We start from the raw sequence: 109,897 nt of genomic DNA on the forward strand, positions 1-109,897 counted from the left end.
CAAATAAGAGTCCCTGGAGATAACTCTTAACAGATGTGGTCTCTCCGTGTCCTGAGCATTCTAATTGTTTTAGCATCCTACTTCTCTTGTAGTTAGCTTTACACACTATGCCCTGTATTTTACTTATTTGTATACTTTACGAGCTCCTTGCGGGAAAGGGCCGGGTGCATTTCCCGGATGTCCAAGCAGGCGCCTCACACCTTCAGCAACCACGGTGATTCGATTCGTACCGGGGCCGCCAGGGCGCGCTAGGCGCCAGGCGCGAGGCCGCCGGGGGGCGGGAGGCGCTGCGATTGGCAGGTACGGCCGTCAATCAGGCGCGGGGGGGGCGGGGCGGGACGCCCGGGAGGCCTGTGGGCGGGAGGCGGGCCCTGCATGAATGGGGCGCGCGGCGCGCGGGCTGCAGTCAGCGCACGGGGGGGAATCCGGAGTCTCAGCCGGGAGTGGGTGGGAGGAAGCGAGGGGGGGTGCAGGGAAGGGAAAGAGCGCGAGGGGGCGGGGAGGGGCAGCGGCAGGAGCGGCGCGCCGAGAGCGGCGAGGCGGCGGGTGTGAGCGAGAGCGGTGGCCGGCGTACGGGTCGCTTCGGTGCCGCTGTCCGCTGCGCTGCCTCCGCCCTCGCCGCGCGCCACCGCCTGCGGGACCCTGTGGAGCTCCCAGCGCCCCTCACGGGGCAGAGGAGTCGAGACTAGGGGAGCCGGCGCAGAGGGAGGAGCCGGGTCGGAGCTGCCGAGCCCAAGGCCCCCGGGCGTGGAGGTGGGGGGCTGAGGCCCCCGAGGGGGCCCCGCCGCGATGGGCAACCTGGAGAGCGCCGAGGGGGGCCCGGGCGAGCCGCCTTCAGTCTCGCTGCTGCCGCCGCCCGGCAAGATGCCGATGCCTGAGCCCTGTGAACTGGAAGAGAGGTTCGCCCTGGTGCTGGTGAGAGCTGAGCCCAGTCCCTTCCCCCTCTTACCGTCTCCGAGGTCCCAGCGCCCAGGGTAGGACTTTGCCCGGGTTCCCCCATCCGGCCCACCCCTTAAGGGGGGCGCTTCCGACAGACTCAGTGCCTTCTTGGCAACCTCTGAGCAGCCGCTGGCCGCCCGACAGCCCCGTCGGGGACCTCTCGACCGCGGCCTCAACCGCTGGACACTTCGGAGGAGGGGTCCTCAGCCTGGGACCTCCCCAGGATCCACGCTTCTCCCTCCTCCCAGTCCCCTTCTCTGCAACCCTCTCACTTCTCCCCACTTCCCCGACAGCCTTCCCGGGTCCCTGGAATTCTCACTTCTAAGTCTCTGGCTGGTGCGGGGAATTCAGAAACTTGGGGCCGGCCCCTTCCTCAGCTTAAGTCAGGGTTCTCGGACTGGGAAGACTGCCTCTCGTTAACATGGAGGCTTCCCAGGGAGTGGGTCCCACTTCTAGCCTAGACCAGATGTTTGGGGAGAGCGGTGGGGGGGACGGAGAGGGGGCTGGGAGCTCTTGAAGGGGGTGGAATAAAGAGTGATGCCATTCTACTTATTTTCAGAATGGCCTGCAGGCATCCTGCAAAGTTATAGTGGATTTGCCTAAAAGGCTGAACATGTGGATAAGCCATTTCACCAGTGTATTTTTCCAATTGAAACAATACACAAACTATCCCGCCTCCCTTTTTTTCTCCTTCTTTTTATGTTAAGCCCTGGTGGCTGGTTTGTGTTCTTTGCCTGTGCTTCTTTTTAGGCTTTATGTAGGTTCCCCAAAGACCTGTGTAGATGAATTTTAAGCTGACTTTGGGAATCTCCTTTGGTGTGGGAATTGGACATTGATGTCAATGGCCCTGTGGATAGAGAGGATCTGAGCTGGTATCACTGAGATGGAGCCAGAAAATATGTTGGAGGTAAAAATGAAGTTTTGGAGAAAGAAAGTGAACTAGGTGACAGAACATTTGCTAGGAGAGGTAAACCTTTGAGAAACTTGGGGAAATAGTTCCCAGTTCCTCAAAGAACTCTCTAAAGGGGTTAATGCTGCTGTTATTGTTGGTATGGCCTGAAGGGCCGTCTTTGCCTTTGCCCATGCGGAGGGAATAGTTGTGGACTTAGCAGCCTTATTGGATTACATCTGCCTTGGAATTGGGAGATTAGATCTGTTGGCATCAGTGGGACTGTCTAGAGATCCTGGCCTCTCCGATGGTGGAGAGCCTGACATTAGCCCACTGGCACCACAGCCAGCTTAGAGGCATTCCAAGGGGAAGTGGTGTTACTGGCACCTCTCGGCCCCGTCAGGTCTGCAGAGGGCCAGAGGGATCTGGGCCACACATCCTGTGGCCCTCTGCATTTCCCCCAGCCTCCTCAAGGGGTTGGGTGAGTCAGTGATTACTAACATGCTGTGGCCAACTCAGAGGCTGAGGAGGAGAGATTGAGATTTGGTGCCCTTGAGAACAAGAGCTCAACTGTTGGGAGAACGAGTGGGAGGGAATCTGTACTCCAGTGGGGGTGTGAAACCCCCCCCAGTGAGCTGACAGGAGGTAGTTACAGAAATTGGAGAGAAAGGGATGGTTCGAGGTGGACTGGGTGGGGAGCTGCCTTAGATAGGGGCTGCCAGGCTACCTGCCAGGTTGTAAGAGCTCAGAACCAGAGTCAGTCATGTCCTCACTGGAGCTTGGTTGACAAGTTTGTTTAGTTAGTTGGCAAATTGATGGCTTAATATCTACAAAATGCACATGGTGTCTTGATTACTAACCAGAGCACCCAAAGAGCACAGGTCAAGCCAGAGACAGGACCACCCACTTGCAAGTTATACTATCTGTATAAAGTTTTGATTTGTTTCGTCTTGGCTTTTGTTTTGGTCTTGTTTCTGTGTGCCTGAGCTGCTGCTGTTGGGGGGTTGGGACAGGGCAGGCCAGGGCTAGTTAGCTGTCTTATGGGAGGAGGGGATTTTACCTCACTTTTCCAACACAGGAAAATCATGCTTTCTTGGGAATTTGAGTTCTTCTCTGGGGGCACTTAGAGAACTCTCTTTCCTCTGCTTCTGAAACATGCCCTTTTTTACTATCCTTCTTTCTACTATCCTACTGTTTGGGAACAGTACTGGCTGTTGGATACTTGAACCTAGAGCAAGCTCAGGTGTATTTCTTGAATAGTCAGGAGAAGCATATTGTAGTAGAAAAAGCAAGGTCTGTCTTAGTAACTGTCTTCACCTCTCTGAGCCTCATTTGTAAATTTTATAGATTTCCTTATCTAGAAAATGGGGTAATAATCTCTGTCCTGGTAGGTTTATGAGAACTAGATGAACCATGTATACAAGGCCCTTGGTACCCAGTAGGTACTCAGTATAGATTAGCTTTTTTTTCTTGATTGTGAGTCAGACAAGTTGCTGCTTTCTTACTTTTTTCTTTCCCAGATTGTTAACATCACTATGATTGATTTGGTTTATGAAAAAGCTATTTGGGAGTTTGTTGAAGTGTCTTGGTTAAGCGTATGGATGGATTTTCAAATCAAAGTAGGCTGAAATACTGGCCTCTCCACAGTCTCTAGTTAGAAAAGTGTTTGGACTTAAGCAAGTTGCTTAATATCTTTGAGTCCCAGTTTCTTATAAATGGAGATAATAAGAGTAATTGCCACATGAAGTTGCTTTGTGCATATAATGAAACGGGAAGTCAAGTACTTAGATAGCAGAGTCTGGCATCTACTATATGCTCAGTAAGTGGTAGCTTTTAAATTTGTAGCTCCCAGCAGTGACTCAGATCTGAGATCACTGGTATTCCCAAAAAGGATTTTAAGTTTAGAAATCTGATGAAACCAATTACCCTGTTCTGTGTAGCTAGACTCAGGATATGCCATCTGCTGTCAGATGGAGGGCTTCCCCCAATTCCACTGTATCTGTGGAAACGTATCTGTGGAAACTCCCCCCTGAAAAGAACACTGGCTGGGAAAGTTGTATCATTGTGAGTCAAGACCACAGGCTCCCAGCTTTCTGGTGTAGACACATGATCTGACCCACAGCCTGTCAGCCAACGTTGGAGAGCTCAAGGTCTGAGGCCATGAGGTGATTTGTTCAGGACATTGATGGCAAGAGTCCTAACCCAGCCCAGTGCCCTAATGCAAGGCTTCCCTACTGCTATGCTGGGATACTAATTCCCTTATCCCTGGGGGCAGCTGAGGTCCCTGATTGGTCACCTCTGATTGGGATTAGTTCTACCATTTATCCCATGTGCTGTACAAATAGTATTATTTTCTAGGTGTGCCCTAATATGAAAAATGGTTGTGAGTCTGTGTTATGCTGTTTCTTTGGGTTCCTTCCTTACCCACCCTGTCTGAGCAGCAGCTCCTATTGAGTACTGACAAGTTTAGGGATGCTGCAGCTATTGGAGCTTCTCTATTAATACCAGAATGAGAACCTATCTCTGGTCTGATAAAGCCATAGTCTGTGTTTTGGTCCCAACTAGATTACTACCCAAGCTCAGTTTCGCACAAATTAGTATTCTGGCCAGTACTGGCCTTTGCTTAGATAGAGACGGGAGGCAGAGGGCTTTAAGAGCTTTGGAAGGATAGCCGTCTGCCCTTGTGTTTGTACCCTCATTTTTCTCTTTGCTGACTTATTACAAACTTGAAACAGAGTCCAAAGGTTCTGATGCCAGAAAAAAACCCTGGATATCCCTTAGGAGGAGGCTCTCAGGGCCTAAGGGTGGGGTTGTATGACAGAGCCTGTCCCTACCATGGGTCCTCCTCTCACATTTCCCTGGTGATGACTGATGGCTTGGGGTTTTGCTGTAAGTGTAGCATTGATGTGGGAGCTAAGCTAAACTGGGTGCTAGTTGTCTAAGAGGCTTTGAGGGCCTCCTTTGACACAGAAAGGGGCTGGGAAAAACTTGGACTAAATATCAAGTTCCAAATGGCCATGGTGGAAATTTTTTTCCCAGCCCTGGGGATTGTGGTGAATTAGTTCGGGCTGGAATAGGACATGGGGGAGGGAAAGGACCCTTGACAGCAGCTGGTCAGAGGAACCCCTTGCTCAGAGACCCCACTGAGAAGACCTTAGGAGCCTCATTCCCTTGACCTTCCCATATGACCCTGCCTTAGACTGGGAGAAGTGTGTGGGGTGGAGGCAATAGGACTGACGGAGTGGACTTCTTGTCATTTGGGAATGTTTTCTTTGCTCAGAGGGAGTTTCAGCTTTTTTTCTTTTTTCTCTTAAAGTAGTACTCATTCCCTGAGAAAAGTATGGGTGATTTAGAAAGGAGAAAAGATTAGAGATTTATATTGAAGAAAAACATCCACATTTTCTTTTCTTTTTAAATTTTTTTTTTAACGTTTATTTATTTTTGAGACAGAGAGAGACAGAGCATGAACAGGGGAGGATCAGAGAGAGAGGGAGACACAGAATCTGAAACAGGCTCCAGGCTCTGAGCGGTCAGCACAGAGCCCGACGCGGGGCTCGAACTCACGGACCGTGAGATCATGACTTGAGCCGAAGTCAGACACTTAACCGACTGAGCCACCCAGGCGCCCCCATCCACATTTTCTCTAGTTCCTTTACCAAATGGAGCCAATGCGTTTTAAAACTTTTCATATTTTTCTCTGCATAAGGTTTTGTACAGTGTTGTAATATTGCTATGTATATATTTTTAATCCAGTCTGGGGTGGTGTTTTGTTTGTTTGTTTTGGGGGGGGGGTTGGCTTTGTTATTTCACTAGTTTTCCCAAGCTAGTCATTGTAAACATTTTTAAATGCTTGTACAGTGGTGCCTCAAGTGAATGTACCATTGTGTACTTAACTGTTCTATTGTTGGACATTTAAGTTGTTTGCTTCTGTTTGCCATCATAAACAATGCTGTGATGAACATCTTGGTGTACAAAACCTTTTCAATATTTAGAGTTTTCCTTAGGATAGAAATCCAAAATTGAACTCGCTAGGTGGTAGGATATAAAATTTTTCAGGTCCTAAATACACATTGCCAAATGTTTTTTAGAAAGGGAGTAATGCATGTGAGTATCCTCAAAGGGAGGGAGGAGGATTCAGAAAAGCTTCTTTTCTCCTGATTATGACAATAAGACATGTTTGATAAGCAAATTTAGAAGTTAAAACATAACAAGTATAAACTGTGTAGAAAAGAATAAAGAAAAGAATTAAGGGGCACCTGAGTGGCTCAGTCGGTTAAGCGTCCAACTTCGGCTCAGGTCATGATCTCACAGTCTGTGAGTTCGGGCCCTGCGACGGGCTCTGTGCTGACAGCTCAGAGCCTGGAGCCTGCTTCAGATTCTGTGTCTCCCTCTCTCTCTGCCCCTCCCCCACTCACACTCTGTCTCTGTCTCTCAAAAATGAATAAATGTTAAAAAAAATTTTTTTTAATAAAAAAATTAAAATCACCTGTAATCTCACCGTCTACTATTAACATTGTGATGTACTTATATGTATTTTAACAATTGGGATTATACTATGAAAATTGTTTTGTAAACTGATTTTTATTTTACTATCTTAGGCATTTTCTCCTTTGTTTAAACATTCTTTAGTATTAATAATTTCATGGCTGGATAGTGTTCCATAGTACAGTACTTTCTTACTGCTTTATCTTATATTTTGCTTTTTTGCTACTATAAATAACACTGTGAGGACTATCCTGTGCATAAATATTTGTGTGCATCTCTGATTATTTAGGATAAATTGCTAGAAGTGTAATTATTGGGTCAAAGGGAATATGCTTTTTAAGGTCCTTTGAGAAATATGCTTCTAAAAAAGTTGTACTAGTTAGCTTTTTCACTGATAGCGTGCATCTCTCCCTTTCTTTGTAAGCTAAACATTACTGGATGTTTAATATTTTTAAAACTTTGCCAATTTCATTCATGAGAAATGGTGTCTTGTTTTACTTTGCATTTTTCTTTCAACATTTCGTCATAAGTGTTTTGGCCATCTTTTTGTGACCTTTGCTCTCTGTTGGGGATTTATTACATATACATATTTCTATGTAATAAATGTATACATTTCCACATTTTTATTATCTAACTTTTTCACATATGAAAGAGCATATTATGTAAGATTAAAATAATAAAAAAAATGGACACTGGTGTATCTACTGTGGAGTTCTTGGAATTGCTTCCTGTCCCTTAATTTCTTCTCCCTGCTATTTTATCTGGGACGAAGAAACCCTTAGCTCGGGACTTGTTGGGTCTGGTACAAGTCTGCAGCTGGGACGGTCCAGGTGGCAGGCACACCAGTGTTTCAGAGCTCTGTCTGTGGGGAAACAACCGCTACAGCTGGTGAGAACAGGAACTGGTCATGGTGGAAATAGCTAATCTTCAGTGAAGTGAAAAAAGAAGCCAAGGTGGAAAGGAAATGAGACCACAGATCCTCCCCTGCCCCTGAGGTCGCCTGGGAAGGCTGGTTGGAGCCAGGGCCCTGCTTCTGTGGTCAAGACCAGAGTTCCGCCCCAGAACTGACTGCGGCGGGCCCCGGGGACAGCAGTACTGGCTGCCTGAAGTTGGTGTGTTAACTGGTCGGCCAGGCTGGTCACCTCCTTTCTGGGGAAGCATTTTTCCCAAGTCTGAGCTGAGCTGAAGCAGTGCCAGGGAAAGGCCGGGGGTTCATTCCAGTTCGGAAATGCACTTCAGAGAAGAGGAAGGACCTTTTCCTTTGAAGATAAGAGAGGGTGCTGTCTCCACACAGCCCTCCCACCCCCCAGCTCTTTGCTGGGTACTTTAGGGCTCCCCCTTTGGATAGCACCAGTTGGGAATTTAAGGGGTTTTTGTCATCCCTGAAGAAGTGTGTTGCAGAATAGAGATGAGATGAACAGCTAGAATTCCTGGGTTCCCAGTTCCAGTCTCTCTTTTGCCTCCCTCAGCAAAGCCACATCTTTGTATGTTGTTTTCCTTCCACAAGGGAGAATGAATCACCCAAGAAAGATGTGGAGCTGTCAAGCTGCCTCTCTGTCCTTGAGATGCTCTGGTTTTCTTTCCCTCCCACCCTGCTCTCTACTCTTTTTATCTTTCAGAATCCTCCTCTTTCCAGATTCTCTCACCTTTTCTGTCTTTCATCCCCTCGCAACAAAGTTGTGGGTTGGGAGTTTCTGCGTGGGGTAGGAGAGGAACTGGATAGGGGTTTTTGGAAGTACCTTTCCCCTCACCCCCAGATTTACTAATTTGCATATTTCTCTCAGTTTATGAAGTACTCTGAGATCCTTAATGTGTTGCAAATAATGTTCAGCACCACAAAGGGCTGGCAGAATTATTTACATGATGAATTTTGCCAGTAGAGGAAGGGTTTAGGCTGTTTACAATGTGATGGCTCAGTTCTTGTCCTTATCTCTTCCTCCTATCCCCTCCTCCTCTCTTACCACCTTCCCAACCCCATCCAGAGTTGGGCTGGTAGCCTTGTCTCTGGTTCCCTAGAAGCATTAACAGAGCTGGCATACTCTTTTTTCCCTACTTGCTCATCGACCCAAGTCTAGACTAGAGAATGCCATACCCTCCTCCAGTCACCCAGTGCTTCTTGAAGTAGGAGCTAGGGATGAGCCTTGTGTTTGGTACTTCAGGAGATGGTTATCTTGTTTTAAGAACTGCTTACCTGAAGCTTAGAGTAGAGTTAGTTTCTGCTCAGTTTTTACAGGCTTCCTAGCAGGGAGCTGGGAAGCCAATCCCTAGATCTTCCCAAGTGTTTCTCATGAAACTTTTTAAAAAGCATCTATTCTGGGTGGAAGTAGCTGGTTTGAGACTTTTGCTGGCTCTTGCTGATTATTGGAAAGGAAGAGCATCAGTTTTGGAATCAGAAAACTTTTTGTTTTTCAAGTTTTTATTTAAATTCCAGTCACTTAACATACGGTGTGGAGTCAGAAGACATAGGTTCTGATCCCACTTTATTTATTTTTTAAATGTTTATTTATTTTGAGAGAGAGGGAGTGCACTTGCATGCATGCAGAGTTGGGGAGAGCAGAGAGAGAGAGACAGAGAGAATCCCAAGCAGTCAGCACTGTCAGCACAGAGCCTGACTCTGGGCTTGATCCCATGAACTGTGAGATCATGACCTGAGCCAAGATCAAGAGTTGGACGCTTAACCAACTGAGTCACCCAGGCACCCCTCTGATCCTACTTTATAACTTTTTTCCCTCAGCTGAATGACCTGAAGCTGAAAGCCTATAACATTTCTGAGCAAATTTCATTCTTTATGAAATGGGTAATGATAATACCTACCTTACAGGGTTTGATGGATATTTACAGTAGAAAACATAGTAAAAATACTTTGTAACCTATAACGGTTCTACCAGGAAATGTTTGTGTCATATACATTGCCCACTACACCAACTTCTGTTCCCAATAAATAAAAGTGGTTGTCAAGTGTGGGAGGTGTGATCCCAGAAGGGAGTTTTTGGAAACAAGTGGGGATATTTTGGTTATCACACTAACTGGGTGGTGCTATTGGCACTTAGTGCCTGAGGGTCAGGGATGGTAACTATCCTACAGTGTTTGGGTCAGTCAAGCACAGTAAAGAATGATCCTGTCCACATGCTGATAGCACCCCCACTGAGAATCCTCATCTACTAATCTGTACCTCCATTGCCTTGTGTCTCAGTTGGGGATGAAGCTTCAGGTGCAGCGAAAGTGAAGGCACAACCATAGTTTTTGGTACTTTCTTGATTTTCCCTGTTATGCCCTCAGGCAAGAAGTGGACTTCTTTTGTGACTTCTGTCTTTAGGTTTAAGCCCTGATTCCGTGATGCCCTCTGTGCTTTGGGCCCTACCCTAAAACTTACCAAGGAGCCGTGTGGGGTATGCATACTCCACTGCTGACCTTTACCCACCCCAGATAGCTCCTTAAGCCAGGGTAAAAATTCTTTTAGGTTGGGAATATGTGTGAGAGATCTTTCAGCAATGCTTCTGAATCTTTTGGGTAACAGGCCCTGTTTCGAATCTGATTAGACGTGTGACCCCTGGTTCTCCCTGCCCTAATGCATATGTGCACACACAATATTTTGGGGGGTTAAAGTTTATTCTTGGATCTGCTTAGGAATCTCTGGCTTTGAGCCTAGAGTAATGGGAAGGTAGAGCTGAGTGAGTACAAGATACAAGTACTCTTGATGTTTTGTAAGGAGAAGCCCTGGTTATCAGGTCAGATGAAATGACGTCTCTTGGTGGTGGTTCCAAACAAGAGAGCTTGATCAAACTTGGCTGACTCCCATTCAGAGGGAGATATTCTGGCCCCTGGACATTTTGACTTAATTTTGATTAAGGACACTGTGTGGTGGGGTCTGCCCTTTTGAGCTACACCCTCAACCTCCAGGAACATCTAGGTAGGGATGACAGGATGTACTTTGATAAACCAGGGGAACCACTGGCATCCTTGCAGGGAGACCCAAAGGTTAGCTCATATCCTGTGTTTGGAGGTAGTGCCATATAGGCCTAAATTCTCTGGGAATATCCAGGCAGTCGGCTTCCCAGGGTGTGCCTGAGAGGGAACTGTGAACAACCAGTCTCTAGCAGTTAAATCCTCTTGCTTTCTACCTTACAACAGCTATTGCTACTGCTACTACTAAAAGACTTTTAAATGACCTGTATGTTTTTTGGCTGCTTGGAATATTTCATAGTAAAATCTCTGAAGAAAAATTCAGATCTTTTAGGGGCCTTATTATGAAAAAAAGTTTTTTTTTTTTTAAGACAGCATTAAAAACATTTTCTGGGTAGAGTCTCCCATCTCATCCTTATAGGAATAGATCAGTTTCTGGTTTCCACCAAATGCCTCAATTTAACTTGCATAGGTTAAGGAAAGAGAATTAACATTTGTTGGGTATATGCCACATGTTTTACATGCGTTATGTCAGTTAACTTGTCAACAGCTCTGTGGGGCATTTATTTCACTTCTATTTTACAGGTGATGAAACCAAGGCTCAGAGCGGTTAACTAACCTGGAGAAGGTCTCTACTTAAATGTCATTTACTTAGAGAGGCCTTCAGCAAAAATTTTTAGTTTTTTTTTTTTTTTTGTTCATGTTGAAAGGACTGCTAGAAATACAACTTTTAAAAAATGCTTAATCTTTGATTGTATACATAGATTTGTTTAATGCATAGAAACATGTCTGGAAGGATACAAATAGAGCTAAGAAGAGTGGTTATCTCTGGGATGGAAGGGGGAACCATATTGGAAGGAACAGGAAAGTCAAAGGGAATTTAATTTACCTTTATCTACAGTGTTTACATTTTTTACAAGGAGAATGTACTTATGTGTTACTTATGTAATTAAAAGTTCAAGGAAAGGAAAAAAAATTCTTAATCTCACTAGAAGTCAAGAAAATGAACATTTAAAATATACACTTTTTATATTAATCATCTAGCGAAATTTTAGAGATTGATAATGTCTGTGGTTGTCTTTAATAGTACAATAATACACTATTAATGGTAGGGTAACTTAGTAGAGGCATTTTAGAGGGCATTTTATAGTGTCTATCAATTTCAAATGTGCATACCCTTTAACCAGGCCATCTTCTAGGAAACCATCCTACAGAACTGTTTACACATGTACATGAAGGTACGTGTAAAGAATCCTCAGGGCTGCATTGTTTAACAGTAAAAAACTGGGAACAACCCAATGGTCTATTTTGTGGTCAAATCTGTTTCTCTTCCATTCACCTAGTTACTTAAGGCAAATGCTGGGAGTCATCCTTAATTTTTTCCTTCTCCCTTTCCCATACCCTATCAGCAAGCCCTGCTGATTCCATTTCTAAAAATATGGCTCAGATCTACCCATTCTCTCTATCTCTACTGCCACTGCCTCAGTCCAAGCAATATCAGCTCTTACTTGTATCATATCCAACCAACTGGCCTCCCAGCTTCCCCTATTGCCCCTTTCTCCATCCCCCTATTCATTCTTCATAAAGCAGCCAAATTTAAAGTCTAAATCACATAGCATCTTTCCCCTGCTTAAAACCTTTAATGGCTTCCTTTTGTACAATAGGAAAAAAGCAAACTTCTGGCATTGGCCCTTAAGATTTGTACATTGTTTGGTCCTGCTGACCTCTTTGACCTCGCTCACCCTCCTGTTTACCAAGCTCCATGTTAGCCTTCTTTCATTTCAGTACAAGCGCCTTTCTGTCTCAGGGCCTTTGCACAAGCTGTTTCCTCTTCTGGACTGCCTCTGGATCTCCAAATGACTTGATCCAGCGTATACTTCAGGTCTCAGTTAAAAAACAAAAATACCGCCTATTAAAAAAAAAAGCCACCTCTCAGAGAGGCTTCCTTCACTTATTATTCTCTATCTTAGCATCTTACTAATTTTTTGTATTGTTTTTTTATTTTTAAATTATTTGTTGATTACTTTTTATTATCTGTCTCCTGAGCCTGTTGACTCCATGAGGGTGGAGACTTTATGTATGCTTATCACTGTACAGCCAAATAACTGGCCCTGGGTAGGCACTCAGTAAATGGCTGTGGCTGATGGGAATCTCCAAGCTGTGTGTGTTTGTGTGTAAATATAATCATCTAAAAGAGCAATTAAAGAAGACTGTGTATAATGCTTTATAAGTTGCATATGTTTATGTGTAAACATATAGAAAAAAGGCCTGGAAGAGTCAACACCAAACTGTCAATTGTGGTGACCCTTGGAGGGGAATGGATAGAGTTGGAGGCTGAACAGTGACTTATTTTTTATTCTGTAAGCTTTTGATTTGATTGAAAAAAATTTTTTTTTGTAATATGTACTTGTGCATTTATTCCTCCTCTGAGGCAAAAGGGGGAAAAATAGGGGAGGAGTACTCAACTTTTATTGCAAAGTAGAAAGCTCCTCCTTCTTATTCTCTGCACTAAGGCAAAAGAAGAGCGTAAGAGAAGGACACCCGTGGGGTCAGCAACTGGCCGCACCCCATTCCCTGCCCTGTGCTGAGCTGGCACTAGTTTTTAGAGTAGAAAGAATCCAGGAGATGCTCTTCTGCCCTGAGGCTGTATTTTAAATTCTTTAATGCCATCATGATCTTGGTCCCTAGATGTAGCCAGCTTGTGTATTTTTAGCCTCTTTTATTTCTAGGACAGTGAAAGCTGTAGCTCCAGCCTTAGCAGAGCTGTAGCAGGTGAAATCAGCAAAGAGAATAAATGTGAGCCCTGGACTTCACTGCAGCTAAGTTTCTCAAAGTCAAGTCAGTTTAGCAGCCCTGACCCCCAGGGAAGCCACATTCTCTAGATTCTTGTCTCCCAGGAATACAGATTGCTAATCATGTTCATAGCTAACATTTCCTGAGTGCTGATGGGGTGCCAGGCACGGTGCAAAGCTCTCCACACATCATCTCATTTAGTCATCACAATTGTATGAAATAGTTATTATTATCTCCATTTTATAGATGAGGAAGTTGAGGACCAGGGAGGCTCAATTAGGATCACACAGTTAGTAAGTGATAAAGTCAGGATTTGAATCCAAGCAGTCTGACTCCAAGCCCATGTTCTAAACTATGGTTTTCTTCTCTTTCCAGAGTCAGCCCCTTGTCCTCAGTGCTGCTTTGGAGGGGATTGTGTAGATTAAGGCAGAATATAAGGGAAATTCCAGAACAAGTTTTCCTCTGCTAAGAGGTGTGGTGGGAAGATTTGGACTTGGGAATCAGCTAGACTTATCCTACCAGGACATGGGCTATTCAAGTGTTTAGTTTTGGTTTTCGTTTTTGGGGGGATTTTTGCTTTGTTTTTTACTCACTATGTGCCAGCGATATCATTGGGTATACGCTGGTGGTGAAAAAACAAGTATCACCTCTGCCTTCGTGGAATTTAGAGGGAAAGACAGATATTAAGCAAATAAATACTTAATTGCAAATTATGATAATGTGCTTAGAGGCAAAGAACAAGTCGTTAGGAGAGTGCATAACAAAGACTCCCCCTAAATGAAGGCCAAAAATGACGTTGGAAGTTGAGGAGAGATTTTCTGCTTTCATTTCATTTTCCTGCCTTTCTTGACTTATTAAGAAAATGTGTCTTGGGTGCCTGCTATAAACATAGCACTTTCCTGAGTACTTCAGAGAATTCCAAAGAAATAGAAGACAATGATCACTATCCAAGTTGGAGAGACAAAATATATACTTAGAACTGTACTTTGAATAAGTGTGTGTCATCAGATTGTCTACAAGACTCTTTGTGTACCTCAGTTGTCTTATCCATAACATGTGCATCTGGTCACATGCATTTGTGAAGGCCAAATGAGATCGTGAGGTGATGGGGTCACACAGTTACAAGTACAGAAGGATTGGAGAGTTAGGGAAGGATCGGTGTGGCAGAGGATTGCTAACCAGGCAGTACTCTAAGAAGGACAGGGACTTCCAGTCAGGTCAAAAGGTGACAGGTGTGGATCAGGAGTTAGGAGGCTGTTCTAGGCCAGAGCAGATGGGAGGAGATTAAAGAGATTAAAGAGGAAGAACGAGCTAGCCATGTGAGGGGCAGCCAGGAGCTCTGCTGCTGGGACAGAGGAGCCTAGTTACAGACAGAGGCTGAGCTTGGATCAGGATGGATGATGGGCAGTTCACAGAGTTTTGTCGGAAGAGTCCCTGATTGGTGGAAAAGGCTGTGGGGGCCTTCTTGCCTAGGCTTTCAGTGGGGAATAGAGATTAGTTGGTAAGTGGTTCATAGCCATTCATGGGTTTGCTCTTTAAACTGAACGATTGAAATATAGGAGAAATGAATGGTGACTCAGTCCTTACAGGTTACAAAATCAGAATAATTTCATGTAAGTATCACTGGATAGAGGATGATCCATATGTTACCCCTGAACTACAGAAGTCCAAAAATTTAGAAGATTCCATTTCTAGTCACCAGGTTTTGGGCATTCTTTCCTTTGCCAAATCTCTCTTACCTTCTTTTAGTATGAAATCTTATCGTGCACTAAATAATTTATATTATTAACAATGTCTTGTTCACAGTAAGTGCTCAATAAATGTAGCTCATTGTATAGTAACAGTATCTAGTGTTTGTGAGCCGCTTTCTACCTCCTAGTGTTTTCTTGCACACTATTGGGGTGGAAGGTAGAAGGATGGTACCATACCCTCTTCCAGCTAGACATCCAGGCCAGATGCCTGGGAGTCACTCTAGGCTACTGTTCCTCTCACTTTCTCTCCATATGTACTGCCAGGCCATAGTTGGTCCTCATCAGTTACCTGGTCTGTTGTAACAGATTCCTTAGTGGTCTCTCAACCCCAGTCTTGCAGACCTACCTGCCCTGACCCCTCACATAGCCATATGTAAAGACCTCGGGGAAGGGTTTTCTAGGAAGAGAGAACAATCTGTGCAAAACCAGAGAGTGGGAAACAGTTCTGCACAGTTGAGGACCTGCAGGAACATCAGATTGGTTTACAAGAATGCTGGAGAGAGGTGAGCAGGGCCTAGGTCACGGGGGACCTTGTCAGCCTTGGTAAGGAGTCTGGATATCAATTGTAGAGGGAGTGACCTGATCTGCTTTATAATGTTAAGAGTTCACTATGGCTGTTGTGTGGAGAGTCCCGGAATCTGGCTCCCCTCTGGGCAGCGTGGTGGCCTGAGTGATACCAGGCTCCTCACTCGACTTTGCCCAGCAGAGTGATCATGCCCTCTGTCCTTTCAGGTTTGACTGGTGCCCAGTCCTCACTCCTATACCCGCCCTCAGGCCAGAAAGGGCAGTGCCTGTGCTAAGCTGGCCTCAGTGTTTGGCGTTCCTGCCAGTGGCCTGAGCCTATAATTTGGCGGGTTGGCTGGTTACAAAAATAAAAAGTGCGACCTATAACTAAAGCTGAGTGGATTCAGTAAAGAGGGAGCTTTTAATTTGCAGAGGTCCTGGGCTGTATTTAAGTGGAGGAGAAATGTGTCTCCTCCCTAGGAGCTGCTCCATTTTCTCCCTTTAGTACCTGCTCTGGGGAGGGTTGGGGTTTGGGGGTCTGGGGGGTGAGCTGTGCAAAACTTTAGGGGGATATTTGGAAGGGATGTAAGTGTCCAACAACAGGTTTGATGGGGCTTCCTGCAAAGTCCATATTATTCAGTCTTCTTATGTAGCCCACTGGGATAGAAGTAGAGTTTTTAAACGATTTATTTGTTTATTCATTCATTCATTCAGTCAGTCAGTCATTCAACAAAGTTTATTGAGTGCTCTGTATCTTAGACACTAGGGATACCATAGTAAATGAGAGAGACAAACTTGCCTGGCAGAGTTCATGCTGTTGGGGTGAACAATAAACAAATGTATAGGTATGCAGTGTAATGTTAGGTAGCAGTAAGTGCCATGGAGAAAAAGAAGGTAAGAAGAGTTATAGGGGCAATATTTTAGATAAGGTGGCAAGGCACTTTTGGGGGATGAGGTATAAGAGAAAGTGAAGGACTACTTTCTGTAGACTCTGGATCCCAGCTCCTGAGGGAGTGTGTCTCAAGAAGGGGGCTCCCTCTGGCAGCACAGCGAGTCTGGACAAGGGTCAGATTAGCATTCATCTGGAGGCACAGCTGGTTCCTAGCCCCAGGTGGGTCCCTGTCAGAGCCTGTGGTCGTCTCTTTCCCCAATCCACTTGTCAGAGCGGTTCGCAGGGCTGGGCAGGGTCTTCACTGATTGTAAATAGTTACTTGTCTTTCAAGGGCTCCTCAGGCCTGATTCTCAAGATTTCCTCAAGTCATTCTGTGTGTTCTTAGCCAATGGAAGAATAAGAAATCTGACCTAGGAAACTGCAGGGAGTTCAGGGATTCCTTTTGCCTGCTCAGCCAGGCCTTTTGCAAGAGCTTTTGGGCTCAATGAATCTGGATTTGAACCCTGGTTCTGCCAGTTATTATCTCTGTGACCTTGGGCCAGGGCCTTAACTTCTTTGAGCCTTAGTTTCTTTATATAATCAGGATAATAATACTTAACTTCTAGGGATTTTGTGAGGATTAAATAACATATGTAAAGGATCCAGGGCAGTGTCTGGGATACTGGGTGCTTAATAAATTTTAAGTAGAAATATTCTAAGACCACTAACCTCATAAAGTAAGGGATTTAGTATTAAGGAGCCCAATAAGAATATTCAAGAAGTATGAATTATTGTTGATGGGTAGGGATTGGTTTTATGTACCTCAAGTGGTAAAATCACTGAACTGCCCACCACACTGTGGCCACCTTGCTTTACCACTTGATGACGTTGGCCTTGTTGTGACCTATCCAAAGGCCTTAGGATCTCCAGGAACTGGCATAGCCCTTGACCTGCCCTTTAGCACATTTCATTTCTTATACAGCCATGGAAGGATCAGACTTTAAGAGCCTTCTGGACTGGGGCATTTAGCAAGGCCAGAACAGTGAGCATAAGCCTGCCCAGGTCCAGACGTGTGCTCCTGGGACAGTACTGAACCCTGGGGTGGTAGGGGCCACTCTTATGTGGGTTCATTTGTAGATTGGAGATCACATACTCCCCTCCCCTCAGTGGCAGCCTTAGAGTGAGGCCCATACAATGTTCTAGAATGGATGGATGAGAGCTAACTGGGGAAGAGTGTCTTTGTTTAAACCTTCTGTGTCCAGAATATGCTTGAGCCCCTTACTTTGGACAGGCTTCTCGTTTGTGGTTGTGGTTATTTTGTTTTTACTCACTGCTCAGCGGAATCAGCATCACACAAGCACTCATTATCCTCAGGCCCTGGCAGTCAGGGCACTTGGTGAATCCCTTGTAAAGTGCTCACGTCTGCAGATTATTTTCCAATGCATCTGGCATGAGTTCCAGAATGATGGTCCAATAGCAGCTATTACTCGCTCCCTTTGGGTTGGCTAATTACTGCTGGCATCATGGGTGACTAAGGAAGTAAGAATCTGTGCTTTTATGGGACAACTGGTCCTGGTGAGCTCCCAAGGCATTTACTTGTCATTTCCCCAGAATATTCTTGTTAAAAGTTTTGAGCATAAGCTCAGGAGGTGTGAGGGGTAGCCAGCTAGACAGTGTCTAGTGGCATTTGGCTTCTCCATTGATTCTTTCCAAGAATTGTAAAGAAATCATCTAGGACCTGTTGCTGCAGATGCCCAGGGAAATATCAAGATGGTGTCATAACATTATAAAAATACTACCAGCTGCTTCTGATTGTCTTGGAAGCAAGAGGGCAGGCAGCTTAGTCCATCCTTATTCTGTGGCAAGGCAGGCAAAGATTCCCGTCAGTGCTCTGGAGGGCCTCTGAGGCTGTGAACTGAGAATGGTTAAGGTGTCATCTTCCCTGCCCGGAGAGGGGAGAAGGACACAATGCTAGCCCTCAGAGATTTGCTGAGTGCAGCCTAGCCTTCATTCACTCAGTAAGCATTTATTGAGCACTTAAAATTATGTTAAGTGTTAAGAAAAGTAAAGATGACTAAGACCATGTCTGCCCCCAGGAGTTCAGTCTAGAGGGGGAGACAAACACACTAAACATATAATTGCAGTATACGGCTTGGGAAGTGCAATGGTATAGATAATGCAGGAGCATCTGGGGAGCACAGAGGAGAGGTGGGGCTCAGGGAATGCTGCCTGTGGGAGGAAATCTATGCTGGCTAAAGGGATAATTAGGAGTTGGAGAGAAGTGTAGGAGAGAAAGCATTCTAGGTAGAGGAGACAGCATGAACAGAGGCAGCATAGTGAGGCAGAGCAGATAGGTTGAGAATCCTCATGCAGCCACTTGAAGTCATTGAATTGTAAGGTGTCAGGCAGAGTGGTGGGAAAGAAGACAAGAGTCATAAGGAGGTTTTGAATGCCGTGCAGAAGGGACTATACTTCCTACTTTTTGTACAGAGTGGCATGGTCAGATTTTGAGTTGTGGGTAGGTCAGTCTGGCAGCCATGGGTGGGAATCAGAATTGGAGGTGGGCCGCCGAGTGGGAGGCCTTGGTAATGGAGTGATGGCAGTGGGTCTGAACCAGGGCTGGTATGTGTGATGGAGACCGTGGGACAGACTCGATAGTTACCAAAATTAAATTTGGGGGACTTGGGGTGCCTGGGTGGCTCAGTTGGTTGAGTGTCTGACTCTTGATTTTGGCCCAGGTCATGATCTTAGGGTTGTGGGATCAAGCCCCAGGTCAGGCTCTGTGCTGGGCATGGTGCCTGCTTGAGATTCTCTCCCTCCCTCTCTCCCTATCCACCCCCCCGCAAATTGAGGGGACTTGACAATTGATTAGATTTGACATTGGGAGATGGAGATGAGGGACAAGGGAGGAATTCAGGATGGCACCGGGTTTCTAGCTTGCTAGGTTAGCTAGATGGAGGTTCCACTGGTTAAGAACATAGGAGAGAACATAACATAGAAGGAAAAGTGATAAGGCCAGTGTGAGACACATGAAGTTGAAGAGCCTGTGGAAGTCCAGGTGGAATGTCTAATGGACTGTTGGATATTTAAAGCTGAACTCAAAGGAGAAGTCTAGGATGGAAATAAGTATTTGACAGTCATCTGTGTCTACTGGTCAAGTAAAATTGGGCCTGAAACATTTTCATGCCTTTCTCTGTATCCCCACAGACAGCACAGCCCTTTAAGTGACTGGGAGGGACAACAACTAGGACATATTCACTATCACAAGGAGAGGACAGACTCGCTAGGAAGAGTGGTTAGTTTGAAGGGGCCAAAAATAGAGATTTGTGGTAGAAATCAGACCTCAGGTTTGCACACTACTGGTTTAACCTGAGGAAGTCAGGAGACAATGGGGAAGTGATTTGAGATAAGGTGGAACACTAAAGTCAGCTTAGCAAAATCTCCAGAAAGTTAGAGGAATTGTTCCAGATCACTCAGCAGGGTGCCTTAGTCAGTGACTCATTTGTGTCTCCCTGAATTCTGGCCCCAGCTTTCCTGTGAATCCCCTGGGTGACCGATGGTGTCTCGGTCTTATCTTTCAAAGGGGAGTGTGTGCAACTGCTTTAACCTAGAGAATTAAGAAACGTATAAATAGATATATTAACCTATACTGTTCCACTCTATATAGTCTCACTTTTATGTATTTAAAAAAATTGTTTTAAATTTATTTTTTAATGTTTATTAATTTTTGAGAGAGAGATGGACAGAACACAAGCAGGGGAGGGGCAGAGAGAGAGAGGGAGACACAGAATCTGAAGCAGGCTCCAGGCTCCAAACCTGTCAGCACAGAGCCCGATGCGGGTCTCGAACCCACAAGCCATGAGATCATGACCTGAGCCGAAATTGGATACTCAACTGACTGAGCACCCTAGTGCCCCCCACTTTTATGTATTATAAAGCTATGAAATTGTATTTTGAATGGGTGCTTAGAAGTTAACTCCTGGAGCTGCTCATCCCAATTACTGTTTACAGAGCTCTTCTCCCGTGCCAGGCACCATGCAAAATCCTTTTCATTTATTCATTCATCCCGTCATTTAATTCTTATAAGAAGTAGATACTATGATCTACATTTTATAGGTGAAGAAACTTAGGTTCAAAGAAATTTAATAACTTTTCCACTGTCTCATAAAAAGTACCAGGATTCCATCTAGGTCATCCCCGATTTCAAAGTCCACGCTGTTATCTGTAGCACTCTGAGTGTTTATTTATATTTTAAATGTTCATGTATATATTTAGAGAGGGGGAAAGGGGCAGAGACAGAGAGGGAGAGAGATCCCAAGCAGGCTCTGTGCTGCCAGGGTAGATAGAGCCCGATGTGGAGCTTGATCCCACGAACCGTGAGGTCGTGACCTGAGCTGAAATCAAGAGTCGGATGCTTAACTGACCGAGCCACCCAGGTGCTCCAATAGCACTCTGAATGTTTTAAATGCCATTCATATATGAGGGAACTGTCACCACGTGGTATCCAAGAAGGCAGTTCCCTTGTCTCTTTGCGCTGTGTGGTCTCCTTCTTACTCTGAGACAGAAGTCTTGAACTTTAGGCATCTGGCACACGTACCTTGTTTAGCTGGTTTTACCCCAGTCACGCTGGCCAGGGAAGCAGTGTTTAATAATCAACCAAAGCCAGTCAGACAAATCCAAGTGGACCTTCCCAAGTTAGAATGGAGATTTATATTTATTCATTTTTTTGGTAAAGAGATGGCAAGACATGGTAGAACAAGCCATCCTGGCAAAAGTTATGTTGGAGGCCACATATCTGGATTGGAATCTGAGTTTTGCCATGTTCTGTGTGATCTTCAGCCAGTTGGTTTCAGCTTCTTAATTCTCTCACCAATTAAACAGGCATCACATTTACCTCCAGTGGTTATTGAAGGCGGTAAGGGAGATTATGTGAGAAAAGTGCCTGGCATGCAAGAGGTGCTCAGTAACATTCTCCTCCCCATCTGTGGCTCTGAGTGAATATGGCAGTTAGGATGCCAGACATCTCAAGAAGCAGAGAAGATTCAGGATCTCTTTGGGTCATGGGGTGGGAACTCTCAGAAGGCTTCTGAGAGATGCTGTGTTTTGTTTTTGTGTGTGTGTGTGTGTGTTTTTCCTAGCTGGACAGTCAAATGATATGTAAAAAATCTGGGGCACTCAAAGGTGCAATTGGGGTGTGGGCACCTATGGCACCTCTGTCAAGCTCTGGCCTTAAAGGCATTAGGGGGACAATGTTGGGAAGACAGCTTCGATCAAGAACATACCGGAGTCGTTATTGTTCCTCTTCCCCGAAGCACTGAGGACAGACCCCCATTTGAGAGCAATTGAGAAAGCAAGGAGAGACAGAAGACTTGTAGTGCCTCTCCCCAGCTCATAGGACTTGTGACAGATGTGTGCCCTTGTTGGGCCTCAGTTTATCCTTCCATAAAGCAGGAGTCATGCCCCTCCCACATACAGTCTGGAAGTAGGAAGGGATTCATTAAGTTTTATGGTTTGATAATAAGCTCCTGGATTTATAATGAGACTCCTGGAAAGCCGGAGCCGGGTCCGTCGCCAGTGTACTGGGTGAGATGGAGTGCTGCCCCCAGCTGGCCTCCGCTGTCCACGTGGGTGGCCCACCGTACCTATTAAACTTGTTCTGGGTGCCACGCATTTTTGTTTAGGAAAAGCGTGTTCAAAGCAAAGTCCATGCCCTCATGGAGCTTACAATGTAGTTTGGGAAATAACACAGAATGTGAAAGGTGAATAACAATATGAGAGAGAAGTGGTTTTTCCATGACATCTTGTAGTTGAAGGATCTAGTATAGTACCTGGCCTAGGGTAGATGTTTATCAATTGCAATTTCCCCTTTCTTTGTAAATATGTAGGAGTTATCACAAAGGAACACATGTCTTCCAGTTGGCACAGTGTGTGATAACATAGGGGACACTAGAGTTGTTGAAGGTGTGACTGAATATGATTGTCAATAGGAGGTGAAGGGCAAAAAACCTCAAGGAAGTTCAGACGAAGGAGTGTGAAATCTGGGTGGTTTGGGGGAGGTTCCATGAGGAAGGTTGATTGTATTGATCCTGAAGGATGCGTACAATTTGAAAAGGCACAGAGAAGGGCTAATGTAATTCATTGTCTCATTGTGTGAAGTTACAAACTCAGGCTTTGGAGTCAGACCTGGGTCCAGATCCCAGCCCCACCACATACTTGCTCTGTGAACTGGGGCAAGTTCCACAGCCCTTCCAAGCCTTTGCTAACTCGTCTATAAAATGGGAATAATGCAGGGTGCCTGGGTGGCTCATTTGGTTGAGGGTTGACTCTTGGTTTTGGCTCAGGTCATGATTTCATGTTTCGTGAGCCTGCATCGGGCTCCGTGCTGACAGTGTGGAGCCTGCTTGGGATTCCCCACCCCCCCCTCTCTTGCTCACTTGCTCTCTGCCCCTCCCCTGCTCACTCTCCTCTCAAAATATTTTTTTTTTTTAAATGGGAAAAATGCTAGTCCCAACTTCATAGAGTTGTTGTGAGACTTAAGTGAGATAATTCATATATAGTTCTTACCACAGTTCTGTGAACTGAGCCACAGTTCTGGCTTTTGTCATTATTACTGTTTTCATTTTAATAGTAGCATCATTATTATCCTATTCATAGCCACCTACTTACCTTAGCTCCTAAGACCCTTTATGTTCTGGCTGTTCCCTGCCTACTGTAATTTCCTCCTATACACCATCATTTCATTATGGCAAATCACTTAGGGACTTCTGGACTTTTTATGATGTTTTGTGCTTCCAGGTCATGGAGATGCTGTTTCCTTGCCTAGAATATCACCATCTTCCCCTCTTTCATTGCCTTTTCCTGAGTCCTTCCTGCTTGATGTTTAAGACTAAATCCTATAGGATCTCTTCCAGGAAACCTTCCTTGGTCACTGTCTCCAGTTAGATGTTGCCTCCCTGGGCTCCTACAGCCCATGTGCAGCTTTTCACAGTAGTGCTGCCTACACTCCCCCTCGTTTGCTTATCTACCTTGCCCTTTGGATGTAAACTTCCTGAATATAGGGATCCTGCCCTATTTATTTTTATATTCCCAGCTCCTAGCTTAGTGCTTGGCATATAGTTGTTTTCCAGCTAAATGTTGAATAAAAAACCCAAACAAACAAACCAATCAACAAACAAAAAATGTAACTAGCATTATATGTAACATTTACTATCTAGGTTCTGATTTAAATGCTTTACATATGTTAACTTATTTAATCATCATAGCAACCCTATGAAGTAGATACTATTTTTACCTCCATTTTATACATGAGGAATCTGCATCTCATAGAGATTAAATAATTCTCTCAAGGCCACATAACTGGTAAGTGGTAGAACCAGGATTCATGCCAGGACAGTGTGGCTCATCATTCACTGCTTTAACCACGCTCTGAGGTTGTGATAGGATATTTATTGGATGTCCAAGAAACGGTGAGGAGACATTAGCCATAAATCACAGCTCTATGAATACATTTTTAAAGGCATTAGTAAATGTGTGGAGACACTGTTGGGGTGGTGGTGGGTAACCTTCCCACTTTCACTTATGAAAGATTTGCTGGAAAAGGTGGGATTTCGCCTGTTCTTAATAGAAGACGAGGCTTGGCTGACAGTTTGGAATGATCTCTCTAGGGTGTCATGGAGCAGAACACTTAAATCTAGGAAGAAGAGGAGTATATGTATGGGGAAATTGAAGTTGCCCAGTCTTTATAGAGCACCTACTACAGTGGTAAACAACCTGGTAGTGATCCCTCTGGTGGTGATCCCTGTGCTCAGGAGCCTGTGGTCTAGCAGGCTGTAAGAAGATGAGTCTAATTATAGAGAAAGGCAGGGAAATGACTCAGATTTATGACATGAACTGAAAGACAGAGTTTAAACTCAGCATGAGGAGTGGGAGCTTGCTGAGAGAGCTGCAGCATCTAAAGAAAGTGATTTGTGTTACAGTAGATGAGGCAGATCATAGGAGAGAGAACCCAGAAGTAGAAAGGGCAGTAGTGAGAAGTTGGATAATCCCCTCCAAAAATTACCAAGGGCCAAAAAAGAAGTTGGTGGTAGAGAGGTAGTAGCAGGATCAGTTACTTATTAAGCACCTGCACATGATTCAAAAAAGGAAAAGGCAGGGTGCCTGGGTGGCTCAGTTGGTTAAGCATTGGACTCTTGATGTCGGCTCAGGTCGTGATCTCATGGTCATGGGATGGGGCGCTGCACTGGGCTTTGCACTGAGTGTGGAACCTGCTTGGAATTCTCTCTCTGGCTCTCCCTTGCTCACGCTCTCTCTCTCTCAAAATAAATAAATAAACATTAAAAAAAAAACAAAAAAGGAAAAGGCATAATGCCTACCCTCAAGAAATTCATGTTCTAGTTGTGAGTAGAGGAAACACACACATGAAAGACACTATATGGAACACATTTAATTTGTGCTGAGGTCCATGATATCAGTGACCAGGTATTTTCTTTCTTGTTGCTTCACCCATCTGGACTTCATTTCCAAGGTCACGTCATGGTCCAGAGTAGTTGTTGAAGTTCTAACCATTACCTCTGCATTTCAACCAGCTGGAAGCAGAAAGGAGAAAAGAAGAGTATGCTCCCTCCTTTTAATGACAGCTCTCAGGAATCATACACACTACTTCTGTTTATGTCCCACAGGTCACATAGCTATACCTAAATGCAAAGGAAGATGAGAAATATATCAATGCTGGGCTGCCAACTGCTCAACTGAAATTTGGAGATTCATTACTAAGGAACATGAGGAGAAGAAGTTGGGGCATAGCAAGCAGGTCTCTGCCATGTCATTTTTCACATATGATTATGCTTTGGAGCTCAGAAGAGGGGCTGATTATTTTAGGCTGGGTGGTCACGGAGCTGATGGATTTTGAGTCAGTAAGAGGTAGGGATTCAGGAGATTGGGGAAACATCAGTTACAAGCAACTCCAACTACAAGCAAGAGTGGCTGTTCCAGAAGAGGACAAGGCTGGTCAGAGATGCCAGAGCCAACCCAGGCAGAATCCCACCTCTGAATCTCTTTCTTATTTTAAGATGTTAAGAGCAGCATGCCAAAGTTCAGGTTTTCTTCTGTGAATGATAAGAAGTGAGAGAAGATATCTTGTTTGAGAAGAGACATGGTTTATCTTATGTTGCTGAGAAATTGAGAAATTTCATCCATGTGCAGGTTGGAGGAGAAGGAGGGCTGAAAGTAGGGATGCTAGCTGGAAGGTTATCCCAGAGGGTCAGGAGTAAACAATAAGGGCCTATCTGATGGTGATAGTGGGAATGGAAGGGAAGGTATGGATGAGAGGCCCTGGGAGGGATGTGCGTTGAGTCTCGGTAAGTAACAGGCTGTGGTCTGGGGAGAGAGAGGAAAATGCCCTTTGTGGGATGTAAGTATTGTGTCCTCTGAGAGGTAGCGCTGCCTATCAGGGCTCCCCAGGCAGGAGGGCAGAATATCATGAGGAGAAGGGGGCAGCTTGGCTGTCCACAGGGAGAATGTGAGGCTCTCTGTCTCAAGCCTCCTTAGCTTTGGAAATCTAGCTGCCCCCAGCAGAATAGTTTCCATTCTGCGTAACTGGGGAGTGTGTGGGTCTGGCTAACCGCGAGGAGGGGCTGAGGAGCCAGCAGACAGATCAAGTTGCTGTGGCAGTAGCTTTTTAGCTAGGGCCTGGGGGCTCTGTTGGGAAGAGCTAACATGAGTTCCCCTACGTGAGCTTGTGTGCTCCTTGACCAAATAGGCCATAAGGGATGTCCTCAGCTGGCGTCTGGAGGCCAGGTTACCTGACATCAGGTGTGAGGCCAACAGTGTGGCAGAGGTGGAATTGGGGATTTGCTGGCATTTGGGATGTAGCCAACTTCCTTTGCCTTCCAGGGTCGAATCTAAAGGTCCTCCAGGGTTAGGAAGAGGCCTTGGGGGTACGGTTATATTTGGAAAAAGCTACCTCTTTGATTGATGCTGGCCTTTTAGGGCCTCTCCTTCCTCTGACTTCCCTGGTGTGAGTTGCAGAGCTCAGCCTGAGACATCTGGTGAACCCATCTCTTTTTCCTCCAGGCTGCCCAGGGACTTGGCCCATAACTGCTCAGCAAGTCATTTCTGGTTATAGAGTCATCAGTGACCACAGAAGCACGTTCTCCAGTCAGGGCTCCAAGCCTGTGAAAGCTGGCCTTCCCCTGGCAGCTCATCCCCAGAGCGATAGCTCCAAGGAAACAAAACCAGAAAGCTACACCTACCCAGTACAAACATTTAGTCGAGGAGCACCTACTTTTCTGATGTCCTCTGTCGTGAGGTGCCCCAGCAAATTCCCCCTAAGTGTGATAGGGCAGCTGGGGCCTAGAGGAAGCCGTGTGTGGCTAGAGATGTGTTGCATGTCTGCAGCCTGAGCTCCCTGCAGGAGCTTGCAGCCCGAGGGCAATGAGGAACAGAGGCGAATTGCACTCCTGAGGCAGCACCAGGGCTGGAGGCCTAGAATGCACCTCTTCTTATCCTCGAATTCTCCCATGTGCAGGGGGCCGAGTGAAGCATTCACCCCCACCTCTCCCTGCAGCCAAGTGTCCTGAATCCATCTTGTGATTGCTTTTCTGCCACAGGACACGGTTCTTCTCCCAGAACCTTTTACAGTTGACTCCATTTCATTCCAGGCTGTCTCAAGTGTTATCTCCATACCTGAGTTCTGGAAAGAGGATGGGAGGGAGGCAAGGAGAGCAGTCTCCCACTTGACAGCAAAACCAGGCTCAAGTTGGTTTGGTCCGTAAGGGCTGCAGTGAGACCTGGCCTCCTATCCGTTTGTTTCCTCCCCTGCACTACTCCCACCAGTTATGGGACTGGGGAAAAGTGGGGGGATGTAGAGGGGCTGCTCCAGACCTTCTTCCCTTTAGCTCTTGGATCTTTGATCAAACTCTGAGTTTTAGTTTGACTTTTTATTTTTTTTTGACAGGATTGTAGTTTGGGGGTGGGGAGTTTAGGAGGAGCTGTCCTGAAAGAAGATAAACAGTGACGCAGAGGCGGCAGCAGCAGCGTAGGCAGTGGGCTGGGCCACTGGCCTGCCTGCCTGCCGTCTGGGCGGGCTGGGTGGAGGGCTCCCGCCCTGCACACTGGCCAGCTGGCTTGTGTTAAAGCGCTGGCTGAAAATAACTCTCATTGTCTGGGAGCTGCTACTGCGGCAGGGCTGGCTGTGGCCGCCAAGGGGGCTGAGGCGGCAGAGCTGGTACCTCCCACCTCCTTGGGCTCTTGCCCTTTGGGATCGATGCCCAGCTGGCCACAGCTGTGGCTGCTGCCCACCAGTAGAGATACGTGGAGGGCAGGCTGGGCCACTCCTAGTGCTCTGTCCTTTTGGCAGCTGGGGTTGGGCCTTTGTGCCTGGTGTTGCTTGCTTTGCTGTTGGCTTGGGCAGAGTTGTTGGTTTGTGAGAGAATGAAGGGCGGGAACACAGGGCGGGAACGCAGTGCTCCAGCTCCTCCTACAGCAGTCTCCTGGGCTCCCAAACCTTGTGCCTCCTCACCATATTCTGTCTCTGCCCATCTCTACAATGGGCTGATCTGTGGGTGCCTAAGAGGACTTGTTGGCAGCTGTGGCCAGGGGCTTGGCAGCATGTGGTGCCCAGGATAGTGCTTCACTTAATCTCTGGGGAAGTTCTAGATTCAGCTTCTCAGACTCCCCACCCTCCATGGGCTGAGCACGGGGACTGGGGCTACCATACTTGGGAGAAGTGTCAGCCATAAGGCACTTGGTGGGAGGTGGTTCTGAGAGGGAAAACACTGAGAAAACCAGCCCACATTCTATATTTGCTCAGAATAAACAGTCCCTACCTGCCTTCCCTAAAGACTCCAGAATCCCCTTCACAGGAAAATTTCAGACATCCCTCTTCATGCCTCTCAGAGGAGCTGGGCCAGCGTTCGTCTCTGTTCCTAAGATTTATCATGATTGACTGGGACCAACAGAAACAGGAGTTTTGGGTCCTTCCTATTTCTGTTTGTTGGGTTTTCCCCAGACCTGGCCCAAGGAGACTGACAGAGTCAGGGGTGAGTCCCAGAGCAAGACCCACACCTTCAAAGGAAACTCCAACCCCACCGGCATTTCCCTTCCCCAGCTATGGGAAGGAAATGAGGAGGGGCTAACTGGCTAGGGGTACAGAGCAGGAAAGGGAAGGGAACCTCTGTGACCAGAGCCCCCTCATTCCTCCTTGGCTTCACTGGGGCTGACAGGGGGTGGGTGGGGAGTCAGGAAGCCTTGCTGGAGGGACTGAGCCCTTGCTCTCACAGAACCCAGGAGGGGGTTAGGCACTGATCGGGGCTCTGTGCCTGACCTCAAACTGGCAGTCAACCAGACCAGCCCTGCCGGAGAAGCATCAGACCCACCCCTTTCTGCTGCTTCCCGTTATAGGTTTTTATTATTAGATTTCTGGCTGGTTGCTCTGATTTAGGAATTAGTCTCAGAGTTGCTTTCGGTGTGAGTTCATCTTCCCCTTCTCCTTCCATCTCTCTGGGGTCTTCCCCTCCCTCCTCAAGGATGTTGGTATCTAATTGTCTCCTAGTCTTAGGGATGGGAGGGCTGAGAGGGTGGGGGTAGGTATAAAGGATTACTCTGTCCCAAGCGTTGAGAAGCAGTGCTGAAGGAGGGACAGAGGCAGAGATAGAGACGACCGAGAAGCCAAGAGGGGTCCTTGGGATGTTAGAACATTACACCGGATTCTCAAGAGGAAGGGGAACAAAACTGTTGAACACCCACAGTGTTCCAGACACATATGGACATAAAATATTTATCATTTAATCCTCAGAAAATCCTGTGAAGTAGTGAGATTATCTCTGTTTTATGGATGAGCTTTGAAGAGCCCAAAGTTGATCTTGGGCTCTCTGACTCCACAATTGGTGCCTCTGTTCCAAGACAGCTGCACCCCCTTTCTGTTCAGCAAGGGTTTCAGTGAGGAGTTAGCAAGAATTTAGCCTAGCTGCTGCCTTAAGAGAGCCCACAGTCTCTGTGGAACCACTGAACAAAAATGTCAAGGAAACACACCTTTGAGACCGGAACATGTCAGGTTTGTTCCCTGGCTATCCCCGGAACTCAGGAAGTTGTCCTTCCTCAAGATGTCAGAAGCCTGCTGGACTCACACACGTTATCGATTAGAGTCAGAAGCCCTAATGCCTTTGTCTGGCAAGGAGAGAAACCCATGGTGGGTGGCTCCCACCCCGCAGCCGGGGACCGATTTCTTGTGGGAGTGCTGGAGGCTGAGGGAATTCCCCCACCCACTTCCTTCCCCATCACACTTGGGCCCCACAGAAGCAGAGAAGCAGAGACAGCATCACTGTCTAGAAAGTGCCACACAAAGCTCTAGACTGGAGGCTGTGGGCCTGTGGTCACAGCTGATTCATGCTTTTGCCACCAGTGTCCGTACTCCGGAAGGCCATCTCTCCTGGGCATCTAAAGTTTTACCAGGTCCCTGAGGTGCCTCTTCCAGGCTCTTAGGCTAGGGTTCCCAAAGGGGGTGACTTTGTTCCGTCTCTGAAGCCCTGGGGGCACCAGACATTTCCTCCCCAGTTCACCTGGGGAGGTGGGGATGCACGAGGCCGCAGCAGCTGATAGTGGGTGGCTGAGGAAGTTGGTGTAGACAGGATGTGATGTCTGCCACAGTAGCGGCAACCCCACCCCGCACCGCCTTCTCTGCCAGTCACTTTCTTCCAGGGGAGACAACTATTTTCTATTTCCATGCCATAGACTTAGGAGAAACAGGCAGAAGACAATGAAGTGCTCAAGATGTGCACAGAACCAGAACCAGGCCTGAGGTCTGTTTCTGCTCTGGTCTCACTTAGGCTTAGCTAGCAGCAGCCTGGCTGTGGTTAAGAGGGAGACATTGGTCTGAGCTCACCTTCAACCTTTGGGTCTCTGTTCTGTTGTGGCCTCTTGCCCCTGTCCTCTTCTCCACACAGACATGCTGATATTGGCCCTTAGCCTAGGAGTTGCAGAGAGAACATTCGGGATTGTATTTGCCCAGCCAGCCATCCCTACTGCATCAGCAGTAGGGGGATTTGATTAGCTCCTCTTTCCTGCAGGAGTTCAGGCAGACTAGCAGGGCAGCAGAAACCATGAGGAGGGGTATGATGGGTGATCCTCTTCCCCTTCTTTCTTCTCTCCCCTGCCCCATTTTGATATTCCTAAACACTGAGCAAAAATCCCAACCGTACTCCTTTTTTGAAGTGTAGTGGAGCTGGGCCCATTACTCAGAACCAGGATGTCTTAACCTTAGGTTTACCATCCACTTACTCTCCACTAGGTGCCTATCATGGTATTAGACATTATCAGGGGTTGGAGACCATATGAATAGACAGTCCTTTAGGGGTTAAGAGAGTGTATAACTAGTTTAATAGTATGTGTGTAGATAAATACATAATAGATAAATCTAACAGAAATAAATGATATTTAAGGTTTTTCTTTCAGTTTCTTAGAATATGGAGGGCCGACTCCCAGGATACTCCCACTCTTCTGGAATAATGCAGGGCCTGTGTGACTCCCGAGGATCGTGGGTGCGCACATTTTGTGTCCCCGGGGATGAGGATGTCAAGGAGTGGGCAGATGTAACCCAGTTAGAGATGAACTTGGAGCAGTAAGTAAGGGAGAGAAAGATGAGAGGAAGGCCTTTCAGGTGGCCTGCAGCGTGCTGGGGGAAGAAGTCAGATTTGTGGGAAGTCCTGTGGGTTATCAAACAGCTGTGGTACTTCAGGTAAGAGATCATATTTGATTCAGGAATATGGGGTGGGGGGCAGGTGCAATGATCTGCCTTTAGAGGCAAGGGCTATGACCTGCAACAAAGGCAGCCACGCTGGTTAGAAGAGAAGCTTGATTGGATGGGGGTAAAGGAGGGGAAGGTAGGACTGTCAGCCTGTGTGGGGATAGATCATGGGTGCCTTGGGCTTCCGTCACTCTTTATTCTTTCTTTATTCGTTTAGCAAACAGTAGTGAGCAAAAGAAAATGACTCCTGGTCCCTTCCAGAGTCTAGGTTAGAGTGTCTTTCAGTAAGGGGGTGGGACATTTTATTGTGTCTTAATTAATTGGAAGGTATGTCACAAGTAATTTGCTATTAATGATTAAAGTACTGAAATTTTGTAAATTATTTCCTTAGAAAAACGAGCAGTTATCTTCATGCTAAGGTCCTTCTCATGCATTTGTATCCCAGTATGGGGAAAAGGGGTAGACTCGTAGCATCTACACAGGCTGTGGCTGGTCCAGGATTCACCCTCGGTTATGCACCATGCAGGAAGGCCACCCATCCCTCAGGCTGAGGGGGAAAAGCAGATTGAAAGTTGCTGCCTTAGGGGCGCCTGAGTGGCTCAGTCAGTTGAGCATCTGACTCTTGATTTTGGCTCCGGTCATGATTTCACAGTTCGTGAGTTTGAGCCCCATGCTGTGCTCTGTGCTGACAGTGTGGAGCCTACTTGGGATTCTCTCTCTCCCTCTCTTTCTGTGCTTCCACCACTTGTGTTCTCTCTCTCAAAATAAATACATAAACATTAAAAAGAAAAAAAAAAGAAATGTGTTGCTTTAGACAGGTGGCTTTCAAACTTTTTTGCCTTGTCCCATGTTAAGAAATACATGTTATGGCCTGACTTCTGTGTGTGCATATGTATATGAAATTACTTAAGACATAAACAAAAGTTTCATGAAACATTGCAGTTAATTCTGGTATCTTCTAGCCTATTCTATTTTAATCTGTTTTCATTTTAAAATAAAGTTAATCTCGGCTCACTAAATTGGAAAACATTGCTCAACCAAACTGAATTAAATATGAAGGGGAGGCAGATGGACTGCCCTGCCTCTCTGAGCCTTCCTTATCAGCCACAGAGTGTGAGGGTGAAGCTGGGGGGTCCAGGAGGGAAAAGGTATGCATGCTCAGCCTTTCTCTTCTCTGGGTGCAGGGAGCTTTCAGCCCATTGACTCAGGTTCTCTCCTCAGAGCTCCATGAACCTGCCTCCTGACAAGGCCCGGCTCCTGCGGCAGTATGACAATGAGAAGAAGTGGGATCTGATCTGTGACCAGGTACGAGGTTTGGGGCAGGTCCAGAAGCAGGGGTTGTGTCTTGGGCTGGACAAGGCAGCAGGGCCAAAGGCACTGACCATAGCCCTGGGGTCCCTCGAGAAACTCTGGCCTGGGCTTCACCTCGGTTCATGCTCGCTTTCTGTTCCAAGAGGATGCTCCCAACAGAGACCGGGCTGGTAGGCCAAGTTCCTCTCTAACTCCTACAAAGAGCTGTCTTGATTTCTTCCTGATGGGCAGGAGCCTGAGGAAGTTTGTGTAAGTCTGGCTGTCTGTCTGTCTGCAGAGGAGTGGAGTAGTTTTCCCCACAGACCCTGTTTCTGCCTCTCCTCAGGATGAGGGCTCTGCCTGGCAGGGTAGACCGAAGGACCGTTTCTTTCCCACTCTGCCCTAGACCTGCCTTTTCTCATTATTTACAGGCCTCTAGGAATGAGAAGACTCAGCCCCCTAGTCTTCTGTTCCCAAATCTCAGAACGTGAGGATGGAAAGCTCCCCAACATGAATGGTGTTTCAAGCTGGAAGAGAACATAGAGATTATCAGAACCAAGAACCAACACCCATGGCCTGGTTCTTTCCCTTGCACACATTTGGAGACCACAGGCCATGAGGTTCTGAACTCAGATGGGCCTGTCTGCACAGCCAGGAGAGTCCGCTTTTACTTCCTTACCTCCTGGGGTATGAAAGCACCTGGTGCAGGATGTAGGCCACGTGCTTACCCAGCACTTTGTCTTCAGCTTTGTCACAAATTTATTATTTCTTTTCAAGCACTGAGCAGAGTCATAATAGCTAACATTTATTAAGTACTTCTTGTGGACCGAGGACTTTACATATACTGAAGTATCTCGTTTAGTCCTCACAAAAACCCTCAAGGAAGGCACTGTTATGTTTTACGGATGAAGAACCCCAAGGCTCAGTACCTTGCCTGTCACTTGGAGCCAACTCCATCTGTGCTATTATTATGCTCCACTGTCTCCCAAATCATTGACCTCTGGTAGAATTATGCTTCAGAGAGCCTAGTCCAAGTCCCCTCCTCTCCAGGGAAGGCCCATTTCCATGTGTTCTGCATTAAGCGGAGCTGGTGAGCATGGTCAGCTTGGGGGTTGCAGAACAGTAGCCGGTTGGTACTGAGTTTCTTTAATTGATAATGTCTCCAGTCTTTTTTAGGTCACATAATTTCAGCATTTCTCAAACCTCTCTTGTTTCTTTCATTTTGTGTTTAGTTTCTATTTCCTAACACTATGTTGTTCTCCTGGACCCTCTGCAGCTCCTCCCGCCTCCCGCCCCCCCACCAACTCTTCAGATATCTCAGTTGTGAAGGCTGTAACAGGACCAGAATGCTTAAGAGTTTTCCCTGAGTTTTCTCTTGGGTCAGATGCGGGGGTTGGGCCAAAATGGGGAGGGTATGGTCCTGTGCCCTGTGTGGAAGGGGATCGGGGGATGACCTCACCAAAAGCAGGCTTCAGCGTTTGAGGTTGCCTGAATTGTCAGGGCCCGGGGCCTGGGCAAGGAGCAGAAAGTGTGTTTGCAGCCCTGAATGTGTTAGTACTGTGACGCCAGTCTGGTCCCAAGTCTGGGTTTCAGGGCTGAGGAAGCTGCATTCTACAAGGCCTAGCTCCTCTCTCCGTGGCCCTCCTAATCCCAGCCCATCAGTTAGCTAGGCAGTGGGCACTGTTTCTCAATTGTATCTTTATTTTGGGTGCTATTCTCAGCTCTGTAATCCCCACATCTTATCAAGCAGTAGGCTCTTAAAATAATTTTCAGCATAGAAAAATATTTTAGGCTCAGAGATCACTAATTGGAGAAAGGGAAGATGGCAATAGATGGGAAGCACCTGAAAATAAGGAAGAGAACCTATGGTTTAGGTGATATTAAGGGCCAGGTGACGACTTTAGGAGGCTGGTCCCCTCACACTGGACACCATGAGTGTTCGACTTCCGCAGCGCTCTCCTCAGAACTCTGGGTGTCTGTGCGCACACGTGTGTTTCCCTCACAGGAACGGTTCCAGGTGAAGAATCCTCCCCACACTTACATCCAGAAACTCCAGAGCTTCTTGGACCCCAGCGTAACTCGGAAGGTGAAGTGTGAGACAGGGAGGCCCCCCCTTGCTGTCCCTTACAGTCCTATGGGGTTTTGGGCGCAAACATTTTGACTCAGGGTGGGACATTTGCTTCTGAGCAATGGGACTTTGGTTGCTGGGTTTGGAGGCCATGGGTCCGGAGTGGCTGGCTAATAACAGAGGGAAGGCTTATAACCGCTCTCTTGTATCCCTTCCTTTTCCTTTTCTACCCCTTTTGTTTGTACTGCAAAGTTGGATTGGGGGCCTCCAATAGTGACAGGAAATTCCATGTTTACAGAAGTTCAGGAGGAGAGTTCAGGAGTCAACCAAAGTACTGAGGGAGCTGGAGATCTCACTTCGTACCAACCACATTGGGTGAGTCCGAATCGGCCATCAGGATCTGGTGTCTTCTGAGGATGGTTTGCCTGTTTACTTCCCTGCCATCAGGCACAGTTGCCCCTTGAATGGCTTTGGTTCCCCAGAGCTTCAGACTGTTCTTTTTCCGGCTTTTCTCCTTTTCAGCTCTGCCAGCTGCTGACTGATGCTGCTGGCAAGCTTGGGGCCTCTCCTGGGGTCTTCAGCCTGTGGCTTTGAGTAGAAGACATTCCCATAGCAGCTGAGACTAGAGTCTGCCTGTGGCCTGGGGCTGGGCCAAGGGAGGCCCAGAGAATGCTAGGAATGGGGGAGCATATTACATCGGGTAGCTGAGACCTCGTTCCTGGACTGTTTGGTGCCCAGAAGATTATTTTCTTGATTACGAGACAATCTTAGTTCATAAGCAGAAGAAGCTTCCTAGTGCACCAAGGAAGAAGATCTAAGATAGTGGGGGCGAGGAGTTGAACGTCTTCTGTATCTACAGACCCTGGTACTGCCAACCTATTGATGGGGCCCCTGGGAACTGCGTGAGTCTTGTTTTCTAGTTTCTGAGTGGGGAACCAGAACTTGCTAAACAGGCAGAAGGCTAATGCCTGAGGGACAATGAAAGGTGGCAGTGGTCTCAGTTTTATAAAACCATAACCAATCAGAGTATATGTAGTGAAAGTGAGAGAGAGAGAGAGAGAGAGAGTGAGAGAAAGGTGTGTGTGTGTGTGTGTGTGTGTGTGTGTGTGTGTACACAAAGGATAGTGAGGGATACCTGATGTTGGACTGCAGGCAGGGCTACGATCCTGATCGAAGGGCCTGGCACAAATGTTGAGAGCTTGCATGAGTGAGAAGTTGAGCCTGGGGTGGGGGTGGGGTGGCTGGGCAGGTGCCATCTCCAGGGTCCTGGGCTTCCTGAGAGCAGAGGTAGAATGAGCCAGATGACATCATCTGCATTTCCCCCTCTGTCCGCAACAGCCGCCCACTTGTTCACCCCAGGCTGAGTCTGCCTGGGGCTCTTATAGAGGCTACCTGTTTGTAGCCAGCTGCTGCAGCCATCACAGGGGAAATGGCACAGGAGAGAACAGGAAAGGGATAGTTCCTGGCCTCGGAGCTGTGCCTGGTGGCCAAAATTGGCTCCTACACCTCATCCACGAACCAGAATGAAAGCTGACATGCTAGGAAACTAAACCTCCGGCTTTATTTGGTAAATCCTCGCACAGGGAAAGAGTGACGGGGCCTCGTCAGCTACCCTGTGTGTGAAGGCAAGAGTGAGATGGCAGCTCCCAATCCCACCTACTGCCCGGCACCCTACCACAGGGCCTTCTCCTCCTCTCTCCTCAGGCCCTCCTTTCTTTCATAGTAAGTCTAGCTGCATGAGGATGGGGGCCTGTTCTTCTCGGGACAGGGCCACAGAGCAGTGTGCGACACTCCCTTCTGCTCACCCCTTCTACCTGGTGCCTGCCTCTCTGGCCACTGGCCAGGGGCCGGGGCCAGAGCAGCACGGTTCCCAGGCCTGGGGCCTCTTGGCAGTTGGCACACAAGTCAGAGGTCTGGACCTGGCCCTTGGTTCCCAGGGAAGAGCATAGTGTCTGGCATTTTAGGAGCTCCTGTTGTCTGTGGGGACAGGCCAGGCTGTGGTAATCATGTGGGGAGGGCCAGGCTCCTTCCTGGATTTCTGGGCAGGAAGAGTTTGTCAGGCTGTCAGACTGGGGTGTGAGTGCTCCAGGGCAGTGGGAGCCCAGGGCAAGGTGGGGAGAGGAGGATCCTGCTTCTGTCATAGCCTGATCAGCCTGAGGGCCTGCCGAAGCTGGGTGTGCAGGGGCAGCCCAATGGGAACTCAGGCCCTGGAGCGGGGCAGGCTGGGAAGTGGGATTCCAGAGCCTCACCAGCTCCTCCTCTCTCTGGTTTGTATTGGTTTCTCTCCCTTGCCGAAGTGCCCTTTAACCTCTCCTCAAAGTGTCAAGATCCCGAAAATAGCAGTGTAGACTCAGACAGGAAATGAGAAGGGGGTGGGGAGCTGGAGAGCAGACAGACAGGAAACGGGAGGCCTGTCGGCCCCCAGAGAGGAAGCTAACTTCAGGCAGCTCCGGTGTCAGTCAGCCTCAGCTGAGCCTGGTGCTCTGGCCCAGCCTCTCACTGTAACCCAGGGTGTGGCCAGCAAACATGGCGCTGGTGTTCCAGCTGTGGGGGAGACGCGGCCTTGCAGGGCTGTGGGGTACAGCTGGCCAGTAAAGAGCCCCAGACATCCAAGGGAACAGAGTGCTCAGGAGAGTCAGGGTTTTGTCCTGAGAGTTTTATATCTCTCTGTGCTGTGGAATGAACCTGTCCTGTAACAGTGTTCCTGGGATCGGCTCTTGAATTTCCTTCCAGGGGTATCTTAGGCCAAGAGGCCTGAAGGCAGAAAGATGGAAATGCCTGGTCCATTGTCTTTAGGATCTTTGTTGTCCTCATTCCTGCCTCTCTGGCTGAAGGGGCCCGAGTCCTCAGTCTGGCTCTGAGTGGTCATAGCCATTCTAGAGTTACTTGAGTCCCTGACTATTCCCCCATCCTTTTCCTATTCTGCCAAACTCACCCTAACTAAACACAGAATCCCCACATATCTCTCTTTGCTCACTATGGTCCCAAATATCTTTCCTTGAACTTGGTGGAAGGCCCCTTTGGCCCACCATGTCTCTGTTCCAGATTTCTCTTTGACCCCTCCCGCCTGTCTTTTGACTGAGACTTCAGTCAAACTGGGGTCCTGCGAGATGTTATTAGGCATAGCTCTGCACAGCGGCCTGTGGTAAATGCTCTTGATAAACCTCCTCACCTCCCCATAATTCTGCCAATAAACATCAAGCAGGGACAGTGCACCCAGTGTTGTGCTAGACCTCAAGGACACAGAAAATGATTGAGCCAGGTCCCTGGCCATTTAGGAGAGGATTCCTGAAAGCTTGTTTGGCTGACATGGTATTGGAAGGCCTTGTACCTTTCCCCATTCCTGGCTCCCCAACCTAGCAGAGGTCTAGGCCAGTGATGTGACCATAGATGAGTCTGCCATGGGTTTTGAACTTCAGCATTTTCCCAGCCTGGTGCTAAGTTCCAGAGGATTCAGAAGTGGGTGTTGGGTCAGAGGCCCCTCCTCACCCTCGACTCACTTTAGCAGACCCCTCCACTATGTTTCCTTTATCTGCAGGTGGGTGCGAGAGTTTCTGAATGATGAGAACAAAGGCCTGGATGTGCTGGTGGATTACCTGTCCTTTGCCCAATGTTCTGTCATGTGAGTACCACCCTGGGGCCAGGGCTCAGGACCAACAAGGGAGGACACAGTCCCATTCTGATTTGCTTAGGAGGGGTGAGGTTGCAGTAGTGAAGATGGGAATGGAGATCCCAGGCCAAGACAAAGAGCCCAGGCAATGGTGTGGGAATGGACAGGCAGCCAAGGGGATGTCTGGGATCTGCAAAGAATGCCAGGTGGGGAACAGAAGGAGAGCGATACGGAAAGGGCACTCGGGATCAGAACTCAAAGGATCCAGACTCCAGGCTGAGAGCAGTCAAAGGAAACGTCCTGGATTCTGGGAGAGATGCCTGGTGGGATTCATTCCTTTGGGAAATTATCTTTAAGATTCTCCTTTGGGTCTCCAAATGTGAGATGCGAGAGGGTTACTCCAGGTCATTGCTGAAAGGCCCTAGGAGCAGTGGACATGACCTTTGACCCAAACTAAAAATGAAGTATTCAGGAGGCTTTTTCAAGCAGGTTGGGGGTTGAAGGTAGCCCTAAGAGAATTGGTACAGATGAGAAGGCAGCATGAGGTGGTGAAGAAAACAAGGGCTTTCAAGTATGACAACCACAAAGCTGGTTGTGGGTCTCGGTTATGTCCTTTACTATCCATGTGACCTCAAGCATATTTACGTCCTCTTCTATAAAAGGAGATCCATGTTCCAGGGTTGTTGTAAGGTTTAGACGATAATGTTTGTAAAGCAGTTAGTGGTGTTTGGAACGTAGTAAGTCCATATTGCCCTGGCCACTTTAGTGTTAATTATGATTATTTAAGGCGGTGTAACCTACCATAATTACCTGAATATATGGAAAGAGGGATTATAGTGATCATTCATGTGATGACCAATAAATACTTCAGACTTCTACCCAAGACTTAAGTCAGCCCTTGGCTGACTAATCATCGCAGTTTGCCCAGGGCTTTTCCCAGTGTTAGCACCAAAAGTCCCAAGTCCTGGGAAACTCCTCAGTTCTGAGACTCGGTCCTAGCCTAGACTTTCACTTTTGTTGTTACTGTCCTTGCCCATGGCCATTCTCCTTTGTCTAGCAGATCTTCAGTCTTCTCTCTTTAGGGGTTTGAACTAATGCCTCTCCTAGGTTTGGCCTGTCACTTTTTCCAGGTCACCCCCTGTTAAAATCAAGAGTGGCCTAGTCCTCATTCCCATTCCTGCAGAACTCATGCCTCATGATCCTCCTATCCCTTTAAAAACCACTCTTTTTATAGAAAGAAATGAAAAACATTTGCTGAAGTGATTTTTTTTTTAAATTCAGAGCTTTTATAGTAAAAAGATGTAGATCATTTTTCCAAATAAGCCTATCTCATTTGAAAAGCAATCAAATCCCAGCTGCTCAAAACCAAAATACACTGGATCCTCAGTATAGTAGTGTCCACAGCAGTGCCTTTGACTCTGTTTTTGAAAGAAAGATTCAGGGCAGAGGGAAGGGGGTAGAGGGGAAAGAAAGTGTGTTTTGAGAAGGGTTGAAAGGAAAAGGGTGAAGCCGGATAGAGTTTGGGTGAAGGCATTTATTTGTAAACTGCATGTACCAGTGCTAGGGAATACTATTATTGATTGAGGGAAGCCACTGCCAAGCCACTGGCAAATTTCCCTGTCAGGGAGACTCCTCTGATGTTTACTTGAGAGCCCATCGAACATCTGATCGTCAAGACTCTGCAGCCTGCTCTGGCCCCTTTGGAATATTCAGATATCTGCAGATATCATTTCTCATTTCAGAAAGCCTTGGCCTCTGTGCCTTTGACCCTGGGGCTATGCATGTCTGAGCAGAAGGTTCCTTGGGGGAAGAGCCTGTAGGAGATGCTTGTTCAGTCCTTAATGACCTACTTGGGGGAGGAGGACAGGAAAGAAGAGTGGGGCTTGTTTCTCAGACGTGGGGATTTGTAAAAGACAGTGCCCCATGGGTTTGTGACCTCAACCTGCCCTCCTTGCCCTGGTCACACTCCCAAACTGCTGATGGTGATCACAGAAGTAGAAAGTGACAGAGAAACTGTCCCAACTCCTGTAGGCACTAAGGACCCCAGTCCACACCCTCGACCTGTGATTTCTTCCCCCAGGGAAGCTGAAGCCCAAGGAGCCTCTATACCAGAAAACCTAGAAGTCTCAAGTAGAACCACAGAAAACCCAGTCACTAAAAACCAGTGCTGGGATGGGACCATGGTACTCTTGAACATAGAGGACTGTCCCACTCTAGGTTGGCTGGGACCCCCATTCCCTTCCATTCAGACCTGCCCTCGTGAACCCAATTCAGAACCAACTGGGCCACTGCAGGGCACCCCTTTGGCCTCTGCCGCTTGCCAGCCAGCAAGACCTGCAGTTGACCCGTTCCCCACCACCCTTCCACAGGGCAGCTTCTCCATGGGGAGCCACAGCTTCTCTGGGATGCCCTGTCTAAGGCCAGGAGTGCAGAAAGACTGCCAGCTCCCTGGGTCCCTTTGGGCCCAGGAAGAGGTCACTCCTGGAGTTGCCCGGCCAGTGGGGAGCAGCAGCTCACCTGCGTCAGCCTTCCCATGTCCTCCGGCCCTCCTCCTGGTTGCTGCCTGTGCCTGCACTGCCCTTGTCCTGTGTTGGTGGCTCTCCTGACCAGAGTTGGGTCTCTGCTGCCCAACTCTGCTTGCTCTTCTTGCCCTCTTTGCTTTTCATTGCCCTAGAGGTCTAAGGGGGGGGAGGTGGGCTTGCCAGGGGGCTTAGCACTGAATTTCTCCTGTACGTGCGCTTGTGTGTCCTTTCCTGCTCCAGGTTTGACTTTGAGGGTCTGGAGAGTGGTGACGATGGCGCATTTGACAAGCTCCGGTCCTGGAGCAGGTCTATCGAGGACCTGCAGCCACCCAGCGCCCTGTCAGCCCCCTTCACCAACAGCCTCGCTCGCTCTGCGCGCCAGTCTGTGCTCCGGTATGTGTGCTCTCGCTCTGCCCGCCTGCCTCCCATCCTAGCCCCCAGTCCAGGTCGTGGGTGACAGCGGTGAGTGCTCATTGCTCCTCCCTCCACTCTTGCTTCCAGGCTCAGCTCTCTTGCCCTCTGCCTGCCAGTCTGTCTCTGGTCTGTCCTCTCTGTCTCCTTGATTCTGCCCAGCAATCTGTCCTGGGTAAGTACATCACCCTCGGCTGTGCCCACCCCATCTGGGGTTCCAGCTCTCCCCTCTCTGCACTCCCCTCCTAGGGGCCCCCTCCATTCCTCTTTTTCACTCTGCCCTTCCTCCCAGCCTCTTGGGCAAGACTGTCCCTCACCCAGCTCCCTGGTCTTCACTGGGTGATCAATTCCTGCCCTCATGTCTGTTTCCCTCTGGCTCTGCTTTCTGCCCCATCAGCTGCTCCGAGACCAGCTCCCAACCAACCTACCTGCTGCTCACCTTCCCTTCACTTCTTCCTTTAGGACTTTTCTCTCCAAGGCTGCCTTGTGTTCATTTTTTTTGCAGTATTTTAACAGACTTCCTGCCCAGAGGCAGGTGGATAGACCGGATGACTTTTCAGAGCCCCTCCTACACAGGGAGGCTTTCCTTTGGGCCCTGTGGCCCTTTCTGTGGTCTCTGTCCCTCTCGTGGCCATGCTTTTCTCCTGGTCTCCTTTGGGTTTTGTCCTTCTGACTCTGCTCATCATTCTAGTCCTGTGTGAGCAGCCACCATTTGTGCTTCCTCTTTCTTTCATGAAACGTCATCGGGGGCAAAGCCAGATGTAGCCCCCAGCCCTCCTATTGCCTTTGGGGTCTGCTCTGCCCTTTCTGGGACGTAGAAGTGGGATGGGAGCCAAGATGCTCCTGCCCCAGGGAATTTGTGGAAGATGCAGCGACTGGAAGGAGGAGGAGGGAAGGCAGGGATAAACGTCTCCCTGGATCCATCTGGAGGACTAGGAAAGCCTGCACATCTACTGTTGTATTTTGGAGGGCCCCTGGGCTCAGGATGGTTTGGGCACTGATTATAAAGCTGGGATCCTGGATATTTACTCACAAAGGCCTATTGCAGAGAGATGAAAACAGCTGAACACCCTGTGTCCCCTTCCTCCGTCCCCCACTCTCTAGGCTGTTGGGTCAAGGTCTCCTGTCCCCCTTTTGTGCTGCTGCTGTCGGGGTGATGGTGAGCGCTCCTAGACCCTTCATCAGCAGCCCCCTCTTCCCCAGGTATAGCACTCTCCCTGGGCGCAGGGCCCTGAAGAACTCCCGCCTGGTGAGCCAGAAGGATGACGTCCACGTCTGTATCCTCTGTCTCAGAGCCATCATGAACTATCAGGTAAAGGGGCAGCACTAGCCTTGGATGCCCCGCCTGTTCTGCCTCATCTGCCAAACTAGAAGAGCTAGGAGGGCACCAGCTTGTAAAAGATGATTTTGAAAAAAAGAAAGAAAAAAAAAAAGACACATTTGCTGGCAGGCCTATAGTCCAGGAGATCCAGCCGGGATATACCTTCCTCAGCATCAAGGTTTTCCTTCCTCTGTCCTTTCCCCTTGTTATAGTACGGATTCAACCTGGTCATGTCCCACCCCCATGCTGTCAATGAGATTGCACTCAGTCTCAACAACAAGAATCCAAGGTAAGTTCCTTCACTCCCCTTTCCTCCCACTGTGCCCAGGGCTCTGGAGATTTGGGCTCCACTTATCCCTTATAAGTCCTGCCTGGCTTTGGAGTCCTGTGGCCCTGGTCAGTGCCTTGGTTCGGCTCCCTCACTTCAGCTTAAGGAGAAGGAGTGTCCCTGGCTTCCCTCTGGTCTGCACAGCTTAGTGAGGGGCAAACTTCCTTCCTCTGCTTCCTTTCCAAAACCCACTCCCCTCACTTCTGAGGCTGTCTCCACTCTCTGAAGGGACTCACCTAGTTGTAGAAGTGAACTGTATGGTGGCTAGGGTGGGGAGCTAGGGTGTTAATTGTTTTTCTTCATCCCTTAGGACCAAAGCCCTTGTCTTGGAGCTCTTGGCAGCCGTGTGTTTGGTGCGGGGAGGTCACGAAATCATTCTTGCTGCCTTTGACAATTTCAAAGAGGTCAGTCTCCTGCATCTGTGTGTGTGTGTGTGTGTGTGTGTGTGTGTGTGCGCGCGCGCACGCACGCATGCATGCACATGTGTGTGTGTCTGTGTGTTTGTGTGTGTGTGTGTGTGTGTGTATGTGTTTGGTGGGGAGGTGGGGAGCCAGGTAGGTAAGCACCCTTTCCTGTGATCTCACACATCCCGGTGATTCTAACATCTTGTGCTTAGCTAAGTAGCCAGTCCCACTGCTTCTTTCTTTTCTTTTCTTTTCCTTTTCTTTCCTTTTCTCTTTTCTTTTCTTTTCTCTTTTTGATTCCTTCTCTTTTCTTTTTGTTTCTTTTCTTTTCCTTGTCTTTCCTTCTTTTCTTTTCTTTTTACCAAAAACAGAACTTCAGTCTTAGCAGATCTTATGGCAGGACAGCTCCTGAATGGCCAGCTAAAGATGCCCTCATTTGAGGGCTGTAGTCCAGCGGCCCTAACCTGGTCATGCATCAGGATACCTGAAGAGCTTGTTAAACTTACAGACCCCTGGGAGGCCTGAGTACCTGTGCTTTAACAGGCTTCCCAGGTGGCTTTGAGGTGGTGAACCCACCGGTAGAACCCAAGGTAGATGTGTTTGTGGTGGGAGGAGAAGACAAGCAAGGATCTTCCTGAGTTATTGGCTGTTATTGGTGAGGGGAGAGGAAGCTCCTACTTGGAATTTCCCCAGCCTCTGGCCCTGGCTGTGAAACTCTCATCTGCTTGAACGTAGGATTCCTCGACATCCAGTTGCAGCTGCTGGCCCCACCCCTTCCTCCTCTCTGGACCTTTTCCCTAGCATCCATTGTTCAAGCCAGGAAATAGCTCTTCCTCCTAGAAGCCAGAGGCTCAGAGGAGTCTCTGGACCCCTCTTAGCACAGGGCTTTCCTGCACCCTGCCTCTCTCCTGTGTCCCTACTCAGACTTCAGCCTCCTGCCTCAGCCATGGCCTCCAACCTTCCTCCTGCCTCCCTCCTTCCTTCAATAACTGGCCAACAGTGTTTCTTCTTGGCCTACCTCAGAGGCACCTAAAGTCCTGATTAATGGCACAGGCTTTACTGGGTTCCCTCAGCAAGTTGATGTGGGGATCAGGGACCCCGGGCAGATGCCAGGTCCCGGGCTTTCTTCTGCCTGACGAGTTTGTTAAACTTACGGGCTTTCTTCTAAGTGTCCCAATGGCCCCTTGCATAGAAAGAGTTGTAGTTCAGCTTAGTCTGACTGACTAACCAGTCAGTCCCTCTGCCATGATGTTCCTGGGAGCCAGGGCTCAAGGGCTTAAGTTCTGCGTGGGATAGATCTTTTCACTGAGAAAGTTTGTTTGTTCAGGTATGCAAGGAGCTGCACCGCTTTGAGAAGCTGATGGAGTATTTCCGGAATGAGGATAGCAACATCGACTTCATGGTGAGGAACTGGGCCTGGGTCAGGCACATGCCCAGCAGGTCCCATGCTCCTGGAGAACGAGGCCAGGCCAACAGCATATCTTGATATTCTGTGTTGAACCTAGAAGGATTCTCTCTACTCAGTAAATGCTCCTTGTCTACTCACCTACCCTAGAGAGCTTTTAGAAACGTCAGGGCAATGTCATTTTTGTGTCTTGGGTCTACCTCCTTTGCCCCCTTTTGTGGCCTTACCGTCTCTAATTTGGATCCATTCAGAGCAGCTTCGCTTTACCAGAGCTTTTCCTTTGGCTTTTCTTCCCTTCAGCCTGGGGTCTTTAGTTAAGTAGTGTTGTCTCAAGAAATACCTGCTGATGTACAAAGGAAATAAGTTGCATCTTCATTTCCATCTATTTCTTGTGTAATTTACTTGTCTTCATAAACTGAATATAAAGTTTGATATCTTTAAGTTAAAATACTCATTATTCCCAGAAAGACTCAATTTTTTTTATTCATTCCTTTTTTTTAAGTTCGTTTACTTATTTTACGAGAGAGAGAGTGTGCATGAGTGGGGGAGGGGCAGAAAGAGAGGGAGAGAGAGAATCCCAACGTGGGGCTCAATCTCACGAACTGTGAGATCACGACCTGAGCCAAAACCAAGAGTTGGGAGCTTAACTGACTGAGCCACGCAGGTGCCCCTATTCACTCCTTTTGATTATCCACCAGATGATACTGATTCTAACACCCTGGCTCTTCCGTCTCTCCTTTCCCTTCCTGCCTCTGACCCTCTGGACTGCTTTTCCAGGTGGCATGCATGCAGTTTATCAACATCGTGGTGCACTCAGTAGAGGATATGAACTTCCGGGTCCACCTGCAGTATGAGTTTACCAAGCTGGGGCTGGAGGAGTTCCTGCAGGTGAGCTGGGCTGGAGTCCTCACAGGTGAGGAGCTGGGGGGGCAGAGGACCAGCTTAGTCACATCACAAAGGGTTTTTTCTTTTACAAGAGCCTAGTCACGGATGCTCCTGGAACCCTGCCTGTCTTCTGAGGCCTGGGTCTCAGGCCCTCCTGCACAGGGCTCTCCAATTAGGCAGCTCCACTGGGTGAGAATGTGACATGGGTGCAGAGGAACTCCTTGGGTCTTATGCTCTAGAAAGTGGTCATAGAGGGTGGTAAGGACTGAGTCTCTCTCAGGAGGCTCCCCCAACTACTACTCTCTCTGCTTTTTCCAGAAGTCAAGGCACACAGAGAGTGAGAAGCTGCAGGTGCAGATCCAGGCATACCTGGACAATGTGTTTGATGTGGGAGGTTTGTTGGAGGATGCTGAGACCAAGAACGTGGCCCTGGAGAAGGTGGAGGAGCTGGAAGAACATGTTTCCCATGTAAGTAGTCTTTTTTTGCTGCCAGGACCACTGTTGAGGGAGGGGAGAGGAAGGGGACATCTCAGTTCCAGGAATCTTGACCTGACCCACTTGCCTCCAGATTGAGTCCCAGGGAAGCCTTGGAACCCAGCATGCTCTGACTCAGGCCCCGGATCATCCACAGATTCGAACACACACTGACCTCCAGGACTGGGCGTGGGGTGGCCTCAGGCTTGAGAGAGTCAGATGTGGTCTATTTCAGGTGGTCTCAGACCCTGGGCCCATGGGAGTGATGTAGGGAAGCCACTGGGCCACGCTGCCTTAGGAGTAGAGGGGTACAGGGGTCGGGCCCAGGTCCTGACTGAGATAAAAAAGTACCCAGGCTTTAGGGTCAGCACCAAATCTACCCTTCCCATCCTGTAGCTCACAGAGAAGCTTCTGGACCTAGAGAACGAGAACATGATGCGTGTGGCAGAGCTAGAGAAGCAGCTGCTGCAGCGGGAAAAGGAACTAGAGAGCATCAAGGTACCAAGTAATCTGGAGAAGGGAGTCTCTGACGGGTACTGGGTGCCAGGGCCTGGGGATCTGGCTTTTCTTTCTCTCTCCTTCTCCCTTCCTTCCTTCCTTCCTTCCTTCCTTCCTTCCTTCCTTTCTTTTTTCTTTCTTTTGATATTTTTCCTATCAATTTATTTTTTATCTCTTTGCTCTTTCATATAGCTAGCTGCATCCTAGTATATGAAGTGTATCTGACAATTGTAATTTTTTTAAATTATTTTTTTGATGTTTATTTATTTTTGAGATCGAAAGACAGAGTGCCAGCAGGGTGGGGCAGAGAGAGAGGGAGACACAGAATCTGAAGGAGGCTCCAGGCTCTGAGCTGTCAGCACAGAACCTGATGCGGGGCTTGAACTCACAAACTGTGAGATCATGACCTGAGCCGAAGTCGGACGCTCAACTGACTGAGCCACCCAGGCACCCCTGAAAATTGTGGTTTTTTTATTTGGCTTTTCTTTCTTGAGATTTTCATGTCTTTGAAAATCCAGATCTTGATTCACACTTGAGGCATTCACATGAGGGTGGGCTGATGATTTCACCCTAATTTTTAGTTGGAGAGGGAAACTGAATCCAAAGGGGGCAGGACACACACAGAGGAGGGTGGGAGCAGGTGGGGCCCTGCGTGATGAGAGGGCCGAGTAGCCCATGTGTTATCCACCAGGTATCCTAAGTCAGGAGACCAGAGGCTTCGCATATTTAAGCGCTTCTCTGCCCCTCACTTCACCTGTTGTTATAAAGTCATGCCCCAACCTACCTTTTCTTCCCAGAGGGATACAATTATATTGGTTCTACTGAGCTTGGTCAACATCTCCCAAACCCCTGCTAAGAGTCCAAAGTGCTGTCCTGGGGAATGCAGAGGATACAGAGATGGCTAGGGCAGGCTCTTGTCCACAGTGGGCTGCCACCTGAGTGGTTCTACAAGGCCAAGTACAATGAGAGCAGTATCAAGGAACAGAGCACTGAGGGCAGTGTGGCAGGAGGCTAGAGGCGGGCCTGGGAGGTTTACATAGGAGCAGCTTCTGACCAAGGCCTTGAGGAACCAGCAAGACTAAGGCTGGGTCCGGGAGGAAGCGCACTGGAAGGTGCCAGCTGGGCCAACGGCTCTTCTGCTCATCTCTTGTTCTGTGGAACAGCCTCCCCAGCCCCCACCTGGGTTTCCGCTGCTCTCTGCCTCTGGGCACCCTCCCAGAGACCCTAGCTGAGAGGCCTGGTAGGGGCAATGACTGCTGCGTGTGCCTTCCACTTACTCTTTCCTTAATGGTGCTGTCTCCCGACAGGAGACTTACGAGAACACGAGCCACCAGGTACACACCCTGAGGCGGCTCATTAAAGAGAAGGAGGAGGCCTTCCAGCGCAGATGCCACTTAGAGCCCGGGGCCCGGGGCCTGGAGTCAGTGGGCAGTGAGGCCCTGGCCCGGGTAGGCCCTGCAGAGCTGAGTGAGGGCATGCTGCCCTCCGACCTGGACCTCCTGGCTCCAGCCCCACCACCCGAGGAGTCCCTGCCTCTGCCTCCACCGCCAGCTCCTCCCCTGCCCCCTCCACCACCCCCATTACCAGGTGAGGAGAACCCTAGGAGTCCTGAAGCGCAGCCTCATCTTGGGGCCAGACCAAAACCTGGGCCCACAGTGCCTCCCTTAGGGAGAAGCCGGGGATGTGGGTAGAAGGACGTGAAGTCAGGTGGGGGAGGGTTGAGGGAGGGCAAGAATCTGAGGGAGGCTCAAGTTACTGGGCAGGGGGTGTCCAAGGGTGGACGTGGGTCTGTTTTAAGGATTATGAAGGTGCTGCTCCTGATTCCTCTGTGGAAAGCCGAAGAGAGGGCTTAGACCAGAGCAGAAGACAGGGAGCCAGAGGCTAGTGAGACCTGCCCTACCAGAGTTAGGACCCCTGGGAGCCGGAGGGACAGGGAGTTCACACATCCTCTTTCCCCAAGAGGCTTTGAAGACAGGTTGGGCAGCACTGGGGAGGGCGTCTCTAAAGAGGCTTTTGGACCGTGGGTCACTGTGGCATTTGTTTTCCCCCAGACAAGTGTCCCCCAGCCCCACCTCTCCCTGGCGCTGCTCCCTCTGTGGTGTTGACAGTAGGCCTGTCAGGTGAGTGTCCCCAGGACTCCGGGCAGGGCTAGTGGGATGGAGAGAGAGTGTCCTTGGCCCCAGCCTCACTGAACCTCCTTCCAAATTAGCCATTCGTATCAAGAAACCTATCAAGACCAAGTTCCGGCTGCCTGTCTTCAACTGGACAGCACTGAAACCCAACCAGATCAGCGGCACTGTCTTCAGTGAACTTGATGATGAGAAGATCTTGGAGGTAGCAGGGCCTGGAGCCCTCAGGGGTGGGGTTGAGGGCTGGGGACTAGATCATGCTGTTAGCCAGATCTCCTGGCCTTGGAAACCCCCTTAGAATCAGGCCTCCGTGAACCAGAGCTGAATGGAAACTGGGCGTACTGCCAGGGGCCCTTTAGTAGAATGAGGTGACCGCATAGTCCCTTCTTGTCCACTCCTGCCAGGATCTGGACCTGGACAAATTTGAAGAACTGTTCAAGACGAAAGCCCAGGGCCCTGCCCTTGATCTCATCTGCTCTAAGAACAAGACAGCGCAAAAGGCCGCCAGCAAGGTGACCCTGTTGGAAGCCAATCGTGCCAAGAACCTAGCCATCACCCTACGCAAGGCTGGCCGCTCGGCCGAGGAGATCTGCAGGGCCATCCACACGTGAGGCTCCCACTGACCTCGTCCTGGTCCCCAGCCAGTTGACAATCCAGTTCTCCACCTACTATCCTGGCTTTCCCTGGATTCTAGGGCGTCGACAGATGTGTCTCCCATCCTTCAGTCATTCACTGGCTTGGCCAGAACTTAGTATATTTGTGCTGTGTGCCAGGCACCATGTGAGGTGCTGGGCATTCAGCACAAACCTTCACTCAAGTTGCTGCCAGTCTAGGCAGAACAGTTCAGTAGCGTGGGTGATAACCACCTAGGTGGCAGAGGTACAGGCAGCTTTAGGGGAAGAGGGCAGGCCAGATGGCTGAGCTTGGTGATTCAGGAAGGCTTCCCAGAGGAGGTGAGGAAGTATATGAAGTCCATTTCAGTGCCTGGAGGGAGAAGCTTGGTGCCCTACGTACTGAAAATTGACCATGACTTCAGCATAGGAGGGGAGTTGAAGAGACAGGGTAGAGACAGGTGGGCAGAAGTCTTGCAGGCTGAGTCTCATAAGCCACACTCAGGTATTAAGATTTCTCCCTAAGGGCAGAGGGAGGGCGCTGAGGGGTTTTAAACCAGGCCATGGACTGTTCACCTAGGATGTTACTCACGCTCTGATAGATGAGGCAATAGGCCCTCTAGGCCTCTGGCTGCATCCTGCTCACCGACCCCACCGGCAGTCCCTCTAGGAGCTGGAGAAAAAAAGGATGATGGGTAATGGGCAAATGCAAGACCTGAACTAAACTCCCTCCTGCACAGGTTTGACCTACAGACCCTACCAGTGGACTTCGTGGAGTGCCTGATGCGCTTCCTGCCCACAGAGGCTGAGGTGAAGCTTCTGAGGCAATACGAGCGGGAGCGGCAGCCCCTGGAGGAGCTGGCGGCCGAGGACCGCTTCATGCTGCTCTTCAGCAAGGTGGAACGGCTAACCCAGAGGATGGCTGGCATGGCCTTCCTGGGCAACTTCCAAGACAACCTGCAGATGCTCACGCCGGTATATCCTCTGGCCCAGTCGGGGTCATCTGCGGCTACCCCTCCACCTGCCAGTCCCCTCCCCTGCCCTGTCAGTCCGTCCCCGCCAGCCCCTCTCAGACTTTGCCTACACCCCCCCCCCAACCCCCGGCCTAGGCTCACGCAGCTCTTCATCTTCCTTCCAGCAACTCAATGCCATCATTGCAGCCTCTGCCTCTGTCAAGTCCTCACAGAAGCTGAAGCAGATGTTGGAGGTGAGGAGATGTTGTGGATGCAGGCACCGGTGGGCCTGGGGCCTGGGTGGAGGAAGGAGCCCGCAGGCCATGGCCTGACTTCCTCTCATGCATCTTTTGGATAGATCATACTTGCACTAGGGAACTACATGAACAGCAGCAAGCGAGGAGCTGTGTACGGCTTCAAGCTCCAGAGCCTGGATCTGGTAAGATGGTGGGGACAACCCAGGGCCAGGAAGCCTGAGGAGCCATGGTGCTCAGCCCTCTCTCACCACCCCCTGCCCCCCTCTCTCAGCTGCTGGATACCAAGTCCACTGACAGGAAGATGACACTGCTGCATTTCATCGCATTGACCGTGAAGGAGAAGTACCCAGACCTGGCCAACTTCTGGCATGAGCTACACTTTGTGGAGAAGGCTGCAGCAGGTAAGGGGAGCTTGGCTCAGCGAGCCTGCTCTCGTGTCTAGGCCAGGACAATCCCAGGAAGCCTAGGAGAGGGAACGCTTGGGTCCTTTGTTTCTGGCCTTTGTTATCTCCCTTCTGGCCACTTCAAAGCTTTCCGCTGGGGCCATGGGTAGGGGCCACCCCCGAGGGAGCCTTCCTGCAGGCACCCGCCTAGCCCAGCCTTTCCCATTTGGGTGCCATGGGAGTAGGCAGAGGAAGGCAGAGGTGGCTCTTGATTCCCAGCTCCCTCGTGCTGGCCCTGGGGACTGCATTTTCTCCATTTATAGAAAAACTATAAAGCCCCACAGACATAAGGCAGCTGTCATTTCTGCCCCACTCATGAAAACTGAAGTGGGCTTGAGGCAGCTCCATCTTGGAGACCAGCAGTCTCTCTGGCTTGCTTTCCTGTGCTGCCTTGCTCTTTGGGGTCATGAGCTCATAGCCCCATTCCTTTTCCTTGCCTGTGAGAGCCCTGGTAGCTGAGTGTGCCCTTCTAACCTGGAAGCAGAGGCAGGAGAACCTGCTTGCTGCAGGGCGTAGGGTGGGGGTCGGGGGGGTTGCGTGGACAGAGTTCTGTGTAGCCCTGGGCTGGGAGATGGGCATGTTGGCCCCTGGGTAGGCCTCAGCCCAGGCTCTGGTGACCACAGTGTCCCTGGAGAACGTGCTGCTAGATGTGAAGGAGCTGGGCCGTGGCATGGAGCTGATTCGGCGGGAGTGCAGCATACATGACAACAGTGTCCTTAGGAACTTCCTCAGCACCAACGAAGGCAAACTGGACAAGCTCCAGCGTGATGCCAAGACGGCTGAGGTGGGCAAAAGGTGGAGGCGGGTGGGAGCGGCCAGGGCCGAGGCACTGTGTCCCTCCAGGTGAACTTTGTTCTGGTTCTTGAACCAAAGAACTTTTACCACACAGTTGGGTGTCTGTATGTGGTGGAGAAGAGGCATGGCAGAGGCTGGGGTGCGGGGGCAGACAGCTGCCCCCGGGGACATATTCTAAGGAGCTTTGGGAGCCCTGAGTTCTCTTCCATCCCACAGGGCTGGGGGATGCTGGTTTTCCTCCTTTGGCCCTGAGCACTGCTTTCTGTGAGCCTCCTGTCCCCAGCGGGGAGCCGGGCTTCTCCTCTGCCAGGCTGATCCCTTCTGTCCACCCCTTCCCCAGGAGGCCTACAATGCAGTTGTGCGCTACTTCGGTGAGAGTCCCAAGACCACACCCCCTTCTGTATTCTTCCCAGTATTTGTCCGATTCATTCGTTCTTACAAGGTGAGCGGAAGAAAGGCTTTTAAAAAGGAGTTTGGCTGCAAGAAAACTGGTAGGGGGAGGGAAGGCTGGGATCCAAGTCCTCGGAGTCCTGGGAGGGAGCGATGGAAGCTGGCCACAGGCCTCTCAGCTGTGAACGGGTGGGCAGGGTGGGGGCCCAGGCCCTTCCTGTCATTGTTCAGGGCAGGAAGTGCCCCTCCAGAGGGTGGCCACCTGGGGTTGCTGGCCCCACTGCCACCCATTCTCCACCCTCAGTGTCAGCCCCTCCCCTCACAGCCTGTGTGAGCCTCACCACCACCCCCCAACCCCCCATGGTTCTTAGGAAGCAGAACAAGAGAACGAAGCTAGAAAGAAGCAGGAGGAGGTAATGCGGGAGAAGCAGCTGGCTCAGGAAGCCAAGAAACTGGATGCCAAGGTGGGTGGGACCAAGAGCTGGGGCCTGGAGAGCAGAGCAAAGGATTAGGAACGGGGTGGGGAGAGAGCTTGAGAGGTGGAAAACTGGAGCCCAGAGACCACCCAGAGGGTGTGAGGCTGGAGTCCGAAGGGATGGGGAGAGGGGCTTTGGGAGGGATTCCTAGGCAATGATGAGGAGTGGGCTGCTGTACACAAATCAAGGGCATCTTCAGGCTGCATCTAGGGGCAGGAACCAGCCCCATGGTAGGTTAGTGATGACTCCCTTCCCCTTCAAATGCTTGGCCCTAGACCCCCTCCCAGCGGAACAAGTGGCAACAGCAGGAGCTAATTGCAGAGTTGAGGAGGCGCCAGGCCAAGGAGCATCGGCCTGTTTACGAAGGGAAGGACGGTACCATTGAAGACATCATTACAGGTGGGGCCCTTGTCCTTCCCTTGGGTCTGGCCACTAGGCCCAGCTCCCAGGCTCCAACCCTACCCTTTTGAGCCCTCCTCCCATCCCATCCCCATGAGGCCTGACCACTGTGTCTCTTTCCTGGGCCACAGTGCTGAAGAGTGTCCCTTTCACGGCCCGTACTGCCAAGCGGGGCTCACGCTTCTTCTGCGATGCAGCCCACCATGATGAGTCAAACTGTTAACCCCCAAGGCTGGGGCCCTTGACAGGTACTGGGCACCGCAGCTGTCCCCTCTGCATGCCCACCTCCCAGGACTCCTGCTGGGCCCACAGGCACCTCCTCCCCTGCATGACTTGGAACCATCCTCTGGCAGCCTCGTGGTGATGGGGGCACATACTTCTCTACTTGCATGCCCCATGCTCTGAGAACCATGGCTTATCCCTTGCATGTGCCCTCAGGGAAGTATTCTCTCCCTGACTAATGCTGTCCTGGCTTCTACTAAGACCCAAGGGGCAGGGAGTTTCCAGAGCAGGCAGGACCAGGCCACCACCTCTCCTTGCTGAGGCTCCATTCCTGGGCCCTGGTATCCTTTGTGACCTGTGCCTCTCCATCCCCATCATAAAAGCTCTGGCAGTAGCTTCTGCCCAGGGCATATCAGATGTCCCTTGATCTGTTCCCCGATATTTGGTCTACCTGGGGTCTCTCCCCAGCTTCTGGCTATTGTTGAGTCTACTTTGTTTCTACCACTGCCCAGTGGCCTCTAGTCACCCCCACCTGGTCCTCTGAAAATGCAGAGCCCCAGCAGTGTCTCTGACCATCCTCTCTACCTTCCTTTAAGCTTCTCCCTCATCGGCCTCATGGCTGGCTCTTCTTTGGCCCTGCCTGTGGGGCTGCTCCTGAAGGGACTGTTCCTATAGACGGCGGGCCTGGCCCAGCCTCCCTGCCTGTTCACAGGCCTTCATTTTCCCCACAGGCCTCCACCGCCAGCCCATTGTTGTTCGCCACCAAGCCAGGAGTGCCGCACCACCCAACGGCCCCCCTCGGGCTCCAGGCCCCCACTAAGGCCCTCTTGGTGGCAGAAGCACTTCAACTCCCAGAGTCCTGCAAGTCCAACCCGTGGACCTGGAGCCCTGGAATTGGCTGAGGGTGCAGCAGAGAGCTATGCTGCTTTCAACCCAGCGTCTACCCCAGTGCTCAGAGCTGCGCGTGCCTGATGTCAGGGGCACTGGGCCTGACACTCCCCTGGTGCCTCTAGTACTGCACTTTGCCCCCAGGATCTTCTTTTCCTAAAAGGTCACCAATGGTCAGCTCAGGGCTGGGAAAAATCATTTCCAGCCTTAGCCTATACAGGGGCCCCTAGGCCCTCTGTCACTAGGCCAGAAGGACAAAAGGAGAAAGCAACTATTCCTTCTGTTTTTCCCCTTCCATTTTGCAGCTCTGTGGTCAGCTGTGGTCTGGAAGTATCCAGACTTAGGGAGCTCCAGTACCCTTCCAGTCACAGATCATATTTTACCAGGAGCAAGGCCCACCTAAGCCTGGGCCCCACCCAGCTGTGCCCCGGTGATAAGGGTAGAGGAGAGATGCCATGCCACGCTTACTGCCCTTGGCCCTTTCCACTCTAGGCTGACTCTGTTCTTGTCGAGGTGGGCAGAAGGGTAGAGGTTTTCCCAGCCCCAACCCCAGGATAGCTAGAGAAAGGGTGTGCTATCAGCATCCTCACTTCCTTTCCACAGCAAGGGTTTTTTTTTGTTTTGTTTTTTGGGTTTTTTTTTTTGTTTTTTGTTTTTTTGGCAGGGGACAGGGGGCATGGTGGTCTTAGCTATTTTCTCAGTCTCCTGCCAGTTTCTTCTCAGCCCCTGGAGGGGAATACAGGGAGCCACTTCTTTTTGTACATGTACCACCTCCCTTCTCCCGTGTACATAAATCCCAGACCTTCTTTCTCAACAAAGGCTTGAAGCACCAGGCCTGACTCTGTCTCCTTTTTCTGAGTGTGGGGGACTAGGGTGGCCATTTGGCCTGACCTGAACCGTGGAGACAGAAAGGAGGCTGCATGGAGATGCCCCCTGCTTGGGGGAGGTAAGGGCAAAAGCTTGGGGAAGGGGAACTGGGCTGGGTGGGCTCCAACCACACAAAGGGAGGCTGGCCTGTCATGAGACACTAGTGCTCTCTGCTGGCCACACGTGCACCTGCCCAGTACCCAGCCTACCCAGCAATATATGGAAAAGATAAAAGAGCCACTGTCCATGTTATAAATATTATTTAAAAAACAAAAACAAAACAAAACAAAACACACATACACTGGGTCCCGGGGCTGAAGGAAGGAGTGGTAGAGCCCGAGGGCCCGGGCAGGCAGGAGCAGGTACTGGTGCTAGAGGGTAAGGACCCCACCTGTCACCAACCTGTCATTCTTCCCTAGAGGCCCCTTCTCACATTTCTCTACTGGCACCACCCACCCCACACGGCATACCAATCTCTGGTCTGGGGCTGAGGGCAAGGACTGCACTAGTTGCCCGGGAAGTGGAGGACCCTTAAACACCACAAGCAACCTCGGGAGGTGCCAACAATGGTGTGTTGGGGGTGGGGTTACTTGAGGAAGAGTGGACACAGACCAGACTAAGAAAGGAGTCTAGTGCAGATGGTGAGGGTGACCTAGGATCCACAGCCTCACACAGACCCGAGGCCGAGCAGCTCGTCGGGTCACTGGTGGTCATCCAGCTGCTGCAGGAGTGTCCGCCGCCGTCTTTCCAGCTCACCCTCGCTCAGCTCACTTTCCGACGTGTCCCAGCCCGTCTGGTGGAGCAAAGGCACAGCTCACCCACAGCCTCCCCCGAGGGCCACGGAGGTCTGGAGAGAGTGCTGACTGGGTTGGGGTCAGGTGCCTGCCTCTCACCTTCTCCTTCTTGATTCCAAAACCTGGGGAGCGGTTGGGGAGTTCTGCCCGCCGGAGCTCCCTGTCCTTGTCCTGTTCTGGTTCTTTCTCATCACTCTCCTTGCCAGCTTTCTCCTCAGGGTCTGTCTCGCTCTCAGGACTGTTCTGTAAGAGCCCAGAGCCCACCTGCTCAGTTCCTGTGAAGGACAGCCCGGGAGGCGGCTGAAGAGCTCTCTCAACATGGCAGGGCCCTGGGTTGAAGTCCCTTCTCTACGCACCGACTTGTGTCTTCTCTTCTTAGTTTTCTTTTTTGGTTTCTTGGCTTTCCGAAGGCCATGATCTGGAGATAGAAAATGCCCAGTAAGTCTCACAGGAGGAGGGAGGGCTCATCCCTTTCTCTGCCATAGACCTCATTCTTTAGACAGGGAGCTATCTGAGGAAGTCTCTCAGTCCAGTTTTCCTTCCTTCTCCCAGTTCCTGCCTGGGCAGGGATGGGACATTCTTCCTACTCGGTCCACTCCACCTCCAACCTCAGGGCACTGGCTGGGCTCCCCAGGGGCCTTCTCTCATCTGAGTCAACTCTCCAGCTCTCAACTGCTTACCTGATCCAAGGAGAAGGCGAGAAGATGGGGAACCCCGTCCTCCAAGGGCAGCACCCCCACTTTCAACCGAATCAAGTGAGGAAGAGGGCTCAGAGCCTGACTCCGAGGGGTTCCGCCTTCTCCGTTTGGGGGGTCGGAGAGACGGCGGGGGCAACTCCTCCTCTTCCGACTCAGAACCCTGGGCAGATCAGCAGATACATGTCAGGGCACAGGTTCTCTGGCCTCCAGAAGCCCTCAAGTCTAGGAACTGGGGACACAGGTGGATCCAGGGCCAAAGGAATTTTCAAATCTCACTCGAGGGGGAGGTGATGTAGGGAAAAAACAAGAAACGTGGTTCTTATTTCCCTAAGACAGTCCAGCCTCCCTCCACATCCCTTCGGCCCACCAACTCACTGATGGCGAATGGGAACGCTTTCGATGGTGCTTCTTGCCCTTTCTGCCATGTTTTCGGCCTTTGGTGTGGAGGTGCTGGCATTCAGTCTGGTAGAGGCAGAAGGAGCGGTGAAGGCGGCACCAGGGTTAGCCCCAGGAAGGACCCTGCACCCTAAAATCTGATTTTGCCTCCTCCTCTCAGGCTAGGGCCTCAGGCTTCTCCAGGACACTGTCAGACCTCCCCTGGTTGTTCAGGGAAAGGAAAGCCCCAGGGGAAGGAGGAGGCCACTGGAGTCTCTGTTGAGCTGGACTGGGTGTTCATAATAAGCCTTGGACAGGGGCAGGGGGCCAGAAGCTCTGCCTCACCTCCAGTACCTGCAGGAACTCCCGGAAGAGCCGGATCCGCTCCGACTCCAGGGTGATCTGCTCAAAGGCTGAGTCGCACACAAAGCGCTCACGGACCTTGAACGGGAGAGCACTGCTGATCAGACCAGCCCCGGCACGGCACGGACACCGCCATGAGCACAGGGCAGGGCTGGGGCAGAGGAAGGAAGGGAGCCGAAGCTGGCCGCGAGCTGTGCTATGACTGGGGTGGGCCCCCAGTGGTGGAGAAGCACCGCTGCCCTCAGGACTGAGGGGGTGGTGTTTGGTGCCAGGCTACGGCCCTGACCTCTTCCCAGGCAGTGCCCAGCTCCAGAGCAGGCACGGCCTGCCTCAGCATGCTTCGGAAGGCAGCTTCCCTGCGCCGCATCCTTCGCGCCTCCTCCTTCTCCCGCTCTCTCTCCCGTGCCTCTGCTTTCTCCAGCAGCTGAGGGCAGAAAGGACGTAGAACTGGGTCACCCAGGAGGGTGGGTGCCCAGGCCCCACTCAAGCACACCATAGGTCGAGGGAAGCTGGGGTCTGAGCTCCTGTAGCCATCCCCTGAACAGGGGGTACAGTCACACGGGGGCAGTGAATGAGAAGGAATGGAACGAGACAAAGGGATGAGTTTGAGAATGGAGCCCTGGCTACAGCCCCGCCCTGCCCGGCCCCTCACACTATTGAAGGTCAGCTTGATGTTGCCTGCGTCCAGCGCAGCAGCCCTCTTGTCAAAGCTTATGACGTGGGCGAAGTCCTCAAAGGCTGTGTTCACCTCCACGCAGAAGCCCCGGTCCTGTGGGCACAGTGGCACATGAAGCAGGGGCCAGCACGGGCCTGAAGCCTGAAGCTGGCCTCCAGGGCTGGCAGAGGGTCAGACTACAGAATGCTCTAGAAGTCCCCCAGCCTCCAGAAGAGACCCACAGGACTCAGGTGCATTTCTGAAACCAAGCTGTCCAAGTCCTCACCATCTGATGATTAAGCCTCCCATGCCTACCCTTGGTTTGGATGTCCCAGGGAGCTGGACAGGGGCGAGGGGAGGGGGGGCGTTGGGTCACACGGGGAGGGGGAACAGGGTGTGTGTGTGCCATGTCTGCTGACTGATGCCTGGGTTTCTCACAATTAATTCTTTGTTCCTTGGGCCTAAGGCCAGGCCCCAGGGGGGGCCCTCCAGCCGCTCAGTAACTTCCTTGCACTCTCAGTCAACACCTGCTGGCCCCATCCTCTGGCTCAGTTCTGGAGTGCTTACTATGTGCCAGGTACCATTCACTTCGCATACGTTATCGCTTTTAATCCTCAGTATCGAAATTTAAGCATAGGTCCTGGCCTCCTAATTTTATGTGGAAGGAGAAACCAAGGTTTAGAGAAACTACAGCGCTTGTCCACGGTCTCACAGCTAGTATGTGGCTGACAGAGAACTCCACCCCAAGTCCTTCTGACACCAAAGCCCACAGATTAAAGCACCACACCCACACAGACCCTTCAGTCCACGGGGGAAAGAGAGGCCATCAGGTGTGCATCTCCAGAACACTACTAAAAATACCTTCCCTTCTTGAAGCACCCTGGGCCAGGCTCAGGGCTTCACATCTCTGCCTCCCAACACATTAATAAAGCAGAAGCTTAGGAAAGTTATCTCACTTGGCCCATGTCAACCTGGTGAAAAGCGGAGCCACTGGAGTTGGAGCCGGCTGGGGCACCAGCCCAGTTCCCTCCCCTTCCTTCCACACCGCACTCACTTGCTCTGGCTTTCGTGTCCATGCACAGCACGCTTTTCTTTTCTCTAAGTTCTTACTTGAATTCCAGTTAGTTCACATGCAGTGTTGTATTCGTTTTCAGGTGTACAGTATAGAGAGCATGCTCTTGTTTATTCCGAGGGCACTTCCTCAACCCATGCTCCAGCCCTTCTTAAACACACCAGTCTCTCTCTCAGGGAAATGAAAGCTCCGATCTCACCTCTCCACTGGCTCCTTCCATCAAGCTCATACCTCGCTTAACCGGGAACATCCTGTCCACCCTGTTCTCCCCTTCCTCAAGCTAACGACCTCTGCTTCTTTCCCTTTGACTCAAAATCTTTAAACGCAGCACGAAAGGAAATGAATACACATTTATTGGGCCTACTATAAGCAAGACACTTACAAATACTACCACTTCTCACAACTGTGCACAGAAATTATCTCTATTTTGCCGATGAAGAAACTGAGGCTCAGACATTCTATAACTTGCAGAGATCTCAACCAGTAAACAGGCAGGAGTCACCTGACCCTAAGGTCTGTGCCGTACCTACTACTCTACCCTCTTCACAGACACTACTTTCCTAAATGTGCTCATGTCCTCCTCATAGCCAACTCCAAGGGCCCCTTCTCAGTCCTCATTTGACTGATCAGTCCTTGCACCTCTGCTGCTCACTTCAACACTGTCCTCCTGTCTCTGACCTCTTTTAGTGCCTCTCTTGCATGTGGTGTTCCCCTGAGAATAGCATTCAGTCTTTTCAATCTACACCGTCTCTAGCAATCTCAACCCCTACCTCCCTCCTGATTTCAGACCCATAATTGACCGGATATTTTATAGAAACTTCAAATTAAGCAGATCCCAAGAGGGTTCATTTCCTGTGAGCTACCCCCCCACCCCACCCCTACTCCCATGGATGTCCCAGGCCCAGATCTTCTGGCTTCCAGCTGTTCCAAGTCCAAGGCTCTTTGCATTATCCTATTGGGTGAGAGGTGCCCTCCCAGTCTGCAGGGCTGGTGGATGGCCATAGAGACTCCTGGGCTCCTCAGCCTTCCATAGGCAGGAGCTCAAAAAGGAGCAACAGAAAGGGGAACTATCTAAAGCAGCTTCTTTCTCAGGAGATGTGGCCAGACAGGACTCAGCGAGGACCGGATTCCTACAGGCCTGTCAGCAAAGACCAGCCACTCCGTGGCTAAAATGTAAGCATCCAATAAAATTTAGCTCTCCCGAGATTAAATATTTATACTTTACATGATAATCCTATTTAAAATACGGTATTTGCTTTATTCCTCCCTGCCCCAGGTTACTTTTGAGACTAATTCCCCAAATGGAATTTCTATTTTCTCCAGCCTCTCTCTGTCCATCCTACTTCTGAGTGACTTTAACCTACTGATTTTAAACTTCCTTTTTTTTCAACAGCAGAAACATTTTTTTCAACAAAAATCTTACGTAGAACCTCAATATATAAAAAAGAAGCTGCTGTAGTTAGAAACAGTAGAAGGAGCATAAAGTCCCTCCCCGCACTCAGCTCCCCTTCCCTGTCCCAAGGTGCCCCCAAGGAAGCTCAGGGGGTCTCAGAAACACAGCTGGAGCACTACAGCTCTCCCTCATCTGTTTTCCCTGTGGAGCTCTAGCTTGTCTCCTACCTAGATTACCTCCGGACTGGTCTCCCTGCCACCTCCTGCACCTCTAACCCTGCCTCCAGAGTCCCATGCTGCTCTAACCTTTCTACCAAAGGGCTCCAACAGCAGGGGAGAGAAGGCTGGGGTGAGTCAGAAGAGGATGGCTCGAACTCAAGATGTGTTTAAACCACTTGCCACTAGGACTTTCAGTGTCCCAAAGCTTCAAATACTGTCTTATCACCATCAATCCCTAAGGACACAGCACTGAGTCTGAGAGGTACTACTCTACACTCACCCAGTGGCTCTTCCGGGACACCATCTGACCCTGGCTCCTTGTAACTTATAAGATAAAAATCCAACTTTCTTATTTTAGCATTCAAAGCATTTTATACATAGGGCTCTACTTCCAAACTGGGGTGTGTGGTTCCAGAGAAACAGAGGAAGCCACAAGACCATATGGTATGTCTTACCTAATGGTAAGTAACTTTAAAACGTTAAGTTTATATTAAAGGGAGAAATAATGTGGCATTAAGATGCAACACCTGAATCTGTAAAGCAAAACACCGGATTTCAAAGAAATGTGTGTGCAGTGGGACATTCCTAGCTTTGGTCTCAGACCCTTTTCACCCCAGGTACCAAGTTATTCCCCTCAGTAATTAGGTGTATGTTGGTGGAAAACTCCCCCATTTTTCAGATGAGGAAACTGAGGCTGAGGAAGGTTAAAGAGCCTGCTGCAGGTCACACAACTAACAAGTGTCAGTTAAGCTAGACTTGTGCCCCAAGTAGTCTGCCTCCACGGTGCTGCTCCTAACTGCCGGGCATACTGCCTCCCCAGTGCATTTGCATGTTCTTGACTTCCACAAAGAAATATGTTTTCCTTAGGTTTTCTCCTTCTGAAACAAAAGGCTCTCTTATAGTGTCTCTATCACTTCTCTACCTTTGATGGACACAAACATTGAGAACCCTCTCTCCAGTGTCAGACAAGCAATGTGCATGCACAGCAGTAAATGGCAGCTGAACTCGCTGCCATGCCAGGGAGGTGATAAGGAGTGACGTCGATAAGGATGACATGCATGGCGTCTCAGCCTGGGTCCACTGAATGCCTTGCAAAACCAGCCAGTGCTGCCAGATAATCCACATTTTGTTTTTTTGAGAGAGAGCGCGTGAGCTGGGGGCCGAGGGGCAGAGGGAGAGAGAATCGTAAGCAGGCTCCACACTCAGTGCACAGCCGATGCAGGGCTCAATCCCACAACCCTAGGATTGTGACCTCGGCCGAAATCAAGAGTCGGGTGCTTAACTGAGACCCCCAGGTGCCCCAGTAATCCATATTTTTAAAAGAACTGAAGACTCAGATTTTTATGTGCAACCTCCCTCCCAGTTTTAAAATATTAGCAACAAATTTGAAAGTTTTCTAAAATACTGTACAGGCCAGAAGGAACACATCTGTGAGCTACCAGTTTATGATCGGCTGTGCCATGGCCTAACGTGCCGTGGCCTCTCCACTCCCTTGCCTCTGCTCCTGTAATATCCTATGCCCAGGACCTCCATCCTTCTCCACCTACTTGTTCTTAAAGGTATAGTTCAAATGTCAATTCTTTGGGTTCCTGTCTCTGTAATAGCGCTTGCCCCTCTGTGTAATAGGTGTCATGTCTATCTTCTATGAGATAGGAAGGCCATGAGCTCCTTCTAGATAGAAATTGTACCTTACTTATTTCTGTGTCCCCAATGCACAGTAAGGGATCATAGTAGATATCTGCTGAACTGAGCTGCAATGCTCCTACAAAACAGGACTTATCAGGAAGTCCTGTCCAGAGAGTGTGCCCTGCACCCAGCTTGCATCCACCCACAACCCCAGGCCTCCCTCACCTTAAGAATGTCCTTAATGATCTTCTTCTCATCATGGAATCGTGCCTTCAACTCCTCCACATAGAACTTGAACAAGTCCAGAGGGGTGGAGCCTGCGGGGGAGGGAGGGAGGGGGGCCTGGCGGGCGGCAGCTTCCCAAGGCCTGGGGGTGGGGTCGAGGACAGGACGAGGGAGTGGGGGTGCAGACAGGCTGGCAGGGCAGGAAGCCAGGCTAGAGAAGGGGGAGCCTGGCTGCCTTACCCGGCTGGCCCAGCATGTTGGCAAAGCGGACATCAGTGCTGACCGCTGGGTACAGCTCCATCCAGGTGGACATGGAATGCAGCTGCCCTGTCTCATGCAGCTCATCCAGGAAGGTCTGAGCAGAGAGAGGCCAGTTACAGGGAGAGTGAGACAGGGAGAGAGGCAGAGCCAAAGACACGAGGAAGAGAGGAGATGGTAGGGAGAGGTAGGAACAATCCAGATTGAGGAAATGCGGGCAAAGGAGGCAGAGATGAGGAGATACAGATGGAGAGGCAGACAGCAATGCAAATGGAGAGAATGTAAATACAGACAGGAATGAACTAAAACTTGAGCAGAAGCTGGGCTAGAAGGCAGAGAAATAGAAACTTGTCTGGAGCATGTTCTTCCTGTAGTTTTTGCTTTCAGCTTCCCAAAGTGATACATCTCAGTAACCCGCCACCGCCACCACCACCACCACCTCCAAGCTGGGGGACAAGCTAGCTATGCCTATCTGGCTCCCTACCAAAAGGAAATGAACTTGGCTGAGCTGCCAAGCTATGCCTTTAGGGTGCTCTCTGCTGGCAGTTTCTGGGTGGTGCATACATCTAGTCTCCCTAGAGGGGCAAGGCCCAGAGTTGAGGGGACACAGCAGGAGCAGAACTGCAGGCACAGAGAGGCCTCGTGGAGGTAGGACAGGACGAGACACAGATGAAACAGTGGGCCTAGCTGAGACGAGGCAGGGCATGGGCAAAGAGGTTATGGTCCAGAGCAGAGCAGAGTTCCAATCTAGTGGGCAACAAAGATACCTGGAAGGCCTCCCGGTTCTTGCGTTGCTGACGCCGCTCCCGAAGGCGGGCCCGCTCCCGCTCCTCCTCCTCCTCCCTCTCCAAAGCTCGGATGTGCTCCTCAAAGCAGATCAGTGCATCTTCCTTGTCCATGTCTAAGTGCGGGGGGGGGGGGGGGGGGAGGCTCAGCCTGTACCGCACTAGTGGGACACCCTCACAGACCCCAGCACCCCCAGTGTTCAAGGATGCTGCCTTGGTAGATGCCAGGGTCACCCAGGGTGGTGGGCAAGAGGGCCAGAGGGCTATGTGGGAGAGCTGCTGGAATGGTGGTTCTGGGGGAGGGTTCATTCATGTAGAAGAAAAAAATTAGCATGTATTCAGCTCTTGTGAATTCAGTTACTGGAAGCAATCATATGAAACCAGTAATCTCAGGATCTGAGGTTTTCTAGAACTGGGAATCAGTCAGACTCTGGTGCAAGTTCAGAAGATAAATTTCTGATATTACCAGTGATTACAGGCCAACAACAGCTCACTGTAACACACGTGACCAGTTAAGGCCCACAGTGCCATGACAATTTAAGACTATATTCACATGAGTTATAAAAATCATCTCCTGGTCTTCTGACACTTATCCTAGAGCTCTTCCTCCAAGGACATACAATGTCTAGGTCAACAGTGGACACCAGAGGGGAGGAGGGAGTGACCCAGCATTCTCCATCTCCAGTCTGGAGAGTGGGGTCCCAGGTCTGTGAGGAAAGGGGAAGGGACAGGCAGGAACGGAGACCCGGGCTTACTCTGCAGCTGGTGGTCCTGAGCAAAGCTGGGGTTATCCATGAGGTACTGCTGGGCCTGGGACCATGTGGTTTGAAAGTTGACACTACTCATCCCATCCAGGATGCTCTTCAGGGCCTGGATGTTGCGGCGCCGGAGCTGCTTGGCCTGTTCCTGGGGAGCCACAGTGTCAGGGTCAGGGTAAGGTAGGATAGGTCGGAGCTACTCAAGTGGGCCTGGACAGAAGAGCATTCAGGGAAGGCAGATAGCTAGGGAACCTAGGAGGGCCAGACTCCAGACTTTCATGCTCCCAGAAAGGGGAAGGGGCACAGGTTACAGACCAACCCCTCATAGATGCTTTCTTGCCCTCCCGTACCCAGGCTATAGGCCCAGACCAGAAACAGGGAGATGTGCAAGTGCCATACCAGCTTCTGAGTAAGGAGCTGGGACCCTGGGACAGTGGAGAAATGAATGGCCAGGGTCCATAAGGATGCAAAGACATGAACAATCTAAAGTGAGACAGGCTAATGGATCCAGCCAGTGACTGTTACCTTCTCCTTCTTGGCCAGGAAGAAGAGGACATCATCATAAACCTCTTTTCGATCCCTCTCAGGGACCACAGCCCATACCTCCAGCTCCCCAAAGGTCTGTTCTGCCCGCCTGTGGAGTATATGGCCCATGGGTAGGTAAGCAGGGAACAGAGACCCTGGGCCCGCATGTTCTCAGGGTTCCCAGGCCCCACCCCAGCCAGGCCCCCTGACCGGTAGCGGGTGGTAGAGGTCATGCGTTCGTGCTGCTCCAGGAAATGCTGCAAGGTCTGCTTGGCCTCCTTGGCCCTTAGCCGGGCCTCTTCCTTCTCCTCCTTCTCCCGCTGCGCCTTGTAGGCATTGAATGCCTGCTTTTTCTCACTCAGTTTGGGCAAGGCACTGGGGTGGAAGAGGGTGGGAGCGGTATGGGGATAGGGGAGTCAGCCTGAACCACCCTGCACAGCCACCAAGCAGGGTCATGGCAGACAGATCTGAGTGAGGGGTCCATGCATGGGCACAGCAGGCTGCAAGGAGGCAAAATGGGTCTCTGGGATGAGGGGAGGGGTGGGAGGCAGTCAGGGGAAGACTGGGCTCCAAGACACCGCTAACACTGGGCCCTTTTGCTCAAGGTGCAGTCAGGCCTCCACCCTTTCCAGCCCCCTCACCCCAATTAATTCAGTTCCAATCAATTCAATTCAACAAGCATTTATTGAATATCTCATATCAGATACCTTTCCCCTCCTCCTCCAGGAGGCCCTCCAGCTTCTTTTCCCTACACCCTTGCCCTTCTATCGCTCTCCTGACTCAGGCCCCCTTGGGGCCTGAGTATTGAGCTGGGCTTCTCAGGGAGGCCCTAGCCCAGCTGCTCTCACAAACATGGTCTGGAGGGCCTGGCTCCCTCTGCCCAGGCCTACCTGTAACGGGGGTCGGTGACCACCATCTTCATGGCCTGTTCCCACGAGGCGTTGGAGGGGACAGCCTAGAATGGAGCAGGCAGGGGTCACGGGGCCTGCCCACCTCCAGCCCCCTCCAGGCCTACCCTGGGAGCCCCACCCCCGCACCTTGTCCCTCAGCAGCTCCTTGAAGGCCTGCTTTGCTTTCTCCCGGTTGCTCCAACTGAGGCCAGACCTCTCTGGTTCTGGCTTTGATTCCTCTTCCTCCTGCTGCGGTGGCTGATGCTGTCCAGCAGCACTGGGGGGCAAAGGGGACTCAGCCACAGCCATCTCCCAGTCCCCACAGTTTCAGTGCCCTATGCGATCAGCAGCATACCACCCTCTCCTGGCTCCCCAGAGCAGCCCTTTTCTGCCCTTCAGAGGCCAAGCCCAGATCTTCACACCCTTCCCAAGAGGCCTGGCAGAATTCAAGGGTTGAACTAGGTTGGGAGCTCGAGGCCAGTATCTGGAATGTCTCAGGGGGCAGCCCTCACCTGCTGGGGCCCTCCTCCGGCTGCTGCAGAAACCCTTGCTCCACAGGCTGGGCAGCCTCTGACATATCGCAATCTTCACTGCCACCTGGCTCAGGCTCTAGAAGGCCCAGAGGCATAGGGGTGGGGCCGGGCGGCACAGGTGGGGGCTCAGGCTGGGGCTGAGGTGGCTGCGGCTGCTGCTTCCTACAGATGAGCCAGAAGGGCAGTGTCCACAAGTAGAGCAGAGACAGGGAGAGTCGGACCAGCTGGTCTCTATCCTGCGAAGGACTGGGGCCAGAGCAGACCACTCCACAAGGAGACTGACAGCTGGCTCTTCCACGGAGCAGGGACCATGGAGAGAGGGTTCACTCCCACCCCTCGGGTGGCCCCCAAATTTGGACGGATAGGTGGGCAAGTCACTCACCCTGCAGCCTCTTGTTTGACTAGAGCTGCAATGGGAAAAGATAACGTGGTCACAGGGTGGCAAGTGCCACCCCCCAGAACCACAGCCCAGGCCCACCCCCTCCTCACCCTCCAGGTCATCCAGGTCCTTGGGCCGGGTCCAGCGAGACTCCTTACTCTGGTTGTTATAGTAGTAAGGTTTGCCTGTGTCTGACTTGTACTCTTTCCAGGGACACTGAGACAGCAGCAACTGCAAGAGGATGGGCAGAGGACATCAGTGGACTGGGCATGCCCTCTAGCCACAATTGGGGGAGCTAAGGGGATCCAGTGAATAGAGGACGTAGGAGTTTTTAGTTACCACCTGGCCTGGCACAACATGGGGGAAGGTAGATTTCCTGAGATCCTAGGGAGGTTGGGGGTTGGTTAGGGATCTTGGGATCAGAGGAACTATGTGTATGGTTAAAGACTCAGGGGAAGCCAAGAACTTGGAGGGGTCAGGGCAGCTGAAAGGAAGGGCCAGAAAGCCCCGCTCAGGACCTCTGCCTTGGACTTGAGCACGCTGGGCTTCTCCCACACGGACTGCTTGTCGTCAGCATTGTAGTAGTAGATGCGCCCATCAGGGGCCACATGCTCACTCCACAGGGCCCTCTGGGGAGGGGGGGGGGGCACAGAATGGTGGTCAAGGCTCCTTTCCCAAAGCTTCTCCTCCTCACCCCAAAGATTTAACCATCAGCCCCCCAACTTTCAGCCTCTCAACCCAGAGACCCCTGAGCTGGAAGAACTCACCGGAGGGCCTGTCCCAGCCACAGCAGCTAGAAAAGAAGCCAAAGGAAACATTAAGTCCTTGCTCCAATCCCCATCTTATCCCACCTATTCCTCCCTTACTCCAACCCCAATAAATATCCCCTGGTCCCATCAACATCCCAGGCCCCCTGGCATCCCAACAGGCATGATCCAGGGTGGGCTCTAGTCCATGTTCCCCTCTCCCCTGTACCCCCCAACCTCCGAGCCTGGGGTGAGCAGACCCCCAGAAGACTCACAGCTGGCTGTGTCCGCACCCGGAGCCGTCTGCCGAAGAAAGAGGAGGGGGAAGGGTTGGGGCCAAGCCCAGTGGCCCCCAGGACCCAGGCCATGGGGGATGAAGAAGCAGGCCAGGCCAGGATCCATGTGTCCTGCTCCCAGGGACCTCTGCTCCCTAATAGGCATCCCCCACCCTCTGGGGCCGTGGCTCTAGGACCCTAAGGGGAACTGCATAGCAGCTCTGTTGTCTTCCTCAGGTGACAGTATTTTGTTGAGTCAACCTCTGAGACCCCTCTTCCATAGTGGATGCGAAATGCCACATCCTAGCCAGACTCTACTATACTGAGCAATGGCATAAGAAGGTACGGTGAGATCCCCAGGTGCCGTTTCTTCCTTCAGAGACAAAGAAGATGTGAAGAGGGGACTGTATTCGAGTGTCCACAGTGCTAGCTCTGCGACAGTAGTGTCAGCCATGAATGTGTTCCTTAAGGAAGCTGGGCACGGCGAGAAGTAACAAGAGAGAATGTACATGCCGCTGGGGATGACCGAGAAACTAGAAGAGCAGAGTACATGGCTGGAGAGGAGGACTTGAGTGTGGGGAGTGCTGCCAGGACCAGGGTGGATCCGATGAGAAGAGGGAAAGAATGGAGGCCATATCCCTGTACTTCAAATCAGACCCACAGGGCTGCAGTGCAGAGCCTGCTTCCTGCTGGTCCCCAGTGCTTACCGCTGCGGTGACAGGCACCGCTGGCATCAGCATTCCAGGCATCATGGGAGGTACCATTCCTGGTATCTAGGGATACAAAGAAGACAAAAACCAGCTACCAAGGTGAGGGCAGGCACAGGCTAGGCAGGCTCCTGAGAGATCCCATTTGGGGCCATGACCTTCACATGGGCACTCCCTCAGACAATCCCCGGCTTCTGGGCTCTGGCCTAGCCGAAGAGTGTTCTCCAGTCATTCAGCAGACAAATCCTCATGGGCCTAGCCAAAGCTCCCTCTCTTCTCCCCTTACTTTCTGAAGTCCAGATGCCCACTCTAACCCCTACCCCCAGCTAGGCTCACAGGTTTTCTGAGGCACTGGTGAGGAGAGAGGATTGATTACCTGTGTGAGTGGTGGTGGCGCCCCCATTGGTGGAAGCATTGGGGGCATGATGCCAGGTGGCATTGGGGGGATGGCTGGCGGTCTCTGACTCATGGGAGGTAGTCCCATCGGAGGAAAGGGTGGGGGGATTCCTGGAGGGGGCATCTGAAAATGAGGAAAGGAATGGATACTGAGCAGAGAAGGCACTGCCTTGACCTATCAGGGAATATCGACTTGTCTCCCACCCTTCTTGACCCTCCACCCCAGCTCTGAGGCAATTTCAAGGCTTTAGTTTGAGAAGCACAAAGCATAAAACTGCCTGCTCCTCACCACTGAGAAAGACTGATAACTGGGGGGGAGGGGGAGAGGGTCTTCTGGGTCTAACAAGCAAGCACACAACTTCTTCAGAGGTAGGGAAGGGAGAGGGAAAAGGGAAGTGTAACTGCCGCCAGACCGTGGCTGGAAGGCTCCACCTCCTCGCCAATTCTCCCCAAAGAGGCCTCTCAGAGTAAGGGCCACAAGGCAGGACTCCAGGTACCCAAATCCCCCAGTCCCCTGCCTCCCATCCCTTTTTCTCCAACTCTGTGTCCACCAGCCGCTATTTCAGTCTGCCTTCTGTGGCGTATTGAAAGAACAGAGATAAGGAGTAGTGAAAGAGAAAGGCAGCCCTGCCACGCCCTCACACTAACAGGGTCTTTTCCCTTCCACTTCTCCTACCCCAGCCCCACTGCATCCCAAGGACAAAAAGACAAAGGGGGAGCTGTCAGCGTTATGGACTGGATGCTTAACAGCAGCTCATCCCACCCCAATGCCCAAGCAACACCACCCCTTTACCAAGGGCAGCAGAGAGGGCATTACACAAAACCGTGCTGGCGAGGCAGCAGCGCTAGGCACTGGGGAGCTGGGGGTTGCAGGCTGGAAAAGCCAAGCCCAGGGAAAGACATGAAACTTACGAAGGGTGGTGGCATCATGGGGGGCCCCGGTGGGAAGGGGGCAGGCGCTGCTGGGGGCCGGGGACCAGAATCGGGAACCGACTGTTGAGGGAGAGAAAAGTCATAGGACCCAGGATGGGCAAAGAGATGGGCTTTTGCAGAAGGGAAGCAGAGCGGTGAGGATGAAAAAGGAGCACAAAGTTCAGAGAAAGGGTCTCCTGGCCCAGTTTCCTGCCCATGCCCAGCTCTGAGCCCTGGCTAGGTCTACTCTCTTCCACCAGCCAAGAGCCAGCGGGCCATGCCCCTTCAATAGTCATCTTTAGGGGCACCTGGGTGGCTCAGTCAGTTAAGCATCCGACTTCAGCTCAGGTCATGATCTCACAGCTCGTGAGTTCAAGCCCCGCATCAGACTCTGTGCTGACAGCTCAGAGCCTGGAGCCTGCTTCAGATTCTGTGTCTCCCTCTCTCTCTGCCCCTCCCCTGCTCATGCTCTGTCTCTCAAAAATAAATAAACGTTAAAAAAAAAAAAAACTTTTAAAAAAAGTCATCTTTATTTTGCCAAAGCCACAGAAAAGATGGAGGCAGCTGTACCGCAGGCACAGACTAGCTCTTCCCAAGGCTTTTCATCCATTCTCCCGTCTGTGGGCAAAGGCTGAGCCTCCCTCAAACCTTCAGCAGAGGCCTCTCATTCCCAAAGTATCCCGGGAGGAAGTGACCTCTTTTCCCATTCCCCTATCTGAATTCACCCAGTTAGATTCAAACCCAAAGCCCTGTGAACAGTCACTATGCCTTCATAAGCACTAGCCTCCTCTCTTCACTGCCAGCCTCCTACAACTGGCCTCATCTTTAGTCACTCGCTCACTCTGAGACCTCCCACTCCCAATCACCCCCTCCTCTTTAGCTCTACTCCCCCTCCCCTATAGATCCCAAACCCATCTCCTGTGGCTGATACTCTGAACAGCCTAGGTCTCCCTGTCCTACACCTACCGGCTGCCACATCCCATCCTTCAGTGGTTGGCTTAAATATCACTTGCTCTAAAAAGACTTCCTGACTATTTAAAGCAGATCCCTTCCAATTTATTCTGATTCCCTTCTAAGTTTCTTGGTGCGTATAACAGTTTTGTAATTATTGTTATTATCCCCTTACTAAAGTATAATAACATTCCATGAGAACAGGGATCATATCTGACTTGTTGAAAGCTGGACTCCTGGTACCTGATAGTGTCTGGCACATAATGGGTACTCAATAAATATTGAATGAATGTAAGAAAGAACAAATGAAGGAACAAACACCCCTAATTCTGAAAATTCATTCTATAAATATAGCCCCACATGGCCAAAATTACGTAAGTGTTTCCATTCCATATTATTCGTAAAAACAGACTGGAATCAGCCCAAATATCCATCACAAGGTAACTATGAAATTATATGCAAACATACAATGGAATACTATATAGTCATAAAAACACGAAGATGCTCATTATCTTGATATGAGCAATCTCTAAATACGTTAATAAGTGGGGGGAAAAAGCAAAGTACAGCAAAGTTGGATCATTTGCATGAAAACTGGAGAGAAAAGATGACATACAAGAAATCAGTAGAAGGGGGACAGAAGTGGGAAGGGAAATTTCTCACTGTATGTACACCCTTTGTAACCATGTGATTATACCCCCTATTCAAATATATATATATATATTTTTTTTTTTTTTTCAAGTGAACTGAGGCTTGGAGATGCAGCCAACAGCCCTGCCCTTCCTCCTTTTTGCTTGAAGGTTAGAAGGTGTCAGGGAGGAAGGAGTTCTATGGAAAGGTGGTAGCTGGCTGAAGAGGAGACACCTCACTGCTGCCCAATTTCCCTACTTACCCAATGACCCCTATGCCAAGAAGGCTCAGCATTTAAAGATGTTTTTTAATCTCTACCTCTAGCAATATCTGTCCTTCCTTTTTCCGCTCATCTTGTCCTAAGGAGAGAAGGGCATAAGCCAAACTATTCCAACTTGAATCACCTCTTTCAGTGTTCACCTACTCTGGCCCTGTATTCAGACCTGCTCCTGCTTGCGACTGTCCTTAGCGTGAAAAATCAGAAACTAATCAATATGGGAGGAAATCCATTTCTCTGTGCCACACTGGCCCTGGGAGGTCTGACCTCCCAGATGCTGCATAACCATCTTTGGGCCCTCCTAGGCTCGAGTTGCCCATCTGAGATTGGCACCACCAACCATACAGTTGTCTAAGATAGAAACCAGTGAGTCATTCTCCACACCTCCCTCTTCCTTGTCACTATGTCATGGAGTCCTGCTAATTGTGCCTCATACACATTTCTTGAATCCATCCACTTCTCTCCATTTCCTCCTCCACCCTACCACCCCTTTTTTTCATCCAACCTCCTGTAGTAGTCTCCTCACATCCGCTCCAATCAGCAGCCATAACAAGCTCATCAAAATGCACCTCAGACCACGTTACTCCCTGCTTAAAATTCTCTGACGGCTCTCACTGTTCTCAGGGTGGAGACCAAAACCCCTACCCAAGGCCTGGAAGGCTGTGGGAGGTTTGCTGTGCCAGCCTCATCCACGCTGAGCTCCTGGGTTTGTGCTCCATCTGGCCACCCTCACCTCCTCTCAGTTCTCCCATGTCAGGCATGCATCTTTGCCAGGCACAACTTCCTGCCAACCCCATACACCTAGCCTACAGGTCTCACATCCGTCAATCACCGCCTCCTCAGGAAAGGCTCCCTCCCAACCCCGTGGACCAGGCTAGTCAGAGCCCTCTTTTACATGTTCGTGTACCATGTACCCTCCCCCTTTAGCAATTACCCACTGGAATTTTACAGTTTTTTGCACAATGCTGATTGTAGGATTATTTTAGGTGGCACTAATAAAATCCAAATGCTGACACTTAAATTATGACACTTCATCGATTTTAAGAGGTTATCTGTGGGGTGCCTGGGTGCCTCAGTCAGTTAAGGGTCCGACTCTTGATTTTGGCTCAGGTCATGATCTCATGGCAGGAGATCAAGCCCCATGTTGGATTCGGCACTGGGTGTGGAGCCCGCTTAAGGTTAAGACTCTCTCTCTCTCCCTCTCCCTCTCTTTGCCCCTCCCATACGCAGGCACACACGTAGTCTCTCAAAAAAAAATTAATAAAAAAGATGTATTTTGACAAGAAATGTTAAAATGTGAGTCTCAGAATCAATGAAATTATCTGCTGCCTCCACTAGGCCTTAAACTTTAAGGGGCAGGGACTTTGCCTGTTTTTGCTCACTCTGATATCCTATCCCCACTGTATTTTCCTCACTGTCCCTGACTGGCACACAGTAGGTGTTTATGTTTGTTGCCTTAATGACTGAATGGTCTTGGCAGGTCCCACAAAACACAGCCACTGGTAAGGCATGGTAGTTACTCAGGAACACAGAATGGCAGATCTGGAGGGTATTCTGGCAACCACCCAAGGTAGTCTCCTTTCTCAGATGAGAAAACTAAGGGGGAATTATCAGTCCCATACCCCGCCTGTCAGGGACAGAGCCAGGACTGGATCCAACCTGCCCTCCAGTCCTATCTTCCGGGCACAGCCCTTGCCACAGGAAACAGGTCTGTTTTTTTCACTCTAGCATATTCCCCACTCCCCCTGTGGTTAAATCAGCAAGGATCCAACGTTCCCTTGAGGACTAGTGATGACTCCCTATTGCTCACCCCACAGAGTCCTACCTAACATTCAAAGCCTTTCAACAACGCTCTTCCACTCTTCTTGGTTCAGCCTGACTCCATGGCTGCCCTCCTCTTTGCACAGCAATTGTTAGGTTACGCCATGTGTTCCTCTTATTCCACGGTCTCTATTCAAGATGATCCAATCCTCACCCCCTTCAGATTACCTTTATGATTATCCTCCACACATATACACACTCCTACCTACTTGCGTCCCCTCAGGATAAATGCTGCACTACTTGGCACCAATGACCTGCTACTCTGTGGACGTTTGCTGGGTGTTTCCCACGGGACTGCCCATCTCCCTATTCAGGAGATTTCTCTATATTCAGGGATTATGTTTTCTCCTTTTAAGCCTCCTCTTGAGTGTCTAGTCAGGGCCCTGCATACAAAGTACTGTGATCAAATGCAGGCTCATCCTTCACCTTATTAGATTTTTGCATACTGGAACATCCTAAACAGGCAAATGTGTGCATGTGTGTGCATATGCTCAGGTACATTTGTATAAATTCTCTGGGTAAAGGCAGCCTGTGATGAGAGGGACAGAGGCTGGCAGAGGCTGTCTATATGGCTGGGGAAAGGGAACTGGAATCAAATACTAGCATGGGAAAATCTAAATAATAGAAAAATGAGCTGTATATGACCATCTTTAACTTGGTATATGTGCTGCCGAAGCGAGCACTGACCATCTTTAACTTGGAATGGAGACCCCTGGCCGGGATCCAGATGCTGGACTGTTTTGGACAGTTCCCGCAGAGGACAGAGCAATGGAATGAACATAAATTACCATGGAAATTCCAAAGCCCTCCCTTTCTTCAGCTTCCCCTGTGCAATGTGTACACTTTCTTTCCTGAAACACCACTGCCCCTATCTCACTCAGTGCCTGTACAACTTTGGGTCTTATTACACTTTGGGGTGAGACTCTGAAGTAACTCGTGTGAGAGAGGGATATAGGAAATGGGGCTAAGAGATCGAGATCCTGTGTCTTCCTGGAACAAAAACAGATTTGTGGGCTGGAGAGATATGATGAAGAGACAATTGATCATCTGATCATCATATGTTCACCTGGGCCAGTGGAATCACCCCCCCTCCCCCACCTCAAGGTGCAATCAATTCTCAGACTTCACATCTAAGGGGCATCTCAGAACTAAAGATTCAGAAGAAAGAATAAAAAGAGAAAAGAGCAAGAATGGAGAGACAGAAGGAAGAGCATGGAAAGAGGGATGAATATCATCTAACAACTAATATTTATTGAGTGCTTATTATTAGCCAGATACCATGCCAAATACTCATTTAATCCTTGCAACCATCTAAGAGGTTATTATTATCCCCATTTTATAAATAAAGAAACTGAGGTTCAGAGAGATTAAGTAACTTGACCGAGGTTCTAAGAGATTAAGTGGCAGAGGCAGGTTTGGAATCCAAGCAGTCTGACCCCAAAGCCTGTGCTTTCAACTACTCCACCGAGCTGCCTCCCAGCAAGGATGGTGGTGCCACAGCTATTTCTTACAAACGGATTCTCCTGTTTTCTTTTCACCCCAGTTCACACACAATCCTGAAGGTTGGCCTGGTCTGACTCACTCCCTAACGGGATTTGTGTTGGAAAACGAAAGCTGAAGGCACACCTCTCAGAAAGAGTAGCTATCATCAAAAAGAAAAATGCCATGGAGGCTGAGACCAGCTGACTACCCCACAGTCTACCTGCCTCAGCTGCCCCAAACAGCACGGGCCCCTCCCTGTTTTCAAGACCATCCTAGTCCCCACTCCTCTATACCAGCCTTAGCATTCCTACTCCCCAAAGAGACTGGCTGTCTCACTAGAAAACACCTTCCACTGCTTCTCTCTGATCTGCCATCCCCTCAGGATGAAGACCTCATTCTGGTCTTCATTTTCTTGGGTTAGGTCTCAACCTCCTCTGTGACTTCCAGAGTTCTTCCGTCTCTCCAATAGGATTCCAGAGGCGCTGCCTAGCCTGCTCCAGCCCTGCACGCTTTGTGCCTACCATCCCCCCACATCCCAGGGGATTTTCTGCAGCCCCAGCTGAAGGCCTCGCCTCCATCTTCAGCCTTCTTTCCCTTGCTTCCCCACATCCTAGAACTCTTTCTCCTGAACTCTTCCCTCAAGAACCACCCCATTTTGAAGCTGGAAAAGATCTGGGTATCATTCTCATGCATTTTCCTTGTTGCTTTTTTAAAAACCGATGGGAAATCTGAGGCCCAAAGAAAGGTAGTGACTTGCCCAAGGTCACACAGAGTTGTTACACAGTTTGTTGATGGCAGAGTCAGGGTTGGGACCAAGGGTCCTCTGCTTTCTCGTTTCTTGGACTATCCAGCACTGGATGGGGGCGGAAGCCTCTCTTTCCTCAGGAGACAATGCCCCCTCCTCACCTCAGGAGACAATGAGGGGGAAACGAAAGAGAGGGGGGTCTCCAAGTGGTCTTACGGGGTATCCTGGCCTCCAGAGGAAACAAGCACTGGGTCTGGGGAGGGGCGTGTTGCACGCCAAATATCCCAGGAGGGGAAAGTGTGGCCCCAGCTTTCCCCTTATTCCTCGGTTCCCACATTCCCACCCCCTCTCCGACCTTTCTCCAGAAACCCACCCTTCACTTCTTCCCTTCCCCCTCCTCACCCAGTACCGCAACTCACGTTTCACTCAACCCCCCTCTCCCCTCACCCCGCCATCCTCCATCATGGCCTCCCCGCCCCTTCTCCCCCAAATCCCTACTCCCCTCCCCCTCCCGGGCTCCCTTTCCTAACCCCTCATGCCCCTCGCCCTCCCCCGGGGTCCCGGGTACCCCCGGCGGCCTCCCCGCCCCCCCGGCCCTGGCCCGAGCCGCCGGGGGCGCTGTGGGACCGCCCCGGGCCCCCTCCACCCCCGCGCGGGGACGTTACCATGCCAGAGCCTCCGAGCAGCTGGGCCGGCTCGGCCCACCCGCCAGTAAAAGCCGCTCTGATTGGTCGGGCCGCAGCCGGGAAGGCGGGGCCAATGGGGGGTCGCACCCCTTGGTGGCCGGGGCTCCGGTCGCGCCCGCGGACCAGCCGGCCCTGCACCGGCCCGGAGCGCCCGGCCCGGCCCCGCCCCCGGCGCGGAGAGCCTGGCCCCGCCCCCGCGCCGCCAGGTCCGGGGGCCGCCCACGGGGGGCGGGGCGCGGGGCGCGCCTGCTCCGGGCTCTGACTGGCGGCTCCAGCTGCCCAAGTTCGGCTGCTCCGGAGGCCAGAGCGCGCGTCCCGGGCCAGCTCCGCGCGCGCCGGCAACTCTCCTGCCTTCTTGCCCTTCCCGCCCGGCCGCCTCCAGACCTGGGCGCGTCGCTTCCCGGCGTTAGCCGTTCGGCTGGCGCGTCCGTCCCGCACGGGCGCTCGGAGCGGCTGGATCCCGTGCGCTCGCTCCCAGGACCGGGGGGCTGGACCGACGTATTCATTCTGACTGTAGGGGTATCTTTGCACCTCACAAAAAAGTTTTTTTTATTCGTTGAATACTTGTGTTTAGCACTTTTAAATTCATTCGTTGGGTATTTGTTGAGCATCTGTTAGGTGCCAGGAACTGTTCTGGGCACTGGGCAAATGGCAGTTTAAAAAAAAAAAAAGCAAACAGATCCGCTGAAATTCCTGCCCTCGTACGTGCTTCTCACGTGAGCCTGAACTTTTAAAGATTTGGTTCCCACCGAGCGATGAAAGGAGAGGGGGGCAATCATTTATAGGCGTTACAGATGTGAGCTAAATACTGTGTTGCCCACGCGGATAAGGGAGTTACAACCCAAAGCTATTTAGTGAATATGCAGAAGGTCTCAGGGCTACTGACCGGGCTCCTGCCCGAAAGGGAGATGCACCTTCTCTCCAAAGCCTAGATAGAGATGCTTCCATTTTCCTTTATTTGTCAACACTTTGCTGAGCCTGTGCTCTGTACTTGGTGCTGTGCTAGGTGCTGGTGATTCAAAACTCTGAGCCGGGTCCCTGCTTGCAAGGGGCTTAGAGTCTACCGGGGAGAGGTAGAATACACTACCAACAGGAAGCAGAATTCCTAAATTAAAGGAGACAAATAGGAGGAAAGGAAGAAGGGTTCATGGCGGGGGAGGGGGGGGGCATTGTAGAGAGGAACTTCATTGGGGGCCTAGTCCTGTGGTTTTCAAACTTTATTACTAAGACCTCTGTGCATAGCAGAAGTGGTCAGAGTTTCCATAAACTTATCAATCACATTTTATTTTAATGTTTTTCTTTTTTTTTAATTAGGTATTTCTTAGAATACGTAGGCATCTATTTTAAAGGATCAAATAATTGTATGAGATTTGTTCATAAAAACCGCAGAGCCCTGCCTCCATCATCTCTCTCTGCCCGGAGGCAGCCATTTTTAGCTCTTTTAAGCTGTTTCTTTTGGCATTACCTTCATTACCCTGGCCCTCCTTCAGCTGCATCCCTCCCAGGGTGAGGAGTCCAAGGGGGACATGCCTATCCAAAGCCCACTTACCCCCTTATAGGCCATATTCTGAATATCTGGAACCCTGGATTTCCCTGCCCAGCTTACTTCCTTGCTGATGATGTAGGCATCCCTAGTCCTGAAGGGTAGCCAAGGGTCAGTTACTTGAGCAAGAAGCAAGAGAGGCATGAGCACAAGCTGAGGTCTCTACGGGATCCCGTGTGAGGCTCTCTCAATGTAGGCAGAGGAAAAGAGTGAGGCAAGAGCTAGGGGCTGGGGGCTGCTGTTTTTTAGACTAGAACTCTGAGAATTCCAAAAATTCTAATTTAGAACATGTCTTTCCAGGTCCTTATGAAAGTACATTGGTAAAGTTAGGCATTTAAAAAAAATTGTTTTAATATTTATTTACTTTTTGGGAGAGAGAGAGCGTGAGCACGAGCTCGGGGGGGGGGGGGGGTGGCACAGAGAGCGGGAGACACAGAATCTGAAGCAGGCTCTAGGCTCTGAGCTGTCAGCACAGAGCCTGATGCAGGGCTCGAACCCAGAAACCGTGAGATCATGACCTGATCCGAAGTTGAACATTTAACTGACTGAGCCACCCAGGTGCCCCCTAGAAGGTATTTTATTTAACAGTTTGTTAGCTTAATATGTAACATTAAAATATTTGAGTAATTTTCCCATTTGTACTCTTGTCCCAGCTCCCGCAAATAATAGAGGCAGATTGGAGGATTTAACTTTTTTCCCTTCAGATCTCCTCCCCTGCCCACTGATACCTCATTCTCCTCTCCCATCTGTCAAATTTAATTCAATAATTTTTGTTAGTTCAGTTTTCACCATACTGACTTCATATGCTACTTAGAGTTGAGTCATGTAAAACACTTTGATTACTCTTCCTCTCTTGAACAACTTTTGATTTTTCCTGGGATTAATAATTATCTTGTTTTTTTCATTTGTTTATGTTTTCTTTTCTTTTTTTTTTTTTTTTTGAGAGAGAGAGAGAGAGAGAACATGTGAGCAGGGGAGAGGGGGAGAGAGAAAGAGAGAGAGGGAGAATCCCCAGCAGACTCCACACTCAGGGTGGAGACCAATGTGGGGCTTGATCCCACAACTATGAGATCATGACCTGAGCTGAAATCAAGAGTCAGTTGCTCAACTGCCTGGGCCACCCAGGCACCACTCATTTATTTATGTTTTCTATGTATTTATCACAAACTCTGCCCCCAAATCCTCACCTAGTTGCCTAAATCTCTTCTCAGACTATGTAAACACAGCAGAAATTCTATCAGCTTCTTCTTCTTGAAGATATCTCTGCAGAGTCTTCTGACCTGCTCCAATCTGAGTGTTTATCATCAACCCTTGCTACACAGTGGGCAACCTGGCATCTCCTCTGTCATCTTCTTGGCCTTGTCTTTAAACTTTAAATATATTTTATCTGTTCTTAAAACAGTTTAAAAATATATACACTCAAATGTCCTACGTGTTAAATTTTGGAGTTCATCAAAACAGCCTTGTTGAACTTGAATGATTTTATAGCACTGAGATATCATGAAATTGAATCTATAGATGTACTCTAGTAAGATTTGCTTTTATCTGTTTTAGACAGTGAGGTTCTACAAAAGGCTTTGCTTGGAAAAGGAGGTTGATTTTAAAAAAAAAAAAAATTTTTTTTTGAAGTTTATTTATTTTGAGAGAGCAAGCGGGGTAGGGTCAAAGAGAGAGGGGTGAGAGAGAATCTCAAGCAGGCTCCACACTGTTAGCACAGAGCCCGATGCAGGGCTCCAACTCATGAGCTTCCAGATCATGACCTGAGATGAAATCAAGTGTCAGACCCTTAACAGACTGAGCCACCCAGGTGCCCCAGTTGGCTGCTTTTTAAAATAAAAAAAGTTTACAAACATCTTTCCTGGACTAGTGATCACCTAAGTGTGGCTCTTAAACTATGGTGAAGGTGTTGCTGCTGGCTACAGAGCTGCACGGGAGAGGAACTTGGAAGAGGGAGCATCCTAGTGGGAATGAAAGTAGGGAAGACTCGTCATCTGAGAGAAGAGGAAGATTTATTTCCTCACACCCTCCAGTTCCCTCCTGACTAACTTCTAGCCCTTTTTACTACTGTCTGCCTACAGTCCCTCCACAGTCTTGGGCATTAGAAAACATGACATTTTAAAAAATCAGCTTTATGAGGTATAATTTACATATAACAAAACTCACCAATTTGAAGTGTACAATACAGTAAATTTTCACACACGTACACAGTCATGTAACCACCACCATAATCCCAACATAAAACATTTCCTTCACTCAGAAACTTTCTTTGTGCCCCTTTGCAGTCAATCTCTTCCCCCTTGTCTGGCTCCTGGCCTCTCCTGATCTGGTATTTGTCACTATAGTTATGTCTTTCTAGAATTTCGTATAAATACAATCACAGTTTGTAGTAGTTTGTGTCTGCCTCTTTTCACTTAATACAGTGCTTCTGTGATCATCCATGTGGCTCCCTCTATCAGTAATTCATTCCTTTTCAATGTGAACTAGTATATTTCACTGCATAGGCAGACTACAATTTGTCCTTTCACAAGTTGGTAGCCATTTAGGTTGTTTGCAGGTTTATGCTTTAACAAATAGAGCTGCTTATGAATATTTGTGTATAGGTCTTTGTGGACATATGTTTTTACTTCTCTTGGGTAAATACTTAGGAGTGGGATTGGTGGATTGTATGGTAATGTGTATTTAACTTTTTAAATAACTGCCAAACTGTTTTCCAAAGAGGCTGTACCATTTTTCATTTTTCACCAGCAATATACAAGGGTTTCATTTTCTCAACATCCTCCTCAACACCTGGTATCGTCATACTTTTTATTATCTGGCTCATCCTTCTCAGATTTTACATCTGGTTCTGGTTTTAACTTGCATTTCCCTAACAACTGATGATATTGAGAATCTTCTCATATTTGTAACACCATTGTACATCTTAGCTAGTGACATGTCTACTTAAATCTTCTACCTGTTTTAAAAACTGGCGTGTTCTTCTTGTAATTATTGAGTTGTAGTGATTTTTTTATATATCCTGGGTACAAGTCTTTTATCAAATATATGTTTTGCAAATAACTTTTTTTCTAGTCAGTGGCTTCCATTTTATTTTCTCTTACGTCCATGTGTGTGGTGTATATTGGATATTTTTCTTGTAACATTTTTGTCTGGTTTTGGTAGCAATATAATACTAAACTCAAAAAATGATTTGAAGGCTCCTGGGTGGCTCAGTGGGTTAAATATTCAACTCTAGATTTCAGCTCAGGTCATGATCTCACGGTTCGTGGGTTCGAGCCCTGCCTCGGTCTCTGCACTGACAGCAAGGAGCCTGCTTGGGATTTTCTCTCTTTCCCTTTCTCTCTGCCCCTTCCCAATGAGTGCGCATGCTCTCACTCTCCCTCTTGATAAATAAATAAACTAAAAAAAAATGATTTGAGAAGTGTTCCCTACTGTTCAGTTTTCTGGAAGCAGTTTTATAAAATTGTATTTTTTTTCCCCTTGGCAAAAATTAAGCCATCTGGGGCTGGATTTTTCTGCAAGGGAAAGGTCTTTAATTACAAATCCAATTTCTTTGGTAGATACAGGGTTTTTCAGGTTTTTTATTCTTTTATGAACTTTGATAGGTTACATCTTACAAGGATTTGTCCATTTCATTCAACTTACCAACTTCCTTTCCATGAAGTTCTTTCATAATACTCATTATTCCCACGTAGAGTCTGTAGTGATGTCCCCTCTCTTATTCCTGCTATTGGTAACTGGTGTCCTTTTCTTTTTCCTGGTACAATCTGGTTAGCGTTTTATCTGTTTTATTAATATTTCAAAGAGCCAAGTTTTGGTTGCATTGATTTTTCTCCGTTTTTGTTTGTTTTCCATTTTATTGATTTCTACTCTTATCCTTATCTCCTTCCACTTATTTTGGGTTTCTCTTTTCTTCCTTATCTAGTTTCTCCCTCTAAGCACTGCTTTAGCAGCATCTCACAAATTTTGATTTTGATTTTGATTTACCAAATTTCGTCATGTCATTTTCACTCAGTTCACAATATTTCATAATTTTCCTTGTGATTTCTTTTTTACTCATGTTGTTTAATTTACAAACATTTGGGAATTTTCTCAATTACTGATTTATAGTTTAATTCCATTGTGGTCAGAAAATATATTTTGTATGATTCTAATTTTTATAAATTTATTGATACTTGTTTTAAGGCCCAGATTATTGTTCCATATGCATTTGGAAATAACATGTGTCCTGCTGTTGTTGGATAGTGTGTTCTATAAATGTCAATTTAGTCAAGTTGGTTGATAGCATTTTTCAAAACCTTTCTATCTTTATTTATTGTTTTCTACTTCTACCAGTTCCTACAAGAGAAATGTTGAAATCTCTAACTATAATTGTAGATTTGTCCATTTCTCCTTTCACTTCTATTTTTTTGCTTCATATATTTTGAAACTCTGTCATTAGATGCATGTACATCTAGGATTATATCCCCCTTTATTAATTGTCACCTTTATCGTTATGGAATGTCCCTCCCTTTTTATCTTTGCTAATATTTCTTTTTTTATGTTTGTTTTTGAGGGAGAATGAACAGAGTGGAGGAGAGGTAGAGAGAGAGGGAGACAGAGGATCTAAAGCAGGCTTTGTGCTGACAGCAGAGAGCCCAGTGTGGGGCTGGAACTCACGAACCACAAGATCATGACCTGAGCCAAAGTCGGATGCTTAACCGTCTGAGCCACGCAGGTGGCCCACTAATATTTCTTATTCTAAACTCTGATATTAATATAGCCACTCCAACTTTCTTTTTGATTAGTATTAGCATGGTTTACCTCTTTCTATCCTTTTACTTTTAACCTATGTGTTTTTTTTTTATTTAAAGCATGTTTTTTTTTTAAACATTTATTTATTTTTGAGAGAGAGACAGAATGTGAGCAGGGGAGGGGCAGAGAGAGAGAGAGAGACACACACAGAATCCAAAGCAGGCTTCAGGCTCTGAGCCGACAGCTCAGAGCCCAACATGGGGCTCAAACTCACCAACTGTGAGATCATGACCTGAGCCGAAGTCGAACACTCAACCTACTGAGACACCCAGGCGCCCCAATTTCCTTCCTTTTTTTTGAGTTTATTTTGAGAGAGAGAGAGAGAGAGAGGACGTGTGCACGAGCAGGGGAGGGGCAGAGAGAGAGGGAGAGCAAGAGAATCCCAAGCAGGCTCCGCACTGCCAGCAAGGAGCCGGATGCAGGGCTGAACTCATGAATGGTGAGATCATGACCTGAGCCCAAATCAAGGGTCCAACACCTAACCAACTGAGCCACCCCAGTGCCCCTAAAGTGTGTTTCCTATAGTTAGCACATAATTGAGTCTTAGGGTTTTCTTAATTGAACCTTATAATCTCTATCTTTTAATTGGCTTGTTTGGGTCATTTATATGTAATCTAATTATCAGTATGATTGGGTTTAAAAGAAAGAAGGAGAAAGGGGAAAAAAAAGAAAGGACCTCAGATTGGGAATCAGGAAATCAGAGTAAAGTCCTGACTCTTACTTCTCAGCTCTGTAACTTTAGGTAAATCTCTTAAGTCCTCTGAGCCTTAGCTGGCTCATACATGAATAAGTTGTTTATAAATTACAACATGCTCTGAAATCATAAGGGATTAAAGGGCTATCCAGTTCAAGATGTATAGATAGAAAGGTATCCGTAAACCAGGGTATGAGTGCCTCAAAGAACTAGATCTCATTCATTTATGTATTTCTAGTATCTAGGACCAGGCTTGGCATGTAGAATGTTACCAATAGTGTTTGTTGAGTGAAAGAGGCAATAAAAGAATTAACTTTAAATATATGAATGAATGATGGTATATGAAAGATGGGTGTCAGGTGACAAGTTATTAAGTGGCCATGGCACTGCTAAGAACTGAACTTACAATATTTAATTCCTTATCTGTTAAATGGGGATAATTAAAAAAAATTTTTTAATGGTTATTTTTTGAGAGAGAGAGAGAGAGAGAGAGAGAAAGAGTGTGAGCAAGGGAGGGACAGAGAGAAAGGGAGACACAGAATCTGAAGCAGGCTCCAGGCTCTGAGCTGTCAGCAGAGAGTTTGACACAGGGCTTGAACTCATGAACCATGAGATCATGACCTGAGCCAAAGTCGGATGCTCAACCAACTGAGCCACCCAAGCGCCCCTAAATGGGAATACTTTTAAATAGCATGGAAGAATAATTTGCAGTATACGTACCTGTTCTTACATATGCGTTCATTCAGCAAGTGTTTATTAAGTGCCTACTGTGTGCCAGGCTTGGTTCTAGGTCCTGGGCATATAGCAATGTCCATTTTAAACATTTGTTTTTAAAAGCCATCTTGCAATAATGGTCACCTTCGGTAAGTAAAAGTGCAGATTGACCCTTGACCCCTGGTGCAAATGCAAACGTATTATCGTTAGTTATTGACTGGCTTTAATTTTTAAAAACTTCTCTTTGGGAAAAGAACATTTTCTAATTGCTTTTTCTTATTTTTAGCCATTAATATTTAGTTTGGTAGAAGAACATTTAATTACTTAAAGCAACAGGTCAACTTAATGTATATTAGCGATGGATAAAAAGCTAGATAGCCAAGCAGATAGATGACAAGGAGCCATTCTTCTAATCTAACTGATGATGTCACCGGAGAAAAGGTCAGTTGGAACCTGATGTCTGGCAGTTACAGGGAGCTGTGGCTAGGCAGGGTACTCAGGAACTGCCCTGGAGCCCTTAACCCCAAAGCAGCCAGTATCACGTGTCCAGGTCTGTGTACCAGAGACACAGGACATCTTTGCGACTGACAGGGTGATCCAAAATGGAGAAAAACAGGCCCCTACAGTTGATGACCCCTGCGTCAGTCAAAGCCATCATCTCAAGGATTGAGGCTGCCCAGCTAACACGGGCTCAGGAGGTAACACCTGAGATAAGGGGGTCACCCTTCTATTGGGATCTGATGTGGAGACTGAGAACTGATCCCAGATTGGGACAAGATTCCAGCTCTGGGCCCTCAGGGTTCCTGGCATCTTCAACAGGCTGGATTTGCAAACAGATTAATTCAAAATTCCAACTCTTTGACTTGGCCTCTGCAGGGCCAGCTGGAATCGAACCAGCCCTCTGAGGCAGGGCTGGGCACAGGAAGGGAACAGCCCATAAGGAAGCCCTAGGATGGTCCTACCACTATGTGGTAGGTCTTAGCAGGGCAAGAGGAAGGGCCCAGAGTTCTTGATTGAGGTCTGTTCAGGGCAACCTGTCAGAATCCTTCAAGCTAAGCCCTAGAAGCTTATAGAGAAATAGCCAAAGGCTGAAATCACCCTGCCCATGAGCCTCTAGTACCTTTGATCCTAAAGGTTTCTTAGGGCCTCATTTTTCCAGTCTGTTGCCTCTGGATCCTTGTGAGATGTTCAGAAGTCCCTAGAAAATTTTGAAATTCTGAAGGAATTGTTTGCCCTGGATATTTAGTATTCTTTCCCTTCCTGACTTGGTCTTAATCATCAAAGTGACATTAATAAGAGCTAACACTTATTTTATGTGCCAGGCACTGTCTTAAGTGCTTTACAAATATTAGTTCATTTAATCTTTAGAAGAAACTCTGTGACATTGATATATAATGATCCCCACTTTAGAAGTAAGAACGCTAGAGCCCCAATAGGTGAACTGACTTGTCTGAGATCACACTACCAGAACCTGGTATCTGGCTTTAGAGTTCACACCCCTAAACACTAAAATCTGCTGCCTCCCATATAGGATATTTCTTCCCAGCTCTCAGACATCTTGGACAACGTCAACTGTGTCATCAACAGCTTCCAGGAAGAATTAGGATATGATTTAAAAGAAAAGGCAAAACCTGACCAGATGGAGCAAAAGGGCAAGAACAGATTCATCTTACTGGAGAAAATTGCCTCCTTCTCTGAAGATGCTAATACTAAAGAGAAGCACTTGTATGAAATTCTCCGCTGGCTGGGTGACTGGGGTGAGTTTGCAGACTGGCTGCCTGACGGCGGGCCGCTTCCCCACTGACTTGGTCCCACATTGGCTCTTGGCTCCTCCTTTCCCCACCCCAGGTCAACTCTCACTGGGAGGAAAAAGCAGGGCAGTTGGTGGGTTGCCAAGGGAGCAAAAGACACACTCCAGTGAGATATTCCCTTGCTTCTGTCACGGCAATCATCTCCACTCACCAGAGGGGCAAACATGTAATAGTCCAAAACCTAGTAGATTGTGACATTAGCTGCATGTGTGATGAAGCCTGTCATAGGTCCATTCTGACATCTCATCTATCAGCAGGGTGGAAACTAAATTCAAATCCATGCTAGCTATATTTTTAAATTTTCCATACTTATTGAGATGTAATTGACAAATAACATTGTGTAACTTTAGAGTGTACAATGTGATGATTTGATGCATGTATATGTTATGAAATGATTATCACAATAAGGTTAATTAACACATCTGTCACCTTACAAGTTACCCCCCCTCTTTTTTTTTCTGGTGAAGACATTTAAGATCTACTCTCTTAGCAAATTCCAAGTATACAATACAGTAGTGTTAGTATAGACACCACATTGTGTATTAGATCCCCAGAACATTTTAATTTTATAACTGAAACTTTGTACCCTTTGGCCAATAGCTCCCCATTTCCCCTACCCCCCCCCCCCCAGCCCTTGGCAACCACTGTACTCTCTGTTTCTGTGAATTCAACTTTGTGTGTGTGTGTGTGTGTGTGTGTGTGTGTGTGTGTGTGTGTGTGTCTGTCTGTGTGTTCAGCTTTTTAGATTCCACATATAAGTGAGATCATACAGTGTTTGTTTTTCTGCATCTGACTTATTCCACTTGGCATAATACCCTCAAGGTATAACCCCTTGGTCACAAATGGCAGGATTTCCTTCTTTATTATGATTTACTAATATTTCATTGTATATACCACATTTTCTTTAACCATTCCTCCACTGACTGACACTTAGCGTGTTTCCACATCTTGGCTTTTGTGAATGATGCTCCAATGAACATGGCCATGTAGATATCTCTTGGAGACAGTGATTCTATTCCCTTTGGATATATACCCAGAAGTGGGACTGCTGTATCATATCACAATTGTATTTTTAATTTTTAGAAGAACCTTCATACTGTTTTCCAAAATGGTTGTACCAATTTATATTCCCACCAGAAGTGCACAGGGGTCCCCTTTACTCCGTGTTCTCATCAATACTTTTTATCTCTTGTCTTTTTCATAATAGCCATCCTATCAGGAATAAGGTAATATCTCATTGTGGTTTTAATTTGTGTTTCCCTGACAATTAGTGATGTTGATCTCCATTACCTGTTGGCTATTTGTACGTCTTCTTTAAAAAACAGATCCTTTGTCTTTCTTTCTTTTTTTTTTTTTGCACATACGTATTTAATCACAGTGTTGAAAGGAATTGTAAATATAATCTGGCTTAACATCCTTAATATTACAAATGAGAAAATTAAAAATAACAAAATAAGTGCTTCCAAATTGGTGTCATTTTAAATTCATCATCTCTAATGTTAGTGTGCCCTCAAAACATCTCAGGATATTTGTTTTAGTATTTGTCTGGTGCTGTCGGCCCCTGCCTCCTGCTCTCACTCTCTTCAGTGCCACTGACCGTTGTCACATTGACTGAACTTCCTTTCCAACTTCAGGAGACACCACACCCTTGTGGTTAAAATTACTGGCTATGGAGGAGAGGTGTCTGTCTCCACCATTTAGTAGATGCGTAAACTCAGGCAAATCACTTAATTTTTCTGGGCTGTCCTTTCCTCATCACTGGGGAGTTGGTCCTGCCCCAGCCAGGCCCACACTGACAGGTGTTTGGAAAAGTGCAGCGACCATGGACACATTTATCAGCACAGTGGGGGACACACATTTGCCTGCTTTCCTAAACTCCAGGGCGATGCTGAGATTTGCACCTATACATAGGTTTCTCCCCAGGTCGATAGGCTGTCTGATAACTGATTCTGTGCCGTGTACATTTAAACCAGTTCAAAATGTATCATAGCTAGCACAGTAAATTTGATCAAAGGGATGTGGCTATGACTCTTGCACAGTTACAACTAGCTACAAAGTAGCTACAATTAGACAGTTAAATTGCTGTCACTTGTCATGGGACCACTTTCTGGAAGCTGTGTACTTGCATCAAGAAGGAAAAGATCTCTGAGACCAGGCCAGCTTCCTTTGGTCTTTATCACATCTTGTGTGGCCTTTGCCCATTAAAAAAAAATTTTTTTTAACGTTTATTTATTTTTGAGACAGAGAGAGACAGAGCATGAACGGGGGAGGGACAGAGAGAGAGGGAGACACAGAATCGGAAGCAGGCTCCAGGCTCTGAGCCATTAGCCCAGAGCCTGACGCGGGGCTCGAACTCACGGACCGCAAAATCGTGACCTGAGCTGAAGTCGGACACTTAACGACTGAGCCACCCAGGTGCCCCTGCCCATTTTTTAAATTGGATTATTTGTTTTGTTTTGTTTCATTTGCTATTGAGTTGTATGAACTTCTTATTTTGGATATTAACCCTTTATCAGGTATACAGTTTGCAAATATTTTCTCCCATTCTGTAGATTGCCTTTTCATTTTATTGATCCTTTCTTTTACTGTGCAGAAACTATTTAGTTTGATATAGTCCCACTGGTTCATGTTTGCTTCTGTTACCTTTGCTTTTAGTGTCATACCCAAAAAATCATTGCCAAGACCAATGTCAAGAAGCTTTTTCCCTATGTCTTCTCCTAGGAGTTTTATGGTTTCAGGTCTTACATTTAAGTCTTTAATCCATTTTGAGTTAATTTTTGTGAGTGGTGTGAGATAGGGGTCCTATTTCATTCTTTTGCATTTGTATGTCCAGGTTGACCAACATCACTGTGAAGAGCCATCCTTTACCCACTGTGTATTCTTGGCTCCCTTGTCAAATACTAATTGTCCATATATGCATAGGTTTATTTCTGGGTTCTCGATTCTGCTCCATTTGTCTATGTATCTGTTTTTATGCCGATATCATATTGTTTTGATTATTATAGCTATGTAATATAGTTTGAAATTGGGTAGTATGATGCCTCCAGCTTTGTTCTTTGTCTCAAGATTGCTCTGGCTATTTGGGGCCTTTTGTGGTTCTATATGAATTTTAGGATTTTTTTTTCTGTTGTTTTTTTTTTTTTTTTCTGTGAAAAATGCCATTGGGATTTTGATAGAGATTTCATTGAATCTGTACATGGCTCTAAATGGTAGTATGGACATTTTAAACAATATTGATTCTTCCAGTCCATGAAGGTGGAATATCTTTCCATTTATATGTGTCTTCAGTTTCTTCCATCAATGTCTTATAGCTTCCAGTGTAGAGATCCTTCCCTGGTTAAATTTATTGCTAAGTATATTATTGTTTTTGATGCTGTTGTAAATGGGACTGTTTTCTTTCTTTTTCAGATAGTTTATTGTTAGTTTATAGAAATGCAACTGATTTTTGTATGTTGATTTTGTATCCTGCAACTTTACTGAATTTGTTTATTAGCTCTAAAAGTTTTTTGATGGACCACACCTGGTGTTTTATAGAAGAATCCATGGGTGATATTCATAGTACTTAATGACCCTTACTGCATGGGCCAAACAGCCCTGATACCAGCTGTAAACAACTGGTATAGCCATTTGAGTGTGGACCAACTATACCCAGTCCTGGACCAGGTGCTGCCCCTGTTAACATCACTGTTGCGCCATCGTGAGACCTTAGGCTGCTATGGGGTTGGGTGGATGCCGCAGTGTTGGAGTGAGATGGTATAGGATGTGCCCTACCCCCTTCACCCTGCCCTGCCTCCAAGGAGCTCATAGTTCTATGATCCTTCAGCTGCCCCCAAGAACTAAGTAGGCTTTTCACTCCAGTTAATTCATTTAATTGTCCAGATACCGAACTAGGCAATGGGGATAGAGCAATAACAAGGCAGACACATCCCTAGCCTTATAGTTAAACAACAATACTGTTTAATGTCTATTGTACGTTTTCGACACAGCAGGCTTCACGTTAATCATTTCACATGCATTATCTCATTTAATCCCTACGCAACCCTTTTACAGGCATGGATGCTGAGGCTCAGAGAAGTAAGTGATTTACCCAACATCATACAGTTATTAAGAGGTGAAACTAATCCAACCTCAAAGCCTCCTGCTGGAACCCCTGTGCTATAGGACTACTTGGAGCTCCCTAGAGGACAGATTGCACTCAGTCTGCATCTCCCACTCCCTCTCTAGGTGACAGTCTGACCTATGAGCTCAGGAACAGGAAGTGTAAGGAGGAAGAGGAAGCCCTGGATGAATGGATTGAGGTGATGGAGAAGGTATTACCTCTCTCTCTCATTGCCACCAAAGGAGGCATCGAATCTCTCACTTCCCTTTGTTCCACTCTCATTGAAGGACAAAAGCAAAGGACACAAAGTAGGTTCCAGGAACACCTGGGAGGGGGGGTTGAATGGGGTGGATACCATCTCAGGAAAAGAGGTCACATGCCAGCACCTGTGGGGTCTTTCTGACTCTCCTCCATAACAAAAGCCTTATCTGAGATGGAGAGGCAATAGTGAGGGGTTGGGGTGTTTAACCCAAGCTGAGCACTGAGCAGTTCTAAGCAATCCCTTGGGGCTAGAGGGAGGGGTAATGGGGAGACAGGTCCCTGTTGGTACTCTCTGGAGCTATAGCCTCATGCAGGTCCTGAGAATCAAGGCTAGTAGGCCAAAAAGGCTGGAATTTGTAGCTACAGCCCAAAGAACATCTTTTCCTTACTCCAAATCCAGCTGGAGAGCCTAGAAGTCTGGCGAGACTCAGCCAGATGCCCTTCCAGGATCTTCTTAATTGTGGCTGCTCCAGGAATGGTCAGTCAACAACATAGTTCAACCTTGAAATTTTACTCCTGTCAACACTAGAAGGAACCTGAGATTATCTAACTCCTCCTACGCTTTGTAGATGAGAACATTAAATCTCAGAGAAGAGAAAGGACTACAAAACAAAACAAAACAAAGCAAAAATCTGTGGCAAAACCAGACCCCACGCTTAGGTTTTCTGGCTTTTTAATCTTACTCGAGAATATGGGCTTCACAGTCAGATGGACCTGAGGTTGAATCCCATGTGCCAATTTCTGACTGTGTGACTTTGGACAAGTTACTTGATCTTTCTGAACCTCACTTTCCTCATATACAAAATGAGGAGCACCCGCCCACTTGCAGGGTTCCACTGGGTGTAAGTCATCTGGCACCATGCTTAGAACATGCTCAGAGCTTAATAAACAATATGTCACTTTTGTGTTTCACCATTGACTCTCATGGCCAGACTCCTTATCAATCAAGCAAGATTGATAGTTGGGGGAGGGATGAAGCAGGGAAAGGTGGATAAGGAGATAATCTCTCCTACAATCCTTACCATGTTATATCTTGAAGTATAGTAATTTGTATATATTTCATAGCTATATTATAAACTCCTGGATGGCAAAGACTATGTCTTATTAGTTTCTTTTTAGGGATTAGTTATTGAGCACTTACTAGATACCTGGGACTGTGCTTGCCGCTAAACATGCATAATCTAGTGAAATCTTACAAGTAGATGCTTTGGTTGGTTATCCCCATTTTTTAGAAACAGAGGCACTAAGAAGTTAGGAAACTTGCCTAAAGCAAGTGGTAAGGATGGGATTCAAGTCTAAGTTATCTGATTCCAGAATTCAAGCTCTGAACCATATGACCTCTCTGACAATATTAGCTAAATGCTAGTTTGACTTCAATGCCATTTAATTTCCATATCCCTTTAGCTCCTCACCCAAAGGTAGCCAGTGTTTTTTCTGTTAGTGATGTTCACTGAATGGGCAGATGAATGGATGGTCCAAGATAATCACTCCAGCAGCTCTACATATGGTAGATCAAGGGGATACAACTGTAATCGTGATCCAGCCCTGAGGAGCTGAGGTCTATGAACGGGTTTGAACATAGTGCACAGTCTGTGTTTATGTGCATTTTTCTGGGGAGAAGGTCCCCTGCTTTCATCAAATTACCAAAGGAGTTCATGACCCCCAAAATGGGAAATGACATTAGTCATTTAAAAACCCAACATATGAACAGTTGCAGAACCATGTGATAAATTCTCTACACAGTCTAATGGTAACAGGAAAGGGAAACAAAACTTCTCAGGTGACCTGGAGTCTAAGTGCCAGGTAGGTTTCCAGAGTTTGGATAGTTGGCAATAGATAGCCAAACATGGATATTGAGTCTGGGAAGTAGCATGATTAGAAAAGTGACTTTACTCCAGGGAAATACATGAGATCAGAAGTACACTGAATTAGGGGCACCTGGGTGGCTCAGTCGGTCAAGTGTCCGACTTCGGCTCAGGTCATGATCTCGCAGTCCGTGAGTTCGAGCCCTACGTTGGGCTCTGTGCTGACAGCTCGGAGCCTGGAGTTTGCTTCAGATTCTGTGTCTCCCTCTCTCTCTGTCTCTCCCTTGCTTGCACTCTGTTTCTCTCTCTCTCTCTCAAAAATAAATAAACAATAAATTTTTTTTAATATTTAAAAAAAAGAGGTACACTGAATTGAACTGAACTGAATCGAATAGTTTCAGGCCCATGGGCCCTGCAGGTGCTATGGAGCTGGCTCACCCTGACAGGTAAGCTCTGAGCAAGCTCTGAGCCTGGCAGAGATCTCTCCTGACAACATCTCCCCTGGCCTCACCTGTTGCCTCAGCTCCTTATTCTTGCCAAAGGCGTAAGAGAGTTGGATGGGAATTTGGCCAGGCAGGGTGTGCAGAATCAGTATAATTGTTGGGGCTCACAGGAGCTTGTTGCCTTTGTTCTGTCTCTCCTAGTATCCAAACACACCTTCTGGCAAGGCTGGTGGGAACAGAGACCCCCAAAATCTGCATCCTACCCTCAGCCACTGAGCCCAGAACAGATGCTCCAGGACAGTCATGCTACCTGCACGAAGGTCTCTGAGGTGAAGTCCATGCTGCAGGAGCTCCTGGACTCCACCATGTTCAACCAGGGGGAGGTCAGAGCCATCAGGTACATGTCTGCCATGGTAGAGAACCTCAACAAGGCCTTGACCCTCCAGCACAAAGAGAACAGAAGCCTGGAGACCAAATACAGGAACCTGAAAATAGAGATGACCAAAGAACTTAGCACCCAGAGGCTATACTTCCAGAATTCCCTCCAAGTTCTCCAGAGCAAGAGGGATGCCCTGCTAAAGCAAGTGGAAATTCTAGGGGGGAAATACCATGACCTTCTCCTGATAAAGCATGCCTTAGAGTTCCAGCTAGAGAAGGCTCAGTCTGCTAGAGATCAAGCAGAAGAACCAACCAAGATCTTGGTTGACTCCCTGGGGCCCCCTGAGAAAGAGACCCTCCCAGAGAAAGAAACAGTCATGAAGGAAACTCAGCAGGAACCCAAGAAGGAGCAGTTGTTTTCACCACTCTCCCCAGGTCCCATGGCCACAGCCTGGGACAGCGGTGCCAGGCCTTCAACATCTCAGCCACTCTCCACCATGACCATGTATTCGAGGATTGCGGATGTGTACAGCACCAAGGACACCGAACATCTTCAGCCCATGATGCTGTCCTCGGTGGATCACAGGTCTCCTAAGATAAGCCCAGGCCACTACTTTCACCAAGTGAAAGACCAAAAGGATGTCCAGGAAGCATCCCAGGAGAAGGAAGGACTCCAAATTAAGCCCCACTTGAGGATACAGCTGTCCCCAGAGAGCTCCAGGAAGGTGGCCTTGGAGAGCAAGGCGGAGCACTGGGAAGAAGAGCTCCGCTGGGAGAGGCAGAGGCAGCAGTGGCTGGAGGAGGAGGAGATGTGGCTGCAGCGTCAGAAGAAGTGGGCCCTGCTGGAGCAGGAACACCGGGAGAAGCTGCAACAGTGGAAGGTGGAGGAGGCGGCGAGGGAGCAGTGGCAGAGGTCGGGCCAGCAAGAAAAGGAGCAAGGGGGCCCATGGAGGGAGCCAGAGCCTCCAGGGGAGGGCACAGACAGGGTGCTCTTCATGACCACCAGGCAGTGGAGGGACTTGGAGAAGGCATCGCTGGCACCTCCCTCAAGCCGGGCCCAGTCTGCTCACCAAGGCAGGAAGCACTTTCCCAGGTCCCCTAATACCCAGCAGCCTGCCCCCAGAAACCAGGGGAACACGAGTTCAGCCAAGTCTACGCAGAAACCGTGGACCTGCCAGGTTCCCACAAAGCCCAAGAAATCGGCCTCCTTTCCTGTCACGGGGACATCCATCCAAAAGGTGTCCCGGCCTCCTTTGCGTATCTCCTCAGTAACTCTCAAGGGGAAAGTATACCACATGGATGTGGAGGCACAGAGGAAGAATCTGCAGCTCCTGAGCGAGGAGGCTGACCTGGGGCTGCCCCACTACCTACGCACCAAGGCGCTGGATCTCACCACCACCACCATGGAGCTGAACGTGCTTCGGCTGCAGTGTCTGTGCCATAAGTACATCCGCTACAGACACTTCCAGAGCCTCCGGTAGGTACTCCCTGACACCCACGCCAACTGCAGTGCGTGGGCAGAGACAAAACCCAAAGGGAGAGGAGGAGCACGCAGCAAATGGGAATGGAGAGTCACCCCAGACCTGGACAAGGTCCCCTGAGGGAGGGGGCTGGCAAAGGATGTCTGACCTTGGGCCTGGGGTGACCCTGGAGGTGTGGGAGGTCGGGCATTTACACATACACATTGCTCTTTCCCTAGTGGGTTTTTCCTCTGAGGCCACTTCCTTATTTCTTCCTCTCTTCCTATCGCACTGTCCCTAATGCACCTGATATGTTCCCCTGCTGGCCTTATTCTCTCTTTCTGTTTCCAGCCTGGCCCCAAGGCTCCTCACCTGCCACCACCTCCCACCTCTCTGCTCCCTGCTTTCCTGACTCTCAGCAACCTCTGTTTCCCTCCTTGCTGTCAGGAATTACAAACGCAGAGTCAACGTTGGTTACGAGACTTGGGGAGCAGGCCCTTTCACCCACTAACTCCCTTACCCCATTTCCCAGACAAGAAGTGACCAACCACATACAAGTTATGCAAGAAACTGAGACTACCTACAAGACCCAGAACCTCTACATCTACCTGGAAAACATTGACCGCCTGCAGAATCTCTGGCTGCAGGCCTGGACAGACAAGCAGAAGGACCTGGAGGAGAAGCGTCGAGAGTGCCTGAGCAGCATGGTGACCATGTTCCCCAAGGTGGGCCTCCCTCATTGGGGGTCAGCACAGCTGGAAGGGATGTGAGCTGGTGGGGTGTAACTGGGGGCAGGGTAGCGGACAGGAAATAAGAGGGCAGGTTAGAGACTCTGAGCCAGGAAGAGGCAAAGGCTGGAGGCTCAAGCATAAGGAAGGGCAGCTTTCTGATTTTTTATATGGGGAGAGTGGGAGAGAGAGGGGCCCTCAAACAGAACTGTAGAAGAAAGACTCTTCTGGAGAGAGAAGGCAGCTGGATCCTGTAGTCCCAACTTTATGCTCAAGTTCTCCCTCCCCCACGGGACCCTCTGCCCTGTTCCTGTGTGTTCTGGTTCCTCTACTGACTTAGTCACAGCTGTCCTTTTTACCCACATGCTGGGATCTCACTTTGCCTCTCTCTGTGGATGGTTCCTTTGCTTTCTAGATGCCAGGTCTCCTCTGATCACTTCCTGACCAAGGTTCCTGCCAGGTAAAATCAGTGAAACCCTGGTTGTCTGAAAACATCTTTACGTAGTACCTTCACTCTTTTTTTCTTTTATGTTTATTTTTTTATTTTTGAGAGCAAGAGAGGGAGAGAGAACACGTGCACATGAGTGGGAGAGGGGTCAGAGAGAAAGGGAGACACAGAATCTGAAGCAGGCTCCAGACTCTGGGCTGTCAGCACAGAGCCTCGAACCCATGAACCACGAGATCATGACCTGAGCTGAAGTCAGATGCTTAACCAACTGAGCCACCTAGGTGCCCCTAGTACCTTCTTAATTGACAGTTGGACTGGATATGGGAGTCTAGGTTAGAATGCATTTTCCCTCTCATTTTTGACAGCACTTCTCATTGCCTTCTGGGTTTTGGTGTTGCTGTTGACAGTACAAAGTCACTCTGAGGCCTGATCTGTGGGTCTGCACTGTTTTTACTCTCTGAGGGCTAGATTCAGTTTCCCCTGCTAGCAGGGTCAGAGAAGTAGCAAGTGCTGACATGGTCCACAGAGGACTAGCTGACCTCCCAGGGAATTAGAAAATCATAGCATTGGCTCAGAACCCATGGGGAATCCCCCCCAAGTCTGGGGGAAGCCGTGTGCTGAGGGACTTAGTGTAAGTGCCTGTGTCAGGCAGTTGGAGAAGCCTTGGTCATGGGGCCATCTCCCAACTCAGTTTCCTATCACTTTGTACTAGTCCCAATCATCTCCTGTAGGTATCTTCACTTGTTAAGTTGTAGGTGTCTTGACTTGTTAACAACAGACTATATGACAATTCTTTGGGTGGCTAGAAGGATTTCCCCAGCTCCTTACCCAGTGCCAGGGCAGAGGCTGGGTACAAAAATACCCAGAGCATTCTAGGCACAATTTGGCCTCATGTTGTGAATCCTGAGTGCTCTCTCGAGTTCCAGCTGCTCTGGCTTCCTTAGTTTTTTTCTTGCTGTTTTGCTCATTGTCCAGATTCTCCACAACAAAGGAGAAAACAGGAACTAACCTAGCAAATAATAATTCAAGGAATTTTTAGGGAATTTGATACTTGGGGGTTCTAGGGCTCTCTGATTGGAGGCATTCCCTGGGCCTTACCTTCTCTTCTTAGCCCTGAGTCAGGCTATGCCTCCTTCTGCTCTAGAGAGGGAATAAATTCCTGTCTCCTTGATGCCTCTCTGCTGGTGTCCCTAGCTCCAGCTGGAGTGGAACGTTCGTCTGCACATCCCTGTAGTCACCTCCACAAAGCCGAGGAAAAACAAGCCACCCACATCCTCTCTCCGGCACACGCACTCATGTGGCCTCTCCTGCAGGCAGCCTCCTGGGCACTTTCCATGCAAGCACTGGGAATGTGAGCCCCTGTGCATGGCTCGGTAGGTGCAGGGAAGCGGGTAGGCAGCCAGCTGGATGGGTGGGGAGATGGAGCAAGCTGGGGTGGCCAGACTGGGGAGACTGGGAGCTTGGTGAAGGCATAGGCAGGCAGAGTTCACCTCGTGAGTTGTAAGATGCCTGCCTTCTCAGCTGCCTTGCTCAGTTCTAGCCATTGGCCCAGATGGGTGGGCTCAGGAGCCAGCCCGATCCAGATAGGTTTCACATTGCAACTGAAAGACTCTGAGGACCCACATCTGAGAGCCTACAACCATTTCTGCCCTGAACATTGTTGGTCCAGCACCTGCCATTAGCCTGTCCATATAAATAAGCCTGATCCTTCCCACCGTGTGACCCCACCACCCAGGCTCAGAAAGAAATACCATGAGCCTCTGGGCAGTCAAGAAGACCCACATCCTCACCTAGTATGGCCCAGTGCAGAGCAGCCCCGAGGCATGTGCCTAGAAGAACAGAGGCTATCCCAGCACCCCTTCAGCAGCTCCTCAGCCAAAGGAGCTCCAGGGAGGTGAGGCTTAGAGTTAAGGGGAAGAGAGGTGACAGGATGGTGATAACAACTATTTGAGAGGGAAAGAAAACAAGTCCTGACGTTTTGGGCCTTATGGCTTTGGAGAGCTTGTTGTTTCTCAGTCTCCCTCTGTGTGTCTAACCCTTTATCTCTTTCTACACTTTCAACCTCCACACCCCAGACAACAGGATAACCAGATAGAAGCCATCTGGAAAACTGATGTGGCCTCCTCCAGTCACCCAATAGAAAAGAAGACTCCCCCCGGCCTGCCCTGGGACCAGCTAGGGGGGTGCCCAGACATTCCCCGGCTATTGACCTTGGATGTGCATTCCTCCTACCACAAAAGCTTGAGGTCCCTCAAGGCCCGGTAAGGTACAAGGTTGGATAGTTAATCTGGATTTGGAGAAACCTTCCCACCAAGGTCAGGGGCCAGAGTACACACTGACTCTGTCCAACCACCCAAGAGATCTCTTTCCAGACATTCATAACAACCTCATTTATTGTACCACATCAGACAGAGAGATGCTTACCTGCCTCATTGGCCATCAGCTTGGGTCCCCATGCCACCATTCTGGTTTTCTCAGAGGACTTTATGTAGTGTCTCAGAAGATCGCTACACAAGTTTTTTGAGCTGCATGTGAGTTTGTTGTTTTTTGAGCTGCATGTGAGTTGCTCAGGATGTGAATCTTGTCCTAGGCCTGAAGGTTGTTCTCAAGGAGAGCCAGGTAGAGGAATGGAGAGATGAAGGAGACCAAGAATCACGTGATGAACCTGAGACTCAGGCCTGGGCCTGTGTTTGGCATTCTCATTTCTTTACTGCCTTGGAGAATAGTTCGCAGGAACAGCAGCTGAGAGGAAGAGGCAGGACTCAGTAGGCCAACAAGAGGCTATTCCAGTTAGGAAAGTTCTGTTGAAGACTTAAGGCTCTTTCAAGGAGCGTTTTTAGATTTTTGCAGCAATCCCTGCTGCCTCTTATGGCCCTGGCCCTGCCCCAATTAAAGATCTCTGACAGGGAGAGGGTACTGATGGCTGCCAGTCTAGATCTAACCAGAATTAAGGCTGTAAGATGCTGGTGCTGCCCCGTCCTCCAGACAGTGACTTAGGTGAGACAGAGTGGCATGGTAGCATCAAAGAAGGCTGGTCCTTGGCTCTGCTTCTGCTCTGAAGTGGGTCTGAGAGTCCCAGCTGGTACATAGTACCTGCTTTTCAGTTCCTGGAGAATTGCTAAGAGGTGTGTGTGCATCTGTGTGTGTGTATATGTGTGTGGTGTTGAGCTGGATAAAGCAAACAAAATTGATTGAGAGCAACCAAAACAACACTGTGGCAGAACTCAGTAACCAGAGGTCAACTGGGGCCCCGCCCCACTAAGATTTGGCTAAACTTGCCCAAGGTCCCCTACAGTAGATCTCTCGTCCCCGAGCTCCTCCTCTCTCTGCATCCCAGCTAGTGCCTGGGCTTTGCTTGGCATCTGTTTGAATCTGAGGCCCCAACCCTTTTGTTCTTCCCCACACATAATATGGGTACATAAATATCGAGAATACGCACTCCACTTAACCCCAAGCCTTTCATGATATTAGTATCTTTTTGAAAATTTAAGAGGATGTTGGGGAAAGGGATTCAGAATGAAAAGCACCAAACAACAGCGTCTTTCTTCCCCTCTCTCTCTGGTGTAACATGCAAAACTCAAAAACTCCTTCCTGTCTCATGCAGAGCTGTTCCACCCACACCCAGGCCTCCACTGGGATCTCAGCTTCAGGCTTAAGCACTTATCAAAATATTGTTCCCAACAAAGACAGCTTCCCCTTTCTAGGGGAATTTAGGTGAATACAATTTTCTTCCCCCCCGCCCCACCCCCCGCTTTTTTTTTTTTTTAACTCCATACAAGTTCATTCAGTTTATCATACTATCAGGTGTAGAGACAAAGCCCTGCTTCATCTGTCTTCTTGATCCGCATCCCAGGTTGGCACTGCCTACCTGCGTGTCAGGCTGGTCCTGGATGGTTCAGTGTGGGAGCTCGCCATGTTGTCTTGGGACCCCGTTATCATAACATGGGAATCTGCCACTCTCTGATGAAAGTTCTCTGCCGCTGTCCAGGCTCCTGCTGCCTCAGGGATGGTGGCCATCCTGCTCTGTTTGTGAGTGCTCCGTGCATGTGGCCTCTGGAGACACACTCTGTTTCCATTCCCAGAGTGTACCTTCTCTTTGACCGCCTGCCCCTGCCTCATCACAGATGCTCACATCCACCTGCTGTGTGGTCTCAGGTCACTCACTTCTTTGTGATCCTGCCAGCCTCACCAGCTCCCCTGGCCCAGGTCCCACCACCATCTGGTTTCCTAACTAGGACCAACTACATGCTGCCTGCCTGGAATGGACAGCCTGTCTCATCTATAGGCCGCTGGGTGGCCTCTCAGAATATGGGGAAGGGCTATTCATCTTCTCTCTATGGTTTGGGACACTAGAAAGGCCATGTCCCTCAAAAGCCAGCAGACCCCCTTCTGCAAGAGCTCTCTCTGCTTTGTCTTACAAGCATCTCCTCTGGGCTCTGACAGGTAAGACAGCTGTGTGCCTGCATATACCAAACACTGTCTGCAGTTGGAGAAGGATCTTAATCCTGACTCTAACTGCCCTGCCCTCTGTTGCTCACGGCCTATTCCTGCACAGCTAACATACACGGTGGTTCACATGCATGGCCAAGATGCAGTGAGCACAGACTCGCACAGATCTCCAACATGCTGCAGACAGAGGAGAGGGCTTATTAAAACTTGGTTTCTGGGAAGGAGATTAGACGGGAGTGGAGAGGAAGGAACATGGAGAGGAAGGAGCAGGGAAGAATGAAGGGAGGGAAGAGGAAATTTTCTGTGATATGAGACAAGAGGCAGGTCACAAGAAGAGAAGCAGAGCCCCTGGGATGTGGCAGGGAGGTTATGTTAAGCAGTTCCGCATCCAGGTCAAGTCCGGACGCAGCTCTGGACTGTCTCCCAGAGCTGACTAGGGAAGCTCTTGGGTGGGCCAGGTGGGCACACACATCCTGGGGCCTTGTCTCAGCTGCTCTCCAACCCATAATTGAATTAACTCTTTCAGTGTCTTGGCGACCAAAAGAAACGAATCCCGGGAAGCCCCAGATGAGTCAGCTGAGCTTGTTTGTAAAAAGTCAAATGAGTCTTTCCCTGGAACCATAAAGCCAGAAGGATCAAGACAGTCTCAGTCCCCACTCCATCCATTAGTCAGTGATTCTCAAACTTCAGGGTGAGTGAAAATCACATGGGAACTTGTTTCAAATGCAGGTTCCCAGCTGGTGTTTTTAAACAAACATCCTGGGCATTGCTAAATAGTCCTAGAACTTTGAGAAACACCACTTCCCTCCTTCAGTCCCCAAACTGTACATTTTTAATAAAATAGAGGTGTGTTTCTTTTTAAAACTTTTTGTGTTGTTGCTGAAACCCACACTGAACTCAGTTTTGGAACAAGATCTATGACCATCTGGCCCCTGACCTGGACGCCAATCAGGGAGGATTCCCCAAGTGTCACCTCTGCCCTTTGGGAGCCAGCAAGCCAGGGCGGCCACGATTAGTGCCCGGCACGCAGTAGGCACCAGTAATTTTTCAATTCATCAGAGACATGGACAAATAAGTAACTGATGTGCTGATGATTAGCAGGAAGGCTCAGAAGATAAGACCAAAAGGAAGTATCAAGTACCAGTCAGAGCCAGGTGTCACTGGGTAGGAGGCAAAGGCAGATATGTCTCTGAGGAGTGAGGACAAGGGTGGAAGAAATGAAGACACAGAGGTTCCACCTCTAGATGGTGTGGTCTAAGGAGGCCATCTCTGGCAACTCTTCAAGCAGTTACAACACTGCTTTCGTGAATTGATTCAGCTCATGAGCACCGCTGTCCACCCTACTCCCCTCTAGCACACAGCCATCTGCCTCATCTACCACCTGGCCTTCAGCCTCCCACTTTCTTCCACTGGCCCAGACACACCTGGCCTGGGGACATTGTCTAGGAAGTGACCTTGTCCTCAGAGAACCCGCAACCCAGTGATTCTGTTTATCAGGATTGGTGCCCATGTGTGCTTCCCTCCAAGGTGAAGACTCGGAAAAGAAGAGGAAGATGTGGGATGTGAAAAGCTGGCCTTTAGATGATGGGAGAGTAGAAATGACTGCTGAGCCACGGCTTAACATAGGGCTAGGATGCCTGGTTGGGGAGGAAGGGGAGAGGCATTCCTGCTGCGGGTCTTAACACAGGACAACTGTGACAGCCAACAGCCACTCCTGGCCTTTCAGGTCTCGAGCTTATTCTTTCTTTGGAGGCCTCACCCAAATTGTATCCTACATAATAAAATGCCCTAACACTAAATACAACACTTTAAATAATTTGAAAGGATTTATGTAACTCTACCTTGGAAATAACTGGCCATGAGGGTTTTTTTTAATCTTTTATTATTTTTGAGAGAGAGAGAGAGAGACAGAATGAGAGCAGGGGAGGAACATTGACAAAGGGAGATGCAGAATCTGAAGCAGGCTTCAGGCTCCAAGCTGTCAGCACAGAGCCCGACAAGGGGCTCGAACCCATGAACCATGAGATCATGACCTGAGCCGAAGTTGGACACAACCAACTGAGCCACCCAGGCGCCCCTTTTTCTTAATTTTTTTTTTAATCTTTTGAGTTTTTTTTTAAACACATCTTTGACTATGACTTCTCAACGATCATCATGCATATGAGGTGACTGGGTGGCTCAGTCAATTAAGTGTCCGACTCTTGATTTCAGCTCAGGTCATGATCTCATGGTTTGTGAAATCGAGCCCTGTGTTGGGCTGAATGCTGACAGAGCAGGGCCTGCTTGGGATTCTCTCTCTCTCCAAGTAAATAAATAAACATTTATAAAACATCATCATGCATAGAGATGAAATCTAACAAATTTTGTAAAAGTAATGAAAATATTTTAATATTAAGTTTGACAGTGTAATGAAACTGACAATGTTACGTTTTGTAAACAACTACATATTAATTTTTTTACATTTTTGTATTTTTAATTTTTTTTTTTTCAACGTTTTTATTTATTTTTTTTGGGACAGAGAGAGACAGAGCATGAACGGGGGAGGGGCAGAGAGAGAGGGAGACACAGAATCGGAAAGAGGCTCCAGGCTCTGAGCCATCAGCCCAGAGCCTGACGCGGGGCTCGAACTCCCGGACCGCGAGATCGTGACCTGGCTGAAGTCGGACGCTTAACCGACTGCGCCACCCAGGCGCCCCATACATTTTTGTATTTTGATGGCAATGATATCTTAAAGGTTTTGTACATTTTCATAGGCTCTTGGCATTGTGCTTAAGGGGCCTAGTGGCTATACCTGCTCTAGTGATGAAGGACTTTGACTTTCCGGACATCCTCTAGCAAGCTCTCTGGCAAGCAAGCAAAGTGTCTGACTGATTCTTCTGCTTTGTCAATGGCGTCATCCCCTTGAGGACAAAGAGGGCCTGGATTGTCTCAATCTGTGAAGCCAAGAGATTTGGATACCAAGGAGATATATTCCTATCTATGTCTCTTTATTATGATATATGATATCACAAACCATGAAATCATGACCTGAGCTGAAATCAAGAGTTGGACACTTAACTGACTGAGCCACCCAGGCATGCCCTATGCATGATGATTGTTGAGAAGTCATAGTCAAAGACACGTTAAAAAAAACTCATGGCCAGTTATTTTCAAGGCAGAGTTATATAAATCCTTTCAAATTATTTAAAGCACTATATATGGTGGCTTTCCAGGGATGAGGTTTTTGATATTACATGAGTCTCATTTTTTTTTTCAGAGCAAAGTTGATGTACTTAGTCAAATAAGATATTGCCTCCACCCCAAAAAAATCTCCAGGAACCCAAGGCATGGGAAGGAATACTTCTTGGCATATTTCTTCGAGTCAGATTTAGGGGTTGGCCATAGCTCTGCTTGCATGGCCATGGCCTTGGGGACCTCAAAGATGATGAACCAACACTAATGTGGAGAAGGGGACATGAGGAAAGGGTTTACTTTAAGCCTTAAGTGTGACCTTCAAGGAGGTGTGGGTAAAGTGGAAAGGACAAAAACCTTTTGAAGACAACCCAGCCAAAGAGCTAGGGAGGGAAAAGCCATGCAGGGTCTTGTCTTCCATGTACAGGGGAGGCCAACTTGGTAAGCCAGAAAAAGGATGAGCATGACTGACTCCATGATTGGAGGAGTCATCTTCAAAAAAAAATTAAAAATAAATACAGTAGAGCATGGCTAACATGTAACTATCAATGAGGACTTTGAAATAGCTATATTTACCATAAAGAAACTAGTCTAGTGGAAAAGGTGGACAATATGTGTAACAGTTGGGGAATTTGAGTAAAGAGTAGGAAATTTTAAAAATGAATGGAAAAATGGAAATGCTAGAAGTGAAAATCTTAATATCAGAGATGAGGAATTCCTTCAACAGGTTTATCAATAAACTGGACAAAAGCAGAGGAAAAAAAAAAACAAACCTGTGAACTTGGAGCTAGCTCAGTAAAAATGAACCAAACTGTATCACAAAAGTAAAAGCAAACAATTAAGCAAACCCAAAACTAAGCACCGAGACATATGGCACAATGACAAATGATCTAACACGTATGTAATGGAAGTCTCAGAAGAAGAGGGGAGACAGAATGGGGCAGAAGAAATATTTGAAGAGATAATCACTCAGAATCTCCCAAATTCACGAAAGACAGAACCACAGATCCAAGAAGCTCAGAGGACCCCAAACAAGATAAATGGGAAGAAAAACACACCTAAGCATAGCATAGTCCCAACTGTTGAAACTAAAGATAAAAGAACATCCTGAAAGTAGCCAGAAAGAAGAAAAAATTACATAAAGAAGCAAGAAGCAGTCTTCTTAGAAACTCAGCAGGGTGCCTGGGTAGCTCAGTCAGGTGTCTGACTCTTGGTTTTAGCTCAGGTCATTGTCTCGCAGTTCATGGGTTCAAGCCCTGAGTTGGGCTTTACGCTGACAGTGCAGAGCCTGCTTGGGATTCTCTCTCTTTCTCTCTGCCCCTCCCACACTCTCTTTCTCTCTCAAAATAAATTAATTAACAAAGAAAAGAAAGAAAAAATAAACTCAACCAGATGGTTCCTGAGGCCCAGCTCTATCCCTGCCATATAGGTCCACAAGATAAACCCAGTAACATTCCAGAATATTCTCCCATCTGGGGGGCTGATATGAGCTTGGGCAGATTTCTGTTACCTGCAAAAACAACAATGGGGTGCAGCCGAGCAGTGGCTCAGCTAAGCAGCAGCCTGCAGGGCACTGGCTCTCCAGTTCACCACCTGCAGCCCCACCACCACCACCCCATGCCACACCCAGCCCTTCTCTACACACACCCCACCCTGAACTGGCTGTGGCCACATCACCCCTCAAATACTATTTATTGGCTGTGAGTTGGAAGGAGGTAGAGTAGGTAGAGGCTAGACATACTAGTAGACTGGCCTCGACGCCCATCGAGGTAGGCCCTGGGATCTGAATGTTGCTCCAAAGCCTTTCCCCAAGCGTGACCAGCCTGGAACAACCAAAGCCTGAGTCCAGTTGGGACACCTGTCAGGACTTTGCTGAGTGGATGGTCATTGCCATTGGTGGCAAAGTCTGTGAGAGGCAGCCAGTTGCCATAATTCAGAGTTGCCATGTGGTCAAGAAGATTCAGGTTTCCTCCCCCACGACCCATGTTCAGAGAGTCCCTGTGTTGGCTTCTGTGTGGCCTCACTTTCCAGAAGAGTTCCTTTGCTGCAGGAGCCACAAGGAGGCAGCAAAGAGCTTGTTTCAGGGCCTCAGCTGGCCTGGAGAATCAGAGGGGTTGAATTTAAAATCTGGGCACTGATGAAAGATGGACACAGCTGAAACTGGTGGGCTTTCCCTGAGACAGTACTCGGCTGAGTGTGGAAAGTAAGTATGGCAAAGGTAGGGGAAAGAGACAAGAGATTCCTGACTCCTCCTTGGACATCTGGATCCTGCAGACAATTCCTGGTTGCCAGGGTCCTCTCTCCCTCAGTCAGGGCCACTTCATCCTCCTTTGACCACCCCAGCAGGGGCCTCAGCTCTGCAGTTCAGAGTGCTGTCTTTGCAAATGATTCTTCAGGCAACTGATTTTTAGGAACTCTGCCAGGCGGCCCTACTTGAGACTTCCTCAAACACGCATTATGTCCTCATTCATTCATTCATTCATTCAACAAATATCTATTGGGCACCTAATACTGGGCACGATTCTAGGCATTAGGGATACAGTACTGAAGAAAATAGATTTTTTAAAGTGCTTTCTGGAGCTTACATTCTTTTGGAGGAACCAGATAAGAAATTAGAACTAAAATACACCAAATGTTAGATGGTAAAAGATGCCATGGAGAGACACAAATTTCAGAAGAGGGTAAGGTACCAGAATACAGGGGTTACAATTTAAAATAGGTCACGTCGGGGCGCCTGGGTGGCTCAGTTGAGTGTCCAACTCTTGATTTTGGCTCAGGTCATGATCTCAGAGTTTCATGAGTTCGAGCCCTATGTTGGGCTCCGCACTGATAGTGCGGAGCCTGCTTGGGATTCTCTGTCTCCATCTCTCTCTCCCTCTCTCTCTCTACCCCTTTCCCACTCATGCTATCTCTGTCTCTCTCAAAAAATAAACTTAAAAAAATAAAATATGTCATATCAGGCCTCCCTGAGGTGACATTTGAGTAGTCTTGAGGAGGTGAGAAGTGAGCCATGGGGTAAGAGCATACCGGGCAAGGGAACAGCTGAGGTAGGAGCATGCCTGGCAAACTCCAGAAGCAGCAAGTCTCCAGTGTGTCTGGCACCAGGTGAGTGAGTGGGAGAAGAGAAGGAATGATGAGGGAGAGGTGACCAGGGGACAGATCAGTGCCTTGCAGGCCACAGTAAGGACTTCCCTTTTACTCCGGTTGAATAGGAGCCATGTTTACTTTGAATGAAAATGGAAACCATTGCAGAATTTTGAGAAGATGAAGGACATAATCTGAGTGACACCTCAAGAGCATTGCTCTGGGACACCTGAAACGTAATATTATGTGTCAACTGTACTTCAATTAAAACAAACTGGAAGGGCACCCGGGTGTCTCTGTTGGTTAAGCGTCTGACTTCTGCTCAGGTCATGATCTTGAGGTTCGTGAGTTTGAGCCCTGCATTGGGCTTTTTGCTGTCAGCATGGAGCCAGCTTGGGATCCCCTGTTCCCCTCTCTCTCTGCCCCACCCTGTTTGCACTCTGTCCCTCTCAAAAATAAATAAACTTAAAAAAAAAACTGGAAAAAAGAAAAGAGCATCGCTCTGGCTGCAGTGATGAGAACAGACTGAAGGCTGGGAGGGGGAGGCAGGGAGACCAGTTGGAAGCTATTAACAATTTCCATCCCATTCAGGAAAGGTTAGTAAGGGAGCTCAAATGCCCTCCCCTAGTGAAGTCCCCCCCAATCTTCCCTAAGATCCCCCCTTCTCTTGGGACCTTTCTCCACCCTCTGTTCATGCATCGCCCAGCCTTGGCCAACCTTGCCTTTGTTCTAGGATTAGTGCTGGGCCTGTCCTCAGCCCCCCTAGACCTCAGACTCTTTAGGAGCAGATGTCCAGTTGCTTTGACAGCTGTAGCTTCTCCCGGCACAGAGTGCTGTACACACAGAAACCAAGTCAGACTTTCCCTAAGGAATGAGTTATCCCATCCCTCATTAGTTGAGCTGCCTGCTCTTGCCTCAGAAGCTTCTTCTGGGCTGTATTTCTGCCTGGAGAGCCACATCTCTCTGTATGAAACACTTTACCACTATAACAGCCCTAATTCTGTCTGTCGGCCACCTTCACAGTCCCTCAGTTGTGCCATGTTTACACGCCACCCTTGTCACTGCCCTGCAAAGGCAGGCTCTCAAAGCTGGCAGAAAGCACATACGAAATATTGTTTGCCAAAGCCATTGGCTTCTCTGGAGGCTTTTGAGAGCAAATTAAATGAGTACTTATTGAGTCCTTAAACATTTATTGAACACCTACTGTGGGGCTGTGTTCTGCACTAGGCAGTGAGGGTATAAAAGTGAATAAAACAAGCTTCCAAGGATCTTACTGCAAACACAGAGTAAAGGCCATATGCAAAGCACAGTGCTAAAATAAATACAACTACGTCCTTGTACCGCACCAAGGACTCCCCATCCACTCATCTGTCTATCACTCACTTAGCAGTTACTTACTGAGTGCACTGAGTGCAATGTGCATTACACTGGATGTGTGATGATGGCATTGAGACACAATCCCTCCTCACACTCTGGTGTGGAAACAGCAAATAGTGGGGAGCTGGCATATGCAACAAACACAGTTCAGGGTAAGTGATGTCATATAGGTACAAAGTAAAATGGAGAACAGGGGAAGATGTTCTTTGCAGTGAGGGTCTGGAAAGGCCTTCTGGGCTAAGTGGGTTTTCAGTAGAATGTTGAAGGATGGGTAGAACTATCATAGGTGGAAGGAGTGGAATCAGAGGAATCCAAAGGAATAGAACACTATGAGCTTAGACCCTGTTTATGGGCCAGAAAGTGGTCCCTGTGGTTGTGGTTCATTGGGTAGAGCCAGGTGTTGTAGGAGCTGAGCTGGACTGGAATTGGGTTTGGATGGGCTTGAAGGCCAAGCTGATGATTTTCAAGAAAAGGAGTGGTAGTTCTAGATCTTGCTTTAGAGAGGCAGTTGTGGCAATGCAGAGACATTAGAGAATGAAATCAATTCGAGGAGCAACAATGAAGGCTTGAACCAAAGTAGTATAAAGAACCAGCTTTGGGGCACCTGGGTGGCTCAGTCAGTTAAACATCGCACTCTTGATTTTGGCTCAGGTCATGATCTCACCGTTGTGAGTTCAAGCCCTGTCAGGCACAGAGCCTGCTTGGGATTCTCTCTCTCCCTCTTGCTCTGCCCCTTCTCCCTTGCTCGAACTCTCTCTCTCTCAAAATAAACATTAAAAAAAAAAAGGAACCAGCTTTGATTGAATTTATATATTCATGCCCTTGTTTGTTCACAAACAATTATGTACAAAACCTTGTATTGATTGAAGATAGGGATGGAGCAGACAGGGAGGAAAGAAAGAAAAATAAAACCCAGTTTTATTTCCTCAAGGATATTATAATCAAGTGAGAGACACAGACCACTAAAAGTCTACTGCAGTAGGGTACCTGGGTGGCTCCGTCCGTTAAGTGTCCAACTCTTGATCTTGGCTCAGGTCATCATCTCACAGTTCATGGGATTGAGCCCCATATTGGGCTCTGCACTAACAGCACAGAGCCCACTTGGGATTTTCTCTCTCCCACTCTCTCTTCCCCCCTTCCCCCACTTGCACACACACTCTCTTAAAATAATAATTTAAAAAACCCAGGAATTAAAAAAAAATGCTATTACATTCTTTCCTTGACTTCTGTCATGTGATATTTGGTTTCCCTCCTATGTTCCCTGTACTCTTTTGGCTCCTCAAGAAGTTCATTATCTTCAGCCAGTGTATTCTGTGGGTTGCACCAGTGCCTGGACTCTCTCCTCTCTTCGTGCCGTATGATGTCCCCAAATGACTTCATCCTCCCCTATGGCTTTGAACATCAGCTATATGATAATGACTCCCAAATTTATCCCTAATCCCCTTCTCTCCTGAGTCATAGAGCTGTATATCCAGACACCCATCTGAATGTGTCAACTGGTTGCCCACTGGCACCTCTAGCTCAATTCATCCAAATAAAACTCATCTTTCCTTCTCACTCAAACCAACTTCTCCACTTGCACTCCCTGTCTCAAAGTATAATCATCATTCTCCTTCTACTGCCAAAGCTGGAGACCAGGGATCCACGCCTCATCTCTTGCACCTCTACACCCAATTTATCCCCAAGCTGTATCCAGTCTACATTTTGTGTGTCTTAGATGACCACCCTAATTTAGCCACTGACTGACCTCCCTGTCTGTAGTTTTACTGTTTCAATTTATGTTCCATACTAGGCCAGAGAGATCTTTCTCAAATCCAGATCTCATACCATACCCCCTGCATAAAAACTCTTTAATGGCTCTTCATGAGTTTAATCATGGCCTGTAAAGATTTTTGTGACAGCTCTTCAGCCTAGCTGTATGGTAGTCCATTGTATGGATGGACCACAACTTCTTTAACTAGTCTTCTAGTGACAGATGTTTGAGTTGTTTGCAAATTTTTGCTACTATAAACAATGCTATAGTTAATAACTTTGTATACACTTTATCTTGCATGTGTGCAAGTATGTTGGATCTGAAATCATATGCATTTTTAATTTTGACAAATATAAACAATTTACAGTTCCTCCAGTAACATATAAGAGGGCCTATTTTTCCACAACTGTGCCAAGGGTATACAGTCAAATGTTTGGATTGTTTGCCAAAAATAATATCTAAGTGTAGTTTCAACTTTCTTGTGAGTAAGCTTGAGTATTTTTTCATATGTCCAAGAGCCATTTATCTTTCCTTTTATGTTGCTCGTCCCATTTTCTTATTGGATTTTTGTATTTTTTTATATTGATTTGAGGGGATTTTGTATATATTAAGCACATTAGTCCCTTTGTCTGTGAGATGAGTTGCAAATATTTCCCTCTGTGTACCATTTGTGTTTGTTCATGGTGGTTTTTTGCTCTGTAGAAATTATAGATTTTCTTGTTGACTGAACTTGTCCTTTTTTTATGCTTTGGGAAATTTTGTGCTCTTCTCACAAATGCTTTCTCCACTGTGACATTATACATTTATGGTTGTATCCTTTTACATTTATTTAAACACAATTGATTCACATGGATTTATTTTTAGGGTAAAGAACAAGCCAGAGATACCATATTATTTTTTTTCAGGCAGTTACACAATTGTCTTAATACCACTTATTGTATAATCCATTTTTCCCTACTGATAGATGATGCTACCTTCATCGCACACTAACTTTTTAAATGTTGAGTCTATTTCTGGATTCGCTATTTGGTTCTCTTGATCAAGTTGCCTGTGTATGTGCTAGTGTCCCCTGGGTTTCATTACTTTAATTATTGTAGCATTTAATGGTTTTATATCTGGTAGAACTATTTCTCTCACTAACCTTCTTTCTCAGAATGTTCATGGCTATTCTTGATGCAGAAATTTCCATGTG

The 109,897-nt window shown here is 48.6% G+C and overlaps 3 protein-coding genes across 22 annotated transcripts; 2 read left to right on the top strand and 1 right to left on the bottom strand.

Moving 5' to 3' along the window:
- The first annotated feature begins 490 nt into the window (after nucleotides 1-490).
- FMNL3 (formin like 3) lies at nucleotides 491-54,486 on the top strand. 6 transcript variants are annotated; one of them, XM_086713458.1, is made up of 27 exons: nucleotides 491-915; nucleotides 32,097-32,180; nucleotides 34,171-34,251; nucleotides 34,532-34,608; nucleotides 37,772-37,855; nucleotides 40,606-40,758; nucleotides 41,980-42,088; nucleotides 42,310-42,386; nucleotides 42,736-42,829; nucleotides 44,157-44,231; nucleotides 45,012-45,122; nucleotides 45,441-45,587; nucleotides 45,990-46,091; nucleotides 47,399-47,678; nucleotides 48,143-48,211; nucleotides 48,301-48,425; nucleotides 48,625-48,827; nucleotides 49,572-49,806; nucleotides 49,970-50,038; nucleotides 50,143-50,223; nucleotides 50,313-50,442; nucleotides 51,108-51,268; nucleotides 51,620-51,721; nucleotides 52,041-52,133; nucleotides 52,421-52,544; nucleotides 52,676-52,792; nucleotides 53,498-54,486. In XM_086713458.1, the coding sequence occupies exons 1-26, from the start codon at nucleotides 790-792 to the stop codon at nucleotides 52,765-52,767; spliced, it is 3,084 nt and encodes a 1,027-aa protein (XP_086569584.1). In that variant the 5' UTR covers nucleotides 491-789; the 3' UTR covers nucleotides 52,768-52,792; nucleotides 53,498-54,486. The 6 variants fall into 6 exon arrangements, with proteins under 6 accessions (XP_086569584.1, XP_025785926.1, XP_025785928.1 ...); XM_025930142.2 differs by having other exon boundaries at nucleotides 492-915; nucleotides 45,438-45,587; XM_025930141.2 differs by lacking the exon at nucleotides 52,676-52,792 and having other exon boundaries at nucleotides 45,438-45,587.
- A 278-nt stretch (nucleotides 54,487-54,764) lies between these two features.
- On the bottom strand, nucleotides 54,765-75,841 carry PRPF40B (pre-mRNA processing factor 40B). Of its 12 annotated transcripts, none has more exons than XM_086713463.1 (26): nucleotides 75,676-75,841; nucleotides 69,105-69,185; nucleotides 68,173-68,316; nucleotides 67,797-67,862; nucleotides 67,090-67,117; nucleotides 66,836-66,861; nucleotides 66,587-66,697; nucleotides 66,179-66,299; nucleotides 66,072-66,096; nucleotides 65,669-65,935; nucleotides 65,304-65,433; nucleotides 65,157-65,221; nucleotides 64,477-64,641; nucleotides 64,267-64,375; nucleotides 63,739-63,889; nucleotides 62,966-63,099; nucleotides 62,181-62,295; nucleotides 61,941-62,032; nucleotides 57,404-57,520; nucleotides 57,038-57,175; nucleotides 56,743-56,829; nucleotides 56,389-56,475; nucleotides 55,996-56,173; nucleotides 55,672-55,733; nucleotides 55,415-55,558; nucleotides 54,765-55,314 (listed from the first exon to the last, which is right to left on the bottom strand). In XM_086713463.1, exons 1-26 carry the CDS (start codon nucleotides 75,676-75,678, stop codon nucleotides 55,222-55,224), a joined length of 2,739 nt encoding a protein of 912 aa, XP_086569589.1. In that variant the 5' UTR covers nucleotides 75,679-75,841; the 3' UTR covers nucleotides 54,765-55,221. The 12 variants fall into 12 exon arrangements, with proteins under 12 accessions (XP_086569589.1, XP_086569597.1, XP_086569590.1 ...); XM_086713471.1 differs by having other exon boundaries at nucleotides 56,734-56,829; nucleotides 65,669-65,851; nucleotides 66,227-66,299; nucleotides 75,676-75,840; XM_086713464.1 differs by having other exon boundaries at nucleotides 56,734-56,829; nucleotides 66,227-66,299; nucleotides 75,676-75,840.
- A 5,679-nt stretch (nucleotides 75,842-81,520) lies between these two features.
- On the top strand, nucleotides 81,521-105,860 carry FAM186B (family with sequence similarity 186 member B). Of its 4 annotated transcripts, none has more exons than XM_086713478.1 (8): nucleotides 81,521-81,953; nucleotides 84,970-85,195; nucleotides 89,474-89,656; nucleotides 92,059-93,712; nucleotides 94,228-94,420; nucleotides 96,066-96,244; nucleotides 96,947-97,132; nucleotides 99,847-100,184. In XM_086713478.1, exons 2-8 carry the CDS (start codon nucleotides 85,078-85,080, stop codon nucleotides 100,013-100,015), a joined length of 2,682 nt encoding a protein of 893 aa, XP_086569604.1. In that variant the 5' UTR covers nucleotides 81,521-81,953; nucleotides 84,970-85,077; the 3' UTR covers nucleotides 100,016-100,184. The 4 variants fall into 4 exon arrangements, with proteins under 4 accessions (XP_086569604.1, XP_086569601.1, XP_025786550.1 ...); XM_086713475.1 differs by lacking the exons at nucleotides 81,521-81,953; nucleotides 99,847-100,184 and adding exons at nucleotides 83,880-84,136; nucleotides 105,704-105,860; XM_025930765.2 differs by lacking the exon at nucleotides 81,521-81,953 and adding an exon at nucleotides 83,880-84,136.
- The last annotated feature ends 4,037 nt before the right edge of the window (nucleotides 105,861-109,897 follow it).

Source organism: Puma concolor, chromosome B4 (assembly GCF_028749965.1).
Source record: "Puma concolor isolate L17-30 chromosome B4, mPumCon1.1.hap2, whole genome shotgun sequence".
In the NCBI taxonomy this organism is placed as follows: Eukaryota; Metazoa; Chordata; class Mammalia; order Carnivora; family Felidae; genus Puma; species Puma concolor.

Coding starts and splice junctions, on each gene's coding strand:
- FAM186B (XM_025930765.2), top strand. CDS start 84,041: ATGGAGAAAAACAGGCCCCTACAGTTGATGACCCCTGCGTCAGTCAAA. Junction 84,137..84,969: donor AGCTAACACGGGCTCAGGAG/GTAACACCTGAG, acceptor CCTCCCATATAG/GATATTTCTTCCCAGCTCTC. Junction 85,196..89,473: donor CCGCTGGCTGGGTGACTGGG/GTGAGTTTGCAG, acceptor CTCCCTCTCTAG/GTGACAGTCTGACCTATGAG.
- PRPF40B (XM_086713462.1), bottom strand. Junction 62,033..62,180: donor CAACATGCTGGGCCAGCCGG/GTAAGGCAGCCA, acceptor CCTCCCCCGCAG/GCTCCACCCCTCTGGACTTG. Junction 56,476..56,733: donor AGTTCCTGCAGGTACTGGAG/GTGAGGCAGAGC, acceptor TGCCTCTACCAG/ACTGAATGCCAGCACCTCCA.
- FMNL3 (XM_025930142.2), top strand. CDS start 790: ATGGGCAACCTGGAGAGCGCCGAGGGGGGCCCGGGCGAGCCGCCTTCA. Junction 40,759..41,979: donor GCGCGCCAGTCTGTGCTCCG/GTATGTGTGCTC, acceptor CCTCTTCCCCAG/GTATAGCACTCTCCCTGGGC. Junction 52,134..52,420: donor CCAAGAAACTGGATGCCAAG/GTGGGTGGGACC, acceptor GCTTGGCCCTAG/ACCCCCTCCCAGCGGAACAA.